Here is a 121,896-nt window from a genome sequence, read left to right on the forward strand (position 1 = left end):
TCTGTGTCGTGGTAACATTTTGCTCAGAACATCTGCCTGCCTTTATTTGTTGCTTCGATTGTACGAACATTTACAGAACAGCTCTGATACAGAGGCACATATTCTCCTCTTAAAGGGTATGTTTGGTTAAACCAACCATTCATCATTGGCTACAGATAGATTATGATAACCTTATTAATTTAGCCAGAGCATAATGACCAACATGGCTGCCTCGCAAACTACACTCTATAATAAATACATTTGGGTCAATTTAAGACTAAATTAATTCAACAATCTGTTATCAGCTAGCATCTTTAAAAAGACACAATACTATAAAATCAGATACATTTACAAGTTTAACATTATCAACTGTTAAACTACAGTAGTTTGATTATTTCACAAGAACAGAAATGAGTATTTAAAGTTTTAGTGGGGTAAATATTATCCTTTATGAATTTTCATCTTCTTAATTAGAACTTTAATGTTCCTCAAAATGAAATGTTAAATGCTCATGAGTCAAACTATGTGTTCTTTGGTGTAATAAATATGGATTGAAAGGCATATGATATTGGTCTAAATATAAGAAAATTAAAGGAATTTTGTTAACATCGTCTTCTGTCACATCTTTGAAGAATACTTATTGTGTTCAAAAATGTGCAGCTTCTGATACATTCCTGGATTGAACAGAGTTGTTTTACTGCAATCATGAGTGTATAAAGCACAGTGTTCTGCTGGTTCAAAATATATTTCATTAACTTTTAGTCAACTTATTCAGTTTTACTTTCTGTTTCAAGCCTGCAGCATGCTGAGGAGAGGAAATCATCATCAGTGCAGGAAGTCCACATAGTGTTGCGTGGTACTGTTTTGTCTTCAATGCTGTTTTGGAGTACATTGTATAAATGATGTCACATTGGCCCACATATAGGCTAAACACAAAGAATGGTGTTGTGATTCGGAAGCCATGAAATTTTCTACGTGCCAAAAATCTGTGGCAGTCCACCTTATCTGGAAATCTTACATATTTATACTATAGAGCCAAATGCATATTAGCGTAGTTTTTAATTGTTATCTTCTTTTTAAGACAGTGTATCATCCTCCATCACAGCAATGCAAGACAGTTATGCAATACTGTGATTAGGGTATAAGGATGATGATCAGAACTCATAACCTACGGCAATTCTGTGTTGGCAGACGTCTGATGCAAGAATGTTGATTCCCTTCATCAGCAACATGAGAGCTGATTTTTATCTTTGGAGAGCAGAAGTAAACAACCTAATCTGCTAACCTCCAAACTCTAAACTTTCCTACATTTAACATCATGTCCTCTCTTTGTCAGGAGATTGTTTTTTCCTTAGTTTTCCATCTCCTGGACACCAATCAGGCCCACAGCCCATTAAAGCAGTGTGTGTGACTACTGAATGGGTCCCACTAGTTTACGCCCCGTGTCTGCTCAGTCAGTGAGTGTGTTATAAAGAGGGCAGGCTAGGATAACTCAGGGTAATGTATTGTCCTGAGCGCCGCGCCCTGACAGCGGCCCCCCCTCTCCGTCGCCGGTGTCTGCTCATTCATTACTGCTAATTTGACATGTTTACGGACCCCCCTCCTAACATTACATACTTAAGGCAATTGACTGACCTTAAATGGAAACACCTACAGCCGCACGGCATGTCAATACGGGATGAGGATGTTTGTGCGCGCGCGCGTGTGTGTGCGTGTACCTGTGAGGCGGTGCATCGATACTGAGTTAGTGGTTAATCTGGAGGAGCAGGTGAGTTATGTTTCCAGAGAGGGGTTCAAGCATTTTCTGTGTAAGTGTGTGTAATGTAGCCAAAAGGGTGAACAATTCAGGAAATAATGCAGGACATGTGTGTGTTTGCGTGTGCGTGTGTGAGATTAGTCCTTTAAGAGGTAATATCTGTTTTGATTTCGTCCAGTCTCTGTAATTTCCCCTCCGTCTGTTTGTGTTTTTCCCATATTCAGCACTTAAATACAGAGTTGTGTCATTAAATGGCCAATCTTGCGTTTGTCTCTCACTGATACACAACATTAATCACCAATTAGCTTGTCCTGTGACTGGCAACCTCTCTCATTAGAATATGATAGAATATAATGGTACTTAATGATGCTTGGGAAACATAATTAAATGACTGAGCTGTAGAACATGTGGAGGAACCGCGGCGCATCAATCAACAGCGACCCCGTCAATCCAGCACTTGTCAGGAGATCGGGTGGGGGTGGGCGTGCGTGCGTGCGTGTGTGTGTGTGTGTGTGAGCGCAGATGACAAACAGAGGTGTGTGTGCGCCTGCTGAAACCGCTGGCCTCTGTCGTGACCTCATTAGGGAGAAATGAAGGGTGGACGTGTCGCCATCACAAGATAGCGCCGGTGCTTCAAAGTGTGAATGACATTAATACGGCACTGTCTCTACCGCCGAGTTTAATGTCAGTTGTGACTGCGGATAAGTAGAAAAGGGGCCATTTCTCTGCGCTACCTGCTTCTTCCTCTAATTAATATTGGAATAAATGAAATAAATAATCTGCAGTGGCTATAAAGGTATCCACACCCCTTTGAGCTTTTGACATTGTTACGATTGTTTTTTTTATATAATCAGCAAATTGAGGCAGAATTATGGAGAAAAGAATAATTTCCTGTCATCTTAGTCTAGGTTTTCAATATTTTAACATGTAAAAAATGAGAAAAGTGTGTCGTGCAGATGTACTTAGCCTTGTTTAATTTGATACCTCCATCTAATTAGTAAAAAGAGTCCTGCTTTGTGTTATTCAAAGTATAAGTCCAGCTGCTTTGTGTATGCTTGAGAAGTTTGCTAGAGGATATTAGTGGACAAAGCAACAGCATGAAAACCAAGGAAAAACTTAACAAGACATAAAAAGGTGTTGCCTAAACTGACAGCATATCTAAGATGACATGCATATCTAAGCATCGGTCCAGTCAAAGTTCAGACCTAAATTGAACACAGAACCTGTGGAAAGACTATCCAGTTGATATTCTTCTCCAAATCTGAGTTTAAGGTAAGACGAATTGGACAAGAACATCGATTTCTCTTAGTGCTAAACTCTTTGGTCATACTCCAAATGACTTGCTGCTGTAAGGTGGCAGAAGAACAAAAAAGAATAATCAAACTCTATATTCTTTTACTTCAAGTTTACAGTTCTACACTACTTTATGTTGATTTATAACATGAAAAGCAAGTGAAATACACTGAGGTTTGTGCTTTTTACAGGGGGAATGGATGTATTATGTAATACTGACATAATTTAAAGACGTTATTTCCTCATCATAAACATACCTGGAGTGCTGCTTCGACTCTTTCATGCATGTTTGAGGAAATCTTAAGTCTCCCGTAGCAACCATTAGGGGGCGCTTGATCACTTGCTCTCACACAAACGCCGCCTGTTTTCACAAAGCTCCTCAATGAAGCTGCAGTCTCCAGCCGAACCTCCACCTCACAGAGCGCGCCTCCCCCCACGCAGCTCCTTCAAACTAGCGGCGGCAGCAATCAGCAAACACCTGGTGGAACCAGGTCCTCGGTCCAACGCTCCTAAGGAATCATCGCGATGACTTGCCGAAGGCGGAGCGTCGGGAAGAGTTGGGGCGTCTTAAAGACACACAGGCCAATGTCAAAGCATCAAATTGCAAAGTCAAATTTATTTTAAGTTATTTTTGATATATACAGGCATGTTCAAAACAACTGAAGGTAACTTGATGGCGCTATAAAATAGCACTATGTGGCTGGAAAACATACAACACCGGACCCTTTAACATAGCCAAATGTGGAAGGGTTTAAGTAGCACAAGGCGCCGTATGCCCTTTTTAAAATTGGTTTTTATCATAAATCTACAAAACAAAAAGCTGGACTAATGCGCTCGCCGCTGTCACCGTCGTATCATCAGCAGATGGAAGGACAGAAGTGGAGAGACAAGAAAGAAGAGGGGAGGGCAAACAGCTTATCTTTTTTCATTTCAGTAAAACAATAAAGAGAAGTGTTCTACATGCTTGCTTAACACACACAGTTCGCCGGCCTCCTCCCCTCTTCCTTCTCTCTCTCTCTCTGCAGGCTGTGTTGAAATGCGTCGCGCTGTCTCTATCTCTCTAACATCCATTACATACCCCAGCCCCTCACCTCCCTTCTCATTAGGCCAACGCACGGTAAATTAGCAGCAGCAATTACAGGGAATATAAAGCACGGGCTCTGCCGGGGCTCCCTCTGACAGGTACCACACTGATCATAGACCGACACCCACAGTCGCCGGGGATAATTATTGTGGGAAACGACCGCGTGAGGGGAGGGGAGCGGTCCCAAATGTGAGTTCACGCTCATCCCCGGTGTGCCTGCACTCACACATCCTTCATCTTGCGGCGAGGGCTCTTCGAGGATACGCAGAAAGGAGTTGCACATGCTTGTCTAATGCGAACAGACGCGGTAAACTAGGGCCAGGAATGCAACCTGCTTCTCATTGCCAGCCTACATCTATCTATAATGTCCAATGTGACTATTTTCCAGCTCAGAGCACTATTAATATTCATTCCAGCAGCCCTTGTGTTTTGCTCACTGTCTAGGTCTACCTCTTTTCTGAACACCCACCACTCCCTCCACCACCCCCATACACCCATTCCTCTCTCCTTTCCATTTCTTTCCTTTCTTTTCTGTGTGCGGGATCCCCATGGGGACTCCTGTTTTTCTTTCAAATGCGCTTCTCCGCTCTTCCTCCCCTCATGTGTCCATGCGGAGAAGAGAATGAGAAGGAGAAAGGAGGCGGAGTAGGAGCATGAGGAATATATGCATTAATATATTTCATTAGGATACTAGTAGCACTCTCCCGGCTCCTGAACAGCACCCCTCTTGATGTGCCGGGGGGGCCCCCTCTGCAGGAATGGTGCCTTTTAATGCTAGGTCCCCGGAGTGCCGGGGTCTGCTGGCTCCGCTGCTGCCCTCGGCCTCCCACTCCCATTGTCCTCCTCCCACACTGACCAGTCTATCCGAGCCTGAAAACCAGCTGGAAATAAAGAGCAAGAAAAAAAAAATGACTTCACCTTTTGTCAGGGTGTATTTATGATTTATGAGCGGGAGTTTGAATGTGCGTGTGCTGCTCAGCATTTGGGGGGAGCCGGACGACGGGGGGTGGAGAGGGGGGGGGGGGGGGGGGGGGGGGGGGTGTGTGGCTGAATCCCTGGAGCTGCAACTCCGCATCGATGCTTGGTTCGCTAATCAGAAACATTAGGCCTATAGAACTCATTTTCCTGAGGACTAAGTGTGTAAACTCCATAATTCAATAATCTTCCTCTTACTGCTAGAAAATCATGCACTCTACCTACCACTTTACAGTTTGTCAGCAAACTATTAACTCTGTTATTAGATGTAGTGGGAAGAGAGCCCTCTGCAGCTATAAACCTTTGGGCAATTAAGTAGGCGAACACAAACAATCCCTCCTTGTGTGTTTATGCAAATCTTTACTTCATCAGTACTTCCAGGTTCTCTCTCTCTCTCTCTCTCGCTCTCTCTCTCTCTCTCCCTTCCCCAACCCTCCTTCCCTTTTACTTTTGGCATTACGGAAATCTCCGGTTACCGCGAAGACCCTGGAATACTTTGAGGTCAGCAGAATCCCGGTCGCCGCAATTTTCACGACCTAATCCAATCGTGGCCTCCTAAATTAGATATGCAAAAAATAAAAAAGAAATTAATTTTCTGCTGATGACCGGGTATGCAAATGATGACTCAATTATGGTGGGCTGGTGCCTCTGCAATTAATAACCTTGGAATCATCATTAACTAATATGTTTAGGAGGAAACTTGTCAGGCTAACCATGTTCACCATGCCATCGGTAATGCATTAATGAATTAGATTCATTAGAGAGAGGAGGCTGGCGGAGGGGGCTGGGTGGGGCACGGCCCTGTTCCTGACCTGTGGAATTACCCCTTTCCCCAACTCTCATCCTCTTTGGCTGCCTGTCAGCTGTTTGTACAAGACAGTTTTATTTAAAACGAAAAGGATTCACCTTACAGCTTAAAAAACAAAAATCTACCACCAGGATCTTTCTATAAAATCCATTAAGGTGGCTTCGGATATAGTAAGTTGGCCATAAATGGTCAGTTTTCCCATTTATTTCGCTATTTTGTTGTAAATCCTTCACTGTCTGTCAAGTTGCTTATCCTCCACAGAGTTAGCTCTACGGAGTTAGCTGAGTCTTGTGTGATGTCATCAAGCTAAATACACACTAAGCAGAATCATCAGTTTATTCTTCAGTGCACCTTTTCAAAGCTTAGCCTTTTATAGATTCTTGCGGTGAAACTCCATACATCTTTACTCATCTGCGTTTTATTTTCAGAGTGCATTTTTCACTTTTGTGAACTTAAAGTTTCATGCATCTTTAAAGCAGACAGAGGGACATTTTCATCTCAACAACTGCAAAGTTACACTTAAAATCCCAACAGGATATATAAAAGGCGCAGCAAAAACAAACTGTTACTTTCAAATCATAAGCATCTGGGTGATGTTTGATTTCACGCAGGGTTGGAATGACTGACAGTAGAGGTTGAGCATATGCAGCTGGGATTGGGAAAATGAAGCGCATTTTAAAGCCATTTGTTGGGTTTAGCGAACGCTACGTTGACGGGGCCACCTTGAGCAAATTTAAACGTGGATTCTGAAGTATTTCATCTATAGACCGGACAGGCAGATCATATGACCGATCATACAGCCAAACAATCTCAGAGCTATTATGGAAGCTTATGTGGAGAAAGTGCAAAAACAGAACAGAGGCATCAACTCTGTGACTTTGCATAAATAAATCGAGTAGGCCTACTATGTTTTAGATTGTTGTTGTTTTTGTCCATTTACATGCTTGCATTCTTATTGCAACTAAAACTGTCACATATGCTTCCAGTGTGGCTGTAAACCCACTAGACATTCATTTCTTCACTTTGAATCTTCTTCTTGTTATTATTTATGACTATTTATTTCATTAAACTGTTTTACTATCTCTCTGGTTCCACGCTGCTCTTTTTTTTTTTTTTTTTTTTTTGCTTTATTCCTCTCTGCTCTCCTGTTCTGTTGTCATTTTTGTGTTGCCAGAGTTGCTGCGGCTCACCTAGTTGGTCGCCTAAGTCAGATGCAAAGTCTAAATCAATAAATACTAAATCAATTCAACAAAGTCAAGCGGAATGTTGCATTTTCTGCTGCTTGAAAAGCAAACCTGCCACTGACACAGCACAGGAACCAGACCCACCTTTACCAAAGCAACCAAGACCAAACACATTACAACAAGTGAATTAACATACAACATAGAAGCTGCTCTCATGTGCTGACTGGAAATATGGTGTGTAGCAGGCTGTGCTGCTGGTCTGACTGGTATGCTTAGAGATGTGCAGTATGTGCATTTGTGGTGAATGATGCAGCCGTTTTAAGTTACATAACTGGTAACTGAAAATCAAATCGGACCATTACTGTCCAGCCTGGTTCTCTTCAAAACCACTTCAGTGCATCTTCTTTTTGTTTCGGAGACATCTGAAGTCCCGTGAGCTCCTCTCACAAAGTTCTCCGAGATTTTGATACATGCAGGTAAATAATAAACAAGAGTTAAACTTTAAAGTCATCATTATTGTTAAATGGCCATTTAGTACCCTGAAACCACTTTTTTTTTTTTTTTTTTACCAACACAGTATTTTATGAGTTATGAAGAAATCGGTCTAGGTCTAGTGGAGTGATTTATGGGATTTTTAATACATACTTACAATGAGTTGGTTGATAACTGAAACTCTGACCAAACAAGCATTAAGCAAAAACGCCTCTCTTTTTTTTATTTTACAGGCATTTCATTAGCCACCTAACATTTCCGTTTGAAGGCCTGGCATAATTTCTATAACATTCTGACCCATTTCCTGAAATGTTTTGCAGGAACTTCTCACAAAGCACAAATACAAAGACTGCTTCAGAAAAAAAAATGATCTTGAATGGAACAAGGCTCCATTTGTTGCAATTTTCATTCCTAAAAGAAACATGATTTAGACCAAAGCTAATGGCAGCCGGTTGAAAACAGAATCACATGTCAATGCTCGTCATATAAAGTAAATAAAAAAAAAACAAAAAAACGAAGACACCTGACAAGAGTCACAGACAAGAGGTAACTTTAATTAACATCGTGAGATTCCAAAAGTTATCTTACAGCTCAATTTTCATCAAAAACAATAACAATCTATACAGTAGATTTTTTTTATTCCCTTATATTATAGAGCTGTTCAGTGTATTTGCAGTCAAGGACAAACAGAGGAAAAAAATAGACACCAGCTATTTGGTTTGCATCATTTTTTTGTTTTTTGTTCTTGTTTGTTACCTAAATACAAAACTTTGTCACCCACTACTGATATTCATGTCCAGGATGGAACTTTGCTTACAAAGATGCCATTGTATGACAACAGACCTCTGTAGATTATCTGAAACAGACCAGCCACCACCCCCACTTCCCTTCCTCCCCCCCAAACCTCCCTTACGTGCCCCGGCCCGGGCGGGTGCAGGAGCATAAGTGCCTGAAAAACACTTGTCTGTCAGCAGGCGCCGCCGCTAAAACGATCCTCTCTAGTCACTTTAACAAAACCAGGCCCCTAGAAAAGAAAAGCGAAGAGAGAAAAGCTCCCATTCGCCCCCTACAGATCCCCCCCGCCCCCGTCCAGCAACAGCTTGAAGACACACGGCAGAGACAAAGAGGAAATGACGGAAATTGATGACAGGGGTATGGGATGGGGCGGGGCTTCGTGTAAAGGGGGGCGGGGCTTCGTGTGCTGCCGTTCTTTTTGACTTGGCCATGAGGCCGGCGCAGGTCGGATATTAAAATTGTGCTGTGACAGTGCTCGTCTAAAAGTTCAAAAAGTACTACTTTGTGTTGTGGAAAAAATAAAAATAAAATAAAATCCCCGTCGTGCTGTCGAAATCGTTCCCCAATTGGAAAAAAAGCTACACAATTGGGAAAAAAAAAGAAAAAGAAAATAACCAATTTCTTTCAACGCTAATGTGCAGCAAGCATGGAGGAGTCAGTCTGCTCCGACTGCCTTTCTCAAAGCATGCCATCGCCGTAGCATTATAGTACATCGGGGTGTGTGAGATTGTTGAGTTATGGCTCTTTGTATTCTAGTCTGGCTTCAGCACCGAACAGAGCGGGTTTGTGCTTTGTCCCCAAAGTTCTTGTGGATTCCTCTGTGGCAACACACAACTGTGGTGAAGGATAGAAAACTGTACATGTGATTGAACGAAGAAAAAGGGCTTGCATTGTTAAGGCATCTAGACTGCTGGTAAGGATTACAGTGGCAGAAAAAAGAAAGAGTATATAGATAGTAGATGTAAGCAGGCATAAATAACATAAGAGAAGGAACAAAGGGAGGAAGAAAGAGAACACAACAAAAGAATAAACCAAACGTTTCCTTAAGTCTCTTGGTTTCTACACACACGCATACCAACTCACCCACACACACACACACTAGGCAGTCACTCAAGAGATGAGCCCATGCATATTATCAGATCAAGAACAGTATCCATCTAAAAGCCTCGAAGGTTCAAACAAAAAGATATAGATTTACAGTATATATTAATGTGTGTTTATATTCTTAAAAAAATCTACCTCAACCAAATACTCTGTAAAGATGCTACTTTTTTGCCGTACAATAAACATTTTTATAAGGAAAAAAAAGAACCGATTTTTCTTTTATTAACTTACAAATAATACAAAAATAGACAATGACATGTTTTGAATGAGAGAAAAAAAAAGTTTATCAATGCAACAAACCCCTCCCCCCAAAAAACAGTCAATAAATCAATTAAAACAGTCACATTTAAATAGTGGGAGACAACAGTAACAAAGCAAAAGACTGTGACATATGTTCAATTACTTTCATTAAACGTACACAACACAACTAAACGATGGTGAAAGTCAATGTACATACACAGGATAAATACATTATTTATAGGATATTTTACAGGACTCCCCCTTTTTTACCTTTTCGAATCCAAATTCGTGTTTTGCAGATGAGATATTGACAACACAGGGAAAAAAAAAAAATCTATTGTCTGTACTGAGAAGCTGCCATGAGACGTTTTAATGCTCACATCCCAAACTATAGCTATCGCGAAAGGAAACGAGATGCCAGATTTTTTTTTTTTTTTTTTTTTTAAAAAGGAACAAAAGTCAACTTTTCATTTAATATATACAAAAATATATCACATATGTCACGCTTTTTTCTTTTTTGTTAAATTTGATAACTGCTAGGCTCCTTCAGTAACAGTGCTGGCTGGACGCGCACATCCTCCGGCTTTTCAAGTCTTTACCAACATCTCCAACCGAAAAGAAACAAAAAACAAAACAAAAAAAACCAAAGACAAAATCTTCACCTTTTCCTTCATATGATAAAGCAGAGAAAAGCATATTGCAAACAGCTCAATCCTCACAGTTTTATCAAAAAATTCATACAAACAAACAAAACGTGGAAGGGGAACATAAAACACAAAAGGCAGGTGGGGTTTCTTTTAAAGGACAACTCTTTAGATTTGTGAGAGAATTAGCAGCAACTATTGAGGGTGGAATTGGTTCTCTTCTATGTTTTTCTATGCGTTTTGTGTTGCAGACCCGTGCGAGTCAAACAGAGAACTTCATAGACGGTACAGGCCGCAAAACGGCGAGAGGTGAGGGGTGGGGGGAGGGATGGGAGGTGTGGTTTCCATAATCAAACCCAAAGCTTCCAGCCATAAACATCAAGATAAATAAATGCTCTTTTCATGAGGTCAGTGGCACACTGTGGGCAAACGATCAGTCTCTTTACACTCCATCCGACTTGGTGTCAGAGATGCTACACTAATTCGACCAAAAAAAATGGGAAAAAAACCAAAACAAAAATAAAGAAACATCACAAAGGCTCAATATGTCCCCTTAATATTCTGCCATATCCCGTTCCGATGAAATCCCATTGGAAAGGCCTGAGTTTTATAGTCCAGCGTCTTATCTTTGCTTCCTTCACTGAAGCTCTGGAGAGCAGCAGAGGCTTGCCAGGCTCCGCTACTGTGCCTTTTTCTCTCAACGCTCTCCCCAAAAATCTCCAGCTTCCCACATCCTCTACATGGGTGGAACAATCATCCCAGGGATTGCTGCTTGGCGAGAGAGAGAGAAGAAAAAAAAAAGTAGGAGAAAAGGGGAGGAAGAAAGGGAGAGAGGGGTCAGTCACATGGTTGCTGGGTTTCATCTGTCATCAAAACAGTCACATAACAGAAAGTCACTCTGGCATCTGGCGAACAAAGACTTTTTTTTGCCTCATTATCTCTTCATTTCCAGGCCAAGGAATGAAAACATTTCTTTCTCCGCCGAGCCGCTAACTTGGCGTATGTCGACAATGCTGTCCGGGTATTCGCGGGCCCTTCGGAGCTGTTAGCAGCTAATTGTTAGCAGTTAAATCGTGTAAGACAAGTCTGTGTTTCGGAGAGCAACATAAACATGACTGTGACCACAGAGGTGATGAAATTAAGCTTCAAGGAAAAGTAACATTTGAGTTTATCAGTCTGATTCTGACACCTTCCTCTAAGTTCCCTTTCCCCCTTCCTCATTTTTTCCCCCCACACAGAAGCCATCACAGGAAGGAATTTTTCATACAACATATTGGCTTCATATCGATTCCCCACTCTCTCTTCAATCCACTAATTCCCTGGTTCTTCCATAAGAGTCTCTGGCTTGTTGGGATTAACAGAACGGGGTGTGTGTGTGTGTGCGTGTGTGTGATCAGCGCGCGGTGGCCATTGGGTCTCAGGTCACTGTGGTCAGCGCTCATCAACGCCGCCAGAGGAAGCGAGGAAGTGCTTAGCTTGGGGCTCTGATAAAGATTCCCATCCATCATCTCTACCTCTCTCTCTCTTTCAGGATCTCAACGCTGTACAACATCCTGCCTAGACGAATAGACAGTGTGCTGCATTCAGTGGAAATGGGAGAACAGAATGACCTGCGGTGGCATTACAACCTCACCACTCTGCCCTGCCCCTCCCTTGAGAGACACCCACTGTGGGCACAGGCAGGAAGCAGGAAGCGAAAACAGGAAATACAGCACATATGGTGTGGCACAGTCACACTGACAAATCAAGACAGGCCAAAAAACAGGAGAAAAAAATAAAGAAATAAAGGCCGTGTGACATGTTGCAAATGACCAGTTGAAACGGTTCCGGTCAGAAATTTACACACACTCATCATCTGCATAGATGTCATACGTCATCATTAAAAGCCCCAAGTTCAAGAAATGAGAAAATGTACGTTTCTGACCAGAAAGGCAAGAATGTAGAATTCAAAAAAATATGGAGAGGAACAAATGAAATAGAAGAATAACATACTTCAGGAGAAGGCCAGGCCCTGCAGAGAGCTGGCTGATGAGTACTTGCTAGAATCCACAAAAGACTGATCTAAAGAGGGGAGGAATAGTAGGAGGTTGCAAGAAAGGTAAAGAAAGGGACAACAAAGGGTAAAGAAGAGAAAGAAAGGGAGGATAAGATGAAGAAGTGTAAGTAAAAGGGAGAAACTGTTATTAGAGATGCACAGTAAAAGTAAAAAGGGAGTTCCTCTCTTTGTTTATCAGCTTACCTTGCAGGCTGTTAGCGTTAGCGCTGGTGCAGGTAGGAGGAGGCGAGTTCTGGGGCCGAACGACGGGGGCGAAGGCGCTCTTCTGCTTGACGGCGGCGGAGACCATGTTGGCCGGAGAGAAAGAGAAAATGCCGGAGGAGCTGCTGCAGTTGGACGCCAGGCTGGTTGACGACGCCATGGTCGGGCTGGATGGGACGACTGAGAGAGGAGAAACGGGCAGGAAGGCGTGTTTATGTGGGACCGTAGAGGGGAAAGGGCAGGGAAGAGCAGACAGGATGGAGAGTTGAAGACAGAAATGGGGTTTAGAGAGAAGGCCGAGGGCAGAGGACAGGCAAACGGGATGAACAGAAAGGGACTGGTCAATGGATGATGGCAGGAGGGATAACGTTTTGAACTCAGATCAACTGACTCAGATTGTTTTTACCAGCCTTTTATTTAATTGTGCAGTTACTTGGGTAATGGGATGTTTGTGTTAAACGAGAAAGAAAACAACCTGGAGCTCCTTTCCTTCTCTTCTAATCAGTCTGTTTTGATGACTCATCCGGAGCTCAAAGGTTGGCGTCACCTTAACTTCTTCGTAATGTTTTTGGAGCCATTCACCTTAATATCATGTTTTATCCAGAAAATCTGTGAGATTTCCACCCAAATCCAAGAGTCAGTTTGGTTTCAGCAATTACAAAATACAATAGCATCAGCTCACTGGAAAAATAGATCTATTGAGACTTTTGGTATCTTTACCGCAGTTGAAGCAGAGTTATACATGCTTTGATTGGGTTAAGTTCTGCCCCGGTGGCCCTGGCAGCATTTCTGGTTGAAAAGTCCAAAGTTTTAATTAAATGTTGGGATTTGCATAAGGAGAACCCATCTAAACCCATATGTTTTCTTTTGTTTTTTTTGTTTTTTCCCAACATCCACATTTGTTGAATGTCTTAGAATTTGTGCCAACATTAACTTTAATAAGTTAATGTTGGCAACCCAACATTAACTTTAATAACATTAACTTATTAATTAGATGGTTGGTTTTGCTAATGTAACCACATTTTAAAACCAATGTTTTAATCTGCTTGCTAGCTATTTTTATTATCTATTATAAAGCATCTTGCCATCTCTTAAGAAAAATAAACGGCGATCCTAAAAACACAGGTTGACATCATCACTTGCAGTATTAGATAATTGTAGTGAAAACAATAGGAGAGTGGAATAACATTGTGGTGTGGCCAAAAAATGCATAAACCATCCTAAGTATATTAAGACACATATATAAGCCTTCATCTATGTACTTGATTTCATTTTTAATTTCACAATTCAAACTTCGCTCCTTTAGTGGGGACTTGTAAAGACGACCAAAACGATTTGGTGAGTTGCTTAGTTTTTGTTTTTAGAAAAAAAAAAAATTCTGACTGATCAATCAGTAGAGGCGTCATGTATGAGTGATTAATTTCAAGCTTGATTGTGGAGGTGTAAGCTGACTGCAGCTAGGAGGGACTGCTGTGTGAAGACTGGACTGCCTGTGAGTGCTTCGGCATCTGCTGTTCAATGAGCAGAGAAAGAAAAATGACAGGCGGTTTTATGTCAGAAAAGATTACTGGGTTTGCCACTCATTGTTCTTTTGAAAATGTGTCGCTTGAAGGGTTTTAATAATCACATCAGAGTGCCTAAGATAGCAATGCTGCTATAAAGTCCTTAAATAATTAAGAATAGCAAACACTTCATTTAGCAAGAAATTTATTAACGGCAAAAAAAAAATATGAAAATCACTTTAGAGATCATATAGTTTATTATACAAATTAATGAGCTGTCATTCATACAAAGTGTCCAAGGTTTCTGAATATAGCTCATCAATGGAAATAATCTGCTTTGTTATTATCAGAGTGCATCTTATTTGCTGCAAGTTAGCCAAAATTAGCAGTGATACCTTCACTGCAGCTGGTTTAAACCAATTATTCAGACCTCTTTAGACTTAAACACCGACTTAAAAAAAACGTCACCCATGTAAGGTTTAAATATAAACTTTTTATTAGTAGAACAGGAGCCACTAGGAACTCAGATATCTCAGGGCTTCATGTAGTCATGTAGGTTTAATGGTAAGAAGATATTTTTAAAAAGATATTAAACAGCAGAGCTGTTTTGAACAAAGCTTCAAAAACTTTTGTGAAACTGGAATTAAACCAAAGCCTTCGGTTGTATTTACAAGAATACCCAAACATTAGCAACAAATAAAAATACCGCCTCTACCTGCCCCATCAATTCATTTCTGCCAGGTTTGTCTTTTGCCTGCTTATACACTAAGAGCATTTTCCCCCTCAGTGATTTTACAATCAACTGAGTCGTATTTCACCTGCCCTCTGATACCTGCGTCTGCTTTTATTGTTGTTATTATCCAACACTTAGTTTTTATGGCTCATCCTGACAAATCCTTTGCAATAAAGTCATAATCCATTTATGAAGGGGCCTAACTAATCAATTAATGAAAATTGGACCTACAAAGGCAGGCCGAGGGGCCATTGATTGAAAGTGTCTGTGTGGGGCCGATGAGCCTGTTAAAATACTTGTTAACACTCAGGAATCAAAGAGCTGAAATGGAATTGCTTCTCTAGCAATTAGTTTATTGATTTAATCAAGGGTCTTTAATGTAGGGGGTGAAAGTGTGTGCACAGAAGTGGGCCGAATATGTGTGTCTGTATTTTGAAGGGGGGGGGGTGCTAGGTGATATGCTCTCCTAGCCAATAAAGCAGGGATTTGTGTTTGACTCTGCTCTTAAAGAAACAGATGACCCAGCTGAACTGTAATACTTCAGAGTCAACACTTGAGCTCACTTTTGTTTCTCAGTCTGTCTCAAAAACGTATTCTGTTATGTTGGAAATGACTGATTGGGTAGAAACCACATATAAGAATAATAATAATAAAACCCATCTTGATTCTTAGTTTTTAATAATAAGTGGAAATGATTGAGAATTAAAAGGGGGCAGAAGGTCATGCTGGACATGGAAATCATTTTTTTCTCTTCACTGCTTTGCTTAGTAAATACTTAAAATCAGGCAAGTTTGTATTTCTGTTGCATTAGTGAAGCTTCTTGCACAACAAATTTGGGAGTCCAGAGGCCTATAACTAGCTGTACAAACATGATCAATCTTAATTTTTCTTATGTTTCTCTTCTGTTTATGTCATACTAAAATACAAGAATTGTTTTCCCATCTCAATACTAATCTTTCTGCCACAACAATATTGGGATTCGGGTTTGGATTTGAACCAGACAACCATTTTGGATTCTTGATTCTTTCCTTTTCTTTTCTTATCTTTATATATTGAATATTAAAACTCAACCAAGTTTCTTATGTTGCAGTTTTTTTTTTGTTGCAACAGATTTGGGGGCTTATCCGGGATTTTTAAATATGACAGTTTTACCTAGACTTAACTAGTCAGCAGTCAAATCATGACCAGGATGGTTTATTTTTCTTTTTTAAAATAATTACTGAAGTTTATGCCTCAACAATCTTTTGAGGGGGCAGTGAGGCAGGAGGATGGGGGGAGGTCAGTCTTTTCCCACCTCTCTAGATTGAAAGATGTGATGTATTTACTCACTAGCATAGGGCGAGTTGCCTGCTGATCCATTGAGGAAGTTGGGTGAAGTGCCCAGGGTTGCCATGCCAGAATTAGCGTAGCCATTCATGCTAGTGGAGACAGAGCTGTAGCTGCCCTGCTGAGGAGTGGAGCTGGGAACATAACCATGAGGGGACACACTGCTTGTACTTCTACTGAAACCTATGGACACGGAGAAAAAAAAAAGGAAAGACAGAAAGATTTGTGTTAGATGGTAAAGCAGATGGAGGGAAAATAGAGAAAGATTTCATGCAAGCCTGCCAAGTATTCAACTCCGAACAAGTCTGATGGATGCATCAATATGAGCCAACAAGATTTCTTAAAAAAAAACAAACTCTTACACATATGGCAAAGCACGAAAGCAATGAACAGAGTGGAAGAAGAATGACATTAGAGATCCGACAACTGAAACAAGAGGCCTTTAACCCCGCTGGCTCCCCTCCAGTTTTAGATGCATTGACAAGGCAATTAACACTAAAGTGCTTCTACAGCCTTGCTGTAATTTATAAAGAATGACGCCTGTATTTCTGATAGGCTGGAGAGCTCCTTCACTTGAAGGAGTGAGTACAAGGTGGACAGTATTGTAAGGAAGACGATAAATAGACTTCTCAGGTTCAACATGCTGACGCCGGAGGAAAAACAGCTGGAAGTGAAAGTATTTTTTTTCTCTTTTTTATTACCGTCGTCTTTTTTTGTTTCTTTTCTCCAGCGCACTACTCTCCCATAATTAGCATCCATTCTCCCCATTCTCACCTCACATGATACAAGCTACGGTCTGTGAGATAAGCAGCTGACCTCTCTTGTTTGCCTCATACCTGCAGATGTTTCCAGATGAAGACGAAGGGCAGAAGAAGCTCTTTGGAATTATTGAGACACATTCCAGAGGCAGGTCCATCCGCTCTCCTCTCGCTCCCCTGATACATGTGATGAATCACCACTGACTGCACCCACATCCCTCTCTGTCAGACAAGGACCGACCCCAGTCTGATATACACACCCTAAGGGCCCACTCATTTTTCTCTATCGTACTCCATCCATGACTCTCTTTTTCTCCATTCCTCACTCTTTCCCAGCCATTCTTTGCTCCTTTCGAGTTTTCCCCCTCGTTCCCTCTGCCACCCGCCAACCCCGCTCTCCTTCCCCTGTCCCGCATTTTAAAGGGTTTCCTCGATGCTCCACGCTCTTAAATCAACTCCCGCTATATTTCCCACATGAAAAATAAAATTTCCATTGCACTACTCATTTTTACTATCCGCCTCAGAAAGAGGAAAATAAATTAGACACCTGTCACTTTTCCCTCCGTGTTGGACTTTAACCATTTCTCGCTGCGCTCTGCTCACCCTGATTGGCCGTTTGTGCCACCTCCGACCCGGTGAAGGAGTTTACAGCCATCATGCCGGCGTGGACGGAGCTGCTGCCCAGACTGGCGAGCTGGTTGTGGCCCCGCGGCACTGTCGTGTAGAGGGCCTCTGCGATGTCCGCCGCTCGTTTTAGAATCATCTCCTAACCAGCAGGAAGAAAACAAGCCAGCTCTGGTTAATAATAGAAAAGGAATTAGACAATTATTACAGTGGTAATTAGAAAGTGCAGCCTCTTTTAATTATAGAATCTTAAATCTCAGCGCGTAATAGAAATGAATCAGTTTTTGCCATTATATGAAATGTTTTTAATCAAATGTTAAAAAAAATAAATAAATAAAAAAAATCACACGTTATCTATTTAAAAAAACCCACCAACTTCACTTTTGACTTTGGAATACAGCAAAATAAACCCAAATCATCACACATTCATCACCGTGATATTTGTGCTGATATGTTGAGTTTCAATTTCTATAATCACAGTCATACATCAACATTTGTTTTATTTTACCAATGGACATTCTTCCAGAAATCTTTTGTTCATTAATATTCAATCTTATTTGTTTAGGCTCGTTGTGATTTTACTGTCATTAACTTTGACAAGTGAGACATTTAGAGTTTGAGATGAAGCTCTGGAGTTTTTAAAAATTTCTCTGAGCGTTCTGAGTTTAGGATGAATATTCTGGAAAACTTGGCAACCGTTTTAAATGTTTTCCCACAAATCCAATAATCCACAAATCCACTGAAGCTGCAGCATCATATCTATTTTTTGCCACCTGCTTTTATATTTTAGCTTGATTCTTGTTCATATTTTACGATTCTTTATGACAGCATGGGATCTGCTGTGTGTTTCTGTACATGCATGTTTAAATAAATCAAAAAATTAGAGCCTCGTAATGATCAGATAATTTTTATGGAGCCCTCATCAAAGTATCAAAACAAACAAAAAAAGACGACTTTTTCACAATTTCATTATATTAGCACAATAATTTGTCTTTCTTGAAAGCAACAGAAAATGACTTTTCCTCCCTGTTTTGGAAAGTTCATATTTTACTACTCCTGTTTATCTGCTCTTTCATTACCCTGTCTACCATATAAAGTTAGTTTTCACTTTACTTCTTCAGCTTTTTTTTCTCCTAATCTGTGATAAAAGAGATGAAATATTCCCATTTGCACCATATGTAGCGTGAGACACCAGGCTTGTTATCACAGTACGATAACCTCACTATATCACAGTATTAACGCAAAATCTTTTAAATAGTCTAACATGTTATAATGACTTCCATTGAAAACGCAAAGCAACAGCAATTTCTATTTCTGGTAGAGTGTAACATACGGATTATTACAGTTCTAATGCCAATACCAATAATATTTGTTCACTGTTACTTTGTTTTCTATGCACTGACTTAAGCAAAAATAAATCAGTGCATATTTTCCACTTCAGTGGGAAAATCCACTGAAGTGCTTGCTGTGGAGAACAATCTGCCTTCTAGCTGTATAGCAAAAGGTAGTTGGTAGTTTAGTCAAGATATGTGTGTAGGCAACTAGAGCCTGCAGTTGTCTGTTTTACAGCATTGGAGTAGCAAGTAGTCCACTCTTAGTCCAGGCCGTGACTCTCCATCAGACAGGGCAAAGAAACAGGTGGGGGAGGAGAGGGTTAGCATTTCTCTCTGCTAACCCTAAATCTTTCAAAACTTTCTTTGGCATCCGATTCACAAGAAATTAAACAAGAGAAACTGTGTGAAAATCAACATTCCTGCAGTCTTTTAATGAACCACTAAAGGAAGAGACCGGTGTTTTCTTTGGCTGTATGGAGTAAAGAGTAACGCAGCACTGCCTTTTCCCCCACTTTCACTTAGCTGGCTGCGGAAGGCAACCAAATCTTTCCATGCTTCCAAGACAAACAAATGAGCCTATCAGGAAATATTTTCAGTTGTGGAAAAGATGGGAAGTTATGTCAAAGAAGCTGAACGAGCACCGTCGACATTTATGCTAAAAGTAATTAGATCCTATTCTATTTCAATTTTATGTGTAAATACAAGAAGGCCATGAAACCACGACACATTTCCTTTAGGTTATTATTCCACGAGAACCTCAGATCGTCGTATGGCTTTTTGTGTTTTTGTGTAAGTGTGGTTGTTTCACCTGGTTATTGTGAGGCATCCCATACAAGGCTTCCACCAGGTCGGCGGCTCTCTTTAAAATCACCTCCTACATTCAAACAGAGAGAGAGAGAGAGAAACAGAGAGAGAGCGAGAGAGGAAGGGGATTGATCAGGAGCGTGACGGCTCAAAGAGTTCAGTCACTTTTATTACGTTTCACTTCTTACATTATGCTGTGAATGCAGAACAGAGAGTGGCAAAGAGAGGGGGGCGGAAGAAGCAGACAGAGGCAGGGTGAGGAAGAGAAATGGGCCTATCCCAGCACTTTGTTACCAGCCGGGGCAGTTTGGGAGAGGAGAGGGAAGATACTGTTATCAGTGAATAAAACATGAGCCTATATCTCTCTATCAGTCAACCATCTTCTGCATCTACTCCCCTCCTTTTTTCTTTTTTTTTTTTTTTTTGTCACTGATGGATCGTGACTCCGGTGCGCATGATCACGCATCAATTTCATTTAACACAACATATCATCAGGTTGACGGCTACACAACCACCCCCAGTCAGTGGCAACACTCTCGTCTCCTGGCCCGTATTAACCCCGGTAATGATCCGAGTGAATGGCCCCCACATCCACTTTGTGTGATAAATGTAGAACATCATTGCTCAGGTGAAAACCGCCGAGCGGAATTTCCCACATCAAACATTTATCCTAACGCAGTGTTACCGCTTCCCCCCGCCATCCCCCCCACACCACCTCCAACCCCTTCTCTCTTCTCTCCGTCTCTATTCCTTTCCCCTCCCTGAGTGGATGAGTGCGTGACTCCAGGCAGTCGTTATATATGTGTGTGCATGTGATGGAGACACCTACAGCCCTACAAAACCCTTTTTAAAAGTTAATGTGCCGGGGCCAGGATATATGCTGGAGGTGCGACAACCAGAAAATTGCAGCCCCCGCCCCTCCGCCCTCCTCCCTCCCTTTAGTTTCTTTCTCTCCCTCTTTCTTTTCCACACACACGCTGTGCGTTATACTCTCCTGAGTGTATCCCTCGCTGTGAACAAGCCCCGAAGCATGTGTGCTCTCTGTTCCGTGACACACCGCCTTTCAATCAGACCTCATATCAAACTCCCCCTCCCCTCCACCCACCACTCCCACACACACACACAGACTCACGCATACGCGCAGCCGCACACATGTGGAAGCTGTCGAGCACGCCCAAGACATGACGAGAGGGTCAGCAAAGCAATAAAGATTGTAGAGCGCTGTCCGAGGTGCTAAATTCACTCAATAATGGGAGCGCTGCCTCTGTGTTAACCTCCCATTACTAGCACTATCTTGGGGGGAGGCGGCGGGGTGGGGGAGGAGGGGGAGACCAGAGAGGAGGCCTGCTTCAGGTGATTGAGAGATGTAGAGGCCCTAGGAAGGTAAGTGGTTCTTTAGTATGTATGCGCCGCTCTTCGCCTTTCCTTTCTCTCTGCTTTTCCTCCACGCCACACGCCTCCCAGGGATTGCTAGATAGGTAGATGGACGGATGGAGGGGAAAGAGAGGGATGAGGCAGAGGAGAAGAAGAGGGGGAAATGAGGGAAGTGTGAGGCATTAGGACCCAACCAGATCTGCAGCTGGAGTGTTAACAGTGTTCCGGGAGGACACGTGAGCGCTCGGTCACTTAACGTCTGTGCATCACCCCTTCCCCCACCCCCTCCCTTCCCCACCTGTGTCTCCAAACTACTTTCTTTCGTCTCCCTCTTCTATTAATCACTCTCTCGTGGTCCTGCGCCCCGTCTGTGCCCATCAGCCTCTCGTTAGCCGAGGATCTGTCCAGTGACTAAACGCGATTAGGCCGAGCTCCAGAGTCGTTCTGATAAACAGATAAATGTGGTTAGCTCGGCCCCTGTAAGGGGAGACCATTTCCTGGGCGCAAGGGTCTCTTCCCGTAAAGTCAGGCCCACAGAGACGTCAACAGGAAGGGGAACCTGATCCAGAGCAGAGCCTGGCCCCCGTCTGGAGGGCCGGTCACTCATTAGCAACACCCAGACGCCCACAGCTTCTGCTGAACTCCATGCAGTCCAGCTACCTAGTCACTCTCACAGTCTATTACCTACAGCAGAGTGTGTGTGTGTGTGTATGAACCTGGTTTTTATATACTTGTGGGGATCTATTTCTATCTACAATATGGGGTTGTGGGGACATTTTCTTGGTCCCCATGAGGGGAAGTGATATTTTTGGGTTAGGCTTAGGGCTAAGCTGTGAACTGACTTTTGATTAGGGTTAGGTATGTGATGGATAGGGTTAGGGTAAAAGTTAGGCTGTAGAAAATGACTGGAGTCAATGTAAAGTCCCTACAAGATATGAAAACACCACTGCATGTATGTTTTTTTTTGTGTGTGTGTGTGTGGGGGTGTGTGTGTGTGTGTGTGTGAGGTGTCTGGTTGCTTGCTCTCCTTTTAACATGTTCAGAGTAAGCTTCTTCATCCATTTACAAACTGACAGAAGTTTGACAAAGAAACCGTGCCTTGAAAAATTACTCATACCTGATACAACATTACTTATACCTATGAAGTGGAAGTGAAATACTACATCCTGCTTTTTCAAAGTAAAAGTTACACTCCTAAATAAAATTTATTGCAAAAATTGCTTCCAAGAAATCACCTGATTGTGATTTTATCTCAAAGGAAAGCCAGCCGTTCTGTGAAGGACTCAGCGTTGTTAGAGAACAATAAGAAGACAGAGGAACACAGCAAACAGGTCAGAGACAGCTGGGTCAGGTTATTAAAAAATATCTGCGGATATTAACACGTTGTATAGCTCTAATCAATGAGTGCGTTAAACAATGGGACAGTTTAGATCAAAGTATATGAATGACTGAATTTAAGTCCAAATCTAAATGCACTTGAGAATTTGTGAAAAGACTTGAAAACTGATATTTTAAGACACCCTGTGCACAAGAATTAACAGACCTTTTAATAGTTTTAATCAGACAAATGTACAAAATTTTAACTTCTATGAATACTTTGTCAAGACAATGTGACTGTATGTAGATCCAGAGGTTGCCTGCATGTTCCCCTCTCCTGCCCAACTGAGATGATTGAGGCCAACAATTGGGAGAAGTGTGGTCAACAAAGTGTTATTACCTCAATAAAGGCGCAAATCAATAGCTCTGAAATGAACAAGCGGGCCTGCCAGCTACCGCTGTTCATTTAGAAAGGAAAGAGACACCACCAAGTGAGGGAGAACGAGCCGGAGTGGGAAGAGGAGACGGACGGATGGATACAAAGACAGTTAGAGAGATATGGGGGGTTGATAGGCTAAAGACCAGAACTCAACGGGACAAGTCGCGCATCCACCAGACACTCCGCCAGGATCAGCAAGTTCTTTATCTTCCCTCTGCATCTACCTGAGCTCTTCATCCCTACCTCGTGGCCACCTCTCTCCATCCGGTGCACACGTGCGCGTGTGCACTTCTTTTAGTGTGCGCTGCTCCTGTGGATGTGTGCTGAAAGTAATAAAGTCCACCCGGGGTTGACTTCGATCCACTGACCCAGCAGGAGGTAGGACTGGACAGCTATGATGGATCACCTAACCTGCTTCTGCCTCAGCCTCCTTTCCTCCCTCTATTCCTCTTTTCCTCCCTGCATCTACCCCTCTTTCCCAGTTTAAATGACCTTACACTCAGTGGAAGAATAGATGGAGCTGCTTTTTATTTGTTGTTCCTGTTAATTATCTCCTTCTGCGGAAAATCTCCATAAACAGTGCCTGGCAAAAGCATTCAGAGCTGTTTAACTTCTTGCATTTTGTCCTGTTAGAAGTTTGTTATTTCCATTTTACATGACAGACTAACACTAAGTGGCTCATTGATGTGAAGTTGAAGGAAAATGATACATAGTTTTCAAAAAAACGTACAATCAAAATCTATAAAAATAAGGCATATGATATGACCTTGACTGAAACACCTTTCTCTGAAATCACAGTTGACATTTTTGCTCACTGTTTAAACTCAGTCATATTGGTCACCATTTGACTAAAGTCTGTACTTTGATTGGACCATTCTAACACATCTGTGCTGTCCTCGCCCTGAGATTTCCAGTTTTCAGCAGCTAGACAGCCAGACAACGACGCTCCAATAACCAAACTTGTTATTTTCTACTTGTTTATTGAAGAGTGGCCTCTGACCACTGCCATCACTTTGGCCATCGTAAACTGAAACATACAAGACTGAGTATTAGCCAACGAACATTGCAAATTAGCTATTCTTGCTGCTAGCTAAAAATAAAAAAAACTTTTTCCTAAATGACTCCCAGCGTACAATTATTTACGCCAGTTACATAAAACAAAGAAACAATTATTGCTTTTACAATTAACCAATACTTACGAACAAATCTTGTCTGAAACACAACATATAAGGATAATAATCAGCTTAAATCATGAACTGTTCGGTGTTGTGTTCCACCATTTTTTAGCGTCACCAAAACACAACAAAATATCCACCAGGGTTGCGTTCTAGTGCGGTTTTCACCCTTGCTGGTCCAGCTTAACTTACAAAAGGCAGCACAACATCCATCCATCCAATCCCACTTTTTTATTGTGGGGTTGCTGGCTCCTATCTCAAGTGGTCATCAGGTGAGAGGTGATGTAAACCTCAAATAAGTGACCAGTTCGTCACAGGACAACACTGAGAAATACAGGACAAACAACTACGCACACACACTAAGGGAAATTCATAATGACCAATTGACCCAGCAGTCACATTTCGAATTGTGGGAAGAGTTTGTTCACTAATATTCTCAGAATTTCACTGAGATTTAACAACTGGATTTAAACTGAGAACAAATTACAACTTGGTGGGACTTTAAATATCCAAATGTTCCAAAGGGCAGTTTATTAAAGGTGTGAGGGTGAAGTGGTCTGTACAAAAATGCATGGCATACTTTTTAAATTTTAGATTTCTGTGCAACCTTAACTTCTCATGCACTACTCTGTGTTGTTCTAGCACAGAAAATCCCAATAAAATACACTGCAATTTATGAAAAAACGTCAAGGGGTAAGAATAGTTATGAAAGGAATTGCTCCATGACATCTTGTGCATTCTGCAGTCTGTCATGCATGTTTGACTCTCTCCGAAGAACTAACTGCGCGTGAGGACACAGCGCCGTTTGCTATTTCTATGAAACTCAAGAAGTTTTCAATACCTCTCATGTCTTCCAGTTATACCACGTCAAGCTCCTGTGGAATCATTTCACTGGGCAAGCAGTAGAAGGACGGTAACACGAGAAGAGTGGAGAGGCGCCGTACCTTGGGTAATCGCTCCTGGTCTCCAGGGTGTCTGGGGATGACCTTCTGTAATCTCTGGAAGCCGTAGTCTATCGTTGGCTCGTTTAGTGCTGAAATAAAAAAACAAAAAACAAAACAACAATACAGAAATAAAGCTTTAAGTCTATGACTCTTGATAAGAAAAAACACACAAGGTTTAGCCGAGAAACATGACAGGACGCGTCCCGGACTCCTGACTTAATCGAGGGTGAACGTGAAACCAAACGTGGCACAAACGTAGGTATTCTCCGTAGGCTCTGGTGTGTGTCTTTGTTAGCCTGTGATGTAATGAATCTCTCTCTGTCTCCTGCTTTGGTGGTTAATAAAAAGACTGTCAGGAATCATGCGGGGGTGAATACATTTGTGTGCAGGCGTGTGCGTGTGTGTGTGTGAATCTTGTGGTCTTGCGTTGATCAGCGACTAATATAAGCAATTACAGAGCTTGGTTCCAATATAACAAAGGCTTGATCGCTCCGGGGAACAAACTAAACACACACACACACACACCCACACCCGCCAACACACACAACACACACAGAGTGAGCTCATCCTGGCGGCAGGGAGAAAGCACTCTCTCTGCATGCTGTGGTCGTGCAACGGTAATTGAATATGAGAAGATTTACCATGAATATTTAAACATTAGAATAAATACAATGAAGATCTGAGGCGTACAGTACAAACACTTCAGAGGAGGACTGCTGGATAAGTGCTCTCTCCACATAATTCATTCCTAATGTACTGTCTCTGCCTTTCTCCCTGTGCTTCTGAACTGCCTTCGCTCTCTCCTGAGCCGCCTCGGAAGTCAATGTGAGGTCTTGACTACTTTTCAGGGGAGCGTCCCTCCCTTCGAGGTTGCTGCGTCTCCGCAGAGCTCCCAGTCGCCTGAGTGCGCTTGGGCTCGTATTTGTGCCAGGAGACAAAGAAAAGCTACTATTATTCGCTGGGAATCGCCTTGGTGCGTTTGTCCCATCCGTCTGTTTTCCCTGTGGGTCGCAGCTTGGATGTTTCCTGAGGGCTGATGCCTCACTCGCCTCACATCTGAGCAGCCAGGCTGACTAGGCGGCCCCAAGAAAAAAAAAAGAGAAAAAAAAGGGCCCCCAGAGGGTATGAGTACAAGCTGTCCTGCTGGACCTCTAGTGATTTCACCATTGCTTCACTCCTGCACACACCTACACACACACTCTTGAACCAAAGACAGCAGCAAGAGTAGGTGATGCTCTCCTTTGGCAACACAAACATATTTGGACAGCTCTCCCTGTGGACTGCTCCCTGTAATCCATAAGAGTGAATGAAAGGAAAGGTGAATAGCTGGAAGTAAAGACGCCAGAGGGAAGAAAGAGTAAAAGTCCCGGTGCCAGGGGCAGGCTCAACTTCCCAAGAAGGACGCGCATTAGAGGCTGGATGATCCAACGGATGAAACAAAACACAATGACACGATCGCATGCAACAAATACGCCGTGAATTATTGCTGGGGACAAATATTTGACATTACTTCCCCCATTGTCTGATCTCCGCAAAGCCTAAAGGAGGATTTTCCCTGGATTAGGACCCACCAGAGTCAGAGGAGAAAAGAGTGGGGGGGGAGGTTGTTCCAGCAAAATCCTCTGTTTCGTCTCAAAGGCTTTTGTTTTTATGATGAATTTTTTATCAGTTCTGCTCAATGAGCCAAATGAGCCTCGAGTGAACAATAGCATAAAAAAACCCTAGGACACACAGGATACCCCTATTACAAATAAAGACACAATTTTGGTAATTGAGAGAGGAAACGATATTGTCTCTGCTCGTTTTCAAGGGCCATAAACCAGAGGCAGTGCTTGTGTGTGTGTGGGGGCGGGGGGAGCGACGCACTTCGCTAACTACTTTTGCTCCATCTCTTTAGGGATTATTTGTTGCCTTTTTTATGCCCTTACAGGTGCATCTGCATGAATTGGAATATCTTTGAAAAGTTCATTTTCTTGGGAATTCAGCTCATTGAGTGATAGCCTTTTACTAATTTGTTGCACAGAAAGTGATAGAGATCAAGTTACTATTTCTGTTCATTTTGATGGCCAAAAATTGAATTCCTCAAAATATTTGAAGATTACATTAGGTAAATAAAAATGAGTTTTAATACTTAAAACAATGCTGACTTGACCATTGTCCAGCTAGCATTTTGTAAGCACCCCTCATAAGGAAATCATCCCTTAAAAAGGTATTGCTGAAGAAACTAGCTTTACTTCACACTCTCCTTGAACACAAACAGAAATGTTTTGCTCATGTCTTTACCGCAGCAAGTCTTTATTGGCATATTCTCCCAAATAACTTCTGATTAAAATCAAAATGCTCACAGTTTTCAACCTCGTTAATGTCTACAAGTCTCCTGTAATACATCTCTTTCACAAACTTGAAGTTATTTATCATACGGTCTCCCACTTTGTGACTTTTCACAGAAACAAAAAATCACTGGTTTCTTCCTGTACCATAAAACGCTCACTAAGAAAACTCCTTCATATGTTCAGTCATGACTTGATACCAATAACAAGGTATTGGTTTAAGGTTTAAGTTTTTGCTTCTCAAACCCTGTACCTCAATGTTCACTCTTCTTCACCTCCCCCTCTTAAAAATTCTTTAATAAAAATCGGCCAACAAAGCTGCACTTTTTGCTCAGCGGCTTGATTTTATTATGTGACTGTATTTGCTGTTTAGTCTTTTCTGGTGTTTATAGTGTAAAATTGTTCTCTCTTTTGTTGAATAGTATGGTGTAATATTGTTTTTATGCCTCTTTTCCAGCTCTTTAATGTTAATGAGAATTGGTTCTCAATTGATTCGGTTGGATAGGGGAAAAATGTCCTTTTTTTCCCTTTTTTTTGGACAATGAAATTAATTAACTTTTAAGTTATAATCTTGCAAAGATGAATGTAAGTTCTATGTTCAATATCTTCCATTTTACAGCAGAAGTTAGTGCTAGGAAAAAAAAACAACTCCTTTGCTTGGAAAAAAAAAGGAGTGGTAGGCTTCTGCACTCTGGGATTCAAAGCTCCCACTCTCCCATACAGGTATATTTATAATCCTTAGCTGTCGCTCTCCAGAAGAGCAAATCAAAGCCAGTAAAACATAACTGCCATAAATAAATGAATAGATGAGCAACAGCCCTGGACTGGAGGGATTCACCTAGCAATCACCCACATCAGATCAGATCAATGCTCATGGAAATTTCATGAAGCCTAGAATCCACATCGCTTCATATTTCACTATAATAACCCACAGAGCCGCAGGGGGAGTGCGTACGAAGAGGTGAGGGTGGGAAGGGGGGGAGGAAGGGAAGGAAATAAAGCTAGGGTGTTGAGGGGGGGTGGGGTGGAGGCTGGAGAGGGAGGCATTGAGGGTGAATGTTGGGTGCGTAAGAAGAAGGTGGGAGGATAATTGAGAAATCAGAACAGTCCAGTCGTCCTGGAAGCTGAAAAGTCAGCGCCCGGCTGCCCTGTCTCCGCGGCTTGTGTCACAGCGCTGTGTGCCGGGAGGTGAGTGGGTAGGGTAGTTGCAGGGTTAGGTAATTGGCTCTGAGGCTTGATGTTAACACCTTAACAGGCCCTCAGACGGAAGGGTATGGAGCTGATCATATCACAACCTTCTGTTTCTCCCTCTCTCCTCCCTCCCTCACTCCCTTCCCCTTTCTTCGCTCCCTGTCCTTCCCTCCCCTCTGCAGTCTCCCGTGCTCAGGTGTGATCTCATAAGCGCTGCTTGGCGATCGATGCTGCCAGTGGCAGGGGGTTCAATAGCCCTGAATTACGGCTTCATTTCTGCCCCTATCCCCTCCTTCCCTCCCTCCCCTCCTTTCCTCCTCCTCACACAGATGAGAGCTGCCCACTAACACCCCTCATCCCACCTCCCCCTTTGCCTTCCTTCTCACTCACACACACACACACACACATAAGAAACACCCCCCACCAACTACTCACAATCCAGATCAATACCTTACAATCTAATTTTTATCCATTTTTCCATAAACCCTGAGATTGCGTTTATTTGCAGAATCCGACAAGCTAAATAAAGCATCGCTTGAACATGTCAGGGAGACTAATGCGTGGCTGGAAATTCATACAGAGAAAACAGATGAGTGGAGCTTTTCGCTCCTAAAGGAAGGGAGAGGCTGAGCCCGACGGAGAGAGAGAGAGAGAGTGGGGTGGGGTGAGGAGGTGGGAAAAAAATGGAGATTCTACAAATCAATGGAGGTGAGGACGCTGCTAGAACGTAAGCCCTAATTATCTGTTGCAAAAAGTGCATGTCGACAGTTAACAATACCTGACAGCTAGGAGCCTCACAGGGAGAATGCAAATTTTGAAAAAAAAAAAAAAAAAATCCAGATAGAAACTGTGCGCTTGAATTAAGACATAAGAAAGAAAAAAAAAAGGTAAGAAACCGTTCCCTCTGGTGAAGGCTGCTCATTTTCAGCAGGGTATAAAATAATCTACATCCAAATTCATTTACATCATCATCATCATGGAGCAGATGTTCCCATAATAAGAAGGCAGCATGCTAAAGAGGGAAGACAAGCCACATGGTGCAGAAAATTAATCTCAATCTCAAATAGAGGTGTGAGTTTTGTTGCAGTTAGGGACCGGGGATGTATGCGGGTCCCTCGGCTGGCCCGGTTTCCAGCAGCTGTAAGACTGGGCCGGTTTAATCAACAGCAGGCATCCGCCCAAGCTCAATAAAAGGCAGCATTCACAAATAGGAGCGGGACAAGTAATTGACCACCTCACGGTCGAACCCGGCTTTTATTGCCAGATGACATGCGCTCGTACGCATCTGTGGGGGCATCGTGAGTTTATATGTGAATGTGTTTATCTGCGGGATGTTATCTTTAGCCATGCATTAAAATAAATAAATAAATAAAATCCTGCATATTTTCTGCTCAAAAAGTTGCATGAAATTAATCCAAGCCTTCCTTGGTTTGATTATAAAGTGAAACCTTGCATTAACAGTGCTTTGGAAAAGCATTCATGCCACTAGGACTTTTCCAATGTTACAATAACAAGCTTTATTATGCTTCCTTGAATTAGTTAGAACAGGCCGCTGAGTGATACAGAATATGTTCATTATAATGTTTTCATAAAATCATTCTCAGATAATACAATTTTAATTCTGCCTTTCGGAATTAGCTGTTTTGGGGCCTCCTGTCACTTTAAATCCAAGGAAGCTGCTGCTGGCCACGCCCACTCAACATATACATTTGCACTTTATAGCATCTTCGACCCTGAGTCGGATCTAGGAGCAGAAGAAGAGAAGCCTCCAGGACAACAATCAGGGACGCAGGAAGTTGTTTCTGAATTGCAAGTCAACAACAAAACACTTGTCTTTTCCAGCAGCCATTGTAACCGGCACACAGAAAGCTGGGTTCACCTGCGGTTTCTCGGTAATGGGATGGTGCCTGCTGATTGTGACTTAATAATCCAGACATCAACAAACATCAACTTCAGCTAAATATTTTAATGTTAAAATTTAGGAAAAGGGATAATGTGGCATATATTTATATTCACCCCTCTTTAATCTGATGCCACTAAATAAAACCCAGTGTAACAAATTGCCTTCAGAAGTCAGGTGGGAACATCTGTTGATAGCTCAACTTTTATTTGTGAACTCCATAAATGTGGCCTTAAAAAGTCTTGTTTTCCAAAAGCCACATAGGTAATCACTTGTGGAATCATCTGGTCACACTAAAGCCAACTGTGTTTACACCATGCCTGCAGGTAAACATGGTGATGGCAGCATCATACTGAGATGAAGCCTTTCCTCAGCAGGAAAAGCTTGCTGAGGATGAGAAAATCCTCAGCAAGCTGAGAGAAAAAAGTGATGAGAAAAATGAAAGCGCTAAACTCATGGCAATTCTTGAAGAAATCCCATTTAAAGGCTGTAAGAAACTTGAGTCTCAGTCAGAGGTTCACTTTTTGTGAGGAAAGCCACCCTAGAAATATACCGCAAGTCACAACGGAAAGCTTAAAATCAAAGCATTTTCATGAAGTGGTGTGGCCCAGTCAAATCCTTAACCTAAATTCAGCTGAGAGTCTGTGGTAAGATTTGAAAATCTTGCCACAGTCTCAATATCCAGTGAAAGGAATGTTGTGAAAGAAAAATTAGGGGGGGATGCGTTTCACAAGCACTACTTTGTGTTGGCCTTTCATGTAAACTTCCAATAAAATACAGAAATGTTTGCTAATATAAGGAGACAAAATGCAGAAACGTTCAAGCTCTACGAATGCTTTCGCAAGACACTGAGACCTAGCGTTATTTTCAAGCTTGTGAGAGCATCTTCATGCTTGCATCACACCCCTTGGCATTATCTGTGCTTCCCAACAGAACATGCAGTGTTCTAAAATGACAGGCAACTGACTGCCTGAGCTTCCTCTACTCCTAAAACTAATTTAGAGCTCAGAAGGCAGAAGCTCCGCAGAGACGGGGAAAGGATGTCAGCGGCAGCTGGTTTAAATTCTCTTCTTGACTTTTGTCTTTTTCCTCTCGCTGTCCCCGCTCCTCCTGGCTGCAAGCTGACTGATGTTCCCACCACACCTAATCTGCACTCATTGCTGAAAAACCACCCCTAATGTTGGCGCGCGCGCGTGTGGGCGAGACGTGCGTCACCGGCAGCCCTTAATGTGAGCCAGCAGAGCCTTTTAATATCAGCAGAAGCCGAGGTGGAAGCGGCACACAGACAAGGTTGCATACTGAGGAGGGAGGGGGATTGCCTTTTCAACGACACGGGCGATTCATCAACTCTCCCAATCTGAGGCCGGCATTCCAGCCCCACACACATGATCGTGTGGACACGTGGGTCCTGCTGGTGGAGCATTATCGCCTTATATTGCATGGAGAAAAGAAAAGGGAAAGCTTCCTTGATGAATGTTGCGATGACCCAGTGAAGAGGTGATACACAAGCCAACGTGGAGATGCATCCGTACCCAAAGGAGGAGGAGGATGTAGATGGAGGCGGGGGCAGGGGTGGGGCTGGGGAGGGGGGCAAGCAATGACCTGATAATAAGAGAGGGAGATTAGGGAGAGCTCTCAGCCCCAGAGGTGGGTAAGGCAGAGGGCAGAGAGTGGAACAGAAGAGGGATAAAGGGATAAAACGACAGAGGAAGAGCAGGGATTGAAAAAAAAAACAACAACATTCTTCTATTCTTATCAGTGGATAGCTTAATTGCCTTTGATGATTCTAATTGAAGCTTTTGGAAGTCTAATGACAGAGGAGTCCTCAGAGACGACAGGAAACACATTACTGTAATAGCTTCTCAGCGATTCTCCTCTGCACCCAAAGTTAACTCAGTTGTCCCGTCTATCCAGAGCGACAGTCCAATTTTTGTCCAGCTGGTGGCTCTAGCTGCGTGCTGGAGTATCGATAATCATGCAGCGGAAGGTGTGCGGCAAAGAGAAAACACAAAGAAAGGGTTATGAGGGTAGCATGTTTGCAAAGCAGCAGTAGCAGCAGTATTGGGTATGTGTTGACTTAATTAGGTCTGTGAGCTGCTCGCTTTCCTCTCCTCAGCAGAAGTTGATTAGCAATGCCAGCTGTCCCCAATGTAATTCAGAGCGTGCACGCGCGTGCGTGCGCGTGGAATATACGAGTGCATGCAAGTCTGATGCTGCTGGGCTGCGTTGATGTGTGTTTATGTGTGCGCCGTGGCTGCCAGCTGCCACACGGCGCTGCCAATCCTCTATGATTAGTACCCACTGGCAACTGGGCTCAAACTGGTGCCAAACAGACCCAGGAGGGTAACGTAGCCCACGGTAATCCTCCTCTCTCTCTCTCTCTCTCTCATCCGCTTCTCTTCTCCTCCTTCTCTCGCATCAATTTTTTTTTTTTTTTTTTTGTTTCTCTCACCCTGTCGACCGTTTCTGGCTCTGGCTCACGACGCTAAACAAGAGCAAGCTCCTTCTCCCCTCGCGGGAAGTGGAACAATACAGAAGGTTGGGAGAGAGGAAGGTACAAATACCCGCTGAGGACGCACAGCAGTGGCTAAAAACGAAGTGTGAGAAAAAAAAAGTCGGGCTGGGATCTATGCCTCGCCACGGTTGACTGTGCCCTTGTGAAGATGTTGTTGCTTGGCAAGCAGCTCTGTGGCGTCCGGGCTCGGCTCCGGGCGGATAACCTTGCAGCCTCTCACCTGTTGAGAGTCCTCTGTGCACCTCCGCGGAGGCCAAGAGGGCGCCGAGAGCGCGCAAAATGCGGGAGAGAGATGAATTCGCTCAATGACGCGTTTCTCGAAAAACTGAACGTGACATTGTGACTGGACTGAAGATGGCGAGAAGCAATGCAGGATTTCTCCGTTTGGAGATGGACCAAGGAACTGGCTGTTGATCAAAAACCGGTGACCGGCTGGTCAATGCCCAAAAGTCTGATGCCTTTGATTCAGTGAATAGAGCATATGTGCCAGGTTGCACTTCTAAGCACACTCTTTAATGTGAAAGCTGATGCAGAGGTTTAACAGTATTTTCACTGTCATTCAGCTGTTTAAAAGGAAGCCGGTCAAAAAACAGAGATGAAAAAGGAAACCTAATCGTCTACAGCATGTAGACACAAGTCTATAGATTTGTAAATATATTACACTCTTTTGGAAGTTAAGGCAACAATCTACATTTTCTAGGAAATAGACATTGAGAATCCTTTTTTACTAATGGTACCGATGCTAACTGCAGTAACCCCTAATATGAGACGATAAAGACAGTTTAAAATGTCAACGCCATAAATCATTTGCCTTTGTTTTAAAACAATAGTAAACCCCCCTTTTTTTTCGTTTTTTTTTTTTTTTTTTACAATGGTGGCTCTTTCACACACGTTGTCGCCTCCACACTAGATTTATGGGAGGAGGGCTAGAGAAAAAAAAAACTCTTTTAAATGCCTATATTGTAATTCTTAAAGACAAGTATCTGCAAAAAGGAAAAAAAAAACTGTACAGAAGGGTCAAAGCTTTAAAAGAAACAAGAAATCGGAAATTGGTCACAAAATTGTGATTGGATAATCTCTGGCATTTATGAGTCCCACATGACTGGCGAACCAAAAGGCCGAAGTGCATACAGACACTCCTGTATGCACTTCCTGTGTACCCACACAGCTCTGTGTGTTTGGCAGCCTGTGAGGTGTTGGACAGCTCTGGCATGGCAAAGGCTGCACACCCATCTGCCCCCCTCCCCAGCCCCATTCTTAGTAATGCAGTTACTTTTCAGCAAGCGTGTGCCTGGAGTACATCTGTGCAAAGACAGCAGCGCATCCGATTGCAGCCTTTACCATGAATCCACGTAGTTGTGACTGATGGTTGTGGATAGATAGTGTTGTTGCTCTGTAATTAGGACACGAGATGTCGAGAAATGCATGGCGACTCGCACGCTCTCGCTCATTTATGATTTTGTCAGATGTTGGCAATTCCAGTTGGGGCTTAGTGCCTAAGTCTATCAGTGGTTGAGATTACAGACAGATTTATGTGATTCGCGGGCTCCCCAGAGGACCTGCGGCCTCGCACTGGTTAATCACTGCTTCACATTCGCTCCTTTCTGCCGTTCGCTCACCGCACTGCTAGATTTTTCAACGCAACACCAGAGCTTTTCGCACCCCTGCCGACAAAAAAAAAACCCGGCGTGAAACGCTTCCGTTTTTACTGAATCCCGCCTTCGACGGGGGCTAATTCTTGATAATCCCACTAATCAAAAGGTTAAACCTCCCCCCTGACCTTCACTTGCTTCATAAAAGAGGGAAAATTCCTTTTCTCGTCAGATCAGCAGGCCTTTTTTTTTCTTTTCACTGAATTATCGAGTCGCGTTATTGAACTTTGAATTGTCTAGCGTGCATGTTTTGTTTTTTTTTCCCCTCAGTGCATAAAATGCACAACCTCGACAGTTTCAGCAGATACGGCCAAAAGAAGTGTGTCTAAAATAAGCCAGCGTGGGAACACGGTTCATCTGATTACTCCTCGTCGTTCCGCCACTAGTCAAGTCACGGATGCAGGACGTGGCGTTGGGTCGACCGCGTTATTACACTGCAGCGTGGTGCCGTTGACGTCAGCGCTTCAGTGGTACCTGTGTAGATGAAGCGTCCAGGTGTGCCTTTGCAGAACTGTTTGGATTTGTAGGACAGCGTGACTTCCACCACCCCGGGGATGTGCCTGGGCGGGGTCTGCACACGGATGGCGTGGGGAGTGATCAACTACAGAGAGGGCAGAAGGGAGGCGGATTAATGAAATGAAACTTCACATCTTACCAGCCGCTCCTGGGAGTACTCTTGGATTGTCTGAGCCCCTCTTGTTTTGCAGCTTTGACTGTTTTTTTTTCTTCGGTATAATACGCCTGAAAATGATGTGTTAGCGCCAAAGCCCTCAGGTGGCCCCGTAGCCCAAGGCAATGTCACTGTGAGGCTTAGGATGGTTATCAGCACTGACACGGGCTATGTAATAAGGATTCAAAAGCGGTTATCTGTTTATGAATAAAACACACGATTCCTCTGCTCGCGCCTATTGAACAGCATAAGTAAGTGTATAATATGCTTGTCCCCACTGGCCCCGTCTCTGTGTCTGTCAGCTGGAGCCATCTAGCCGCCGTTAGCCACATGAAAGCACCAAAAGGCTCACTTAGTGCGGCTCGCGTCGCACGCACGTGCGCATTCTGAAGGGCCTTTTGAAGAAAGCGGTATCATGACAAAGCGCAGATGAGGCCTCACTGAGAACTAGTTCTCTGCAGCGAGCTAGCACTCAAACGCTAGGAGCGCTCAAAAGCCATCAGCGCCGCTGCCAGCACTTTAAGTGTGTGGATGGATGTGTGCGTCGCTCTTAACTGTCCCTTTCATTCCTCACTTAGCTGGGCTTTCATTCCACCATTGTCTGCACCCCCCCCCCTCCCAAACTCAAACTCACCCCCTCAGCGAGACAATATAGGAGCTTTTTATAGAATTATTCCTTTACTAAAGAGGAAGCTGTTTAGCTGCACTGCCTCGCTGACCTTCGGTTTTTACACATACACCGCATTTACATTTTAGTCATGTGGCAGATGCTCCTTACAAAGGGATTCGTCCTGCGCGGCGTGCACGCGCATTTCAAGAAAGTGTTCCTTCAAACGCAGCCTAATAGATGGCAGGTAAGGAAGGAAGTGAACAGAGAGCGGCACAGATTGCAGCCTGCTGCTCAGATTTTAAAATGGATGTGAAAAGTACTTGCAGTCTGACGTTACTTATTGCTGTTAATTACTTATTAATCATCTTGTTAGTGTTTCTTGATTGATTCTTTCAATTTTCAAGTTGTCTGCGTTTGTTTTTCTCCCACATCGTCAAAGACAGCGACAAACAAAGGGTTATTTTTTTCTCTGTTCCGAGGAGTAGTGCGTTAGCAGAATGACTGCATGTAAAATGATCATTAATAGCAAATAAAGAACTTTGACAGCTAAAATTACTGGCTTGCAAAAATTCAAGCGCTCATTTAAAAATGTTTTCTGTGAAACACACCAAAACAGGGTAAACTTACCAATGCATAATGTCCATCATCTTTCTCTGCAATATTTTACACTACTTGATTTCTATCTACTGCTTCAAGGCAGATTTGGATGATCTCTTGGGATTAAGGTAAAACAGATTTGGATATTTTTTGGAGCTGATTCCACGTTTGCCTATCCGCTTATTGTTTTCCTCTTAAATGAGTTCATCTCTAATTAAAGAGAGTTAAAAGAAATTGTCTGGTTGAGGAATAAAAATCCATTAGTAACAAACTAATAAATCAAACAATAGAAAACCTTTTTTTCCCCCATTTTTAGAAGGAAGTCGTTAGTTAATATACAAATGTTTGTCAACTTAAACAGTGATGGATAAATCTCATACTTGCTATAAGATTAATCTTAACACCTTTCCTATAAAATAACTAAAAATAGTCCCTAATGTGGCACGCTGCATAAATCTACCAAGTAAATATTCTCAGGAAAAAAAGAAAAAGTTTCAGCGTGATATTATTTAAGTGCAACATATTTTTGTAATCACAGGTGAAGTGTGAAACCGGTAACTCACCTCACTCCAGACAAGCATTGTTCCAAAAATGACTTGGAGGCCATCGAAGAAGTTGTCTCCGATGATGATGACCGTTGCGCCCCCCGTTGTCCAACCTTCACTGGGACTGATGGCTTTGATGCTGGGGGTTGCTGGAATAACAATAAAAATAAAATAAAAAATCCCACATCACAGATTAGATTCTAACCCACCGAAAATAAAAGATCAGCAAGGTTTCTGCCACTGGTGCCACACGTTGTCCTTCTCTCCCCCCGCCCCCGTCTTTCACACACTCTCAGACACACACAGATCACCCCTCGGCCCTCTCCCAGGGGTTGGGGCGTGGACGTGGAATTCTAATCAGAGTGATTATACGCACCCCGTTATTAAACATCACCTCTGCCCTGCGTGTGAGGGCAGCGGTGGTGCGCTTGTTTTATGACACGTGGCAAAGCGTGCAGGCCTGTAAATGTCAGGTGTGCTCAGTGTCTGATCAAAGGGCATGCGACCGGGGAGCAGAGCAGAGCCAACAGTAGCTGTGCCCCCTGCATACCTCTGCCTTCATTAACCAAACACTTAGCTCTCGCTCAGCTGTCTGTACAACATAACTGTGTGTCGGTTTCCATCTCCTGGCCTGTGGAGCCTCTCTGAACACACGCTTATGTGGGCATAAATGTTGCCGATTCGTAAGGGTGGGCGAGTTTCCCCACCCTTACTCACCCTTGTGCATGTTCTCAACAGGAACATGCACAAGAGTATTCAGACTGCTTGAACTGTGTCACATTTAGTTATAATGAAAGTAGAAACAAATGTATTTTATGGCTATTTTAGGCCAGTGACCCCGCACAAAGTTATGCGTAATTGCAGACTGGAAGGAAAATGATACATAGTTTCACCTTTTCAGTAGAGAAAAAAAAAAGTAAAGTTTCATCGGAATATAAGTCTAACTGTGAATCTGTGAAGACCTTTGAGGTTTAAAGGAAGAAAGCAACCCTACTAAGACATGGCCGTTCAGCTAAGCTAACAGGCTTAGCAAGGAGAGCAACACTCAGTGAAGCAACTAAGAAGCCCACGGCAACCCTGAAGGAGATTCAAATACCATCAGCACCGGAGGGAGAATTTGTTGACAGGATAACCCATCCTTTATGGAAGAATGGCATGAAGAAGGCTATTGTTGAAAGAATCCTTGCAGGGGACAAAACAAACACATTACAGAAGGTACTCTGGTTAAAGTAGACCAGATGTCTTCATGTGGCGACGGCATCACGCTGTGTGGACGCTTTTCTTCAGCGGGGACGGGAAAGCTGGAGTTGGTGGAAAAATGGCCGGAGCAAAACACAAGGCAATGCTTTAATGAAACCTTGTAGAGAATGCAGAAGTCTTGACACTGTGGGAAAAGATTCACCTTCCAGCTCAAAACAGGAGCCAAAGGTATGCGTTGGAATGGCCAAGTCAAAGTCCAGACCTCTATTAAATTGTGTCAAGACTTAAAACAATGATGATCGCAAACTCGTTCAGATCCGCAGAGCTTGGCACTTTGCAAAGAATATTGGGCTTATATCTCAGTCTGTAGATCTGCAGAAACTTGCAGACGTAACAGCTGTGAAACAAACTGACTGTAACCATAAGCATGCCACTCTTTTTTACTTCTGAAAACATTTCTCTTCCACTTCACAACTACGCACTAGTTGGCGTTGCGCCATCAAGTCCCCCCCCCAAAAAAAAACAAAACAAACAGAAGTTTGTGGTTGTGACATTACAAAATGTGACATCTGCAAAGTACTGTATTGTCGCAATAGTTTCACTAACTGCTCCTTTATTTGCTTTCGGACCTTATCGGTCCATGTTGTGGACTTGGAGATTACTGAATGTGATTGAAGAAAAGAACAGCACTGAGAGGAAGGGAAAAAAATACATGTTTATATAATCTAAATCTCCTCTCCTTAACAGATATGCAGCTTGTCAGACATGTTGTAATTCTGCAAAGCGGCATAATCCACTTTAGACTAGGCTGACTTTTTTTTTTTTCTCCCCTCACAGCCCTGTCTTTGCTCTTTGCCTGACTCCCTGTTCTGTTGATCCTCCCCAACAAGCTGGAGTGATATTTAGCCCCCTGATACGCCCGCAGAGATCAGCGTTCGCCGAGCAGCAATCTGTGGCCGTAATCACGGCCCTGAGATGCCTCCCCTTTCACAGCCGCTGATATTATGTGCCCTCGGTGCGCATGTGTGTGCGACTTCTTTTTACGTGTGTGTGTGTGCGTGGATTAACCAGATGGTGGAACGTGAATCCATGTGATAGGATTATACTTTGGGGTGTTCCTCTGTGCCATCTGTTCGACTCTATGGGCTGCTCATCTATTACCGCTCGAAATGGGCCCCAAAGTCACGGATCCGCCACACTGGGATCGCGCCGCTTTTGTATCTTTTCATCTCGTCTTTTTGATACATTCCTGCCTCTTCCTTTCACGGAAACTGCGAGCCACCTTTCCTACACCTCTCTGTTCTGTGCTTTCGCTCCTTTTTGTCTTTCTTCAGACTCCTCTCAACGGGAGGAACAGGCAAAAAAAAAAAAAAAAAAAAAAATCAGAGGTGAGGAAATTCCCAAACAAATCTCTCTTAGCAGAGGCGACATCTGTTACGGTGCGCATTCCGCTTTCGGTGCGAGATCCGACGCCTCCAATATGTCTCGTCTTTGTGAACTTTTCTAATCAACTGTGAGACCGGGCACGGGAGGGGGGCCAAGTGGTCCACTTTGTCTCTGGAGGACAGTCATCAGAAAGACTTAACCGTGGCATTCAATCTTAACTCAATCTACTCCAGGCGGTCATTTAAATCCCTTCTTAGTTTTGTCGTCATTATCATCCCTGAGGTTGACTTTCCTCAAAGAAGAAAAAAAATATGTTTCTCTTATTTAATGTCTGGGAAATCGAAATGAGAAAATAACTGGATTAGGGACTTGGGAATCAGTGCAGCCTCCTAAATCATACGCACATGTCATTATGAAGTATTAAAGGTTTGGGTTTGACTGTGAGTGTGTGTGTGTGTGTGTGCTTGCTTTTTTTTCTCTCTTTTTTTTTGTTATGGGTGTGCTTGCTTGAAAACCTGAGGGATGGAGAGTGATGGAGGGCTAGAGGATAAAAGCAGGTCTCCAAGGAAATAAAGCTAGTGTTGGCTTTAAGCAGAACAGACCTCATAAGACACATAGTGCTTATCTGAGGCAGAGTAGAAGGCCCAGAGGCGCAGACCTGAGGGGAGCAGGCCACATGGGAGAGACAAGAGACTCTCGCGTGTTTCCACTCGCTCCTTAGCTCCAGTTAGAAGAGAGGAAAGTGAAATCCAGGAGGAAACAGGATGAAGATAAGAAAGAAAGCACATGTTTAAGGCTTTGAGGAGACGAGAGGGGAGAAAGGGAAAGAGGGGTTGGAAGTGGAGCTAGATTTTTTTTTTTTTTTTAAGGGGAGGAAGAGGATGAGAGAGGAGGAAAAGGAAAGAAAGAAGGGAAAGGCAAAGGAAGGAGGGTTTTTTTTGTTTTTTTTTAAAATACCGTGTTCCAGGTAGGACGGAGTTCCTTCCGAGGGGTCCAAACGTCGAGCCCGCCGACCGTGTTTGGAGTTGTTGTGCACAAACATGTTGTCAGACACGGCCAGGACGTGGCCCTCGACGCTCACCGTAGTGGACACAACCACCTGAGAGAAGGGAGGCCAAGGAAAACAAGAGAACCGCTGAAAACCTTTGAAAGTAGCTCATTCTAACTTTAAAATGATCTACAGGATCAATTGCAGACTGCATGAAGATCCTAAAAAGTTTAGGTTTTTAAGCAAGTAGTGTCAATAACCAATTAATAACAATAGAAAGGCTGTGACCACTTTGAGCTGTCAGATGATGCATTTACGGTTCATGTTTGTATCTTACTGGTACGTATTTCATTAAAAGCTCAAATATATCTTTCTGTGTAAATACATATTAGTTAAAACAATATATGTTTAACTTATATATAAGTTAAAACAAAAAGAAAAATGCCACCAATCATGTTGCCATTTGTTTTTTTTTGGTGTTTGGAAATCTTCTGAAGAGCCCGGCTGCCTCATCTTCACACTGAATCCCTGCTCAGCTTTGGGTGTCAACCCAAATGTTCTGGCAGGATTTCCCTCAAGTTTCACATGTTTTGCCTTTCTACCCATTTAAAAAAAAACACCTAAATGTTTATCAGCCCAATTCTCTACAGAATGAATTTGTTACACTGCTTTAGGAAACGATTTATACACCTTGAACTTTTCACATTTGTCACATTGCAACCACTTCTACTTTTATGAGGGTTTTATGAGATGGACAAACACAAACTAGTGGACTTGTGAAGCGGAAGGAAAATCAAACACAGTTTTCAATATTTTTTACAACAAAAGCTCTGAAAAGGGTGGCGTGAACTTATCGTTACTTGTCAGGCTAACTTTTGCTGCAATTAACGCTGCATGTTTGTCATGTATGGCAAGTTTTGACATAGAGAGATTGGGGTTTTTCCCCATTCTTATTTGCAAAAACGCTTAAAATCAGCCAGATTGGATTGAAAGACTTTGTGAGCGTCAGTCTTCAAGTCTTACTTTAACTTTACACTTAGATTTAAACCTGGACTTAATGGCCACTTTAACACATGAGGATGCTTTTGGAAGCTGAACCCTATCAAGGTTTATTCCAGTATCGTTCTGTATTTAGCTCCCTCCATCCGTCTGTCCGTCCATAACAGGACTCCTTTGGGCATTCATTTGAACAAACACTTTCTTCTTGCCACTCTTCCATAAAGGTTATGTTTTTGGAGTCTATGGCAAACGGTTGTCCCGACTCGCATGTGTTACGGTCTTCATAACAATGTCCTTTCACAAAAGTTCTCCAATGAATCCTCTATGGCCATAAGAGCGCAGTTGTATTTATAACAAAATTTAATAACAATGGAACCCACAGTGAAGGTTTTGTTTACTAATTGGGTGACTTTTAGCTGCAATTTGTGTTCGGGATTTCAAATGGGGGGTATCCGGATAAACGGGGCTAAAATCATGCGAGATATTTAAAATCTAAAGTATTGTTTTTCTTCCACTGTGCAATAATGTCCAAAATTGAACCGATCCTACTAAAGTGCACCAATGTTTCTGATTGTGAAGGGGCAAAAAAAAAGATGTAGAAACTTTCAAGGTGTATAAAAAATGAGCTTGAAAATCATCTATTGAACTTGTTCATCGTGCATTTTGAACGTTCCTCGGAAGAGACACTTTGTATGCCTCGCTTGCAGCATTCTGTTTGGAGGATAGTGTTATACGGTGTTCTACAACAGGACATCAAATGCTTCTTGTGTCTGCCACACAGTCACTGTGAAGCCCGCTGCATCTTGAGTGAGTGCAGAAAGCGGCCGGTCACCTGAAAACGCCTCATGTCTCGAGGGTTCCCTGCGTTCTTCAGGCAGTTCTGGTTGCACTTCAGGAAGAACTTGAGGAAGAACCTGCGCACGCACGAGGAGAGAGACAGAGAGAGAGGGAAAGATCAGACGAGCCGTCGAAAGACTACCTGCGAGTCCTTAAAAGAGATGCCACTGATAAATGACAAAACAGATAAAACTAGAGACAGACGGGGCTCTCGCTCCATCTGACACTCCTCCATCAGCTGCTGGTGACAAGCGCAGTTATTCCTCAGTAAAACCTTCGCAGAGGCAGTGACTTAGACGCAACCTTGTGTATCAATCGCCGAGCGTCTGTCACGGCTCGCCGTAAACTCACCAGGGGCAGATGTAACCCCCCCTACCCCCTACCCCCACGCCCCATCACCCCCACCGGTCCTCAGGCTTTGCACAGCCGTGTGACGGAGGTTGAGCTGTAGCTACTCTGCAGCACACAGTGTTGCCGCTCCTGCCTCTCTCAATCTCAGTGTGAGAGACCACATCAACAGCACCTGCCATGCATTATTAATAGGCTGAGATGGCAAGTATGGCTACCCACATCAATACTTAATGAGGGAGGGGAGGAGTACAGGGGAGAGTTGGGGTTGTAGATGGGGTGGAAGGAGAGGGGGGGGGGGGGGGGGGGGGGGGGTCTGGTCTGGAAAGCAGAAAAAGAGGAGTGGGTGGGGGGTGGCTGACAATTTATTCCCTCGCCCCACCCCGAGGCTTGAGACCTGACAACTTCTTCTGTAAGTGAAACTGCAGTATTGTACATCTCCTCATTCAACCTTCTGCGCTGCCTGTCTGGCTCCATGATGGAAAAAAAAAAAGAAAATCAAATGAACCGCAAAAATAAACAGCGCTGTGTACAAATAAACAGGAACCCTAAAACAGGGGGAGAAGGGGAAATAGAGGGGGGTATAAAACTACATTTCCCACCCCTTACTCCCCCTTCCTCTTACTCCTCCTTCTCCCCCCTTTGAGGTAGCTCAAAGAAGTGCTGACAGCTGAAACTGCTTACAATACAGATCTCCAGCAGCCAGAGAGAGAATCACTCCTTTGCTCAGCTTTTCTTTCATATGTCTTATTTTCTCCCCTCTGTTCATTTGTTATGGCTACGATTCTGCACTGGGCAGCGCGTTTGGAGCCAAGCTCCTCGGATATAATCGAGCGCACACACACACACACACGCACGCACGCACACACACGCACGCACGCACACACACGCCGACATGTCAGGAGAAACACAGCGCCCCGGACAATTGCTTCATCTAGTCTTAGGAAAAAAAGGGAAAAAAAAAAACTAACAAAAAAGAAGAAGATAAATGGACGTAGCAGAGTTATGTCTCATTTCGAGAGGCAGGCCTACTGCTGTGTGCATTACAAGCATCTGATGTAACACAAGAACCCGCGGTTATTCCCTGACAAGTTTTAAATGCATGACAGCTGGCTGGTGGTGGATGCTCCTCCTTGAGTGGAGAAGAAAAAGCATGCTATGATCTCAATAACAAACTCTTTACTCTAATGCGTTGTGTTCCCCCCCCCCCTTTTCTTTCCTTTGGCTTTTTTTTATTATTATTATTTCTGTTGTGATTTATAATCGTACTTGCGCAAGAGGCCAAATCTGAATGAGACAGGGAAGGGTGGGTGTGTTAGGGGAGAGGGAAAGAAACGGCGGAGAAAGTGAAAGGGGAAACCGATTGAAAGATAGACAGAAGGACGAAGCAGACAGTACGTGAAATCCGAAAGGAGAGACAGACCACCCTCCTGTATATTTTAGAAGCTGTGGGCCAATATCTCAATAATTCATGAAGTGGAGAGATGTTTTTTTTTTCTTTTTCTTTTTTTTTTTTCCTCCAGCATGCTGTTAGACCCCACGGACCGAGGGTCTCCCAACTTTCTTATCTCCTCAAGGTCAGAGAGCAGCCTAACAGACAGCTGTGGACCACATGCACTTGTCCGACATACTCCACCTTCCTCGCTGCACCTCCTGTTTAATTCATCGATTCCACTTTTTTCCCTCAACGGCCCTCCTGCTCCTTTGCCCAGGCATCCATGATGGATGGAAAGATGGATAAGTGGAGGGAAGAAAGTTAGGGTCACCGCAGTCAGAGGTGATGGAATCAGAGGGTTAAATTTGGAAAAGGAGTTGGGATGAGACCCATGAGACGATAAGTGTGAAGCAAACACACCAAGTCCGTCTGATATTTTTGTCTTTTTAACATGCCCTAATGTTCTGGTGTAAAAGATTGAGGTCGTGGTTAATCATTTCAGGTCTTTTTTGCACATTTAATTTGACATTTATCCTGCACAATTCAACTGAAAACAAATCAGAGAGAAAACATATTAAATAGCTACTGTAGCTAGCTCAGTTAAGTGTTAATCAAATACTTAACTGATTTCTTTTGTTTAATTTGAACTTTAAGTCCTTGACATCGCTACCTGAAAATACTTGTCCTCGCTTTTTTGCCTTAAGCGAGAACATCACTTATTGACAACCCTTTATAGTTGCATCCACAGATTTTCTGTCAGATTTAGTCCTGGATTTTGGATAGGCCATCTCCCAAAAAAAAAAAAAAAAAAAAAAAGTGAACCCATTCTTTTGTTTATTTTGGATGAGCGGTTCAAATCGAATCACCGAAATTATGACTTTCACTTTTAACTTTACACTTTTAAGATAATCAGCGAGTGCTTCTGTGTGATGAAGTCGGGATAAAGGAGCAATGTGCGCTGATATGTAACAGCAAAGAGATTACCATACGGATTTAAGGATAATCTGATTGACAGCTGACGAGTAAATATGTGCAGATAGCCGACAAAAGCCCATGATTCTATCCGGTGCTCGGTTCAGTGCCCAGTAATTGTTGTATTTTTGCTGCTTTTTTTGTTAATTAACTGAACAAGGCAAATGGGCAATCAGTCTCACAAAAGTGCATCAGTACCTCCCCTGTGGTGAAAGAGTAGGAATCACCTGTTTACACAAAATGACTCGATTTCAGAGCCAGATGAGGAAGTGGCGAGAACAAAACAGCCCAGTTTTTGTTATTACCAAATCCCCTATGAGCTTATGAGCAGCTAAATCACTGAGACATGTGACAGAGTGCTGAACGCTGTGCAAAGCCAATGTTTCTTTTTCATTCTCATTTTGCCATTGCACTCACCCAATATGCTTAATTTGCTCTCCCTTGTGAAGGCCTCCATCCCACTTTACTTTTGTTCGCTCTGTCTCACCTTACCAACTCAAAAAGGACTTGTTTTCTGAAGAAAAAAACATCTCTAGAGTTTCATCCATTTGTTTTATCAAACAACATTGATAAAAAAAATAGATTTAGTAATTGGTAGGGCCTTGGTGATTCTAGATTAAGATGTTCTGTTCAGATGAGACCCACACTGAAGTTCTTGGGCTTAATACCACCGCACATCATTCCTGAACACACTCTCCGTGGGAAGGTTTTTCTTCAGCAAAGACAGAGGAGCTGGTCAGAGTTGACAGGATGATTGACGGAGCTCAAAACATGGCAAAAGATCGAAGGTTCAACCTCCAACAGGGCAAAAAAACCTCAGCGTAAAGACACGGAATTGATCAGAGCAGAGCAAATTCACGACTCTGAAAGGCTCAATCAAAGTCCGCAGCAAAATCCAATCGAGAATTTAGAAAATCGATGTTTACAAGCACTCGTTATTGGACAAAACCGGTGGAGACATATCTGAAAAGAGCTGCGGCTGCAATGCAATGAAATGTAGATATTTTAATAACCATATATCCTTTTTATTCTACTTCTCTATTATGTGCTACTTGTCTGTCACATAAATTCCTAATAAAAATGCTCCGAAGTTGCATTTTTATTGGGAAGTTGTGATATAAAAAAGGGGGGAAGGTTCAGACAGTTTGAACACTTTTTCAAGCAGGCGAAAATAGTTTCAAAAAACTTTCGCACAATTACAACAACCACACAAACACAGAATTTGGTTGATAAGTAACGAATAAAGAAAATCTTTTCTTCAACTCTTTTCTGTTCTTATTTTCTTCAGAATGTGCTTCCACGTATTAAGGCTTAAAGATTTTTTTTTTTCTTTCACTTTGTTCTTTACACTGGCGTATTTCCTGATCCTTGCTTCAATTATTCCCACTTCCTCTTTGCATTTGAAAGTCTCGCTGCTTTCGAGCTGTTAAACCCGTGCAGGCAGATATTACTGCTGCAAATTGCTGCACCGGCTGGATTAAATGAAATAAAACCATTTCGCTCTCTCGTAATTACCCCCCAAATCCAGAAATGGCTGTGGAAGTGAATTTGTGTAAATAACTGCTTGGCCTCTTCTAGCCTCGTGGCGTAAATTTGCAACAGCAAAAAATAAAATAAAATAAAATAAAAAAAATTATATACAAAAAAAAAGCAAACGCAGCCGGTCGCTGTGGTAATTTAATGATCTCACACTTTCATCATATCATAACCGGCATTATTTGTCACTTTGGAGCAATTAAACACAAAATCACCCCCCTGCCCATGCAAAACAAAACAAGGAAAGCAATTATAACACAACTTTTAAGTAATCCCCGTAGCATCTAAATAATATTACTGCAGTGATAAAGATCGTCTAAGCGATTAGCTAAAAGCACGGAAGCCTCCGAGGGACAATTCTGTTATATTTTCTAATAATTTTCCTACATTAGCCACAAATGAGGAAAGGAGTTGTTTTCCTTGTCAAATTCAACATGGATGACTTCAGAAAACCGGCTTTGAGTTGTTGTTTATTTCCCGCCCTCCTCCCTCTGCTCTGTTAATTTTGTTCCGATGCTCTGTAAGAATAAAAAAGAAGAAGAAGAAGAAGAAAAAAAGCCCCAGCACAGTTGATGCTGTAACTCAGCCCTCTTTTCTCCTGCCATCTATTTCAGCTGTACAGATCATCTCCACGAGATACGCTCTGTGTCTGGCTCCTAATATGCTTCATGAGGTGTGTAATTCACTGTGCTCCGGAGGGGAGCCATTTGTCTCGAGGGTTAACTAAGTGACACAACAGCACTTCCCCGTGCCTGTTAGCACCGCGGGACATGTTGAACCAATCCAGGCAGGTAGAAGGAGAGACGCTCCTGCACTTTGGCAATTAAGCATTAGGGTACATTAAGGGAAATATCTGTCAGCATGTGTAAAGTGACAGTATAGTGAAGTGTGACATTCTAGCAGAATGAAATCTCTTCCTCACACTCTTGCTTGGAGTATTTTCTTTGCCCCCCTCCCCATGCCACCCAGCTCCCTCCCTGTGTTTCATTTCTCATTTTCTTGCTGTTCCGGGCTACTCTTTCTTTCGCTCTTTCCGCCATGCATCACTGACACTTCAACCGAGAGCCTGACTGGCTTGTTTTTGTGGTGACCTGTCTCCCAGCCAGAAGTATATGTTTAAGCATAGAAGCACACACTCGTGACCTGCACACACATACACACGCACACACGCTAATTTAGGGAGATTTATGAGTGGGGCCTTGCACCAGGAGCCATGCAGGCTGACCCCAGGGGTGCAGTGGGGCACTGATAGGGGCCGGGGGGGGGGGGGGGGGGGGGGGGGGGGGGGGCTGGCTCCACAGTGGGGGGACATTAATAATCCAGAACCAGGTCTGTCTCTGGGTCTGGTCCTCAGCCTTGGACACCAGGCTGGAGCAGTCTGCAGTGGCCCACTTTCGATATGAAAGCAGACAAATTTGGTGGTACCACTAAAAAGAAACAAAAAAAAAAATTTCATAGAAGCAACATTATCTCACGCTGGAAAACAACAACAAAAAAATAAACAGAAATCCAATGTCAAGAACAACATCTTCTTCTATCATGTCTCCTCTTTTTCAGCCCACCTATTTTCAATACAATTTATGGCAAAAGACCCAAATGGCCATGTTGGACAATTGATGCTGACAATGTTTGCGTAATTTTCTGGCAAGCAGATTTGAACGTAAATTTTTCCATAGCGATCATTCTGCCATTTGCAACAACTTTTTTTAACAGCTTGTCTCAATTTAAGGCTTTTTTACACATCTTCACCAAAGTACCAACTCAACTAAGCCTAACCCTATCCATATTTTCACATCTATGGACTGGAAAAAAAACATTCATTTGTATATCTCATTTTAACAGATAGACACTGAGAAATGAATAAATATCTTAACAAAAGGAAAAAAAAAAGGATGATCACAAACAGCGAAGTGTAAGTACAAAGTGAAACATGCTCACACACTTCACTTCATTCCTTTGGAGTGCTCCTCCTCAAAGTAGTGGTGGGCACCTCTATATTGCCCTCATGTCTATCTTAAGTGTCATGATTTATTCAAATAGAACATCTCAATGCGCTGAAAAATTCATTCCCAGCTCACTCGGCGCGCTGTCCCATCCTCCTCTTTATCTCCTTGACGTGTGTGCACGTCTTGTCAGCTGAATTTGTCCCCATCGTTAAATATTTCTCAGAACAAATGGACCCTGGAGGGAGGGAGACCGTGGGTCAAGGGGTGGGGGGGGATCCACGGTGAATCTTCGGAGCTCGGGGAGAGAGGCCTTGCTTGGGGGAAGAGATTGTCCCCTCGCTCTCCCTGCTGCTGGAGCTCCAGTCTCAGCTTGGGGACAGAAGTCCCAGAGACACTTAACCAATTGTGTTTCATCCATTTGATCCAAAAAGGATCATTCAAAATTCAGCCGAGGCGTCTTTGAGGGCAGCATGGGAAGACCGGCGGAGAGATCTCGCTAGCTTGAGAAGAGGAGACTTTCGTTTAGCAACTTGTAGCCTGTAGCCTACCTGTGCGGTGATTGTGCACCACAGCAACATCGGGAGCGGAGGGGAAATGTGCAACTAAATAAACATCTGTGCATGTGTATGTGTGTGTGTGCCCGTGTAGCAAAGCCATGATGTATAAGAGCTTGTCTGGGTGATGGACAGTCTTGGCAGGCGGTGCTGATTGAAACACTTCCTCTGTCGGGCCTAGCCCATTAATCTGATGGAGACAGAGACAAAGAGAAGGAAGGAGAGAGGCTCCAGGCCCCCAGACCACAGGAGTAATGAAGGGTCCTGGTCCCTCTCACCCCGGCTCTATCCTGCCATGCTGCGATGCGGTGCTACCCCTGTCCAGCCCCAAACTCTGCCCTCATGGGAATGACCGGTGAATAATGGCCCTGTCACCAGCCAGGTAGACACCGCTGCACAGCCGAAGGGTGTGTGTGACCGCTAGTTGTGTTCCATCTCTGCGCAGTCTTTTACCCTAACCACTCTCCTCTCTGCTTTATCTGAAGACTGATGCACTTTTATTGAATAGTGTTGATTTAAGCACATGTTAAGCTTAATGCATAATGCATCGACTATATATAGGTTGATAAAGAGCAGCGTGTCACGCCGAGACCAGCCCCATACATTGTGGGGATGAATGTGCCGCTTGCAAAAGTTCTTTCTTTTTGTTCCATTTAAGCACCACATTAAATCATAACTGTGACTGCGACTATGCGCCGGCTCAAGGTTATGTTTCTAAATGCAGCGGGATCAGAAATCAGAAACTTAATTAGTGTGCCATGTTTGTTCTTGGCTGAAAAGTTGCTCGCCACCAAAAGGGGTCTTGAGGGACAAATATGGAAGCAAAGAGAGGAGAAAAATGTGTGACAGAAAGCGCGCGTGTGTCACAGGAAGACGGATTCTGAACGCAGGCGAATGGCTTCCTACAACGTGTGTGTGTGTGTATGTTGATACTTGCTCATGCGCATGTTTTGGCCCTGCGTCCCTCTGTGTTTATCAAACATATTACAGCTCCTTCTAGATTCCTCACCTGCACACCCCCAGCCTGCTACATATGGCCCACCAATCACAAAATAAGGAATCATGCATACATTAGCATAGCTAATGGCCTACTCTCTCCATTTAATATGCAAATTTCCTGAAACATTACTGAATGCCTTCTGTTCTAAATGAATAAATTTGAATCGCAATTAGAATAATCCTTTATAATTAATGAAAACTGTCAATTTTGGTTCATAAGTAATTTGATTAAAGTGGTGATGGGACACTTATGAAGTTCATCGCGCCGCGAGAAGCAGCGAGTGCATTCCTGGTGGACGCGCGCGAGCCGCAAGACGACCAACAGCACGGCAGCGTTATTGATGACGATGATTAATAAAGCTTCTGAAAGTGGTTGTCACAGAAACCAGACGTTCTTGTTTTTACTCCAGTACAACTCCGCTCTCTTACTGCTGTGGTAGAAACAACAAATCAATCACGCCTTTCTGTCGCTTGACAGACAGAGAAAAGTGAGGAAGTGATTGAAGAGGTTTCCCGGCCTCGTGGTGCTGTGTCAGTGGCCCGTCTGTCCGGCTGGAGACACTGATGGACTGTCAAAGTGGGAAGAGAGCTGCACTCGCACATGCCAGGTCATTACAAGGAGCTGAAACGCTGTGTTTCACCAGAACACAGGGCTCGGAGGAGGCCTTCTGTTGTTTATCTTGTCAAAAGATAATAGTTCACGCTTTTAAAAAGTCTGCTGAAAGGGTATAAGCAGTTATTATCTTACATGCAGCAGAAAACTCCTATCACCTTAATTTAGTATTTATCTATCACTTTGTCTCGGAGGCTGAAGCTAGTCTGAGAGGGGCCAGGATCAAATGGACTTCTACTGTTCTAGGATGGATTCACACCAGCCCTGCTTAGTCCGCTTTAATCAAACTCCAGTCTGTTTGTCTAGAAAGTCCGGTTCGTTTGGGGCGGTGCGAATGTGCAATCGAACTCTGGTACGGACCACAAAAAACAGACTCTGGTCCGCTTGAAAACCCAGGTCTTGGTTCGGTTGAAGTGAACTGTGACTCAGTTTGAATGCATATGTGAATGACAAGCAGACCAGCGACAGCTCCAAAAGCAGGAAGTGAAATAGTGCGGGGCATTCTGGGTAAGTACAACCAAAACAAATGCGAGGGTCTAGTAGTAGCAGGAGAAATGTACCAACAACAAAAGACAGATCCTACAACCACTAAAATCTGATGCTACTCCATTTCTGTTTAGATTTTGTGAAGAAGGAAGTTGCGCTCATGTTTTCTTCTGAGGTTTCCTTCAGTTGTTCTTGGTGCAGCGCCACCACAGGCAAGGAGGTGAACAAGTCTTTCAATTGGTTTGGAGCATTTGACACGGTGCAGTGTGAAAGTGAACTATACCAGCTGAAAATGTAACAATTGTTGGTCCCCAATTGAACAGTGTTGAGGACTATCAGGTGTGAAAACAACCCTTAAGGCAACTTCAATTTCAAAAACATCACAGCATTTTATGCAAATGTCACTTTATAATCTTTAAGCTGTCACATTTGCTTTGGAAGGTTATTTGCAAGTCGATCATTATTTACATGGGAAACGGAAGCAGGTGGTGCACCTGTACAAATAACCACCCAATGTAAAACTGAGGACAGTTAAAGTTTGTAAAATTCCCATTTGTGTTAAACGCTACAAGGTTTTGGAGACTGAAATTGCTTTAAGGCAAGAGAAGACTGTTTAGACTTGCAGATAGCTTTAGTTGCTGGCAAACAAAACTGCATTTATTGTAGTGAAGACGAATGGAGACTTATTCTCTGCCAGTAAGATATTAAACACCTATAACCATTATTCACTAGAAAAAGAGATGCAAGATGTTAGGAATACACAGACTAGTGTCCTTGCTGTTCGATATTGCAATGATGACAACAATTGAGAATATTTTTGTCCTTCAAAATCTGCATCAGGTGAGCTCATAACAGGAAATCAAAATCGACCCAATGTAAAATATATATTTGGGAACCAGAGTCTGAATATATGACAGCTGAAAGAGTTTAACACACCGAATATTGCCTCCAAACAGGATAGCATACGTTAAAACTACAATGACATTTCTATACGATGTGTGGCTATACATCTGTCAGTCAGAGAGGGCAGCATGTGAATGTAACTCTTCATGAACCCCCCTCCCTGCTTTCAGCTTTTCACTCATACGCTGCTCTCCTGCTATGAAAGCTTACAACAGTGTCACCTAAATTAGGGTCACTCAGCTGTGTGAAATTATTGCTTTGTGCAGTGCAGGTATGAATTTGCTCAGCAGCTCCATTGTGTACGTCTGAGAGTGTTTGCATGGCTTCAACCCAGTAATAATGGTCCACATAGTGTAGAGCCTTGCAGACTAATTAGCCAAATCACTGAGAAAATAGCAGGCTGCTAATTAATGGGTATTATGGCATTTCAGAAGTCACCACTCTAATTGGTTGGGGGTTGAGGGGGGGTTGATTTCAATGCTGTAGCAAAACTAACTTGTTTCGTCTGTTTTTTTTTGGTCTGTCTACCTTTTAAACAGTTTTTATGTTTATGCAAGTGAAATAATTAGTCCACACACATATTTTTTTTCCACATACAGACAGTGTCAGCTTTCTGCACTTAAATAGATGGCTTGGATATTTTCGCCTGAGGTGATGTAAGTTTAACAGAAATAGTTTGCCTTTCGATACTGACGTCATATCACAGCGAATTTGTAAAAAAAAAGCGACTCAGAATGGCAAAAAGCAAGTTGGCTAAATGGGTGTCCATGTTTTAGCAGATTTCCAATTAAATTTTCATTGTTTTGTTTAGTTTTTTTAATGTGGCTGTTTTCTCTGTCGAACAACATCTGTCTGTCTCTCTACGAGAAGTTAGGCTCATTGATGCTGCTGGCTGCGATTCGCCATTCTGCTCTAACTTCACCAACAGTGGAGCAAGCTTTTGGATTTTGTGCCAGGAAGTCATTGAAGACACGCTTCTTTATCTTTTCAGAAATCATAACGCTTTGGAAACTATGCAGCTGATGAAGCAGATTGTTGTAAATGTAGTGTTACATTGTTACGCGTATGTTGCTTGGCTAAGCAAACAGTCACAAACTTTACAACTGTCTCTGGTGAAAGTGTGGGTGAGTAAATATGTGCTGATATGGCGTTTTGTCGTCTCAGAGATTTCAGTTTGGGTCTTTTTAAATTGCTTTTACCTCTTTCACAGGCCGGAATAAATATGAGTTCCTGAAATTACCTCCAATTACCTCCTTCATTCAGCCAGAAGGCTAACTTTATTACACCGTTTTCACCATTAAAGACAGACATATATTAACAATTACACAAGTAAAAGGCATTCTGCTTAAATTGTTTTTGCAAGAACAGCTTCACAGCTTATAGTTTCATTTTTTTTAATTGTCAAATGGGTTTTAAAATGAGTTTTGAGGGACAAACATGGAGCGTCCAACCCCATTTGACGAGGTTTTGTCAGACAGACGAACTGAATAACACATTTTCACATTTGACCCATTACCTTTCATATTAGACTGATTAAATATCTTTATATTACTCTGAGAGGAACAAACCCCTGATGCAAGTGAATTGGTAAGTAATATAATCCGTCTGAATAATTCTCTTTCTTATTTCGCGTCCCCGTCCTGGCCCCTCCGACACACTCATACATGCATATCCCCTATAGACTCCTCTTAACCCTATCAGACGCCGAGACAATCAAAATAGATTTGCATTCAAATGCCACATGCTCGGTATCAAATATCAAATCAAGCTCGAACCGCTGAGACAGACAGACAATTGCCTCCACCATGCAGCCTCTGACTTCCCTCCAGAACGCCAAACCCCACCTCCTCCTCCTCTCTCCACCCAATGTCCAAGAGACTCCCCATTCTCTGCTCCGGACGAGCTCCTTCGGGGGAGCGACAAGCGGCGGCTCGGGTGCTTGATTGACAGCCTGTTGATGCTCCTTTTACACACATAAACTCCACATCGGCCTCCCTCCTGCTGGTGCGCTGTTCAGGGGTGTCTGTGATCGCCTCGGGGCTAGTGCCCTGAAGGGCTGCTCACTACTATACATACAAATCACAGTGTGTCAGCCTTGTGAATGGGCCCATTTTGACTTTGTCCTTGTAAAGTCACCCCCCACCCCACCCCTTTTGAGCCGGGGCCGTATCTGCATCCTGCCTCTTCCCCTACTTTCCCTCCTCATTCTTGTTCTGGCAGACGCGTGATGAAACTTCCACGGTATTTGGGAAGGCGCGGGCACACACGGGAAAGGGAAACATGGCACATTTAAAGGTGGTGTGCTAATGGGCGGCGCCTCGGAGGTGGAGGATATAAATAAATCAACGAGAAGACAAGCCATGGAGATGGGTCCACACACATCTTGACGGTCCAGGGCCCGGGGCCGGGGGGCTTTAATCTCCCACACTCAGCCAGCACACCTGGTTAATGTTAAGAGGGCAGTTATAGTCAATTACATTCCCATATAATGCATAAACCTCGACCTCGCCAGTGCAGCTGGAGTAATTGAAAACAGGCGCAGAGTAAACCGGGTCCAGGCAAAACAAAAAAGTCAGCTTCCCACCCTTGACTTTGCCATTTACTATATGTGTGCTGTCTTCCTCATGTTATTATTCCAAAGTCTTGGGAGGGGCATATGTAAGGGAGGGAGAGGGTGTGGTTGCCATTTGGATATAAGGACGTAAAAGAGCAAAAGAGGATATGGCATGTTATGAGGAACACACAAAGCTGTAGGATAGAGGGAGGAACGGTGAGAGGGGTTTTGTCTCTCAGGTGAGGTCCAGGGGCGGCGGTGGTGGTTTTCCATTTGGGACTGGGTGGAGGGAGTTTAAGAGGTGAGGAAGAGGGGGAGGGCGGGTGGCCGGCCGTTGTAAGTAGGAGTTTGAGACTGACAGGTGACATTACCCTGCGTCATGGCTGGAGGGACAGAGGGACAGAGGGCGCGATGGTTATCCAGACAGAGAAATGTCACTGTCCAGACACGGTGCACACGCAAACAAGAGCCGCACGCACACCCATACGCATTACCACACACACACAAAGATACAGGACAAAGGAGTCTGGAGTCTTTTAGAGTGAAAAAGGCTGGCTACAGCGGGCAGAGATGGAGAGATTACATCCTCCCCATTTAGATGCCAAATACAAAAGAAGAATCAAGCCGGAAAAAAAAAAAAAGCTGAGCCTCACTTACAAGTCAACAACTTTACATTTTTTTCACATTGTCTACAAGCTTTTGTTTTGTTCCTCTCCTTCCATTTCAAGCCTTCCATTGCTGTTTTCATTAAAGTCATTCCTCATTTTCTTTCTTTTTTGCTTTTTTTTTTTTTTTTTGGCAAGGCTTATAAAATGTCCATATTGCAGCTCGTTTCGACCCCATTGATTTAGTGTTTGGTTAAATATTCACGACTGTGGATGCAATTAACATGCTGTTAATGAATAATTGATCGCATCTTAAGCGGCCATAAAACTCATGCATATTAATTATTGAAACGGGAAATATGAAAGAAAAGGAAGAAAACAGCCTTGCTTGTTTTGCCTCAATCAACCTTCTTTCATTTCTTTTTTTCTTTTTTTTTAAAGTCAAGAAGGAATGGTGAGAGTGTTTGGGTTGGGCGAGTGAGGCAGTGATGGGAATACGCAGATTTCTCCCATTAAAAAAAAAAAAAAAATAACAACTCTTATACGCATTTAGGCTGCCGTTGAGTACATCCATTACATTTATACATACATCTCCTGGTGTGTAGGATTGTGCGCTGCGTCGCTCAGTGCAGCATTGTGTTGACAGCCTCAGTGTGACAGAGGTAGTAGCTGGCGGTTATGAGAGGCGAGTGTTTACCACGCGTGAACAGAACAAAAACACAAATCCGGCGAACATGGGGAGGCTTGTCAGCGAGAGACTGGAGATCAGTCAGCCAACAATGAGCTTTCCCTCTCCCTCTATGTCTCTGCCAGTTTATGCTTATGGGCTGATGTTGCCCCCGGCGCCTCCCCGGATTCTAGTGGGCGGAGAGCAATTGCCATAGAGAGGGACATGGGGGCGGGAATTATTGCTGCGGTGCACCTGTGGTCAGGTAAACAGTCAAATCCCCTTCCGTGTGTGTGTGCGTGTGTGTTTATGTATGAGGGCGAGACACGTATATCGGTGCGTGTTTGCGAACACTTTTGGGGTTAAATTCATTATCCGTACATCCTGCACTCCTAAACCACTCAAAAATGCCGTAACATGAAAAATACATCCCGGGAGCAGCCGCATACTCCAGGAAAACACCAATTTACATCATCGCTTGTTATTTATTTAGCACACAAAAAGCTCTAGAGATATATGTGTAGGGGGGTGTGTGTGTGTGTGCGTTAATGTGCGTTACCTCCATCTCCATCTTCTAACTACTCCGCAATGTTGCTGCCTCGGAGCTAAAAAGTGACAAGCCGTCAATTGTGTTCCAGTATTAACCCCCTTCTCAATAACTACGTGCTCGTCTTCGTCTCTGTGATGTCAGAGTGATCAAAGATGCGGTACTTTGGTAAAAATAACCAAAGGCAACGAGATGGAGGACACCATGCTGCTTGCAGGCTGAAGAACGACGGCCAGCCTTTCAGCAAAAACAATGTCTGACTTTTCTTTGTCGCTCTCTTCCAGTCTGTCTCGTTACTTTACTCTTTCCTCGTCTTCAATCGACAATATGCGGCACTGACTGCTGGGCGTAAAGTTTTAGTTTGTGGTGTACGTACCCTACAGTACTTTGCTAAAGTGTTAACTTCAGCGCATTTCATTGGTATTTTATGCGATAGGCCAACACAAAGTAGAAGATAATAGTGAATTGGAAGGAAAATAGGACACAGTTTGAAAAGTTTGGAACATCTCGAAAGAGCTGACACTCTGTTGATGGTTTGGATGATCTCCTTTTGCTCCAATTACAGCAATTTTGTTTTGTCCATAACAGCTTTCCACCTTCAAACAAACAAAATTTGTGTCTATTTTTCTTTGCAAAATAACTTTTGGTTTTGCAGCAAATTTCTGCATCCTCGCAGCGATGCATTGGTCTTAACCATTCTGCTGTAGCTCTTACTACATGTTTAGATTCGTTGTGTTGCTGAAAGGCGAACTTCTACCCTGTTGTAAAGTCTTTTGACAAAACCGATTGGTTTTATTCCAGAGTATTTGCAGTATTTAGTGCCACTTATCTACCCTGTAAATACTTCTTCCCGCGCTTCTATTAAGATTCGATTTGTTGAGAGAGCATTGCATTGCACATCGGTGGACTCTGACAAATGGGCGACTGGTTGCACTGGACATCTTATTTAGGGGTATCAGAGTGTAGGGGGCCAGAATACAAATACACAACACACTTCTACTATTGAAATTTGTGTTGGTTTACCAGATAAACCAACACAAACGCTGACACATTACTGTGACAAAATGCAAAGAAGCTCAACGGTTGTCAATACTTTTGCATGCTCCTTACCATTTTATGACGCGAAAGAAGTGTGATTACATTTTTTTTTTATGTGAGGAGGACTGCATATAGTATTCATTCTGCCCATGCTATTTTAAGAGGAGGGCGGGGAAGCAGTGAGCGATTAAAGTGAAAAGGAAACCACCAGAGAGAAAGAGTGAGGACGGAGAGAAGCTCCGTGTCTCATCTTATTGTTCCAGGTTCACCAGGCGGTTTCTATTCCTCAAACTACAAACTGTGCATTCAGTCATCAGGACAGTGAAAATTGAGAGTGGGGAAAAAGAAGAAGAAGAAGAAGAAGAAAAAAACAGAGTAAGAGCAAAGACACTGAGAGGGGGGTGAAGGGGAAACTGGAGGGGCATCTCTCTGTGGCTAATTCTTCGGGTGTGGGAAAGCAGAGCACCTTACACAGGTTGGCCTGGTTTCAGTAATGAGTTTGATTCTTCTCTCTGCCTCCTCAGCCTCACTGGGGACCAGGACTGCATAATAACATCCTTCTCACACACACTCGCACACGCCCCGCCCGCACACACTTACGCAAACACACGCATACACACGCCGCCACAAACAGGTCTATGGGGAGCTAATTATTCTCACCTGTGTTAATTATTGCTGTAAGCCAATCAGTGGACTCTGTGCTAATTAGGCAGTGTTAGGTCTGATTAGTGTTTTGCAGCAGGCCCACTCAAACTGTTATCTACCATACTCATCCCCTCGGGCGAAAGAGGAGAGAGAAGAACAGGTGGATGCTTGCCCTGTGTGTGTGTGTGAGAGAGTAAGAGAGTGTGTGTGGAATAGAGTGCTCATCCCTGACAACAAATACCTGAAGGATAACTCAAACTAGCAACAAAACAAAGTCTTATCAGATTTGTTTCAAATCCAACTTCTTGTTTTAGAAAACAATGCACACCGCCGGTGCACAGCTAGTCTCTGCCCTCTCAGTTAATTGGTCCTGGTTTGAGGTCATTTCTTTCATTTGGACAAACAGTCCCCGTGCCCTTTTAGTTAATGAGGGCTGATCCGGGATCAGTTCTGTCACTAATGGCTCAGTTTTTTGCCAGGATAACCCCTCAAATTGATCCAAGCATCTCACATAGCGCAACCCCCCCCTATCCTGACCCAGGAGACTTGCATGTGTGAGCAGATAAGTGTGTGTAAAAGAGAAAAAAAAGAAAAAGAAAGGGAGTGTTAAATGTATAAATGAGGGTCTGTGGATGACCTCCCAGATGAGGAAAATGGAGGGGAAAAAAAGGGAGAAGAGCGTAAGGAAGATGAGAAGAGGAGAAAGAGGAGGAGGGAAGAAAGAGGGAAAAGAAGGCTGGAGGAAACCTTCCTCTTATGACACCATTGATTTTCCTTCAGAGGCTTGAGCCTGTCACTACTGAACACTTGGTTTCCCAGTCCTACACACATACACACACCCAATGACACGCACACACGTGCGTACACCCCCAAACTCCGTGCCCTGACCTCCACGTGTGCCTGCTGGTCCATACTGGGTCTAATGACACCGGGGCCTCCCACAGATCAATACTAAGCTGTCACTCAGCTAGCAAGCATGCACGTTCAAGCACACACACACACACACACACACACACACACCCCTGCAATGCATGCGCACACAAAAAACATCGGCGCAGATGCAGACATGCACCAACACACACACATGCTAGGTGGGTATGCGTTTGCACATTTGTGTATGCTGGAAGCGATGTTTTCTACAACCTCAGCAGATGCCCTCTTCCTCCCCCTCGTCTGACACTCCCCCCGCCCCCACCCGCTCACGCACACACACGCACATGCTGGACCAAAGCCATATTCTCTCACACACAGCCGTTTTCTTGCCCTCCTGCCACCTCACACAGAGAAGAATCCTGATTTCATTTTGATGAATGAGGATGAAGGCCCTCGCACAAAGCGACTGGACCTTGTGATTGTAAATTATAAAGTGTCATCGATTCTACATAAACCGTCCACGCAGCCCTTCATGTAAATATACACACACACAACGAACACGCATTACTTCTTGATACAGTGTCACAGGAAAGTGTTTGCTTTTGTCACTTAGGCGCAATGTATTCAAACGTCACGTGACCGACGACACAAAAGAGCTGCAAAGTGGAGGGTGAATGGAATGTCGTGTTACAGTTTTTTAAAATGATGAAATCTGAACAGTGTGGAGTGCATTTCTATGCAGCCCGTTTTTACTCTGATACCTCTATGTAGTGCAACCATTTCAGCTACCCAACTGTGTGCGGCTTCGTTTCAGTGTAGTTGTAGCTAGTGTTGGAAACTGATCGGATCTTTTATCAGTTATAATGATTTTCTTTTTTTTATCATAAAAATTTTGATTTATCATCTAAACAAAATCCAGTTAATGTTAAAAAACTGGTTAAAATGATATCTCCTCTGCAGCTTTTTCAACAAGAGCATCAATAAATATCGGTAAATTCACAAATATGATCAGATGCAGCTACTGAGTGCAGTTTTAGTGAAATCAATCACACTTCTTTAAGTAAGTGGTGTCCTGAAGAAGCCTCTTTCAAATTGGAACATTTTGAAGAGCAGTCTTTGTGTTAGTGACTATGTTAACTCTGTGTCTTGCAGTTACCTAAAAAAAAGTAGCAAATGTTTTTTTTTTGTCATCATTTTTTTCCCCCCATTATCACAACAGTATCGCAAAATATCATTATAAAATTCATAGTCCGCATCGCCCACTCCTAGATGCAGCGATTCTACGAAGGCCTCAGGAATTTGTTAGAGAAGATTAGTGAACGGAACGATGTGATGAAACAATATCCCAAGCTTTGAACATCTCAAAGAGCATTTTGCAGTCTCTTGAAGAGAAAAGCAGCTAGCAAGCAGAACATTAGTCAGAGGAGCAGTGAAGAGGCCGATGGCCACTTTGGAGAGCAACAGAGACCCGAAGTTCAAGTGGAAGAATCTGTTGATCCAGCCTTGATTAGTTATGTACTCTAATAATCTGGCCTTTATGAAATATTAGAAAGAAGTTGAATGTTGTCGGGAGAAAGCCATATAGCGCAATATGGTGCTGGTAGCATCATGCTGTGGAAACATTAAAAAAATCAAAGTTATGAAAACTGTGAAAGCCGTTGTCCCTCAGTAAGAGGAAGTGCTTCTTCCGTCCTCTCATCTTTTCCTACATCATTCACCGGCGTCTCTCCCGGCATCTCTTCTTCTTCTCCCCCATCCCCTCCTCCGGTCTCCCTGCACTTGCACCCTCCTTCATATTCTCTCTCCTCCTCCTCAACAATCTCAAGCACCCATCCGCTTCTCTTCAAGCGCATCTCAAGTAGCCACTTAGAGAACCAGACGTGGAGCTTGAGCCAAACTCCTCTCCCTCCAAACAGAGTTTGAGCGCTCTGACAGTCCGACGTGTGACTTTTTGACATCTCCACGTCAGTGAACAAGAAAAAATATATAAATAAATTTAGAAAATATCGCTTTCCTTTAATCTCTGGACAAACAAGATAATTACCTCTGACAAAAAAAAATATAAATAATCTGTTGTCTGTAAAAAAACTCAGGCTGAAAAACATTTGTTTGTCTCTATTAAATCACTAATTATAGCCCGGCACAACGCGGGGCAGATGCAGGGCTAATTCACCATTAGGCCGTTTGGTGTTTATTAAACTTTTATAATGTGATCACTCGGATAACGGCACAATTGTTTCCCTGGGCGTGTGTGATTATGGTGTTGTACCCCTCTGTCCCCTTGTAATGTCTCCCGTTGAGTATGAATGCTCCTGTATAAGTGTGTATGCGTGTGGGGGTGTATGTGTGTGTGTGTGTGTGTGTGTGTGTGTGTGTCTTGGAGCTCTCCGAGTAGTGTTTTCCATTTCTCATTAGAGTGGCACAGACTCCTGCTGCAGGGTCAATGGAGGAGGAGGGTGGGGAGAGGGTGTGTGGGAGATTTTGTGTGTATCCGTTTGAAGGGGAGTGGGGTGGTAATGAGCGCAGGAACATAATACAACGGCGTCCATTAATGCTCTGAGGCAGTGACATTAGGCATACTTAACTAATAGAGCCAGTCTCTGCAATTACCCACTGTTATCTCTACAGCTTTAGAGGGGAACCGGCTTTAATAAATGTTTGTAGTAATGTGATAAATGCCAGGTTTGCTCATTTGTAATCTACACTGCGGGACAAGGGGAAGCGGTTTAGGTCTAATTGTTTTCCTCCGGATTCAAGGATGCACAGGCTCTCGACAAAAGTAGCCCTGGCCCTCAGACTTTGCAATGTTTTGTCGGAACACAGCTGCAAATCTGGAACAAGCTGCCAGAAAACTGCAAAGATGCTGAAACACTGAGTTTGTTTATTCGCTCCAAAATCTCCACCTGTTTAGAGTTGATTCATATTAAATGGAACATTGATTGATATGTTTGATGGCTACTTGCTTGATGATTTGTTTTAAGTGATGGCATTGAGCAAAATATTATGTTTATTGCTTGTTTCATAATAGGTTATTGTATTATGCTGACATGTGCCATCCACATAAACTTGACTTGACAAACCTCTATGCATTTATTGAAATTTTATCATATCGACCAACATAAAGTAATGCACTAAGCAAGAAAAAAAAATAGTTGTAAAAATATCAGAATCTAAAACAATACTATACGAGACTAACTTTCAGTGCATCTACAGCTGAACCTCAGTCTCGGTATCATATTTTTGCTTTTTCATTTAAACAGGTTTCCTTTCAGATTTGCAATATTTTTGGTTACATCCGTCTTTCCTTCAACTTTAACCAGATTTTGTATCCCGGATGAGAAAAAACATCCTGGCAGCATAATACTGGTTACACCATGTTTCCCCTTTTTTAAGGTATTATAAAAATGTAGGTAGATGTTAGCTTTCTGCCGCAAGGCGTTGTACATGTATGCAAGTGTGTTCATTTCTCATCATTTCGGTCCTTCCAGAAAAACTGAGATCAAATTACACACAAAAGGTCTCCATTTCCAACTTTTTTTTATTTTTATTTCTAAAGGTAATTGGACCCGTTTTAATTTAGCATCCTCCCTTCCACTTCAGAAACTTGCATTACTTTTAATAATTCGTCTTAGCATGAATACTCCTGAATGTCCCTGAAGCTGAGCCGAGAGAACTTCTCCATGGGGAGAGAGGGGAGGGAGAAGAAAAGTGTTTCCCTCCCAGGATGTATTTCTCCTGGTACCTCTCTATCTCCGTCTCTCAGTGGGATACCATCAGAACTGTCAAGCAGAGAAAAGCGGTCCGCACCTGACGCCTGCCGTCACGCCTCCCTCTTCTCCCCGTCTTCCCTTTCATCGTGGGCCCACATCAGAGGCGGCGCCGTGATTGCGTGTGTAAACATCTTGTCATGCTAACATGGGCGCCATGACAGAAGAGAGATGCGCTTCATTAGCGGCACGCTTGTAAAGTTTGTCTTTGCGTTTGAACGTGCCTTGGTGGGCTATATGTCTATTGGTGGGGGTGTGCGGAAGAGAGCGTACACTAAATTTACCAAGGTCAGCGCAGAGACGCACACGCATGGGTTCTTGGATTTTTGTACAAATTTGACACAGTTTAGGAAAGCCGCCCCTGCCGGATCCACACAAAAAGCGTCCCCACGCTCCTCTGACTGAAAGAAGAACTTAGAGGCTCGTTTGCTACTGAAAAACTTCACACACCCTTCACTCATTTGGCAGTAAATCTTCTCTGTTTGTGCAAAGACAATAACCAGAAGAAGAGGGGGGAGTGGTGTAGCAAAGCAGGGGGGTAAAAAGAAGTTACAAGGAGAGCAAGCAGCAGGGTTAATTGTTTTCCAGAGAAAGAAAATAAGGTTGCAAAGGTCTGGTCGTTTGAACTGAATGTCACCTCATGTAAATCGCGGCTCCGCCGCTGGAAGAAACCAATAACCGGGATCATTAGCGCGACTCCCTCTGTCGAGGAAGAGCGCGCTGCAGAGGAGGTAGCGTTCAAACACTGGGGAAGATTCCAAGTGTGATTAACCAGAAGAACCTCCAGAGTTAAATCTGGAGTTTCGAGTGGGAGGACCAAAGAGAAAACTAGACACAGACAGAAGGGCAGACAGAGAAGGAGAGAAGAAGAAGCAGAAGAAGAAGAGGAGGAAAGAGACACATGGATGGGGAAGAAAATCAGAGACAAAAGACAAGGAAACGAGTGAACATTCCTCCCAGCGAGGTCAAGCCACTCGATAAACAAACCAACAACGTTCGCGGCGCACACATAAAGGGGGTGAAGCTGTGCAGAACAACAAAGTGTCTCAGTCGATTGCCTACGCCTTACTTTGTCTCCCCTCATGAGTTACATAAACAAAAACAAAGGGCCTTTAAGTTTAACGCTGGCTTTTTGAAGTGGAACAGTGACATGTGCTTGGGTCTCATTTGTTGATGCTGAATGAAAAGTAAGGGGAAAAAAATAATATAACAGGAATGGAAGGATGTGTCATTCCTTTGATCAGACAATGCTATTGACCATAATTGTCTGTGCACCGATGTGTCCGCTTTACATTTAATTAACGCACAGATACACCTTTGAAGATGTCTTTTTGTCTCCCTACCAGCACGACTCAAATTAGTCAAGCTCAATGCCAGAAAACTCACACATGAGAGCAGATATGAAATGGTTGGGCTCTGGGACATTGATGGTTTTCAGAATAGCTTATAAGCGTATTCTTTTCATGTTTTCAAAGAAAAATGAAAATCATTCTGAAAAACATTAAACAAAAGACAACATACACATAAAGGGATGTTTTAGATGTCGGGCAGCGAGTAGCTTTGCTGCCTTGCAGCAAGAAGGTCCTGGGTTCGAATTCCAGCCTGGGGTCTCCCTCTGCACAGAGTTTCTCCCTGTGCATTGGTTCTCTCCGAGGTTCTCTGGCTCCCCAAAACATGACTGTCGGGTTAATTAGTCTCTCCAAATTGTCCTTAGGTAAGGTGTGTGTGTGTGTGTGTTCATGGTCGTTTGTTCCATGTGTCTCTGTGTTGCCCTGATCAAAGTAATGCACAAAATAGCGAGTGTTCTGTATTCAACGGCTTCTGAGATACAACTTTTGTTGCAACAGTTTCAAGTCCTTTTGGGTATGCGTTTACCAGCTTGTTGTTCATTCTTTGAAAAATTGCTAAATTCCAGTCAGACTGAGTGAAGAACGTCGGAGGGCATCAACCATAAAGTTTGAGTTTTATATTATGTTATTCTCTCAACAAAACTATACTTGGAATGTTGCTTTGACTCATGTTTGATAAATCCCTGATTCTGGATATTTACCCAAAGCTCCTCCTGCAGTTTCTAGCTAATGATGTGGATTGGATGTTTTCCACTGTACGAAACACTTTGCACACAGGCCAGAAAGTTTCATCTTCATCTCATTTGACCAGAGCATCTTCTTCTACGGATTCGCTTTGTCACCTGCGTAGCAGATTTGTTGAGGCCACAGATAAAAAAAGTCTCTTTCACAGAGTCTGCTGTGACAAACCTCTGAGGGTTTCACAGATACTGAATTCATATCACACACTGGTGTACTTTACTGGATAATTGGGTATCTTCTAAAGGCAACAGCTGGATTTCAGTAAGAGGCAAAAAGGTGTTGGGGGGTGAATACAGATACATGCAGATTTTTATTTTAAATTTTAAAAAAATAGGTAGAATTTTTCTTCACATTTCAAAATGGTGTAGTATTTTGTGTTCTTCTGTCACATAAAATCCCAATAAAACACATTAAGATCTGTGCGGAAAAAAACTGGAAGTGGTGTGAACACTTTTGCAAGGCCGTGTAAACACCAGAACATTTTTTGCACAATCCCGCCGCCACTATCACAGCACACATCTCTCCCTCCCTGGCTCCTCCAGGCTTTCCTTTCATTGTGACATGTGAAACTGAGAGCGCCGCTCACAGTGCCTGGCCCAAGCGATCCATTCTTCCTGGACAGATTTATGGAAAACAATCAACAGAGCATGCATCTCGCTCAAACCCAGCGGGTCACAAGCGCTCATCCTGGACACCTGGACTCACATCCTGGGCCGCAAAGCTGAGGCGGAGGTGACAGAAAAACGGGCCAGTCCTGGAAACTGGCTGGTGAGGAAGTGAGACGCACCAGGCTGGGGAAGGGAGGAGGGGAGCTGGCATAAAGCATACGGTCTGTGTTCTCACTTAGCAGAAATAATCAGTAAACAATGAATCATCGCTGAGGGCTGACATCGGGACGCTGCTCGGTGTCACACAGTCTCAGCCTGCTATGAAGGGAAAGGCCTGAGTATCCTTCGCCGAGAGGGGCTGGTGTGTCTATTCAATTAAGAGCAGCAACACAAGCAGTCATGTAGCACATTGGCTGTGAGAGAGCACTTAGTGGGCCGTGTGCTAGACTGTCCACACACATCGGAGCACTTAGACAACAAAGCCTTGCATCCTGTGCCGCGCACACACACGCCTTCACGCAAGCAGTCCTGCACGTCTGAATGTATACCCTCACACGGCACGCTCGCTCTCTTCACGCCTCATTTAAAAAGCAAATTGAGCACATCTTCTGGGGCGAGTCACGGACTAAATCCTGGAAAACGTTACGCTCTCCTCGCTCGCCGTACCACATGCCGTCGCACACGAGGCCTTTTCACACGGTAAATATATCTCCATTTTGTTCAGGCTCCCATTGTTCCTACGTCCCAAGCCTGTAATCTCCAACACTAAAAAAGAAAGAAAAAAGTCCTAAATAGCTCTCTGAGAGGTAGAACACTGCTCATTTTGGTCAGCTCTGGCCAGCCTAACCCCGTCATTCTGGGAGGGAACAAACACCAACACAAAGGCAGCGGGAAGAGCAAAGGCGAGAAGCCGAGTTTGAGTAGTGCAACGCGGACAGCTTTAAAGTTTTTCACTTGTTACAACCACAGACTTTAATGTCTTTTGTTGGCATTTACTGGCAAAAACTCTGCACATTAGACCCGCACAATATGTCGCACATTTATTGTTTTCCTAATGTACACCACACCACAAAGAATTGCTTGGTATTCATGTAAATACAATGCATTCAATCTCTCTACGTGTTATGAAAAACTACAACTAAACTGTTTAATTGCCAAAACAGCAGCGTTATCCAGAACATTTTCAATAAAACCATGTTGTTGAGATGGGAACCATTAATTAGATTTCTTTTACACTGCCAGCTCAGACTACTCACTATCTGAGATCAACATTTGCAAAGAAACTGAAGACATTAATATTAATAATATTGCTATGTTAAGGTCTTGTATCTTCAATTATATAAAGTTATTGCAACAATCGTTGACATCTGCCCAGGTGTTTTCAGCATATTGTTCAGCCCCAATATATGTTGTTAAAATGTCCTACCAATATAAATCTTAAAAGATTAGTCTACCTTGTATTCACCCCTTTACTCTGGTAGGCTTAAATAAAAATTCAGTTGAACTACTACTTCAGTATAAACACAGCTTTTCTACGATCAGACAGGTAAGACATAAGAAGGACCATTGAAGAAGCTTACAACTAGGTTTTGAACCATGTAAGAACTGTTCAGTCCATCAGCTCATAACAGAAATTGTATGGTAGTCCACTCAAGCTGACAGGCCTAGCAAGGAGTGCATTACAGTGTACCTCGGGTATTTAAGGCGGTTAGGGAACACAGCTGCCAGCGAATAGCTAAAATCTGAGAGTACTTGAGACCTCCTCCAAAAAAGTTGCCTATTTTAATAGTTCAAACACCAAATATACCTTAACATGCATTAACACTCACAGAGGAACCGTCTTAGCACTGCCACAGAAGCTTATTCTGCAGACTTCCTTATCTTCACTTTTGGGGGAACAGTCAATCAGCGCTAAGAACAATAAATGGAACACCTGGACCTGGTGCTTTACAGATCCTAGCCAACAGAATGTCAATTAGCATATGAAATAATTCGGAGTTATGTTCAACATAAAAATCTGAGAATGCCGACCCCCGAGTAGGTGGGGATCGACCATAGTCAGAGAAGCAAAAAACTCACGACAGCCCTGGAGGAGTTGCGGAGAACAACCGCTCAGATGGGAATTAGACTATTACAATAGACAATTAGACTGTTGTAATAGTCTTTTTACCTGTATGAATAAAACCTCCCCATCTCGCTGTCAGTCTGTGAAGAACGATTCAGCAAAGCTGTTGAAAATAAATCTAACAGAAGAGCAGACAAAACTCTTCTTCCCCTGACCTCCTGTGAACTTCAGGATTGATTTTAAAATTTTGGTTTTAATCTTTAAGACAATCCACAGCCAGGATCTTAAATACATTCTGGACCTTTTTGAATCTTCTATCTTCATCTTCTACTCTGAGGGCTTTGAGTCAGATGTTGTCGATTGAACCTTTTTCCTAAAAACCCTTGAGGACCAGGCTTTTCGGGCATTGGCTCCGAGGATTTGGAACCCCCTCCAACTCTCTCTAGGCTGCACAGACTCCACAGATGCTTTAAAGAAACAACTAAAAACTGTTTTATTCACACAGGCTTGGGCTTAATCTGTACCTTGTTTTATTGCTCTGCCTTTGTGGAGCATTTTGTGATATACACTGCTATAGAAATGCACTTTCACTTTGACACAAGAATCCTGTTCAGAATCTCAACAAGCCATTTTTGGAGACACAGTAAGCATGTGGATTGCTATGTGTGGCTGGAAACCATCGCTGCACATCACCCTGAGCTCACCTGCATCCTACAGTGGGGATGCTTTTCTTCAGTCGGGACAGGGAAGCTGTTCAGAATCGATGGGAATATGGACAGAGCTAAATACGGAGCAATCCCTGAAGAAAAACCTAATACAGGCAACAAAATATTTGAAACTGGGGCTGGGGTTTGCTTTCCACCAGAACAACAACCCTAACATGTAATGATCAGAATCTAAACATATTCATGTGTCTGAAAGGTCCACTGTATGGTTGAGAAACTGTGGCAAGAGCTGAAATTAATGTTTATAGATGCTCCGACTCGAATGGAGCTGTGGTTTAAAGAGGAATGGGAAAATAATTGCTTCTCTCACGTCATACTACTTTGCAAGACAAAGCAGTTTTGCGGAGTAAATGCAGCTACGATGTTGGCATTTACAGTTAATAAAAAAAATGTCCACTTGTCAAAAAAAAACTAAGAACTTTTCACTGCTACCACATTTGTAAATTATGTTTTATATGCCCTAATAAACTGCTATTTACCTGTATTCAGCTGGAAAGAATTAACTTAACCACCTATAAAGTATGAACTAACTCCACTTATTTTATTGGGTCAACAAAAATTTAAGCATTAATGAAAAACAAAAAAACAGAAAAAAAAAAAAACATTTCCAGAATCTAGCTTGCCACAGAGCACAGACTGTTTCAGTTAATTTAATGTACTGGAATAGAAAAGAAACAATAAAACACAACCCAGGTACACGCTCTGGAAATTATAGGTTATTTTTTGTGGGGTGTTTAGCAAATAAAAGAGAACTAGTTGCTTGGGGTGAGAAGGCTGAAGGTCCAGATGAGAAGAAGGGGGTAAAACAAAAAAAAAAAAAGAGGAAACAAAAAAAAGCTGTGCTGTTTTGGAGGCTCCTCGACCTCCAAACTCACTGCTGTCAATCAGCACAGCCGTCCATCCCCCTGGGACCCGCTTTCCTCCAGCGCTGTTTGGGGGTGGGGGCAGCCGGGTGGGTAAGGGAACCATCGCAAGGGGAAGAAAAAAATAAGAACAAAACCAAACAGATGCAGAAAGCTGCGGGTCAATGTGCATCTGCACGTGTGTTTGTGTGTGTGCGTGCGCAACATTTTTGCACGACATGTGCTATATTTTTTTGCTGCTCTTGTGTGTGTGTTTGTGTGTGTGCAGGCGTGTGTGTGTGTATGTGTGAGAGAGAGAGGCAAATTTGCGAGGCAACTATAGCACCTGAGGGAGGGGAGTTCTGCCTGCATATCGATGAGCCAGCAGCTCTCCCTCCTTGCCCCTGAGCCCTGCACAAACATCACAACCAGCTCAGGGCCAGTCCTTTTCAAAGCCTCCCATAACATCTAATGCATCCGCGCCCCCCGACTTCCCACAACCTCTTGCACGAAAAAAAAAAAAATAAATCAGCACATCAACAGCAACGCAAACATCTTCCTAGGAGAGTTAAGGCTATGGAGCTTTCGAAGGAAATCCAGATAAAAGAAAATAAAACAAGTAAAAAAAAAAAACGTGGTGTCACCCGGGGGTTGTCATGTCACTGTTTCAAGCGTTCTCTTGTCCTGATGGGAAATGTCAAAGCTTCTGATTCAGAGACAGCATGTCAAAAAAAAAAAAAGAAAAAAAAGTGGAGCAGAGCATGAAACAAAACAGGAATGGGACAGAAAATAACGAAGACCCTGATATTCACATGTCGCCAGCTGCGGTCCAAAGAATGTAGGACGGCTCCTCTCGCAGTGTGTGCTCACCTTCTCGGTATTACAGTCCTGAAAATGAAACTAAACTAAAGGGACGGATGGCGCTGCCAGTAAACCGCATTAGCATCAAATGCAAATGAGAAGGGGGCTAATGGCTGGACAGGTGCAGACTGGGCCTCTAAATGACACACACACACATACGTTTGCAGACTCGTGTGTACGCACACATGCTTACAGACTCCTGCGTGTGCACGCACACACACGCACGCAGACAAGATGGATGAATTAAACATGGGTGGGCTCTGCTTGGGGGGGCTAGAAAGGCTGACATAAAGTCAATGACATACATTATTCACTACTGCACGTTAGCCAGCTAAGGCAACACATGACCTCTCACCCCAGGAAGTGCATCCAAACAAAACAACCAAAACAATTTAAAAAAAGGGTTTGGGACAAATTGGGAGTACGTCGCTGTGGAAAATGTTCAAAACTCTGCAAAATTTCGAGGTACATCGGGTGTTGATATGAAAGGTGAGCCAAAACCCAGTCCGCAAGTGCAAAACTTCTCACCGCGAAGCCGAGAGCGAGCCTGCCTCACAGGCTCGGAGAACAGGAAACAGTCGACCATGACATCATCCTCCCCGGGAGGAGCACTTCCTGCCCGACATTCTTCACTCAAGACGATCACACGCGCGCAAGCACACGCACTCATCGGGAAATGGCCTCTGTCAGCACACAAATATGGATATCCAACCGCAGACACACGCATGCGAGGAAATGGGCAACATTAACAGACGGGCCGGGGGAGTGTGCTGAACCCAAACACACACACGCTCAGAAACAGCAATAAACGCTGTCTGGGTTGACCCCTTTTCGCCGGAGAGGGGCAGCCCATTGGTCTTGCTGGGTTAATCAGTGGATCCTTATCTTTGGTCACAGAGTCTTTCCACACCCCCTTGTCTCTGCCTGGGGGACACCCTGCAGAAGGCCAGTGGGCGCTGGATGAGCAGGAAAGGGCCACAGGACACAGGTGGAGGGAGCCAGCAGAGGACACATGGTGCTGGAGGGAGAGAAATAACCTCAAAGAGAGGATGTTAAAACAGATTTGAGAAGCTTTTTATTAGCTTACAGACAGTGGCTTGTCATTCCCACTTTCAGATCTGTGCTGTGTTTTTAAGTGTTTATTCAAAATTTAAATAATTCTGTGTAATTTACCCACTGTTTAAAAACAATCTCTGGCGCTCCATTAGCTTAGCACCCTTGAAGAGGATACTGCTTGGGTTCTGTCAAACAGGTATTTCTGGTATTATCTGAGTCCACTTTCCTCACATGTTTCACTCAAGTCTTCTGGTTCTGGTCTACTCTGCACCCCCAGATTCAGAACCGAACACGGAGAAGCAGCATTCAACTTCTGTCTTCCTCTAATCTGGAACAAACTTCCAGTAGACAGCAAAACAGCCGAAATGCTAATTTGCTTTAAATCAAGGCTAAAACCCCAGCGGCTTAGAGTTGCCTTTGATTAGTAGTAGTAATCAATAGTGATCAGCATATTTGATGTGTACTTGATTAATGATTTTGATGATGACACTGTCTTATAACTGGTGACTGTAATGTGCTACACATATGAACTTGACTTTATCCCACACAAAACGAAGCAGTTGTTTCCAGGGAATGGGATCGTGCTGCAAGATGCTACCTTAACCTGGAGTCAGTTAATAAACCCTTTAGACTTTAAAGAGGCAATCTTCAAATATATGTTCAATGCAATGCTAATCTGTTTAGTTGAAAACACTTCATGATGAAAAATGGCCGATGATGACTAAAACTGTTGACAAAGATAAGTTTTGTGATTTTGCGTTGAGCACCACAAACTTAAATTAATGCATCTGATCTTCGCGCTGATGTAAAATTAAATCTCAAGGCAGGTTCATTAAATGGGAGCGCAAATTTAACACACGCTTTGCAGAGAGACGGGGTTGGTTGTGCATGAGCCGGCAGGGAAATGTGTTTGTGATTTGAGGCCCATCCAGGCACATGATGGACTGATCACAGCCAGTGCCTGCATATGATTAGCCCCCACGCTAACCAGGAGTGATGGAGAGGAGAGGAAACGGAGGTTTGAGGGGTTAAGGACTCCCCTCGTAATATCCTGCCACCGTTAGAGGCTGCAGCGGACCACACATGCATCCCTAGGGGAAGAGACGCACGGCAGCATCTCACCTTTCAGCTGCTTCCCTTGACCGGTGTCAAGAACGGACACGGCATGTCAGCTGGAAGTCTACCTGAATTTCCAAGAGCTTGCCACCTCTCTGGTTGGATTTATAAGGGATGGCGTGAGTTGTCTTCTTCTTCTATTTTTTTTAACAGTGCTGACTGTAGATATATGGTTTGAAAAAACTTCAGAAAGGTCAACCAAAACTGCTTGTCTCTGAAGTTCACTGAAAGTAGACAAGTGTGACGGCACATTTGGTAAAGATGTGCATGCGCTTTTTTTTCTTCTTTTTTTTATCACAGTAGCACAGCACACTGGAAGAAATGTAAAAATCTAACTTTTACTTTGAGATTTACTTAATATTTTTAAGGAAAGCAATCTTTTCTTAAAAACATTTGTTTTTGATATAATCACCAGTGGTGTTATTGACGCCCCTGCTGAACAAAACTCTTCCCAGTATGATTGTACAGTGTTTTCCACAGTATTTCACAATATTGCAGCATGCAAACAGATGGAGCTCTATTTTTCTTATACTGACCAGAGCCCTGGCTCTTCTCTCATGCTCACTTCAATTGGTTTGCGTAGGATTTTTGGACAAGAGAGAAGACTGATTGTGTTTGGTGAACCATTTCTGTGTGATTCATTTTCAGTTTTTTTTGCCAAAGGCAGATTTTTATTGAAAATGTCCTGGTATTTCAAAGAGTTTACGCTATGCACTCTCACAACAAAGTTCCCAGGGCCTTTAGAGAAAAAAACAACAACAAAAAAAAAACAGGCCCACAGCATCACACCTCCTCCACTATCCCTAATCATTGTTTCACACCAAACGCACACAGAGTCTTCATTTTTGTCTTGCCTGACAAAAACAAATCAAACTAATGCCCAGGTAAGGTGTTTCAAAATCTACTTTTATATCTTTTGATATAAAAGGTGTGTAATTCCTCCAAAAGCCACCGGTTGCTACGTAACTATGGAGATGCCAAGATGCCTGTTTTTGCCAAAGTACTCCAAAAATGAACCTTTACCATATCCTCCTTACTGTGTGTGCTGAAAATATACATTTGAGTCCCTGTCCAGGACCGTGTCACATCGTATTGATACCACACGGAAACATCAACGTATATTACTGATTAGTGGTTCCTGAAAACTTCTGTTACATTTTTCTAAAGGTGTTCTAAGGGATTCTAGTAACCAGTGATTTTTTAAAAAAAATTGCTATTTCATAACTTGGCAGACTCAAACAAAAGATTAGATTCTTGAAAGCTTTTCAATGTGAGATCCATTAAACTATTTTTTTTTTTCAAGGTCTTTCGCACATCTTTTCCAACAGATGTGTCTGTGCCTGCTGCTCATGTGCTCCTCGCAGCTCCAGCAAAACACTACAAACGCACAAGTGTTTCCCGCAAAGCACATCATAAACAGACACACTTTCCTATAAAAGCTTAAAGCCCAAACAAAACTGTCTTTTTCATCAGGAGGGGAGATTCTCCCGGTGAGCATGTACAGCACCCATAGCGACGCGGATTCCACACAGCACCACATTTGTTCTCCTAACAATCAAATAAGTTTCTCATTAGCTGACTTTATTTTTCCTCGTTCCCGCGGTTTTGCAGCAGTGGCCTGTTTCTCCCGACTTAATGAGAGGGAGCTAATTAGGCAATCACACCCATTACTCTTCCAGAAGAGTTAGAGCTAGCCCAGCTAATTAGGGCTGTAAAATCTAATCATCTCTGCGAAACAGCAGAGGGCTAACGAGCCCTTATTTAACGAACTAAATAACTTCAAGGGTTGGAGAAGGGCTGCTGATGGTATTTCTTTATGAATTTGAAGGAGGGGAGCTCATGGTAATTGAGTCAGTAGTTTCAGCCTCGCAGTTGTTTGTTTGTTTGTTTGTTTATGAATCCTTGATTATTACAATTGCCAAGAATATATTGGTGCTAAATGAGCAAACGAATCATCCCCCCCCTGCCCCCTTAATCCCCTTCAGTCCCTCCTTAAAATAAATAAAAACTGGCGCCCTCTCCAAGAGCTCTGCGCTCACCTGACCTATTTTTCCTGTCCAGAAAGAAGAGTGCTCGCTGGAGAGGAAAGCTGAGATATAGCTGTTGTTTTGCCTTTCCCCCTGTTCTAATTTGTTGTTCGTTAACGCTGCCCTCACACCTGAGCCATCGGGCGTCAGGGGAATACCGCCACAACACATGCTCGGTGTGGCTAAGCTGTTTCCCGGCTCGCCTGCTCCTCCGTTTGGCGCTCAACTCGCAGAGGAGAAGTTGAGTCCGGTGGGGGGAAACCAAAAAAACGACAACGTGAAAAGAGAGAGAGAGAGGGTCGAAAGAAATCAACAAGTATTCTCACGGAAAAAAGCAACAAACAAACAAAAAAGGAAAATAAATGACAGAGAGTGATGGGCAAGGCGTGTTATGTCTGAGGCCACGCACGTGGTGGGGTGCAGCTGTCTCAGGGAGCGCTGAGGTGAGGCCTTCCGCTTCAGCAGAGCAGAACGAGGGTGGCGTTCACACGCACACGCAAACACACACATGTACAACGCACAGAGCTTGCGCACAAACACATATGCTCACGCAGGTAAAGAGTGGCTTTTGACAAAGCAGCAGCGAGAACAAGACAGCTGCGTTCATCAGATAGCACAGGTCACTGCCTCATTAACACTCGCAAAAAAAAAAAAAAAAACACACTGAAACGTGACAAATTCAAATCAGACAGAAAGTAGATACTCAGACTTGTTGCAGCTCACAAAACAGGGACGCTGTACAGTGATTCTTTTTGGAATGCATTCAGAGCGGTGCTGAAGGGATTGTTTCAGGGATTCTCCGTTGTACATACTGTAGCTCTCCTGCTATCTTTATTTAACGCATCCAGATTTGTTCTGTATGGAGGCTAACACCGGTTAAGATGAAAATAAAGTTAAATCTACTCCAAACTCCAGAACATCAAAGCAGTCAACAAGAGTGTTTTGTTTTTTGTGTGTGAGGTATAAAACTGTTAACTGTTGTGACTTAATCACTGGACAGTTATTTACACTTCAAATGGAGTTAGGAGGCCTGTAATCATAAATGATGACTTATTCTTGTAAGTATTATTACTTATTACTTATATATTTATTCTGAGAACAGAATAAGTGTTTCCTGCGGTGTCAACAGGCTAATTAATTTGACATACTATGATGCTCTTGATACGAGTTCCTCTGCGCCGATAAGAAAGTAAAGACAGATTTAAAAGAAAAGCAAAGATATTTACATTTCTACGAAATAGCTCCATTTACTGGAAGAACTTTTTCTGTATGCAAGTCACATAAATGGTGGTGCACTGTCTTCTAACTCTGTTTCCCCAAGTAAATAATATCCTCCTTTGCTGTGAATACTTACGCAAGACTTAAGATTCTTCAGCGTACCGATATGTTTTCAAGATCGAAGTTGCTCTGAGACTGTAGAAGTTTGGTTTGGTCTTGGTCCCACCCTGATTGGCTGTTATCTTTAGCTTCTTGGACCAACTAATCTTCATTTCAACCAAATGAATATATCCAGATGGTTATATCTGATAAGATTTTAACATGGGATCCAGATTAAATGGCTTTGTGTTTAGCATTAGTTGGTCCTGATGGCTGATGCTAACAGCTAGCCTAAACTGGCTTTCTACTGTCATAATAAAACAGCTCCAGTCTCAAACAAATGACATAGTAGACCTAGCTACTTTCTAAATTGTAAAACCTTCCTTTGGCACTTATTCATAGAAAACATGATGGCTATTTACTATACATGGGGGAAAAGGTGGACCACAAATGATCTTCCTGAATGAAACAAGCCCAGAGTATAAAACCAAGACTGTAATTCTGGTCAGAGTGAATTTATGATAGATATAAAGCAGCATAGAAAATAATCATAGCAAATGTGTGAATGCTAATTCACAAATTTGACACAGACTTTTAGGTAAAAACAGTAACATTCTGGTCTTATTAAGTTTCACTTAGGAAGTTGCACTCCCTCCTCCTACCTCCTACAACAATTTCCATGGGAAAGAATGATGAGCTTGTCTCTAAACTTTCTATGAAAACATGTCCGTATAAACCACTTTGATGTTTTACAAATTGGCATTTTTAAGACTGTTTCATAGGCCAGCTGTTGTCTTCAGCTTTGTGGTAGATAATTGCTTTAGCTCCTTCAGTTAGCATCAATCTAAGACGCACACTCTAACCTCTACATTTACGGTGGCCGAGGTTGATTTTCCACTCTCTAAAAACTACTCTAATCTCAAAATTGTCACAACAGTTCATGCAAATATCTTTTTATGAAGTTTTATCCTGTCAATATGCTTGTACTGAGTGGTTATTTACAAAATCCAGAGATTATTTACTCGGGGAATGGAGGTAAGACTCAGTGTTTTTCTTATGGGAAGTTAACATTTAAACAGGATACAGTGAGAGAAAAGGGCAATAAAAAATGATGATCTATGACAAAAGCATAAAAAAGCCTTTTTTTTCTTAACCCGACACCAGCAAACTGTTTTTTAAACTTGTTCCACTCAGAAGTGTCCAGTCCAGAAATCTCTTGTCTCGTTTCACTTCATCATATCCCGCCCAATGTCTGTTAAAGTCACCAGCAAAGACACATGTTTAGGTCAACTTCATTTATAAAGTACATTTAAAAAAATATATATTTGACCTATGTTTTCTATAGTTTAGGAAAATAACTACTGAAAGAATATGACAGAAATCAAGTATTTAAAAATACTTTAGAGCTATAGAGATAATAAAAAGAAAAAAAAAGCTCTTTAAATATTTGAAAATAATTCAAACTCATATTAAATGTCCCCAGAGGAGGAGAGTCTTTATTGACGCACATTAATGACTGAGGTGTGGAACTGAAGTTCTCCCGATGTGTGTCCATTAACTGTGTGATATAAAATATAAGCTGTGTAAAGGCAAAAGTATTGCAACTGTTTCAGAGAACACATTTTATGGATTTGAACACTGACTCACTTTTATATAAGGCAGTTAATCTAACTGGAAGTGCTTTTACATGTTTTGTTCTTGCTACCACTCACACTGTCTCCTACAGCTAGTTCTTGCGTAAATAACTATTAGCTTCTGTGCAAATAACCGCCTGATGCAAGCAGGACTAAAGCTTAAAAGTTTATGAGTGCTGTGTGGTTTTTGACATTGTTGTGATTGCTGTTAGCCTTAGCCTCAAGCTAATCCAAGACTTGTTTACTGAAGGTAACATATTGACTGCCTATAACTTTCTTGCACAATCTAATTTCATAAGCCCTAAGCTATCCCTTCTAATCTTCATGCATGAACTCCAGATAAACACCTTACATTAAAAGCACACAAGTTCTCTGCACGCACACACACACACACACACTTCCAGCAGAGGCTGGACAGTAAATCTACAGGGCTTTTCTTTTTCCTGACTGGCTTTAAATCACACAAGCCGCAGCATCGCTCAGAGCTGGTTTATGACAGCAGGAGAAAGGCACACACTGAAGGCCAGTTTGTGGTGTGCGATTGTCAAAACGCAGCTAACAATTTTCGGCCAACAGACACACTCTCGCATTCACCCCCAGACTGGAGCTGTGACCCAAACTGCTCATCACTTAAGTCATCGGCACAACCACGCAAACACTGTTTGGCCACACTTGAAGCCGAGCTCAACTGCTGCGTGATTGCTCCTGCACTTCATCCACCCGCAGCCCTGGAATATAATTTACAGCTGCTTCGCACGTTTGTTTTTTTTTTTTGGTTTTTTTTTTTTTTTGCTTACACAGAACATTATACGGTCGCTGAAAACAAACAACAACCTGTGGCCTCCGCTTTACGAGGCTTGCGAGGTTTACGTTCACACATCAAAACCTGCTGGAATCTGGATTCTTGTGCCCTTTTGGGAACATGTTCTCGAGCCTGTGGGCTTTTTTCCTCCCGTCGCGGGGCAACAGTGTTTTGTGTCAGCAGTGATGATGCGGAATCGTGTCACCGGTTCGAAGGGCGAGGTTTGCTTACCTGTCAATGATGACAGGGTCTGATGGGGTTTCGTTCCTGTTGCCGCAACTCTTCTTATCACAGCACCGACTGCAGGTGAGGGGCAACAGAACAGCAGAGGGGGCAAATCAGGGAGAAGGGGGGGAGTTAGTCAGTAAGATGTGAACAATGGAGAGAACAAAAATAAAACCAGACACAACTCTAATGGGAGATGGGAAGACATCTGTGGGTACAGGAAAGAGAAAATGGGGCGTAAGAGGGCGTGAGACTTTTTTGAGGGAGTTCAAAAAAGGAGACGAGATGTGGATTTCACGGTAAGACCAGGGCTTGTTCTGTGGATCAGCGGAGTGATTTTCGGCAAAGTTTAGGGGAAGCGAGCTGCAGTGGGGCTAGATACAAACTTGAATTAGCCTCCAGGGCTCAGGTTAGCTCCATTTCTGTCAGACATCACACAGCCAGACATCTTATGTTCTCTATTTTTCCTCGGCTCTCGTCGCCCTCCCTCTATCCCGCCCCTCTCTTTCTCTCTCTCTCTCTCTCATTTTTGTGCTCTTTCTCTCCCTCTCAGAAGTGGGTCACAGAGTGGTCCCACTGGACCCGGGGAGCAGTGCATGCTGGGTAAAAAGGGGGCTGCATACTGATGTGACGAGTCCTCTCAGAATCATTTGACTGCAGCACAGTGTAACAGTGTAACGTCAAAAAAAAACCACCCACCCAAACCCATCCCTGAAAGAAAAAGTATCACCACGTCTACCTTTATTCCTCTGTGTCTGAGTGTCTGCATGTCTGTGTCTACCTGCGCCTAACTACATGTGTGCTTCCACTCGGAGGAGTGTGTGGGAGGAGATGGAGGAAGACAACTGAGAGGCTGACCCTCCCCCTCCCCTCCGCACCTCATTCCTCCCTCCATGCTTTCTCCAGTCCCTCAGGACCACAGGCTTGGAGAGCCAGATCAGATTTCTGATCTCCACTGTTTCCTGCAGCATATGAAAACAAGTGGTCCAAATTGCCTCGTGTGATAACCAGGAAGCCGCTACACGCTCCGCCACCAGACGCTCTCTCTCTCTCTCTCTCTCTCTCTCTCTCTACACGCAACTCTTCCGAGCCGGTCGCTCGCTTTGGGACTCCGTGGCGGGGCTTTTGCGTGACGCTTTTTAATCGATGGCGCTCACGACTTTTTGAGCGCGAATGTTTCGGCGTTTCACGCAAAATCGGAGTCTGCACCTACTGTAGCTCGGTGTCGGGACGAGGCAAACTGCCGAGTGTTGCGCGGGGCCCCGAGGAGGATGGGTTTGAGTAATGAGCTTTTCCTTGTCCTAATTAGCCGAACATGAGAGGGATCCACACACATGCATGCACGCGCAAAACAGAAATAGGCCAGGGCCCAGCTCTCTCCAACCCACTTTGAGGCAAATGATAAGATTTCTATCATAATTTCGCCATGCGCTTTGTGTCATCTTTCTTTTTTTTTTTTTTTTTTTTTTTTTTTTGTCTCTCAGTTGTGAAGCGACATCAATAAAGAGCTCGGTTGCAGTTTGGCTTACCTGCACATGATCTCGTGGGTTAACAGGACCCGGCACATTTCTGGATTTTTATCCTGACCCTCATAGACAATCGCCTAAAACGAGAGAAGAGGAACAATTACAAAAAAAAATTGCAGTTCCTACTTTTGTGGATGTTGGATGCAAGAGACAGATGTAGCTCATTGTTTGTTTATTAATCAGTTGCATGTATTAATATGTGTGGACAAATCTAAGGGCGTCTTTGTTGAGATGTGTAAAAACCCCTAAACTAAATTCTTTTTTCTTTTTGCAGTACCATAATCTCACACTGAAAGATTTAGAGAAATCCAGCCTTTAAATTGAACGTGTTTATTAAATAAGATAACAAATCATGATTTTAGCAGAATTATCAGTGATAGTTTTTCATAGCTAAACAATTCCTTTGAAATAAATGTACAATATTTGGAAATGGTTATTTGTACATCCCTGTGATAAATTGATTGAATTATTAAATAATCTATATATTTCAGTTTGCCACATCGGACCTGACATTACTCAGAACCACTGGCCACTAGCCAGTGAAAATGGGACAACTTGCTATGTCGTCAAGTCTCCATGGCAACCATGTAGCAACAGCTGTGGCACAACTAATGGCTATGGTTTATTGATATCAGAAAAAAGACCAATTCTTTGTCCTACCATCACAAATATAAACAAATGGAGGCGCTAACAGATGCTGCAAATTGAACTGGAAACGTGTGATTTGGTCGAAGACGTTTCGTCTCGGAGAGTTTGGTGTTAAAAGAAGGATAAACAAGTAGAAAAACCCCAAATGCACACGGTTACAAAAGATTATACTGTCGTGCGGTGGGTGTGTTTCTCTTTCAAAGGTCTTGTCAGCCTTTTTAGAGTGCATTCGATTATGAAACATTCAAAATACGAGTGCCTTTTAAGTAAGAATATGTTGACCTGTGTCAAAAAGAGAAAAAAAACTGAAAATGGGTCATTATTGATTGTTTCGGCAAGTTAGATGATTCAGGACATGTGGCCAGATCAACACAGAAATGCTTCACCAGACACAAAATCAAACGTCTTTCATCACCGTCTCAGCCCCCAGACCTACATGATCTAGAAAATTTGTGAAGAAAGCACAAGTCAAAGATCTCCTCTCTCTCTGTATGTGTGAGAGGAGGAAATTTGGAACTGTCCTACTGGCAAAACGGCGTTCAAAAAAGCTTCATGCACCACTAATGATGCGATTATTGTTTCAGGTTACATTGCTAATTTTTCTATTTTTAGTGTGAGATTATGTTACTGCAGTAGAATATTAATATACATTTTATCTTTAACAAGGGTTTCCAATATATTTGTCCATGTCCGTATATTTATATTGGAAGCCAAATGTGCGATTGAATAGTTTTCCTTTTTTTAATGTATTATTGTTATCCTATCAGTGTCGTTTCCCTGCTTCCCTCTGTGCTTTTCCATTTCCTCCCATGTTATCTCTTTTTCTTTGGAAGTTTCACATCTTATCTGCCTCGTTTCTTGAACCAGATCCATTCTATCTCGGCTTTAATTCAGTGAAGCAACAGTGGAAGCAAATATTCCTTTCTCTTCCTTTTTTGCAGAGTAAATAGGTCATTGACACTGTAAGGCGACCAGACCAACCATAATCTTTACCTAAGCTGCAAGGACAGAATGTGATAAAAAAAAAAACAACAAAAAAAGCGATCATTGTGAATTTGTGTTTTTTTTGCGTGCTGTGCTGATGAAAAGTCAACCAGGACTTCAAGCCAAATAAAAAACAGAGGGATGTGTGTGTCTTTCATTTTGGTAGAAATGTTTGTCTATCTGGCAAACGCATGTATCATGGGAATCCAGTCCTCCCGAACAGGAACGCTGTGTTCCGACAGAGACGGTAAGAGGGAAAATTGTTTGTATGTGCACGAATGTGGGTGTGTGTGTGTGTGTGTGTGTGTGCGTGCGCGCGTGTGCTTGTGTATGGGCTGCGTATGTGTTAGTACTTGCACGTATGTGTGTTTGCAGTGTACAGTGAGCAGTTGGACTGCCAGACTGGAGTATAGTGCACCATCTGGTCCATGCAGAACGGCGTCCAAAAATCTAGTCTGGTTACCCCACCAACCCCACTCAACATGCTCTCTAGGGCTTGATCACCCCTACAACTCCCCCCACACCCACCAATACACACACACACACACACACACACACACACCAGGCCTGATAAACATGCATGCACACACATCATCTCCTCCTACTCTTTTCATTCTAAGACAAACTCTCTTCGAGTCTAATGGCACTAGAGGCGGAATTGGCAAAACAAAAGACCTGATATGAAAACAGTGTTGAGGGGGCTTTACTTTACTCCTCGCCGTCTAATTCAGCCCCACGAAGAATTCCCTCAGAGTGCGCCAGCTAACATGTGAACCACTCTGTTTTTTTGTTTTGTGTGTGTGTGTGTGTGTGTGTGTGTGATTGCATTGGCCGCAACAACACACACCAGGATAGTTTGTTCTGTTTCACATTGAGGAAATGAGGGTCAAGGTCCTCAAAGAGTGAGCTGGCATGCATCACTGTCTCTCTCCAACACTGACACACAACCACGTCTGCGCCTCGCACAGATATTCACACACACACGCACGCGCGCGTGCACGCACACACATTTATATACATAAACCACCTCCTAAAAAATAAGCACATGCACACCATCCTCGCCTGCAGGCTGTTGTGGAGAGGAGTATGAGGACACATGTCCTCTACTTTTTCTGGGCCTCTGTAAATGTGTTCCACAGGTAAGACAGGTCGTTTATCAAGCCGGCTGGGCTGTACTGAAGTTAAGGGTCTCAGACACAGGTTTTGCAGCAAGGCAGGGCAAGTGTGTGTGTTTCTGTGGGTGTGTGTGTGGGGGGGGGGGGTGCGTGCGCGAGGGCGGGGGGAGGTAAACATCCAGATCAGCAGGATAAATAAACTAGATTTTTTTTTCATTTTTTATTATTTTTATTTATTAAGAAAGAAAAGGATCAGGCTTTTCTTTCTTAAAGCCTGATGCAGGATTTCCTTCCTACCTGTTTAGTCATGGAGTCAATGAGTCGAACATACAAGTCCTGCTCTGTCCGGATTCCTTCAGAGAGAAAGAGAGAGACAAGATTTAAATGGGGAAAAGTTAGACCCATTCAGACATAGTCATTCTGTTTCCTTTGCTCTTTCAAAAAAAACACAAACAAACAAAAAAAAAAACCCCACTCCAAACTGACGTTAATAACTTTCAGTTTGAGTTGCAAAACAGGGAGTTTGGCTGAAACCAAAACGCTCCATTTTCTAAACACAATACAAATAACCATAGCAGAAAATATATAATCAAAATGAGTTGGGGTTTTCTATATTTGAAATAATTCCCACTGTCTTTCCTGCTTGTTATTTATTACAGCAACACAGCAGAATTGATAGAGAGCAAGTTTTATATTTGAGTTAAATTGATGAATAGTTAGCATGCAACATATTTATTAATGAAGGCAAACAAATAAAAGTCTTACCAAACAAAACAACTAAATGTAAATAAAACATTTATCTTTAACGTTTCACGAGTTTGTGTTTTGATTTTCTTGCTTCCCTCCCTCTCTATCTATATATATATATATATATATATATAAAAACAAAGTAAAAGAAACAAACAAACAAAAAAAAAAAAAAACTCACCGTTACTGTAGAGGAGCTGAAGCCTATAATGAATGCCATTGTTGGTCTTTTCCCCCGTCGTTTCCTATAAAAACAGAAGCGAACACAGAGAGAGGCGGTCAGAGCAAACCCTCTCCTCCTCCTCCTCCTGCTCCTCCTGGGACCCTTACAGCGGGAGCACCGTCTGATATTATTTATAGATAAAAATGGCGAGGCTCAAACTCTGATCAGAATCAAATCAGTTCGTTTTCCAAAGAACAAACACTGACAAGATTTGGAGGGGGGGAAATAAGTAAATAAAAATTATAGTAAATAAATATATAAATGGGCTTAGTCTGTGATTTGGCGTTAAGTTAATAATGCATGCAGATTTATTTGGTTATATAATTTAAAACTAAAACAAACAAGTTCGGCTCTTTTGTTTTGTGTTTTGAATAAAAGAAAAAAAAGGTGTAACCTTTACAAAAGCTGCAAAAAATATCTGATATGCATTGTTTCTTTCTTTATTTCTTCTCAAAATCTGCTTAAATCAGAATTTACATTATTCTCTATTTTTCCATGAGTCGCGGCGCAACCGTAAAGTGACTCTAAATGAGCAGTAGATTTGGACCTTATTAATAACATTTTAAAAAAAAACCAACTAAGAATACAAGCAAATTAATAATTCACATTTTAATTCAATAAAATCATCATCAACTTATTGTGATCGGGGTGAAACCCGCAGTAGACGCGCCAATTAAAAACTAATTCTGATGTTTTCCTGTTTACCACAGTGACGTTTAGAAAACGCGGTGACTGGTGACATCTGCAAGCTTCAAGCTGTAAGAGGAAAAGAAAACAAAAAATAAAATAAAATAAAAAAACAAACAAACAAAAAAGATCCACCAGGAGCGGAAACTGAGAACCAAAGGTCCCAAACTGGACAGAAAATAAAATACAATAAAATACAAATAAAATCCAAAGATGAATTGCTTCAAATTTGATCAAAACATAATCAGCAGTAATAAGAGATCTGTGGTGCTTTCGTAAGCCACAACTAAAAATCACATCAGGGAAGCCTTCAAGGAAGAAATGATCCCTGCTGTGTGACTCTGCCTACTTTGTTAACGCACGTCTGGCAATTTATCACTTTGACTTAACAGCTTTATATACACCGTCGCAGGAATCAGTGGCTCAGACGCGCGCGTCGTTCCTTATTTTTGGTTGGTTCATCTCTAAGCGGTTCATCCGTTATCAGTTATATTTTAATCGCCTTTTTTCTTTAATAAGAGAGAGACAATTAAACGTTCTAAACTCACCTTTTCTTTCTCCACAAAGTCGACAAACGTGGTCCGCTCTATTTCCACCGGCTGACCCTGTCTGTCGTACAAAGCCAGGACGAAGTGGAAGAAGTTGGACTTGCGGAGGTTGGAGGGCGGCTGCTTCTCGAAGTGCGCCCGAGCGAGACCCACTCCGCTGCGGACACAGGCGAAATAAGCAAAACATATCAAATTAAATCAAGCTAAACGGACGGGAGCGAAAAGAATTGCATTTAATAAAAGTACAAAAACAACAACAACGAAAAACAACAACATAAAAATTTATCGCGCTAACTGATTCAGTTGCTTGTCCCCAATGTTTGTATCCAAACTTAAAATTATTAGGTGAGACGTGCACAATTTAATTTAATTAGTTCATTAAAATCGAACAATTTAATTGAGATGTTAAATTTGAATGCAAGCAAAAAATTATTTAAAAAAAAAGTTAAATATACCGAGTGCTATGACTGTCATAATATGGACAAGACAGATGTAGGCCTGTTGTAAATAAGCACCGGAAACGTCGAGATTTTGATTGAAAACAAACAAAAATCTAATATTCTCGCGATGCATGCAAACTTTTAAAAACCCGCGAGGAAAGCTGCTTCATCTCAACGCAAAAAAATAAATAAACAAATCACTGCGAACTGAGAGGTCCAAGCCACAACTCACAGCTGAGTTTTTACACTAAGAACTTTGGGGCCAAAGCCGCATTTAAACGCCTCGTGTTGGAAAGTCTGTCAAACAGTTCCGAAACGCGTCTGAAACAAGTCGGATCCGAGGTGAAAAATAAAGAAATAAATAAACAAAAAACAGCAACAGCAAAAAAAAAAAAGTTGAGATGCCAGCGGGACCTGAGGTTATCCCACCACTGCGTCCTCTGGGGACGCGTTCTGCCCCCAAGTGAATCCGCCGCTCCGTCTTTAAACGCCGCATATCACAACGCGCTTTGCTCTCCACCCGCTGTGGTGCCAGCGCGGCGGAGCGCGGCGCAGCGCCTCGTCCGCCTCGGGCTCACCTCTGGGCGGCTGTGTTGGCGTCCAGCACTCCGGCGCCCTGCATCCATGTCCGAACCGCGTTCATCCCGGCCACCATGGGCTCCTCTTTCATACTACTCCCACTCCTCTGGATGCTCTCGTGGATGCCAAACATCAAAACGCACCTTCACTCTGTCTCTCTCCCCTCTCTCTCTCTCCCACTCTCTCTCTCTCCTCTCTGTCGCTATCCTCCTTTTCCCTCTCTTCTCTGCCTCCCCTCCTCGCCTCTCGGCGTCTCCCTTTGATAGCGCTGTCACAGGAGCAAAGTGGCGTGGGTCTATTCCACTCGGTGTTTAGACGCGCGCGTTCCACTCAAAGTAAACAAAAGACGCGACATGTGGGGAAGAAAAAGGGGAGCTGTCAGCATCCAGGGTTAGCTGCTCCTCATGTTGAGGGAGAGCGGGAGGCAGCAGCTGCGAAGAGGAGCGACGTGAGAGCGATGAAAGGGGGAAGCGCAGGATGAGAGTGCGCGCTGAGCCGGCGACAGTGCCCCCCGCCTCTCCTCCTCGGATCAAGGTACAGCTGATAAAAACAAAAACAAACAACAACAAAAAAAAGAAAGAAAGAAACAAGCAAAAATGTCAGTTTTTGCAACAAACAGGCCAAAGATGAAACAGGTTTCTCTCTTTGCTCCGTCGCTTTCAAAGCAAAAGTCCTCCTTCCGGCTCAGATGGATAAAACGGAAGATTAGCGCAATTAAGAAGGCAGTCCTGGGTATATCCGCCGCTCGGCAGCGCCCGCTCTTGCTCGGGTGATTTGCGCTCTTTTCGCTTCCCCTGAGGAATCACTTCGGACCATCTCTGGGATGCCAAGCAGGAGAAACTATAGTAAGGCGAAAGGAGGCGTGGTTTCTGGGAACGCCTCTTTCCCTCCAGAGCTCCGGTAATGACACGGACAATCAGCTGCCCACCAACCCGACCGGAGCGCGCCCTGTCCCCGCCTCGCTCCGGCGCAAACGTCCCGCCCCAGCCACTCAAATCTCGAAGCCGTCCGCGCACGCCCCGCTGCGAGTGCGTGCGTCTCGGCGGGTGCGCATGCATGCAGTGTTTTGACTGCGCCTCTGTGCTTTGCAATTAATGTAGCTGTTCACGACAAAATCAAACACCAACTCATGGGGAGGACATCAATTTAATCCCTGCAGTTCTCACGCTGAGTCTGAAGTAAGGAGAAGACCCGGGGAGCTTGTTGGAACATCTTTTCCCTGCCGCGATTTCACTTCAGCTCACATAGGGAGAGGCAAAAAATAATGATAATTGAACAGATGTTTAACTGAGTATTAGAAAAAATATAAATATATTTATTTTTTCCTCTCTCGTTTTCTAAGGAGAGGGAAGCGCATGCGTTAACGGGAGACTTGCGCCCAGATTCAATGGCGTTTAAGTGGGAATACACCAGACAAGGGCAGGATGAGAAGCTGACATTATGCATGCTTGTTCTTTGAAAAAAACAGAAACATTTCAAATTCAGTGTTGAGTTTTGCTACTAGAGCTTCAGCAAGCTGTGCTGAGCAGTCCAAGTTCTCAACTCTGGCAGATTAGGAGCTTAAGAAAGTTTCCATGGTGCCAAACGCTGCGCACAGTTTAGTTTTCTCTCTCTCTCTCTCTGTTTCTCTCTGTTTCTCAGTCGGTTGGTTTGAAATTAGCTCTTACTAGATGCACTTCAATTCTTGAGGGACTGTATGCTATAAATCCAGAATAAATACGCGGATTACATGCTAAACTGTGCTAGGCCGTGTTCAAAAAATAAGTGCTGAAACCCCCCCCCTCCAAAAAAATTAACAAAATTTGCATGCTCATGGAAGCGTAAAACTGTACAGTGGTTGACATCTTTTTGCTCAGCAGAAAGCAGAGCGCAGAGAGAGGGTGTTATCTTTGTCATCATTTCTCGCTGTTGCACTGTAAAAAGGATTTTTTTTATAATTTCAATTTTAGTTAAACATTTTTGCTTGTAAATGTAATTCTTAATAATGGTTAAAACTCTTTGTTGTGGTACATCCTGCACACATATTTTGATTAGTTTAACTACACAATATGGTCTACTGTTTTTTTTTTTATGTTGTGTCCATTGAGGCTGATATACTTATATGAGTCTTATTATGGACGAATGTCAACATAATAAACATTAAGAACTAATAAAAGCCCTTATGGCTCATGAACTGTGTGTGTTGGAGAAGCGGCTTTTTATCCAGCTTTAGCTAGTTTAGCAGCAGTGCTAATGCTAACATAAAGCTGAACTTCTGAACTCTCAGGCAGTCATGGATAAAATAATGGAATATTCTAGGCGTAGATGTCAGCAATACATTCACATATAACAGTACAATTTTTTTGATGTAAAGTTTGATACTCTCGGTATTAGCTAGTTTAGCAACACAGCTAATGCTAGATCCGAAGTAGCTAGCAAGATCAACATTTTTACCCCAAAAAATGTTGCTTGTGGGCAAAACACAAACGTGAAAAATCTTGAAATGCCAAACTTTTAGAACAGATTTAGGTCTTTTACTATTTCTTTAAAGTTGTATCACTTAACCAGTACAGCACTAATGCTAAGTCAAACTTAGCCATTTGGGCTTCTTAACCCTGAGACAGTTTTTTTTAATTAATTAGCCGTGGTTATGAGTTATTTATTAACATAAATATTGACTAAAATCTTTAACGTTTCACTAACCAGCCTTGTTTCTTCATAACATGGCATGACCATTATATATTTTTAAGGCTTTAACTAGTTTTATTAGCATTTTAGTGGTTAGCTTAGAATTTATTTAGGTATAATTTAGTTGCTGAACTGATGAATATCCTGCACAAAGAGTCAGAATAAAATCCACCAAGATAAAAACGCCACTATTAATTAAGCTTCAACAGTTTGTTTTATTAGTCCATTAAAGTCATTTCTAAATGATCAAATGAAATATTCTGGAGGTTATGCATCAGCTAAATACAGCTAAATGTTAAAAGATGAAGCTAATAAAGTCTGTTTTATTAGTCCCTACTGTGTCAGATGAAAATCTAAAGACAAACTACTGACAGCATTCACGCTTTGCGATAACAGACTAAAAAAAAAAGGTTCAAATGCAATAACATTTATTTTTCGGTGGGGTTCGTTTTAAAATGATGTGCTTGCATCTCAAGTGATGCAGCGATGTTGCGCCTTTCTCCAGACTATACCGCCGCTATTCTCTGCGGAGTCTGACAAATAAATGCCATAAACGGTCAAGGTTAGACACCAAACCCCAGCAATCATCCCATCATTGTCTAGTCTGGAGCTGTTTATTTATGTCTCCTGCTGTGGGAGGAGAAATGTGAGCACCCTACCATTACACGATACAATAAATAGTGATAAATAAAAGCAACGGGGGATAAAATGTCTCTCTCTCTCATACACACGCACACACACACCCTCCTTCCGACGCACACACACATGCTACACAAGTCCAGAGCCATCCTTCAGCACATTTATTTGATTGCGGCCCCGGCCTTCGCCAGGATCTGTCCGCCTGGGTCGACACGGACACTGCAGGCCTCTGGGGGTGGCTTTATATTTAGATCCCCCTAACATCAACACAAACACACGCACACACACACACACACACACGCACGCACACACACACACACACACACACACACACACACACACACACACACACACACACACACACACACACACACACACACACACACCCCGACACAGACACCGTTAGTCCAAACATTGCCGTCTCGGTGTCCAAAAGCGGAGATGTCAGAAGCCAGGCCCGATGTTTCAGCCATGTTAATGCAGCGATTCACTAACTGCACGGCAGCCACACACGAGCCTTGCAGAATATAGATCTGATCATTAGCTCCACGCAGATATGTGCGCACCATTTTAACCATGTGCTGACGCGCCTGTGCGTAAAGGGAACACCGCGATGCGAGTTGGGGGCTTTTAAAAAGCGTTAAAACTTGGAACATGTTTACAGCAATTTATGAGAAAAGGGTTGCGAGCTTCAGCCCCCCCACTGCCCCTCCTCCCACATTCCTTCTGTACAGCCAGATGATGTCGTAAATCAAGTGGCTTGGTTGATGTTATGCTCTGACCGAATTGAAACCTCGAAAAATAATAATTGATTAAGAAAAAACAGTCAAGCACGGACCTTATGTCGAACAATATGCTCCCTAAGTGCCTACATAAAATACGTGGACTATATTAAGTTTTTATGTTTAACTACATTGGGCAGAAATGATGTGTGAAAGAAAATATATGTTCACAAATCTGCAGAGAAATGTAAGAAATACAAGCAGGAAAAAAAAAACCTGAGTGATTTTACAAGCAGAACTCACCGTGGCAAAGGCGAAGTTTGCAACGCTGAAAGTACGCTAACTCACCAGTAACCGATGCAATGCTGCCACCTCGTGGACAAAAAAGGCATTACAACAACTCGGGTTATTAACTTTAAAAAAGCATAATCGATTAAAGACAGGCGTGCTAGGCGTGTAGATAGCTTCCACCTGCGCAGAGTGAGACTTCTGGGCCAAACTGTAATGACCAGCTTACAAGGTCAGTTTGGGTTCATGTGGCTTTATTACAGAATGATAACAGAACTGGTCCTGTTGGCAACAAGCTAGGCTGTTTGCTCACAAACATCAGTTTCAAGGTGCTTATGCTCCAGAAGTCAACCTGTAACCCAGAAAATAAAACACTACAGAATTTTACACATATGAATCAAATGCCTGACAAAAAAAACCAAAAAAAAAAAAAAAAAAACTTTAATCAACATCAGCCTGATTTGAGGAAATAACAGGTGAATTTATTAGGACAAATGCACATAGCTTTGCCTTTAGTCTGGCTAAAATTACACGTAGGCTCACCGCATCATGTACACATGTCGAAAACAGCATTTTGATTTAGGTTTGCCTTAAACTTTAGAGATTTAGTCTGGTGTGCAGCTGACTGTTGAATTGAGAGTGAACACCATGATAAGATTAAAAAAGGGCTGTCTAAGGTCTTCAGAAAGAAGACTGTCGTAGCTTTTTACTAGATTTAAATAGATCCAAAAATAATTAAAATCAGACATTCAGACATATTGAAGAAAGTGTGCAAAACTGGAGGATTTCCAACACAGAGAAGATCCCAATAGCTGGCCTCCTAAGCAGACATTGAAAGCAAAACACAGAAAGCCAAAAACTCTAAAATGTTATCTCAGGTCCCATAACTGGCGGTGGTGTGGATGTGAAAGTGCATGCCTGTAGAATGAGAAAGAGGCAGCGGATGTTTAACTCTGATGGGAGAGAAACCTTGGCTCTCTGACAACCACAAAAGCCAAAGAGATGTAAGCACCAGTGAGGATTTCTGGAATAATTCTGTTTGAACAGACAGATCTAAAGTGGAATCAGTGGTTCTTCAAGTTATGCCAGAAAAAAATAAAATAAAATAAAATACTGTGTTTTTTGTTGTTTTGTTTTTTAACGATTTTGTAAGTCAAAGTATATATTGTGGATTGATTTAAACATTCTGAAGTGGTCAATTATAAGGAAGACTTTGAGTGTCAAAGGAATTTACCAGAAAATTTCAAGCTGACTTGATTTTGTTATTTGTGCCGTGAATGAATCCCCGTCTTCTTTTTGAGTCGGCTTTCTGTGCCCGAGCATAAACGCAGCGTTTTTCTTGATCGCGGGGACAGACGGACTGTTCATTGTGAATTAGTTTTCATAATGACTAAAACACTAGTTTCTGTCAAAGGGATTGAAAGGACACCATTTGTGAAACTCTGTGCTAACCCTGACCTCATCTTCTCTGTGATATTTAAAATGAAGAATTAATTCCTGTTCGCAGACAAATATTTGAACACCACATCATTTTGTCGGGCTTTTAAGGAAATCAGTTATATCAAGCTTGAACGTGAATATCATACAAATATTCGTGAGACAGTCTAACTATTAACCCAGGATGTGTTAATAATGTTTATAATTTGTACACCATCTTTGCTGGTGTACAAATTTTATTCTTGTACTACTGACTTATTTGTATTCAATACAATATTACTGAACCATGATTACAGTTCTTTTTTTAAAGATCATGTCAAAAACTAAAAGAAAAAATATTCTGTTTAAATAGGAAGAGAAAAATAAAATATGAGTTTAATATTTTTTGTTTGGTTGAAATCTTTTCCATGCTACACTAAAAACTAAACCTTTCAATTAAAGAGATTAATAAGATTTTTATCCATACAGCTGCCTCAGTGCCTTACAACAATTATACATACTTCTGGAACTTTTCACATTTTGTCTCTTTAAAAACAAAAAAACCCAAAAAAAGACCTTTTTTTTCCCCCAAAGTGCTGTATGTACATTTTTACAGTTCTGTTTAATGTTTATCACATAACCGACATCAGACAACAACAGCTGTCAGAGAAATCATGTGACTTTTGTTGTTACGTTATGAAAAAACCATTTACAGTGTCTTTACAGTACGATCAAATACAATTTAAGCAACATTTTCAGTAACTGTTTTGAGAAAATAACGCATACATCTGCTAAATTTTCCTCAATATGAAAACATATCTGAAGATGATAATTGTGTTTACTTTAAATTTAGAGAAATAGCTGAGACAAAAATCCAATTATTTGAGGAGCTCTTTCAAAAATATATTACCCGACTTCAGCAACAACTTCATTTTGAACAAAATGTTTCTCCATATATTCTCCGTATTTATTTTAACTTACTGCGTAGTTACAAGAAAACTGGAGGAATAAAGGCAGGGATATTTCCCAAATAATATGTCAAGGGTGAGCCATTAAACATGAAAAGGCCAAGGGGACTCAGAATTAGCTCCTCTTTTTGTCATCTGGCCTTAAAGGGGTTAGATCACAAGGCCTTTCTGTGTATAGATGGGGAAGTGAGGAGTGTGTTCACCACAACCTCCTGACCCACGGAGTCATTCAAAAAATGAACATTGCAGGTGCGAGGTTGTCTGTTTGGGCTTTCCTCCCATGTGAGGTGGAAAGTCGGTACAGGTCGTATCAATGTGACTGCCTAATTAGGAATTTCTCATCATCTAGATCTGATTTTATTTCAGAACGACAAACACACATTTTGGTGTAATGTCCTTCTGTGTTCATCCATAACAAAAAGTCCCCTTGTACTGAGGAAGGAGGCTTAAAAATCACAAATTAGCTCCACTTCTCCAAACTTATGACATCTGTAAAATGAAAGATTCAAATTAAAGCAATTTTCTGTTTTGTAAGAGAAAATGAGTTATCATACTGATTTTTAGAACGAAGGTTTAAACTACATAATATCAATGTGTATATATGTAGTTGGAAAGCTAGAAATGTGGAAAGGAAACTACATTGCTGCAACTTTTTGAAGACTGTCATGAATAAATGTAGATTTTTCCTTATGTTTGAAGAACTGAAACGTTAATAATGCGTGGGAAACTCAGAACGAGAACAATATTTGTTTTAAATAAAATTTAAGAAACCCCTCTGATCTGTCAGTTAAAGTGTGTGGGGATGCTCTATTTGGACAACATATCCAGGATTACAGCAAGCAGTGAACATTCTTTAAATCTTTCACTCTGTCTGTAGCCCACTAACAATAAAATCTCAACTCCAGCTTAAAGACCAGTGAAGTCTCAGACATCATCCAGCAGTTCGAGCTTCCTTCTCTGTTACTCCTGCTCTGAACCTTCAGCATCTCCTTGTCAGCTGGTCGCTGGCTTACTTTAAGCATCATTTCAGGCCTACAAAGACCAACCCAGGTCAAAAACTTCTGCGTGCTCTATTGGGATTTTATGTGACAGACCGACACCAAGATAAACTCAGAAAATTGAGGCACTTTTATGCATCTCTCTTGGGTCAGTACTATGTAGCGCTACTTTTCACTGCAGCTGAAAGCCTACTCAGAGACGTCAGTCCACAACGTGGCCGTCACGGTTTAGAGCCTTTGCCGCAAGTCTTTCCATTCTTATAGGAACAAAAACTAAGTGCCATGAGAACCGAAAAACATCTTTAAAAAGACATGGTCTTTACAGTGAGCACATCTACAGTCTGAAACGTTGGTTCTTCTTGGCAAAAATAATTCAAGCTTAGATTAGATGGATTATGTCTCTGCACTGCAACTTCAAGTCCTCCCACAAATGCTCTCTTGGATTTAGGTCTGGACTTTTTCTGGGCCATTTTAACACAAAAATATTCTTTTTGTTAGTCTATATCTTTTTCTTTTTCCTCCCTGCATTTAGCTCCATCTATATGTGAACAACACCATCAGGCAAGGCGGGTGAAGTGTCTTGCCAGGGACACAAACGACGAGGGCAGGTGGACCGGGAATCGATACCACCATTGCCCCGTATATATAATGCTATGTACACTCATACTGAATAAACAGAAAATAATTTAAATATGCACAGAGACTTCTAGATGTATTGTGGTATTTTAGAGAAAAAAAAGAAACCTGACATCTGCTATGTATCTTGACAAACTCACAAGTCACTCATGATTGACATCTGCACTGTTCATGGCAAAGAGTCTGTCATGAGGTGCGGTGTGAGGCAGATGCTTGTAGACCCAGGTAAGATGAGCAATGAAGGTTTAATGTTAAATAATCCAGAAAACATAGTCCAAACACCTGGCAGCACGGCTGAGCGGAAGCCATGGTTCAACGCCGGTAGCAACAGGTGAACCCAGTGGACATAGCAACAGAATAATGCTGACAAGGACCCGACAAAGGCACAGACACACAGGTGACACTAAATACACAGGAGGGTAATCAGGGAACGAGACCCACCTGGGAACTAATCAAGGGGAAGACAGGACAACATGGAAACTCAAAATAAATACATAGAAAAACACAGATCCTGACAGAGTTGTCATAACTAGGCTGTCTTGGTCACAGCTCACACACTTAGTTAACACTGCAGTGATTCAATGAACTCTGGCCTAAGCAGTCATGTAACTGGTGACCTCTGATTTGATGAAACATCAAAAACGAATCAAAGGTTTGAGAGTGTTACTGAAAATATTGTCGGCAGTGATAGACGCTGAAACATTTGAGCCATGAGTGCTTTCATTTCTTTAAAGGCCAAAGTGCTGCAGTTAGATCATCAAAGCTACTATTGCGTTGTAGTATGAGAGCTTCCTCTCACGGGATATTTGAGGAACCATGTCTGAGCTCAGTTTTCATATTATGTTACTATTGATAGAGGGAGTGTGATGTCTGCTCTATTATGTCACTGCCCTATTTGCCTGTTTCCCTCAAAGTTCTTTTTATGACAGAACTGGCAGAACAAACGGCATTTCTCATAAACGTGATTTGGTGCCGTGTATAGAAAGTGTTATATGAAGCTGGAAATGTCTGATGATGGTAAATGTTCAACAAATACAGTTCAAAGTGCACTGTCATAAAAAAGGGAGTGGAGTTTCAATAATAAAAAAAACAAACAAATAGTCTGGCTGTGACTTATTTGGTTTGGGAAAAGGTGTAAAACCCAAAGCAGCAGACGTCATGGGCACCAATTGTCCAAACAGAAAAAGGTCTAGCTGCCTCTAAAATACAAGAATTGTGCAAATAAAAAAAATAAATTAAATTCAGTTAAATAAAATAGTTAGTCCTGGAAGCTCGATTATAGCAACTGCAACATTGAAAGAAATGCAACACATCAAAAACGGTGAAGAAAATCAAGCAACTTTGCCACCTTGTTTTATTAAATCATATATTAATAACTTATAGCTTACAAACGATGCACTATTTAATAAGTTAAAAGTGGGACAAACAGTATAAGATGTCCACTAGGATCCTCTTTCCTCAAGTCCTATCATTCATTGCTGCTGTTCCCTCTTTCTGTTTCCCCTCATCCCTTTTCAATCTGTAACAGAAAGACAATAAATTACTCACTCATTTGTCAACACACCAAAGTTTCTGCAGAAACTAAAAACAGCGTGAAAACCACACAGGGACTGCTGATGTTGGCAGGTACCCAGGTACAAAAAGCAGAAGTAAGCCGTCCTCAGCAGTTTTGAATTACAGCTAATATGAAGATGTGTGCAGTTTTACTGGGAGGAAGAGAAAGGTGTGACATGCAGAGAAACGGTGATGTCAGAATGTCTCAGTTTCACAGAGGGGATGGAGGTGGAGGAGGGGCACTCATATGTCACCACTGAGAGGCACTAACCTGACATGGGTCCATTCGCTCCACTCTGAGTCACAGAGCGCATCCTTCGCTCGGACACACACAACCTTAATCTTTTGCTTCACTTTAAGCTGGCAGACGTCAGAGGAAGACAATGTCGAGGTCTAGAAAATACACACAAAATAATAAAGGCTATGTATTGTTTCTCTAATCATTTGATCCATTATAAATTTGTTTTTTTTTTACTCTGCTTTAACTCATCCACTGTAGGAATCAGTTCTACCTTTGAGTGCTTCAGCTCTGTGCATGGGTTTTCACACTTTCTGCATTGACGGCTGAACTGTGAGACCTGGAACGTCAGAGGGAAGTAGGAGTACGGCGTGTTCCAGGAGCTCGGGTAACTCCACTCTACCAAGGTTTTGTTCACCTTGCTAATCCTCACCTTGTCTGGTTTCACTGACCAGGGGTGGACGCGCAAACAAAAACAATACAAATTCAGAGCATGCAAACACATAGAGATTAGAAATCACATTCATAAAGCAAGGCAAAGCGGCAAGCGTCTCACCTATTTCCGACAAGTAAAACCGCTTAGAGTAGCTCTCCAGCAGAAACTGATCGGTCCTAACAAAGACAGTGACCTGGACCTGCCGTCTCTCCTCGGCGTATGGGCAGTGCTGCCAGTCCAGGCAGGAAATACCAGACCCGCTGTCGTCCACAGAGCAGCTGAAGTTGCTCTGAGCTGACGAGCACATCCACTGGTGGCGACTGGGCTCCACAGAGCAGTGGCTGTTCTGGCCCTCAGACATGCTGAAATGGTCAAGTGAGTTTGTTCAGACCATGCAGAGAACGTCAAGAACAGGTATTAATAGAAGGTCTCACTGTCTACGGTAAGCACAGTGTCAAATCTGAGAGCCAAAGATGGGCCACACCTGCAAGTGATGAGAGCTTACCGTTGAGCTTTGATAAGTGCAGCTTTGCCAACACGATTGCTGTGCCATGTCCAAGAACAGCGAAACTCCCCGTTGTAGTTCTGAGTGGAACACTTCAAATAATCCTCTGATGAAACAAAAAAAGATGATTGTTTAGGGCAGTGGTCTCAAACCTCTGTCCTCAAGGGTCGGTGTCTTACAGCTTTTAGATGCCTCTCTACTTCAATATTTGCTTGTTAGAGCTCTAAGGGGCTCTAACAAGTAGTTTATAAGAAACTACCCCACTGCATGCTAGCGGGGTAGTTTAGCCATTTAGTTGAAGCGTGTAGGACAAGGGACACGTGTAAAAGTTGCAGGACACCATCCCTTGAGGAATGTCATTTGAGACCACTGGTTTAGGGATAGAACTGAGCAAGACAGTACCTTGCTGATTTTTGACAAGAATCCTCCTTCTCTTGGTTTCGTTATGCTGGATCAGGACCTCGGTGTAATTTAGGAGAGCTCCATCCGGGCTGTGGCACGTGTAGTTGCCCCCTCCCAAGCTTTCCACTAACCGCACCAGGTACCAGTTTCCTCTCTGCGCCTCCTCTGCTCCATTCTTCTTCCAAATGACGTCCTGGTTGTCGCTCGTCACAACATTCTCTGGCATCTCCAGGCAACTGATTGGCTGTTGTCCCGGATTGCCATCAACTTCCAGCACCAGAACTATGAGGAGGCAATCCCACACATATTCCGAAAAAGAAAAACGTGAGAGATACACTCAAAAAAACAAAATCATACTTGGAAGGAATTGAAGGGGTTTGAACTTGATCACCCCAAACTATCAACCAGGTTGTAAGAAACTAAAAAAAAAACAAAAAACAAATCTGATCTCATACACCAGTGCTACCATACTCAAGGTTAGCTATTTTTGAGGAACATGTTAATGTAAGAAATGGAAGAAAATAAAAAATTTTCTGCATGTTGTGAATTAGCTGTAGTTCAGGGTAAAAGAGATTAAGACTAAAAGCACACTGAAGGACAAATGGAGTACTGTTAATGTGTTCTTTTTAATCCTTTTGAGCTTCCCACCCACTGGCAATGTAATCAAATCAAAATCAAATTTTAATGTAACACACTGAAAATTATGACATCCTTTCTGTCGTCTATATAAATAATCATCTAAATGATAGATTTTAAAGAGACAAGAGAGTCAGTCGTCAAAATTGTTATTGTTATGTCATGTAATTGCGTTTCTAGAAAATTGTGCTTACAATAAAGAATTCGTATATTTTTCTAAATATGAACTATACCGTTTGGCTGGAGAGTCCAGTGACTTGTTGGATTTTGGCTACTGACCAGAAAAAATGCACACAGGATGCTGATGACAAACAGCTTCATCTGAATCACAAAAAGAAAGAATAAAAAGCATACAGAGACAACATGAATTAAAAAAAAACAAAAACAATTACAAAATCAAAAAAATGCATAGAACACAATGTACCTTCCATAAAATTGATGCCAAGATTTATAATACAAGAATTTAAGTCAATGGACTGATATTTAGTTTTATCTGAAACCACAGTGACTGTTTCTTTACTTTTTATATATTTCTTAAAACATACAAATCCAGATCAATAAGTTAAACATAATTCTTGCATGTAGCAGTGATTCATAATTACAAAAAAGTCAAATTTTTTTATTCAGTGTAAGACTATTATTACAGGACAGTCTGAAATCTACTGACCTTATTTTCAAGCCCCAGGTTTGATGGCTCTCCTGCCTTCCTCTGAGTTTTATAGGGTTCTCTCATTTTCATTTCCCTTTTTGCCAGGAATAGAAAAAGTCCAACATCATTTTCTATGCTTCTGGATTGTACGGAAGAGGATTAGCGCCACTGAAAAAAAAAATAAAAAATTCAGTGTCCCAGAAAAAAAATTAAAAAATAATTCAGTGACCCAGAAAAAAAAAAAAAATTCAGTGACTCAGAAAAAAACAAAGAAACCAGAGTTCTCTTCCGTAGGATTGGGAGGAAAATGATTGATGATTTTGTTACTCACTTCCACTAAAATGTTTCACAGGGTGACTCTTTAAAGAGCGGTGTTCTCGGGTTTTTGCACCCTCCAGTTTCCATGTGACCCGATGGATGATTGCCTACAGCAGCTCCACTTGGTGCCGTCCCTCCTTGTTTACTGTCAGGTTGCAAGGATGTTTATTTTTTCTTCCATTTTCATTTTGTTCAAAAATGAAAAAAAGAGCCATTTGTTTAGCTCACAGCCAAACCAATGCAAGTATACCTGAACATATTAATGAACATACCGTATTTTAAACATAGCGCATCCGGTATCTGTTCAATACGGGATGCAAAATTCAACAGCCAAATACGGGACGACTCCGTATTTTACGGGCAAGCCCAATCAAGCTTGTTGGAAGCAATGATGGTGAAAAAGCTTATCAGGTGCTGTGAGGAAGTATCTGAGTTATTGTGATCTGTCACTGAAGACTCATTCTGGTTTTGCAACAAATTTATGCATGAGGTGGGAGACATTGTCTAAAAGTGGTCAAAGGGGTTGTCCTAGACCAGAGCTGAACTTCCTTTTGGGCTTATCTAACCACTTCCTCCAATCTGCAGATAAACTATAACAGACAACAACATGCAGAAGATGGTTAACCCCATCACAAAAAGGTCTTCAGGAGCATCTCATGCATGTTAATGCCATGATAATAATCATGAGAGCTGAAGGTGCTGCAAAGCTACGCGTTACTGAACGAATACCCTGTTCTGAAACTGCATCATGAACAAAGCTGGGCTTTATGAATGTTTGGTCAGAAAAAAAAAAAGAAGTCTTTAAAGAAAAAGCAGCATTATGCCTTAGTGGTTTCTTTCTTACCAGTAAGGATAGGGAAGTTAGCAATGGGGGAATCAGAATAACGCTGAACTGTCACATTGTCTTGAGCAAAACATTTAAGTTAAACATTTTTATTTCTCTTCAAAGTTCTTGTTCTTGTAACGCTGAGTTCTTTCACGTGACAAAATTTGTTTGTCAGCCAGTAGAGCATAGCCTGGTGGAAAATGCACCAGCTATTCTGCCTCAAGCTATGGGCATAAATCCAAATGTATTCAACTGAAAGGCAGCCCAAGGAAGGTATGCAACTTTAACCAATGATGTTTACTTGTTTCCCCAACTGCAAATACTTAAATATAAGTAAAAGGAATGTTGTGTTAATAATCCAACACAAACCATGTTGTTTGCAGTCATTCCCTTGCTCTTTTTGGTTATTTAGCCTCTCTAGAAGCTTGAAAACAATCACACCCGATCAGTCCACAATCTCCCATTTACCATCTCATCACTTATAAATTCTACTCAGTAAGTGTTTAGAAGGAGTTAACTTCGGAAGACTAACTAGAGTATAAATCAAGATGCTTGGAAAATTTAGAGACAAAGCACAAAATTTGGGTGTAATAGTAGACAGTGAATTACATTTCAAAAGTTGTGTTAACTATTTTAATAAATCTGATTTTACCATTTGAAAAAATATATATATAAAACAACATTTTCTGTCAAAGAATGCCCCTGAAAATCTAATTCATGCATTAGATGCAGGACACCGTTCCTCGAGGTTTGAAGATTTGAAGACCACTGATTTATTCTATCTGTGAAAACTGCAAAATACTAAATATTTCTTTGCACCATGACCAGCGTGGAAAGAGACGGGGATAAAAACGGCCTTATTTGGACCTTAACTGGATTACTCAACACTGATAATAATTTTTTTTTAAAAACAGTTTGTGATTGATTAAGCCTATTTAGAAAAAGAACAAAATAGGAGTTGGGGAGGACGGGGGGGCCAGAGTCTTCTGTTTTATCCTTCTGAGTCCAATTTAGTTTTTTTTCTTTCATGAGCTGGATGTATTGTTACGCCTCCATTTTTATTAGGTATACCATTGATTGTCTACTTCTGAATGAACTCAGGGCTGTTTATTTGGCCTGTCGTTTGTTTTCTGCTCTTTTTTATGCAGTCACCAAAACAATGCTAATTGTTTACAGAAATTGTTGCACATTAATATGCTGCATTAGCGTACGTAAATGACCATTGTTATAGTCAGATTTTCAAGGCTGGAAAACCAACAAAACAACAGTGGCATTTTTTTAATTCTGTTTAACAATAACAAATAACAAATGGAAATGGTTTCTCATCGCTGTGGTTAGTAATTGGGTGTTTCATTGTATTTTGAGTCAGATCCTCTTTCGCCCAACTTTCTGATGCCAAAGCTTCATGACATGTTGTGTCCTATAAATGTAGTGAGAAAGAATGTACAAAAATCCATTTTAAATCATTATTTATATTCAAAAGTGCATTTAAAAATACTGTTACAGGACTTAAAATTGCATAATGATAACCTCATCCTGACATGTCATTACAATCCAGCTGTCTGTCAAACTATAAATAGTCTCAGGAAATTCTCGCACAATGATGCGTCTGGTAACAAAAACCCACTGGAAAAGGTTATGACATCACAAAATGGAAATGATGCAAGAGATACATTTAATTATTGAAGAACTGAAAATGAAAACTGTCAGGAAGATGGACTTTCTCTGACAATGTAAAGACTAGCTTGTAAAACAGGCAGTAGGTGGATACATACTTTTTTCTATAGCTCAGATTTTACCCAGATTAGAAATACATATTGCCAAATATTTTTGTCACAAAATGTGCAATGAAGACTCCCCCACAGGAAAACCTGAATTTTGAGGAAACAGGAAAGACTAAAATTTGAACAAACAGGTACGGAGAATTAAAAATGAAACTATGAACTGTTTAGAAAAGGAAAACCGGACAAGTCCACAAAAAAGAAAAAAATAAATCAATGTGAAAGTAAATGGGCAAAGTCATTACCAAAATTCAACTACACAAACCACCTTTAATCCCCATAAAGACATCATAAAATAATCACAGTGTTTGTTGTCAGAAAAACTGGCAGATGACGACGAGAGGGGAAAAACATTTGTTCTCAGTTTCATGATATACTGATATGATACACATGATACTTTTGTGGTTAGTTTGACTTTATGGAATAAAACTGTCCTTCGTTTCCCCTAGCTGCGCTGTGTTCTGAGTGTTGACTGGGCTTTGTGGTTTGCAAACCTTTTGCCGTCATTACGCTCCACTCTTTCCCTGTGTCTGAATGAAAAGCATGGCAAGACCCTGAAAATTTCTTCACTACTCAGTAGCCACAATATTTATTGGTAGAGTTCAACCTGTGAGTAATTTAATGTCAGTATAAATACAGTTGTTATGTGAATACAGCAGGCAGGTCAGCAATAAAGCTGAGGAGGAATTTAAAAGAGACTTTATAGAACAGTATCCCATGACTGCTGAATGAAAACCATCAAGAAAAACTCCAATTTGGAAATTTTCTGAAAACCCAGAATCCTTTTTCTTACACATCTCACTAATACTGTGCTTAGTGTTGGGCTATCACATAAAATCACGATACATTGAATATATGGCTGTAATGTAAGAAAATGTACAAAAAAGAAAAAAAAGTTTAAGTTCTGTGAATACTCTTACAAAGCCCTGCATAAATAATGTAATATCCAATCGAACACATATTGTTACATGAATTTGACTACCATTGATTAATAATTATTGTAAAGTTGCAAAGTTACTAGTCAGAGAACTTTGGCTAATTGTGTCTAAAATCAGTCTTCAGGGGCCTGTCTTCATTGGACCTCTGATATCGACAGAGGAGGATGACAGGAGGATGGATGCAACTAAATACAGAGTCAAATTAGGACAAATTATTATTATTTTTATTTTTTATTTTTGTCAAACAGTTTGATCCTGCAATTTTCTGAGGTTAAAGACCCAGGAACATTTCAGAGGTTGATCTACCAGCAGGACAGCTACACTAAATGTACAGCCAGAGCTGCAATTGAAACGTTCTCCATCTAGCGTGATAGAGAATGTAATGGAAATGTTTTGCAAAAGAAAATTAATAAAAGATTTCAGAATTGAAAAGTTGAGACACATACCATATTTAAACATTTTCTTTTTGTTCATAAATAAAAACAATGTAAAATTTTATTTGGCTTTTATACAACCTAACACAATACGGTTTTTGATTGTTATGATGACAAATTAGCCTTTCTGTAGAGTTCCAGGCTTACCACCAGAGGGCCTCAGATAGCAACAAATCTTTTGCATAAGATTAACAGCTTCCTTTTGAGATGGAAAGCCACTTAGTCATTTGAAGCCATATTCATCAGAGCTCCTAATTAAGTGTTTGTAGTTGGGCTAGTTATGCCATCAGCACAGTTCAAGCAATAATATTAAATCACTCTTGCTGCTGCACAAGAGCCCTCCCCGTCAGCATAAGTTAAAATTTAATTGAGCCGGCCTGGTGTTCTTTCTCAAGTGTCATAACTCACTGTTGTGCAGCTGTTAGGAATTGCACAGCTGGATGAGAGTCTGTGTACAGACTTGTGATCTGTGTCTGTGCACTGGAATGCCTCCCACATGCCCTCGAACCACAACAACTGGAATGAAATCAGTGAAGTGATCTCATTTTATGGACTGGAAGGTAGAAAAACAAAGGGAAATGAGAATGCTGTGGTGATGTAATGTTTCAAGGAGCACGCACGCACACACACAGACACACACACACCCACACACACACATACACTCCCACACGCGCCCACATGTGCTAGAGGATGCATGTGTGACACATACAGGAGTGGACAGAAGAAAGTCGCATGTGCGTAAGTGTTAAAATTGGCCACCTGCACTCTGGTTTTGATGACTCTCTTTGAAAATTTCAGATGTCAGATTTGTAGTCCAGTAACCCACAGAACTTCACTGAGATCCATTTGCTTCGTGAGCCTTTTTGACATTTTCATTCAGGTTTTTACGCTGCCCACACTACAGTTCTTTAGTGGATGTTCTCTTAAACCAGCTGGTCAGTTTAGGTGGGCAGACATGTTTGGTTGTAACGTGACAAAAAATCTTTAACAAGGCCCTGCATATGGAAATAATGTGTAGAGAAGAACCTAAGATTATACTCTTCTTGTTTAAAGGAGGTGTTTTATGTAAAGTCAACTTTGAAGAGCTTTATATCATATTAGACATTATTCCCTCATCACAAACATACCTGGAGTGTTGCTTTGATTCCTTGAGAAATCCTTGCATGTCCTATGACAGCCATTTGGGGGTGCCTAAACGCTTGCTCTCACAAAGCAGAAAGCTCCTCCATGGAACTGTGGATGCTGACATTTGCGTTGGGGACATCTGTGCTTGCTGCAACATGTTTGGCTTCGAGATCGTATTTTAGGCTTGAATAGCTTCGAAGATAGGCCAACTGCTCACTGCACAACTTGCACACAACAATAGTCTTTTCCAGCATCACATCAGATTTTCTTTTTGGTCTTAAAGGCCAATTGTATCATTTTCTTTGTTGTTTTTTTGTTTATTTTAACAAAAATTTACCACTGTAATTAACTAATTTACCACCTCTGTAATATTTACAGTAGTTAAATTTTCCATTGTCATGGAATAAACACAGTTTGCATCGAAACATTTCTGATCCTTGACACAATTCTTTGCAAGAATGAAAACATGACGGAGGCTATGTAGAAAGATAACAAATGGCATAGACAAAAAAGCACTATGCAATGATGGTTTGAAGGGAATGATTGTCTTGTTTCATATTTAATTTCTTTTTAGCTCAGTTAGAACCTTTTCCAAATGAAAATGTGTCACTCTGACCATGAGTGCCACTGTTTAGGCCTGTGAGTTACAACTGCTTTGAAAACGTGGAGCTTGAGTTGACTGCTGAATGAAAACCATCAAGAAAAACTCCAATTTGGAAATTTTCTGATAACCCAGAATCCTTTTTCTTACACATCTCACCAATACTGTGCTTAGTGTTGGGCTGTCACATAAAATCCCAATACATTGAATATATGGCTGTAATGTAAGAAAATGTACAAAAAAGAAAAAAAGTTTAAGTTCTACGAATACTCTTACAAAGTCACATCTGTCACATCTGCATAAATAATGTAATATCCAATCGAACACATATTGTTACATGAATTTGACTACCATTGATTAATAATTATTGTAAATTTGCAAAGTTACTAGTCAGAGAACTTTGGCTAATTGTGTCTAAAATCTGTCTTCAGGGGCCTGTCTTTTGCATATTTTATCTATTTCCCTGGTTCAACACAATAAAATCCAATGACGGCTCGTGAGCAGACCTGTGCAGAACCTTGACATGCTGAGGAGATAGTTGGACCTTTTCAGCCAGCTGTGTTGAGGCAGAGACGCATCTAAAAATGGCAGAACAGGGCCGGGGCTGGACTTCCCTGACTTAGGCGAAGTAGATGGCAAACTCTTTCACATTTGAGGAGTTCATTGAGTTGAGCAAGTATTTAAACAAGACTTACTGCGGATGAGAATTTTAAAAATGAATTTTGTTTCTCCCAGAAACACGGTCCCTATCGGCCCCTCTCAGTGGGAATGCAGGTAGGTGTCATGCAGTTTATCATCCTTGCTCAGAAAAACGGGGTCATTGAGGCGTAGCCTGCTGGAGAGAAAGGGTAGCTACAAAAAGATTTCCCTGGAGTTGTATCACATTTCTCCAGGCTGCCTATAAAGTTTTTCCTCAGACAAATCACTTTAAGTTTCTGGCATTTCTCGTTCAGCCAAATAAATTTTGTTAGAGTAGGAGGTAAGAATAAAACCTGCCTGGCGACTTAAATTTATCAAGAGGTCTTTTTCTACAGCAGGAACGAGAATGAAGGGACAATCAACTAAATGTTTGGGATACTCCTCTTCTAAACAGCATTATTTCCAGAAAACTTTATAGTTTCACATCCAGTTTTAAGCTATAATGTATATACAACATTGCCAAAGATGTCAGTCAACTCCTTGTAACTAAATTGTGTTGTTCAGTTTAGTTCAGTTAAATTCAATTCAAAAATACAAGTTAATTGGTGTTGCTACTCATTATCCAAGTACATTCAAAGAGTTGTAGTGGATGCTGACACTATAGGCAGGCGTTGGAGTCAGGGAATTGAACTTTCTACTCTTGGACCGATGGAAGACATGGCTTGAACGTCTTCCTCCCCGCCTGGTCTTTGGTCCTGCTCCGCATCCAAGAAGCATCATTTTCAACTTTTCTGGGACTTAGGGTTACAGTTCAGGTATTATTTGTGCTTTTAAAATGCTAATCAGCTACTTCAAGTTATTTAAACAGTGCCTTATTGCCATCATTACACACCATAAGAACTGTAAAAAAAACCAACAACAACAACAAAAAAAATCTAAGCTACATTTCCGGCTGTCGAGCATCCAAAACCAGAGGGAATAGTTGACTAAACATGCAACGTCCCAATAAAAAAGTCTAGAACAGATCAGAACTAAACTCAGAGCTACTCCGACCTTCTGCCACCACAAACGTCACAATCCTAAAATCTCTAGAAAGGAAGATGAAAGTTGAATATTTCAATTTGCTTTGTTTTACAGTTGCTTAAACAAGTTTTCATATCCTTTGAACTTTTTAAAGTTTTCTCTTGAACAGCCTTTAACTTCAGTGTATCCTACCGGGGTTTTATATGGAGGCAGAACATAGACTACTGGGAGGTGGAACAAAAATCATTTCTTCTCTTTTCTCCATTTCGACACAGTACAATAAGTAACTTCAATACTTTCCAAGGCAAATTCGGTATAGATAATTGTCCAAGTGCTGTAAAACTCATTCAAATATTGCAAGCCCTTTTTTTTTCCAGTGAAAGAGTACCGTTTCTTTTTCTTTTTCTTTTTGCTCTGCTTTTATAAACACATTACATGAAGCTTGTACCATTTCCCCCTGAATCTGTGGGTGGTACAGAAGGAAAGAAATGAGAGCTGGTTAATGCACAAGATGTTGTTGCTTCTGTCTGACAACTTTATCAGTCTGTCTCATGAGGTCCCATGAGGTCAGTGACGTCGTTGCCTCAGTTTGTGTGTGCGCATAAAGTGCCAACATTTACGGCAAATGAGGACAAATACGCTAAGTGACTCACTGATTACGTCCCGATAAGGGTTCTGTGGCAGAAACTTCATGCATCCAAATGGATGTACTGGTTTCGCTCTGAACAATTGAACCTTCGGTCTTGCTGTTCTCTCTAAAACGCTAGGCACGGCGCTAAACCTTGCATGGATTTCGGTTTTCCTGTCTTCGCTATCCCCTCATCCTACAGGAACTGCGCGATGGTCACAGCGGATGAATATCTGAACTTCTTTTTGGGAGGGTTTTACTGATGTGCCTAAGAGCCTATTGAGTGGGAAGTGTAAACTGTGGGACAAGATGGCCCAATCCATCCGTGTGCAAGTAGCCCACAGCACATGACAACCATACCATAGCAACCTCAGACATTTTCAGTGCATGCATGGGTGGGATTATGAAAGGATGACAAAAAGTACATGGAGGTCCTGTCAGCTCTGTGAAGGTAGCTGTCTTTTTTTTTATAGAAAACTTTAAGCAAGACAAATGTTGCAGCATGTTTTTTTTCAGTTTTTGCATCTTATTTGTACAAAAAGTGCAATGAATTAGTGGTTAAATGTGAAGATAATTTGTCTCTAAATATGCATTAAGTTGTTTTGTCTTCAAATTGTTTTTGCTAAGTAATTGTTCAATACGTAAGTTTGCATTAATTTTACCTTAGTTTGACTCCAACTCAAATTTAGGCCTCGAGGGCTAGTGTCCTACATCTCTGTCCAGCTGATGGCGGTAATACACAAAGTTTGTAAACTGCCAGAAAACGCTATAGAAGAAGAAGAAGAAGATGAGGATCCCTGGTGTAAAGTATTTATTTTCTTTGAGCTTTTCTTCCACACTTTGTCAAGTTTTCCTTTTGCTGTAGACAAACCAAAACAAATGCTTAGCAGGTTTCTGGTGTATGTCTCTACCAACATTGCACATCTAGAGACTGTTATTTTTGCTCATTCCTTTTGGCAAAACAACTCAAGCTCACTTAAACAAGTTGGAGAGCAAACAAACAATTCCTTCACAGATGAGTTGAATCTATATAGGGATACAATTGAACACAGGTGGAATCTATTTGCTAGTTGGAGGACTTCTGAAGGTAGTTTATTTTATTATAAGTAAAGTGAAGAGGAATTCATACAGATGCATGCCACAGATCTGAGATTTTATCTGCAAAAAAAAAACAATCATCATGAATACGTTTGCTTTTCCAAGGCACTGTACATGCAAGCGGTTAGGTTGGGAAGATCATTTACTTATTTATTTTTTTATTTTCTTTTGCCGTTTAGACCTTATAAGACATGTTTTTCATGTGGACAGTGTCCAAGGATTTTGGCGCGAGTACGTTAACAGGCACAAGCTGAGGCAGATCTCGATGAACTTCTGGATGTTATTCCTGTCAGTCAGACCTGTTGAGTGATGGTGACCAGCATGGTTGCATTTCTGCGGAGGCACGGTTTGTTAAAGAATGATTGACGGAATCGTAAAAGGACTCTATTTGCATTACTCAGTAGTTTGCATATTTCATCCAGCCTGATGCATCCGATGTAATCTTGGATCAAAGACAGCTGCGTAATTAGCGCCGGCGTGCACGGCTGCAATCAGTGTAATGGACTACCTTGGTGTGGATGGCAGTATTATCTCATCCGAAATGGCTGATATGTGAAGAAGCAGACGTGTGATGCAGTGCCAGTGGTATGTCAAATGTTCAGCAAGGCTCATTTAAAGTCACACTCATTCCACAGCATTGTACTTTCTTTCTTCAGCCGCAGCTTGAGTGGACAGATGGAAAACAGGGCGTGTTGGTGGATGGTGCCTGAAATGCCAGGCTGCTTTCCAGGAAAAGAAAATGCCAGTACATCGGTGACTAATGCCACCAGGAAATATCAAATGCACAGCTTCTTGTATGGATTTGTCCTGCCTACTGTTGAAAGTGTTATCTTAAACTAAAACATGTTTAGTTTTGCATGTCGAAACTAAACCCAAAGGGCAGATGAGGTTCTCCATGCAAATCCTTTTGAAACAGCTAGATTACTGTTGTAAGAAGACCTGCTAAAATGGAGTCTTTCCTCTCCACTGTCTCCTCATATTTGCTCAGGAGAATCATTTAAATCTCAGTGACTCTTACAAAAAGGGAAGACGTGATAAACTGAATTGCATTTTGTTGTATTACAATAATTAAGATTGAATTTGACTTAATGTAATTGGATCTCAACCGAACTATGTGATTTGAATGACCTGGACTGATTCAAACTGAATTTGTACTTCTTTTGTTTTCTTGCCAAGTGTCTTAAAATAATATTTTTAAATGTCACTGGATAGATAAACTAAACTGAACTGAAAAATTAAATTATGGTTATCACCACGTCCATTCAGGCAAGTGGTTCAAATTTAATCTGTTGTGTCTTTTTACCTTTTAATAAAGATTTTGCTTGTTCTTTATGTGCATGCGTTGGTTTTCTACATTTTCCTCTATTTTTTCCATATCAAAAAAATGTGTATGTTGTCAATTGACAGTTTGTAATATTTTAATTCAGTTTGAGCGAGTGTTAGTGTCGCTTTCCAGTGGATTTGTAAAATACTCAGGGTGTAGGCAGGATTAGGCAGGGGCCGAAAATGTTAATGAATAAAGTTTTCAAATAAGAAATCCAACAAAAGTTTATCCAAATGCATAATTATACACAATAGAAAAACAAAACCAAACAAGAAAACCTCTCAAGTGTAATCAAGAATGTTATCTTTGGCTCAGTGTAAATGAGTGTTGAGCGTTTTGACACTATCCTGTGTAGAAACTGGTTGTAAGGTCAGTTTATGTAATCTCATGTTTTAGGCCTTTACACCGAAGTTCTCTGCAGACTAAACAGATGATTGTTTGTCACATGGACAAGTGGCACATTGTTCACCGAGAAACACACACACCCATAATGTGTCCTTTTATCTCCACAAGGACTTTGCATTGACTTCCATTCATTTTTCATTTGTTTCTATAGCCTAGCCATTACCCTTACTTTTAAACTCAACTACTACTAGTATGTGCTTAACCCTAAAACCTTACCTAAACTCAATTCGCCCTCTAGACCTAAACCTAACCCACAACACAAAAACTGCACTTCTTCTTATGGGAAGGAGCAGTGGCTCTTCACAACATCAAGTATTTGTGGGAATAAAATGGGCCTTACAAAGTGATAAATGCTAAAACACACACACTCACACACAAACTTATGCAATAAGTTTTCCATGAATAACATGTTGATGTCAAATGATACCAAATACAAACAATGTTCTCATGGCCTTAACTCTTGCAGGGTCTGGTGAACATATTTTCTTGTCTTACATAAGTTTATTTGCTGATTCAGCTAATTTCCATCTTAATATTTGTTTTCTCTGACCCTTGATAAATATATATATATATATATTTTCTGTTTACTCACCACTAGGCTGGGCAGTGAATTGACTCTGCAATATCCTGTAAAGTTCTGAACACAGCGTATGATTAAATTAATTGGTCGGTGACTTTGGAATTGTACTAGTCCATGCGCACATATAGATGTTTTAAGAATTCAGTCTATTATTTAATCGGTAACAGCTCCATCTGAGCTCACCTCACTCACCTCGCTCAGATTTATTATTTGTTTTTGTTTCCTGGCCCAAGATCTACATTTTGGCTCTCCTAGCACTGTTATTTTCAGAACACACATTCTCCAGGCAGGTGTTGCCCTCAAACGTTCCATCAGAGCCGGACGAGTGTGTACTCTGGCTTCGTGACAGCACATGAGGTATTTTATAGAATGCTTTTCTTTGCAAAGACTGAATCGGTTTCAAACATTTTACAAGGAGCAGAAAGATGAAGAAGAAGAAGATGAAGAAGAAAGAAACCTGTTTCAAATAAATATTACTTGAGCCAATTTATTTGTCATTGTCAGAAAATAAATCAAAAGGTTTAGTAAAGGGCACTGCTGCGGCCTCGTAAGGGTTGGTCATAGGTTGGAAAAATGTCAGGGTTGATGATAGCTATCTAAGTGAATGCTGGGATTCTAATCTTATCAGTGGTCACGCTATTACAGTTAATTACTAATCAAATTACGATTAATTTGATCAGTTTTTTTATATGCCCAATGTTTTGAGGGTTCAGGCCCCAAAGATATACTGAGCTTTTGTTTTAAGTCAATTTGATACTGATTAATTCTTCAGAACGTCTTCCAGATGCTCTGCGTTGATATTTCTGTACCATGTGCGAACAACTCCGACTGAATTCAATCAAAAATAAATTCAAAATAAATAGGCAATATTATCTTGAAGCAATTCCAGTTGTGTTTATTTAAACAAGCATTCATTGGTTAGTCAGTTCACATTTAGCAGTTCTAAAGCATAATTATGTCAAACACAATTAAAATAATAATAAAAAAACCTTTCAAATCAAATCCCATGTTATTACATTAGTATAGACTGTGGACTACGTTTTACCCAAAAGTTTTATTTAAAAAAATCTAACTTTGCAAACTGGTGTTTTTGCAAGGTGTCTTGTGGCTGTGCTTCTGGAGGGACCACCAGGAGACCGCCGTCCTGTTGCCTACATCGGCCGTACGTTGTTACCAAGGGAGGGGTAAATGTGGAAAAGGAAGCCTTGGCTTTTAAATGGACCCTTGACTCATTCATGGACCACTTGTTTGGGAAAGAGTTCCTCCTTCAAACTGACCACAAAGCCCTCCAGTGGCTGGAAAGAATGACAGACACTGACGGGAGAATCACCAGATGCCGTCTTGCTGTGCAGCAATACCAGTTCAAGGCTCATTACAGTCCTGTTTCCAATTACTAATTATCTCTCTCCCTCCCAAAGTGCGCAGCATGCACTGTGTGCTTTGACTAAAGCGAAAGATAGCATTTCTCAACATGGGAGTTTTGTCATATCATTTATTTTACACAGCTACTCCAGGGTAAGTGTAAGCGCAAAAGGCGTCTTAATCAAACTGATGCTTTTTTTCCACTTATGCTGTCTGCCTTATTTGTCTTTACAAAATACATCTTTAGATTAATTAAATCAATGTGTTATTTTTGTGATCAAAAATATTACTTTCTTATGATTTAATATAGATCAAGATATGACAATCTTATTCATTCACTGAATAGGCGATAATAGGTTAGTTAATTAATAATATGGCTCTGCCCACCCTGGACAATGTGATCTTTGGTGGTATATTGGGTGATTTTTGCTGCTATAGCAACTGCTGAGAGAAATAAAAGATAATGGTGTCCGTAAAATTGGTGCTTCAAAAACAAAGAAAGGAAAATAAACAGATTTTAAAGTCCCAAACCACATGCTTTTTGTATTTAGTATTTGTCATGTTTTCCCCATTTTTCCAAATTCTAAAAAAAATAAGGTGTTGCACAAACAAATCCTAGGGTTCCATTTTCAAAATTGCCTCGGTGATTATACAGGCGGTTAGATAAATTACCGGTCTATCATGACACAGAGTGTTCCTTTTGAATGAAACCTTGCAAGAAAAACAAAAAACAAAACCTGCCTCCCTGGAACATTCTACCTATTTTGATTTTTCTCAACTTCTCCCGGATGCAGTTTTGTCTTTGCTGAATCTTCCCATTTATATGCAGGTGGGTGAACAGCTGGATGTCGGTCAATTATCCTTCTGATTCCTATTTCATAAACAATACGTCAGAGATGATGGTGGAGATGGGGAGCAATCATATTTTATAATTAAATTCCCCCTCTACTGGAACACAAAGCTAATATTAGAGACTCTGCTAATGCATCTTTCTGTTAAATTTTGAATTAAAAATCTTCATTATTCATCACCTGCAATCTTGGCACAAAACCTGTGTGGGGAAAAAAACCAAACCTATCATGTTCTGCTTAATAGGAGCCATTTGTCTTAAGTGAAGTGGACTTAATGCCCCTTTTTGAGTACAGAAGAATAAAAGTGTAACTAAATTAGCTTTAAACACTTACAAATTCTTCATAAAGGTCTGTGATTGATGAAAAGAACGTTGAAGAAATGTCTAATATTAAAGCAATTAGTCAAAAAAGATGTCAGCTTTGATTTTGCTAATGGTGCATGCATAAATAGGTTCAGGCTAAAAGAGAACCCACCTCACTTTTAAAGGTTCAACTATGAACAGGAAAAATGCTACGCAAAATTGTGGGAGGTTTAGACACATTTTAAGAGATGCATTCACAAAGACAGAAAACCCTACAGGCTAAAGTAGATGTCAAAGTTAGCTTTTGTTTTTGTTTGATTTGTGCAGGTGAGTGATGTTCTGTCAGCAGAACTTGCATTCGCAGCCTGAACAGCCCAAAAACATATCCAACTCACTCTCAACTAGCCAAGTATGCACGGCACTTGGAAGTACTTTCTGAACATTTGAATGTAGGCACTATGGTCAACCCATAAAACTTAACATACTTAACAACATTTTGCTACAGTACACTTACTCTTTCAGATTTCTTCTGGTAGATGGAAGGAGTTTGCCTCGTAATCGGTGGGTTGCCAGTTTGATCTTTGCTCCCTTTGTTGTGTCCTTGGGCAAAACACTTCACCCGCCTCTCTTGTTGGTGGTGGGTCTGGTGGCGCCGGGTCATGGAAGCCTCTCCTCTGTTGTTGTGTCTCAGGGAGGCTGTGGATGCAGTCCAGTAGCTCTCCACCATCAGTGTGTGAGAATACCTGAATGTAATGGGAAGTGCTCTGGACTTGATTAAAGTTCTGTACAAGCGCAGGCTATTTACCATGTCTGCAGCAGGAATATCCTCTCAGAACCTGTTTTAAAAATGAACATTTAAAAATACTGTGTTGGAGCAAGGGAGAATGTTAATTGTGTCTTTTAAAAAATAATTATTGCATCATTTTCTACTAAAGCATGTGCTAAAATTATTATAAGACACACAAGTAAATTAGCTTGTTACTCAACACATCTACATGTCAATAGTCTGGCATTACTCCAGATCTCTGTTTTAACAAACTCTTCTTACAGATCTAAAGTTGTCAACTTGACAAAACATCATAGGAATGAAAGGCAGCAAAAGGTGAATCCTGCTTTAAACATGGAGTTTGTGGACGAAACTCTGACTTTCACGAATCTCCATGAAATAGAATTACTTAAACAAATCACATGCAGTACAACGCTGACTCTCCGTCACCATTCACACATGATGGAAGTCCCCCACTAAACACATCAAGATGTTAGCATGCTGTCTTTGCCAATCCACTGCCATTGGAGAGGAAATGACTACAATTCCCATAGGCATCGCCGATCTGACCCACATTTCTCATGATGCACGCTTCTCAACTGTCCTGTGTTAGAACAATTTTATGTTTTGTTTTATGAAAACATTAAGTTTAGTTCTTCCTAGCAGAACCGTCTATACCTTCTGCGTGCACATTCCAGCCGTATGTCTGCTCCAAGGGATTGAATGCTCCTTGTGACTATATTGTGACTCAGTCACAATGTAAGCCAGTGTTACAAAACAAGGGTGCTCTGTCTTTCAGCTTTAGTTTAAAATTGTATATCCTGATTGGAAGATATCAAGTGTCTAATAGAATGGCATTGGAAGGTGGCAATTTCAATTTCTTTATTTATCTGAAATTGTGAAATTCCTTCAACATCTTTTTGCAATGAGAAGAAAAAAAAGTCCCATAAACATTGTGGAAAATACCTTAGTGACTGGTGTACAAATTTCAAAACAACGGCACACCCAGCAGAAGAGAGGAATGGAATGGAGTCGAGCCACTTTTCGACATTATTAGACCAACTGATGTGAAAAGAGCTGTTACTCATGCTTGGAAGAAGTGCTGTGATCTGTGGCATTTGAACAAAAGAATGTCACGGATGTCTTGTTGTGACCTCAAGCGACAGTTTCCCCCTGTGAAAAAGACCTCACGCATCCTGTCAGAACTGACTTCTGCTTTACAGCAGAAAAAAAAGCCAAACTTTCTTTATATTCCGTACAATAAATTAATAGCTTGATTTTATGAGCAGACAGCAGAAACAAAGACAGTTGTTCAGTCCAAAAATAGTCTTGTGTAGAGCATTGACGGGAAATAATAAGCGTCAACACCAAACTGTGCGTACTCTGCATTAGTTTGTTTCTGGAAACAGATGTCTCTGTAAACTTCTACGAATGACATTTGTGATCTACAAATTTTGTAAGCATTTAGAGGAATCGCATAAGCACATTCCTCCTGAAGTGGAAAATACCACTAAAATTTGCAAGATCTGTTGTAACCTGGAGAAAAAGCGAAATACCTCATTAACACGTCATGAAAGAGCAATTTTCATGGGCCAGGCATTCAAGCGTAAAGAGCGATGTCGGAAATCAATAGAGGTTAAATTTTTAGGTCATGTCACAAGACAAACCACAAACATAAGTGGTAGGCTTTCCACTTACGCTGCAGTTCAGTCCAGTTTCGGAACTCTTAATCTGCATTTTAAATTCATATGTGTGCAACATAAATTGCATTCAATGAATTAAGGCGCCGCAATGCCATGCGTGCCAACTTTGCAGAAAATGGTCAGAAAGGTTGCAGGTTTTGTTTATTGTGAGAACATTTTTTGCATGGCAGCAGCTTATTTGCATGCCAATTTGAGTCAGTATCGAGGTCAACTCTGTGGCAGATGGGGGTTTATATCGTGGTTCGATCTTTGGTGAACAGCACAAGGAAGAACACTCTGCTCTCGTGCTGTATTTCCTGTTTCAGAGACAGAACTCTAAGACAAATATCTGAATTTTATAAATATGTTGCAATGATTCGTTTGCATGTCGTCTACAGGAAAATGACACAGCAGAATTGGATTTCTATTAAGTTTTATTTTTTTGGGAACCTCTGACAGACTCAGTCTACCCAACCAATGGGACACAGTAGCTGCAGGTTTTGTAGCACCATTATAGATTTGGATATTTGGTTCGAATATATGGAGAATGCCATAAACGCTTACACTTTCTCTTTGGTTCACTTTTACAGAACTGCCACGCTTTCACTTTTTAGAGAGAACCAAACTTCCTTGAGCAGGTGCAGGTCTAGATGCCTTAAGCAGCTTAATAATAAGAGATTATTATTAACATTTCACAAGTTTGTATTTTTGCCCTGCGACAGACTGGCGACCTGTCCAGGGTGTACCCCGCCTCTCGCCCGGAACGTAGCTGGAGATGGGCACCAGCAACCCTCCCGACCCCATTAGGGACAAGGGTGAACAGAAAATGGATGGATGGAAGTTTGTATTTTTGGTAAAGTTGCTGAAGCCACAAATTAAGTTTTCAAACCACTGTTCTGGAGGACCTTATGACTTCAAAAACAGCTGAGAAGTTGAGAAATTTAAAGGTGCCACACTGCAATGAAACTTTATCTGTGTGTACAAACAGTAAACAATACTAAAATAAGCACAATGATAATCACATTCACTCACTCAAGAAAAGGCAACAAGGTTTCATTTCATTTAGAGTCCCTGCTTACTCAGCTTGCTTGGTTTTTGTATTCTTATTTACCCAGGAAACCCATCATGTTTAAGATTCCATTTCCACAGCTCAAAACAGAGAGCTATAATTTACATCAGTGTGCGAAACAAAAATGTTTGCACTTTGTCCCATGAAGCTTTCGATAAAAGCCAGTTATGTTGTCTTAGAGATTATAATCATATTGTAGCAAGACACTATGCTAACATTTTTGCATTGGTTGCAGTGGTGCATCTAACGTTTTGTCTTTACTGTAGCCCAAATTTTGACCCCAGTGGTCTCTTTTTTTAATCAGTGTCTATACTGCCATGTAGGTAAATAATCTAATAAACATAAATGTACTTATTTGAAGCAGAATTGTAGAAGATGTGGTAACTTCCTGAGAAAAAGTGCTTTACTGAGCTGAAATTCAAACTTATCTCAAGATCAATGATATACAAGATCGCAAATGTTTTAACAGATTGTGAATATCTCCAACTAAGAATTTCATTATGTTGAAGCCAATTTGCTTATGAATTATGGTAGACCTGAACTTACAATATTGCAGGGAATGTTAAAACAGATTATCTTGATGATCTGCTCCTGCCTGTCACTGAATGGTAGCAGCAATGGGAGACACTTGGAAAGTACATTGACTGCATTTCAATTCAAAATGTACTAGAACCTGGTTATATCAAACTGTGTCTTAGCTTGGGAAACTGCTCAGGCCTCTGTCTGTGAATTATAAACATATTCCTCCTTTTAGCTTCAGCAGGCTCCGTCTCGGAGTCGATCGTATGAGGCTCATTATCTGATGCCGTCTTTGGACCAAAACTTGGCCTAAACTGGGAGGCTGACGCCTCAGTTTCAGAGCATTGGGAGTGATTTATGAATGAACACCTTCATGTTTTTCTATGAAAAGGGGTTTTTCTGCAGAAAGCATACGTACACAATCTGAACATTTTGATGAGAGGTGTTGCTCTTTACAGCTAATTTCATGGAAAACTCTGATCATAATCTCCCATGGAGCAGCAAATCAGTGTGGCTGACCTGCCCAGGTTAAAAGACAAATCTGTGTGGCATCAAAACCTCTGGTTGTAAGACCACCATTAGCGATTAGCGATCAGAGAATTTATTTCCTGCTCTTTCCGCTGTTCAGTTTACTTGCTTTCATCTCTTATTTCCAAGATTGTTCCGCTAATTTGTGTGCATCCTGCCTCTCTTTATCATGCAAGTTATTTTATTTTTATTTTTATTCTACTCTGAGCATTTTCAGTTTTTCATTTTCTGTTCTCTTGAAGTGACTCAGATGTTTTCATTATAAATGTCTCAGTTTCTTTCTCTGCAAAGAGTGGCACGACTCCAAAGTAAACCAAAAATCTTTAAGTGCATTTTCATTACGCCGGGAACCGTGGAGCCTTTCAGAGCTTTGACGTGGACTGACAAATGAGGTCACATTGATCATCCCGATAAAACATAACAGGAGCTACAGGGAAGAGCTGCCAGTTGTTTCCAAACGCCGTGTCTCTTCATTGGTCCATTGGAATAAAACCTCCATCTGTTTCTCATGTTGTTCTCCCAAGCTTTCGCCTCGGTTGTGGCATGCACGCTTTTACAGCTACCATGCTCAACTGAGTCCGAACGACTCTACAAAAACAAAACAAAAAGCACATATTTTGTTAATAAAAAAAAAAAAGTTTGATTTCATGTTTTTTTTTTTTTTTGGTACACCCAGGCCTGAAAAGATTCTTTTTTTCTGTTTATAATACAGTGCACGCAACTTTTCTGCAACTTTTTTTCTTCTTCAACAAATTAGTACAGTGTCAGATTATCTATCCTAGAAATATGCGGATCACTTATGGAAGTATGTGATAGATGCGGGAATATGTGAAAACCTTGTGAGAATCTGGGAAATAAGTTTTTTTTTTTTTTTTTACCATAAAATGTTCAACATTCACATGTACACGTGGATTTTTATGTCACTCACCTCACTTGACTGATGGTGCATGGTTTTCACATGGGAAATAAATTTTAAAAAAATTTGTAGGTGTATTTATTAGCCCAATTTATTTATAAAATACACATTTAAATAAACTATAGCCCCAATATTTTCTCAGAAGAAGTAGATTTTCAAACAGAACCCCCCCCATTTTGGCAAACATTAAAGAATACTATTAGCCTGATGTGGTTTTGTGCCTAATAGTTGTTTTGATTGTTTTTTAAGGCTTGATCAGATCCCATGATCTGAGGTCATATAATCTTTTTTTTCCCCCCTTTGGTGTTTCTCGTGTTTTAAGGTTTACAGTACCTACTAGTGTGACTGGCCCTCGGGACACAGATAGTGCGCAACTAGACAAGCAGCAAGCAGGTTAACAGTGAGATTTTTGAAAGCTGTTTTCCTTAAAGGAATTCTGCACCATGAGAAGAGCGTATCCAGCTATAAATCTATTTTCGTTTCTATTGAAAAAACAAAGAAGTCCTATTAGAGATGAGGAAATCAGATGATTAGCAGACCCGAACATGATTAGATAAATACTTTGTTTGCATCTGAGCTGGGCCTGTGGTTGCCTAAAGGATTCTAATTACTGGAAGTGAACACACTGAGGTCCTCTGGCTGTGATTCATTTAAAGTGCCATAAAAATAAGATGTTTGTTTGTTTTTTTTATATCCAGGAAAAAAACTAACCAATTCAACCCCCTCAATAGATGATAAATTAACAACGATCAACCAAATTTCTTTGGTTCAGTCTCACTAACCTCAACCAGCCCCGAGGGGCTAAACCCAGAGAATCAAATAATTTCAGAACCTGTTTGACAACAGGCAATGGGTGCAGAAGTTCTCAAAAAGGCAACAAATCCTTTCCTAATCTAAAGAATCCATGGGCGAGTTAAACAGTGAGGAACATCACAACCTGTCTGGCTGATATTCCTCAAAGAAAAGCAACAAAACATTTTTCAGTAGGTAAACTAAAACAGAATGACACAGAGCTTGTGGGGTGCCGGGCCTCGAAATGAAATTGGATGTTTTAAAATGTCATTTATTTGAACCATGGATCTGTGCGCATGTTCTCAAGCTGTTCTCTTTGTTTTTTAATCCGAGCGCATAGATTTCGTTTCTGTGGTTTGCAGAAATCGTGGTTACGGTTTTGGCACATTGCTTTCAGAAAATAGAAACTGTAGTCAAGTGAGCCAACCATAACTGTCTTCCTGATGTCTTGGCTTGTTTCTTTTGGTTGTTCCCCCCGCCGTCATGTGGGAATGCAGAGTGTTTCAGGTGTGACTGTAAAACACACACAGGTGTGCCTCCAATTCATTCAAATGTGTCAGTTAACCTATCAGAACTTGACAAAGCCATGACATCATCACCAGGGCTTTCTCTCATGAAAGAGATAGTAATTATTCTCTAGGTGAACTTCTGATTTTGAAGCTATTAATAGATAAATCCCTGACATATTCTTTATCCCATTATTGTGGCATTTAGCAAGTCAAAACAAGTTTGGCAATTTTTATCAACCCAAAAGTTTTGCCTGATTTAACTTCAGACAGTGAGAAAAAAAAAAAAAAAGTATTTTTATTCTGTGTATTTAAACATTTGGTTTGAACTATATTGAATTAAACTTGGAAACAAAAAAAAATCATATTGATGTTTTTAATTTATTTTACTTTTGTGAATAGTTTAGATTGACTTTCTATGCGATTCTGTTTGGTTCTTATCTCCCTTCGCTGCTCCGCCTGGACTTTCTCCCATTCAGTTGGATTTCTGTGGTGGAATTTCAAACAGTTTGTCTCCTACTGAAACGTGTGTTGACATGTTGCTGACAATAAACAGTCTTTCCTAAAATGTTTCCAAATGTTACTATGTTGAAGGTATTCTTTTCACTCTTTTAGAAATACGTTGTGTCACATTATTTAAGAAGAGAGAGACTATTTACTCTTTTTTCATGTTTGACAGCTTGGATGATTAGCATGTTAGTGAGAGTTTTGATGATTTACATACGCTAGTGGCAGCTTTAACAAAATGGTACAAAAAGCATTGAAAAAAGACTGCATGGGTAATGCGAGGAAAATGTGGCCACAAAAATCTCAGAAATTAAAGATTTTTCCAGGTAGTTTGAATCAGTATTTTCCGTCAGCTGACTTGTTTTAACATAAAAGGTAAGAACACACAGTGGGGAAAAAAATGTTTAGCACTAAAATAAATGTTTTGGTTTTAAAGTGGGTCCTCAGAATAGTAAAAGGTTCTTCTAAACATTAAAAACTCGACTTCTTTTTCTGTTTTCTCTTGAAAGTATTAATGTAGTTATCTGTGGAGCTCATCTGGTAGCCTTAACAAGTTAATAGCCTCCGGCTCTATGTGGGTCTGATTGTCTTTAGCGCAGAGTCGGCACCACATGTTCTCACAAGGCAGCCAATGTTCTGTGTCTGCTCCTGGAATAGAGTGTCTGTTAATTGCAGCCATCCTGGGATATTACTTGTAAATCAGTCTTTGTCTTAATTATATTTTGGGTGAAAAAAAAAAATCAGTTTCTAAGTTATTGTGCTTTTTTCACAGTGGTTTGTTTCGGCTGCTGTTCGATGCTTTTTGGGGACAATTAGAGAGTAGAACGAGGAACAACGTTGTGCCCTTTACCCTGCTAATGGCGGTGTTTAAAAGATTATTTCCTTTAAAGAAAAGGTAGACAGGAGATCTGTGCTTGTTTTCGGGCTTCACTCTGCTCTGTCCAGCAGAGAGTCTTTAATTGTTACTCTTTTGTCATTTGGCTCTTCGAGTCGCCCCTTAAGTAAAACGACGAAAAGAGCAGCGCTTGCCTTTACCTAACCCTCTGCTCTCCGTGCAGCCACGTGGGCATGGCAACCAGGCAAAACAGCAATAAAGATGGGAGAAAAAGAAAAAAAAAGAAAAGTGGTGAGTCATCGCCATCTAAAACCAAATGTCCGAATCAATTCAAAGAACAAAAAAAATCTTTGGAACATGTTTTGCCCGGAGCCACAGAAAGTGGACCCACTCCTGCTCTAAAACCTATGTAGCCAATAATTGCGGTGTGATTATGCGAAATAATAATAATAATAATAATAATAATAATAATAATAAAAAGGGAATCTTTCATAGTGCAACTGGAGACTGTCCAAATCACATGACTTGTGACTGAAAAGGTTTATGATGATCACTGTATGTAGTGCAGATGAGTTAAACATACATAAAGGTGTATAAATTAATCAGTCTATATCTCCCAGACAGGAGCAGATTGCATGTAGTGTACGGTGGGTGGAGTTTCCATTTAGTCTGGTAGGATTTGTTCAACCAGTCAGACATTACCAAGGGGAAATTATCAAGAGATGCTTGTAAGCACCAATAAAAGAATAAAGGTAAATTTACTTTGGGTATAAAGGAGACTCCAGAATCTACACATATGACTGAATCATGAAATTGATGAGTCTCATCTAAAAGACAATAAAACCTAAAACTTTTATATGTCACAGGCTTTCAGATAACAGTGGCAAGAACCAGAAAGCACACTAAACTAGGTGTGTTTTTTATGATAAGTGGTGTGAGGTGCCATGAGTTTACTTTGACTAAGCCTATTATCCAACCAGGTCATTTGGAGGGAGAGACACAAACGAGTTGTGCCAGTTAAAGTTTAGCTCTGGGCGTGTGCTTCGTTACAGCAGATGAGACATTATTTCCGG

At 41.7% G+C, this 121,896-nt stretch overlaps 2 protein-coding genes across 5 annotated transcripts; both read right to left on the reverse strand.

Moving 5' to 3' along the window:
* Positions 1-8,104: 8,104 nt before the first annotated feature.
* Positions 8,105-87,843, reverse strand: ebf1a (EBF transcription factor 1a). 4 transcript variants are annotated; one of them, XM_028008906.1, is made up of 17 exons: positions 85,714-87,843; positions 84,696-84,852; positions 83,419-83,482; positions 82,788-82,843; positions 79,747-79,820; positions 78,224-78,292; positions 42,357-42,438; positions 40,495-40,636; positions 36,970-37,100; positions 35,004-35,130; positions 24,942-25,030; positions 19,697-19,762; positions 17,534-17,696; positions 16,176-16,355; positions 12,594-12,791; positions 12,347-12,415; positions 8,105-11,122 (listed from the first exon to the last, which is right to left on the reverse strand). In XM_028008906.1, the coding sequence occupies exons 1-16, from the start codon at positions 85,845-85,847 to the stop codon at positions 12,348-12,350; spliced, it is 1,800 nt and encodes a 599-aa protein (XP_027864707.1). In that variant the 5' UTR covers positions 85,848-87,843; the 3' UTR covers positions 8,105-11,122; position 12,347. The 4 variants fall into 4 exon arrangements, with proteins under 4 accessions (XP_027864707.1, XP_027864709.1, XP_027864708.1 ...); XM_028008908.1 differs by lacking the exon at positions 16,176-16,355 and having other exon boundaries at positions 85,714-85,847; XM_028008907.1 differs by lacking the exon at positions 12,347-12,415 and having other exon boundaries at positions 85,714-85,847.
* A 7,542-nt stretch (positions 87,844-95,385) lies between these two features.
* On the reverse strand, positions 95,386-98,629 carry il12ba (interleukin 12Ba). The gene is made up of 8 exons (XM_028008910.1): positions 98,487-98,629; positions 98,053-98,140; positions 97,184-97,465; positions 96,782-96,887; positions 96,397-96,638; positions 96,115-96,287; positions 95,874-95,995; positions 95,386-95,567 (listed from the first exon to the last, which is right to left on the reverse strand). Exons 1-8 carry the CDS (start codon positions 98,556-98,558, stop codon positions 95,507-95,509), a joined length of 1,146 nt encoding a protein of 381 aa, XP_027864711.1. The 5' UTR covers positions 98,559-98,629; the 3' UTR covers positions 95,386-95,506.
* Between the last annotated feature and the right edge of the window lie 23,267 nt (positions 98,630-121,896).

The sequence above is a fragment of the Xiphophorus couchianus genome, chromosome 23 (genome assembly GCF_001444195.1).
Source record: "Xiphophorus couchianus chromosome 23, X_couchianus-1.0, whole genome shotgun sequence".
In the NCBI taxonomy this organism is placed as follows: domain Eukaryota; kingdom Metazoa; phylum Chordata; class Actinopteri; order Cyprinodontiformes; family Poeciliidae; genus Xiphophorus; species Xiphophorus couchianus.

Coding starts and splice junctions, on each gene's coding strand:
- ebf1a (XM_028008906.1), bottom strand. CDS start 85,847: ATGTTTGGCATCCACGAGAGCATCCAGAGGAGTGGGAGTAGTATGAAA. Junction 79,821..82,787: donor TTGACTCCATGACTAAACAG/GTAGGAAGGAAA, acceptor CTCTCGTTTTAG/GCGATTGTCTATGAGGGTCA. Junction 12,792..16,175: donor AGGCAACTCGCCCTATGCTA/GTGAGTAAATAC, acceptor CTCCTCTCTCAG/TCGTCCCATCCAGCCCGACC.
- il12ba (XM_028008910.1), bottom strand. CDS start 98,558: ATGAAAATGAGAGAACCCTATAAAACTCAGAGGAAGGCAGGAGAGCCA. Junction 96,888..97,183: donor TCTTGTCAAAAATCAGCAAG/GTACTGTCTTGC, acceptor TTGTTTCATCAG/AGGATTATTTGAAGTGTTCC. Junction 95,996..96,114: donor CAGAGCTGAAGCACTCAAAG/GTAGAACTGATT, acceptor TGTATTTTCTAG/ACCTCGACATTGTCTTCCTC.